At 33.7% G+C, this 144,179-nt stretch overlaps 6 protein-coding genes across 13 annotated transcripts in view; 4 read left to right on the top strand and 2 right to left on the bottom strand.

Moving 5' to 3' along the window:
• Positions 1-8,812: 8,812 nt before the first annotated feature.
• Positions 8,813-10,832, top strand: LOC135841156 (neurogenic locus notch homolog protein 2-like). The gene is made up of 3 exons (XM_065357985.1): positions 8,813-9,126; positions 9,904-10,056; positions 10,574-10,832. The coding sequence occupies exons 1-3, from the start codon at positions 9,060-9,062 to the stop codon at positions 10,645-10,647; spliced, it is 294 nt and encodes a 97-aa protein (XP_065214057.1). The 5' UTR covers positions 8,813-9,059; the 3' UTR covers positions 10,648-10,832.
• A 9,072-nt stretch (positions 10,833-19,904) lies between these two features.
• LOC135841158 (uncharacterized) lies at positions 19,905-76,289 on the top strand. Of its 2 annotated transcripts, none has more exons than XM_065357988.1 (4): positions 19,905-22,447; positions 38,346-38,570; positions 65,545-65,635; positions 75,347-76,289. In XM_065357988.1, the coding sequence occupies exons 1-4, from the start codon at positions 20,210-20,212 to the stop codon at positions 75,589-75,591; spliced, it is 2,799 nt and encodes a 932-aa protein (XP_065214060.1). In that variant the 5' UTR covers positions 19,905-20,209; the 3' UTR covers positions 75,592-76,289. The 2 variants fall into 2 exon arrangements, with proteins under 2 accessions (XP_065214060.1, XP_065214059.1); XM_065357987.1 differs by having other exon boundaries at positions 19,907-22,447; positions 65,545-65,710.
• A 2,164-nt stretch (positions 76,290-78,453) lies between these two features.
• On the bottom strand, positions 78,454-79,428 carry LOC135841163 (mediator of RNA polymerase II transcription subunit 22-like). The gene is made up of 2 exons (XM_065357999.1): positions 79,188-79,428; positions 78,454-79,069 (listed from the first exon to the last, which is right to left on the bottom strand). Exons 1-2 carry the CDS (start codon positions 79,288-79,290, stop codon positions 78,747-78,749), a joined length of 426 nt encoding a protein of 141 aa, XP_065214071.1. The 5' UTR covers positions 79,291-79,428; the 3' UTR covers positions 78,454-78,746.
• A 12,326-nt stretch (positions 79,429-91,754) lies between these two features.
• On the bottom strand, positions 91,755-93,285 carry LOC135841157 (uncharacterized). Its single transcript, XM_065357986.1, has one exon. The coding sequence runs from the start codon at positions 93,139-93,141 to the stop codon at positions 91,822-91,824; it is 1,320 nt and encodes a 439-aa protein (XP_065214058.1). The 5' UTR covers positions 93,142-93,285; the 3' UTR covers positions 91,755-91,821.
• Positions 93,286-97,021: 3,736 nt separating this feature from the next.
• On the top strand, positions 97,022-109,117 carry LOC135841159 (troponin T, skeletal muscle-like). Of its 7 annotated transcripts, none has more exons than XM_065357990.1 (15): positions 97,022-97,173; positions 100,221-100,266; positions 100,362-100,379; positions 101,332-101,358; positions 104,406-104,433; positions 104,697-104,822; positions 104,914-105,078; positions 105,225-105,281; positions 105,362-105,580; positions 105,665-105,735; positions 105,813-105,834; positions 105,909-105,989; positions 106,255-106,333; positions 107,040-107,236; positions 108,992-109,117. In XM_065357990.1, the coding sequence occupies exons 2-15, from the start codon at positions 100,241-100,243 to the stop codon at positions 109,034-109,036; spliced, it is 1,161 nt and encodes a 386-aa protein (XP_065214062.1). In that variant the 5' UTR covers positions 97,022-97,173; positions 100,221-100,240; the 3' UTR covers positions 109,037-109,117. The 7 variants fall into 7 exon arrangements, with proteins under 7 accessions (XP_065214062.1, XP_065214061.1, XP_065214064.1 ...); XM_065357989.1 differs by lacking the exon at positions 106,255-106,333 and adding an exon at positions 106,812-106,890; XM_065357991.1 differs by lacking the exons at positions 97,022-97,173; positions 106,255-106,333 and adding exons at positions 97,201-97,262; positions 106,812-106,890.
• A 31,174-nt stretch (positions 109,118-140,291) lies between these two features.
• Positions 140,292-144,179, top strand: part of mas (masquerade) — a 19,915-nt gene continuing 16,027 nt past the window's right edge. Inside the window, exon 1 of the mRNA XM_065358008.1 lies at positions 140,292-140,674. Within this exon, the coding sequence (XP_065214080.1) occupies positions 140,542-140,674 (133 nt within the window). The 5' untranslated portion in view covers positions 140,292-140,541. The remainder of the gene's footprint in view (positions 140,675-144,179) is intronic.

Here is a 144,179-nt window from a genome sequence, read left to right on the forward strand (position 1 = left end):
CCCGCGACGAGAACAATTTTATTCCAATTTCTACGCGTATTATTAATGTTTTTCGTTTAAAAAGACAAATTTTCCATGTTCCTACACCTACACCTTGCGCGTTATTGCTGGAGCGACAAGCGACACGTTGCCGGAGTGATTAGAGTTCTTTTGTCCCCAATTCGTACAGTGACGAAGTTTTAAAATAGCGAATGAGAATCCATTTATTTTTGAAAATAATACTTAGTGAATTCTCAATCCTGGCTGGGGAGAGGGGTGAATACAAGTACGAACATAAATTCATTTTCTAGATTCGGCCTTGTCAACGCCCCCCCCCCCGCATCATGATAACAGAATTTTCTAAACGTTGAAAAAATTGTGTGACATGCAGGTATAGTTTAAATATCGGCTCGATTTTTTCAATTCAGCCACTCCAATGCCATCGATCATTAAAATATCCTAAAAATGGAAAAAAATCGTGTGACATGGTGTATTATTAGATTTTTGAGAGCGATGCTAAATTCCCAATATTACAATATAGATGAAAAACGAGCTTCAATGAATCATTTTTACTTTATAAGGATCCTCTTTTGGAGGGGAAATGGAGTAAATTGTGCTTCAAAATCAAGCAGTCCGGTCGGACTGCCCGACAAGGTAAAGAAAAAAAATAATAATAATTTAAAAAAAAAAAAAAAAAAACAGTCCTACCACTACTGCTTATATTCTGTGCACAATTATTAGCAGTTTTGGACTCCACCGCAATCGCTAACCAATATACGTACAGATTTGAAATTTTAATATGTTATTAAGCTCGCCGAGCTCTTTTTTAATTTGAGCTATTAATGAACCTTGTATGATAAAAAATAGCGACATTATGCTAGTCCGAAGTTAGCGTTTTGAAGTAAATTTTTCACATACCTACGACATTATACATATTCATTACTGTGATCGTATTGTAAAGGGAAAATTTTGGAAATCTGATGGAAAAAGCACAATCTACAGTAAATTTACTATAATTGTGCAAAATTTGAAGAAAATTGGTTGCTTCTGAGAAGCTGTAGGTCTGACGACGGAAAATGTAGTATCAAATTTTGTATGTATTTGTGGTGGTTATGGTGGAGTTGAACGGAAAGAGAGAGATTTAAAGTGAACATTTTGGAAATCTGATGAAAAAAGCACAATGCATGGTAAATTTACTATGTTTGTGCAAAATTTGAAGAAAATTGGTTGCTTCTGAGAAGCTGTAGGTCTGACGACGGAAAATATACGATGAATGATGATATGGTGGCCATGACCGTAGAGTTGATTGCTATGCGGGACGTAGAGAGAAAAAGATGGGAGCGGGTTGGGTTTGGGCGAAGCCCACAGGAGGGGTGTGGGGGGACTTCGTCCCCTCCCCCCCCCAACAAACGGAATTGGTGATATAATATTTAGTGATAAGTATAATATGCTGGAAGAAAAGAATAGAATCCGATGAAATGCTCGAAGAAAGGAAAGTGATCCGATGAAATGCTCAAAGAAATCAAAGAGATCGAAGAAAGTGAGGAAGAACCAATGTGAAATTCAAGTAACAAGTAAGTTTATATAATGGTTCAGTTAACTGAAATAAGATTCAGGTATTCTACTTTCATTCTAAAATTTTCACAAATTCATATTACATGAATCGTATATGTGGATAACGCTTTCATGTTATCAACGCAGGTGCGCTTTTAATATATTAATTTCTACAGTACATAATGAAACTTCCTCGATAAGAGAACTTTTTAATAAAAAATTGAAATTAATTAGGGTGAGACAGTTTAATGCATGGGATACCTGTAATGAGTTGGGGAAGGCAGAAGATGGAATTAAAAATACCTCGAATATTGTGAAATAGGCATTTCAAATACATACGTACAATATTTTCAAGCATTCTGAGTGCCTTCATTCACTGCTTTCAAAAAATTTGACGCGCATAATTCCCCCACCCCCCACCCCCAACTTTAAATGTGTCCTATAAAAATATAAATTATTCTGTATTAAACAAAACTTGAATAAAGTTCGGCGTCTTTTCAGTACAGAAAAATATGAAAAATCTAGCATAGGCTCAAAAAATGGCTTCAAAAAACCATCAACTGATTTGAAAAGTGAGAAGTAAGTACTTACGTAATGATGTAATGAAGAATCAATAATTTTACTATTTTGATGGAACTTTTGTCAATAATGTTGATTTTATATTAAAAATTCAGTAAATTCTAAATTTTTAAAAATTCGACAAAAATTTAAAATACGAGTAAAATTCAGCGAGTAAAATTTGTCTCGGAGACCGAGATTATTTTTGTATTCTCTTCTGAATTTTCTGCTTTGATCCTAAAATTGTCAGCTGTCTGGGATACTTTTCATGATGAAGAGAGGAGAGGGGGGCACCGAAAAAAGTTTGCCCAGGACGGAAAAATTCTTAAACTCAACCCTGAAAGTCCGGTTTTTAATTCAAACTTTCCTATGTGTGTACAAATAGTTCCCATATTAATCAAAATGTTAAACATCCCACTAAAGTAATGTTTTGGGGTTCATTTAGTTGCAAAGGAACGAATCCATTAGTGCCAGTGACCGGAATGATGAAACAGAATCAGTACATCGAAGGACGTATATACGAATATTAAGATAGAATATTGTTAATCTTTATTTTTTTTTCGCAGACGATGCAATGTTTGCGGGTACTATTTTGGATCGAAAGGGCACCTGGATGACCACGTAAGAGTTTACCATCCAACGGCCATTAAACCAGTCGAAGCCGAATGGGACCAATATTTACGAAGCGACAAATGTCAGTACTTGTGCTCGAGTCTTGATGTGTACCAGCGTCATTATCGGCACACGCATCAGTCAAAAAAACCGAAGGCGCAGGATCCCAAGGATAAAACGCGGCCAAAAGGAGTTACGTAAGTATTAAAAATATTTATATTCAATAATAAATTAAAATTATTCATGTATTTTACTAAGTTTTTTATGTTAGTCTTCACAGATGCGTGTTGTGTAAGAAGTTTTGGCGGACGCGGAAGGAGAGGGGCGAGCAACATAAAACGCGACCACAAAAAAGTGCCCGTACATGATCGATACATTCAATTCCCTAAAGGCGCACCGCACGGGTTAGTGTTAGAGATCTTTAGTATTACTGTAATACAATATATTACATATTTAATTAAACTTAATGTACAACTTCCAGCTCATCACTCGAAAGAAAGTATCCTGAAGAAAACTGGAGGCGTGAGGGGCAATAAGGTGCAGAAGAGAAAACGGTCTTCCTCCAGCAGCGACGAATCACCTCAATCATCTCAATCATCGTCATCGTCGTCTGATGAAAACTGATGTGGCGTGAGCTTTTTCGTGCGCCGCCTCATTTTTTTTTTCAAAATTTAAAATTTTTACCTTTTAATTCTGTTTTACGAGTCAAGGATTTCTTTTTTTATGTTTTCTGTTCTTTTCAAGTTTGCTTTGTTTTAAATCGAGGTTTTTTGTCAAGTTTAGTGAAATTTTTGATGATTTTGTTTTCTTTTTTTTATGCAGTGATTTATAAACTTTTTTTCGATGTTTATTTTTCATGATTTTTTCATTGTTTTAGATAACTTTTTGTTTTTGAATAAAATGATTGAATGGATACCTAATACATACCTACTGTATCAGTTGTGCTGATTCTTTATTAGATTTTTAGTTTTACTGAAAATTGTCCTGTTTCTTCTATTTACGATTTTTTTTTGTTTTGGAATTTGGCAGTGGGAAAATTCAAAATTTGAAATATTATACCTACGAAGCTGAAATTTTAACCAGTGGTCTTTGGAAACTTTGAGAGGACACTTTATTTTTTTCAGCTCCGAATCTCACGTTTTAACCCCTCTATTGAGGCCCAACATTGCCAAATTTGAAAAATACAAAATCTGAAAAAATGTACCCAAGAAGCTGAAATTTTAACCAGGGGTCTTTTAAGGCTCGAAGAAAACACTCAATTTTTTCCAGCCCCAAATTCCAAATTTTAGCCCTCTTTTTGGGGCCCAATATTTTTTGGACCCCTTTGAGTTGCCCTCGAGGTCTGAAATTGAACAAAGTCTAATTAAGAACAAAGGCGGTCATATCAAGTATTTTTCTGTTTTCATGTAAATATTAATAGTTTGTGTGTTTTTTTTGCATCTTTATTATAGGTAAGGTACTATCACGTTTTTAGTAATTTCCATGCTACTTAAGATGAAGACAAAATCATCCGCATCACACCGTTTTTCAAAACCTCGCTACACCCATACCGCTAACAATTTTGAAAAAAAATCATTGGGGGTGAAAGCCCTATCCTTCACAAAAATTTTGATGTGTTTGAACCCCCCCTCCCCCAATTCCAACAGCTCATAAAAGCTCACTGAAATAAACATGAGAAAATAGTCAAGTCTTTCAGTTTTCCGAATTTACTGGACGAACCCGTAAGCCCTAGCAAAAATCTGATGGCAGAATTCTGAAAAAGAATTAAATTCTCTACAATTTCTTTTAAAAATTGTACCTACGTTTTTGAAGTTGGAGTAAAAAAAAGTTTATCTTTCTGGTTAGAGTAAGAAAAAGTTGCAGCGACTTTTTTTTTACTCAAACTTCAAAGGCGTGCAGATTTCAAACTGAGCGTCCTACGAAAATTTCAACGGTTCGTCCAGTAGATGCAGAAAACTGAAAGGCTGATAAATTCCTCATATTTACTTCAGTGAGCTTTTACGACCTTTTAGAATTTTTTTTGGGGGGTCAAAAACGTCAAAATTTTCGTGCGTGAAAGATAGAGCTTTCACCCACAATATTTTTTTTTTTCAGAATTGTTAACAGCATTGTTGTAACAGGGTTATGAAAAACAGCGTATCTAATGCTGTGATTTTGCTGCTGTACCAAAGTATGTAATAGGTATGCCGGTGAAATTTTTTTATCAAATGCATCTTAGGTACTCGCCTGCGCAGGCCACCATACATTGACGAAGTGCTAGGTAATGAAAAACTCGTATGAATTGCTAAGGAATGAAAAACTCTTCTCGTAAGTGTAGCGAGATTCGAGGTCGAATGTTATTCATTGATCATATCGACAGTACACGATATAAGACAAGATGCTGTCAAATTTCGGTTATGGCTATTTCAATTCGTCCTTCCCCGAGTGGCCCGGCCAAGTCGTTGACATTGACGACGATGGCGTCCACAAAGTGAAATATGTAGGGGGAGATTATTAACCGATATTACCGAAGCTGCTAAAAGACTATTAGAATTTATACTTAAAACACACGTATGTAAGATTGTAATTATCCCTCCGATTTACACCAGTGAAACAGAACAAACCTGCAAAGATTTGAGAGCCTGGTTTCGATACACCGCCGTGCTCCTGAGTCGATCTTCAAGAATCGTGTATCTGCATGAAGTTGAAACTGTCGTGGACCATCATTTACCGATCGAGCATCGGTCGAACATTCCTACGTTAACGCAAAGTTCTCACCTCGAAGTACTGCTAGGATTAATACCATATCTCGCTGACCGAAGGTTAATGAAACCTTTCATGAAACGTGCGAATACCGACGAAACCAATCATGCTGAAAAAAGACGGTGAAAATTTAATTAACAAAGTATCGACGTAACGTATTATATTGTATCGCGATTAATAATTACTTCCCGTGTATGTTGATTTATTCTACCGATATTTTCGTGATGAAGCACAAGAAATGAAAGCGTAGGTACATACCGTATAGACCAAAAATAACAGTGCGTTTGCTGCAATTTGCCATTATGCAGGACCAACGGACGCTGCTCGTTCTATAATAAAAATTATCCCATTTTAATAAATTTTACTTTAGGGTAATACCTTATTTTTTACATCTCAAATCGATTGGAAACAGTCCACGAATCGATTTGAGCAGTTCTGGAGCTTCCAGCAGATTTTGAAAGTTGGAATTTCCACAAAATTAAAGCAAAAATTTATTTCAACATATACTGCATCGATTGAAAGTGATTTTAAAACTGTTCTGGAGCCTTCAACGATAGTTTGAAAAATCCAAAACGTTTGAAATTTTACCTAGGAAAACTCACGAGTTCCTTCGCTTCGTCAAGGCCTTCGGAAAAGCTGTCGCTAAAGCCTTCATCAATACCTTTGCCAAAATCTCCAAAAGCAAGAGTTCTTGGAAATTTCTGGCAAAAAACTCGACTTTTAAGCAATTTCCAGGTAAGAAGAAGGACTTTTTTGGGTGAATTTTTGGTAAGAAGCAAGACTGACAATTTTAGCGAAAAATAGGTAGGCCTTTTTGGCAATTAATAGTAATCCTATTGCGAATTTAAAATAATAGTGATCATCGTATCTTCGTACGTTATCTGCATATTGCTTCAAGTTCACTGTATTCTGATTCGGATACGTTAAAAAAATGCAGAAACGTTCTATTTTTTATCCTGATTCTTCTTAGAACAAAGGAAAAATAGGATTGAGGGTGGAACCTCATCCGTTCAACGACCTCCAAGAGTTCATTTCCATCAATTTTTCGGTGGTATTTTTTTCGGACTGCATAAGAAAATCTCAGAAAAAGGGATTTCAACGAAATTCGTTCAAATTCGGTACCCAGCCTTTGGTATTGAGTACGTTGAATTGAAGGTGTTTGAGTGGAAATAACCTGGACTCGAAATTCGTGGATGTCCAAATTTTTGAGAGAGGGTGAAAAGATGAATAAATCAAACTAGAAACCAATCGATATAGAAAATCAAAGGTTGTATAACATTTTCAAAAATCAGCCTCTTGAAGAAATTTGAAGGGGAGAAAGCAGACTTTTTCTTGTTTTTTTCAACATTAAAAAATCTTTACAACTCCTCCACTACACCCCTTTTAGGCTGCAAAAAAGTGGATTTTTGTGCGTTTTTTTCGGAACGTTTCAATTTTATGTCATCACAGACGCATCCCCAAATTGACCTACCTATCTCTATAAATTTATTATTTATTTAGTTAAAAATGTACCTACTGTTGTTCATTTAATTTCTTAAGGTAATAATTTTTTTCAAATTTATGAAGCCCCTTCAATTTTAGAGTTGGGCAAAAAGTATGAATAACATTTTTTGATCGTCTTGATGTCCTCTATCCAAATCGCTAATCAGTTTTTTAAAAATTTGAAATTTTCGAAATTGAAAAAATTTTAATTTTCAACATTGGCAACCCTGAATTTCCAAAACAAGGCTCGTTTCAGAAAAAGTGAATATACCGTGTAGGTAGCCCCTTCATATACTACATGTTGGCAACCGCTTGGTCCGACCGGCAACCAACACTTCTGACCATTCCCTAAGTAGTGAAATTTCACTGTTTCAAATTTATAGAATAAGAACGTGAAGAGTCAAAATTCGTTATGTATGCATTTATACGAAGGGTGTCTTGAATCCTGATCGATATAGAATTATAGATACATAATAATCTCTAACTATTGACATTAGTTATCTCGAGACTTCAATCGAATTCATTTGAATTAGAATTTAGCCATTGTGTGAAAGTAGGGTGAATTGGCAGATTTTATTACAGAATTTTAGATTATAGTTATTTGAATGTTACGTAGGTGCAGAATCACACATAAATGCCTATAAACAAAATAGGTAATTAAAAACTTTTTAGATTACAATGTAACAGAGATATAAACGTGCCAAGAGGTAATGCGTTCTATAATCAGCTAAATAACTTGAGGGTCATTCCATGATGTCAACTCAACCAAAAAATGGCGATTTTGAAAGTCATATCCTTCGATTTCGCACAAATTTTTTTTACAATATCTACCCACCCAGTAAGTAAGAAAGCCGAAATCAGTTTGGTCCCAGCCCCCTCAGGGGGCGGGTGGGGGGGGGCTCCCATTATTTTCACATTGTCTCGAGGTACTCAACTTCAGCAGTCCATTCTTCCAAAACTATGATACTTTGATCAAAACTGATTTCATATTTCGAAAGGGAATTGAATTTTGAACTTTTTAAGTATTTTGAAATTTTCAAAAGTTGAAATTTGAACTTTCAATTTGAAAGTTAAAATTTCAAAATGGCGCTGTAAATGGGAGCTACCATTTAAAATTTGATTTTTTTTCCTATTGTTTCCAGTGTTCTTTGACAACGAATAGATTTTGACTGAAAAAAATGGGCTTAAATAAATTTTGACTGAACATGGACTTCCCCCACCCCATAAAAAATTTGAAGTTTCTTGCGTGAAGTCCTACTTATTTTATGATTTCACCAAAATTAACTCGTATGAAGAAAATTATTATTTTTTATGAAACCTTATTTCATTGGCATTCCATATACAGCAGTTCAATCAAATTAGACCACGAAGAGCAACTTGGAGTCCCAAATCTTGATTTTGTTTGCTCTGTAAGTAAGTATTCAATATCCTTTCTAAAAGTTAAACTTCGTAGATATCTTTCTTGGGAAGGTTACTGGTACTGTGTTTTAATAATAATCTGAACTGCGTGTACGGCTAAACGTCGTCTTATTCATTCCATCTGTTGATGCTGCAGCGTTCGTATCAGTTCTCGAAGTATGCACCGGGAATGAGAGTTGACAGAATTGGCACCATATGCCGAACATTACTCCAGTATACTGGTGCATCGTTAACCATGTGGTTATTAATAGCTGCAGTCCCTCGCTTTTTTCGAAAAACACATTCTGTTTCTTATATGTAGTATAACACACAGATATAAACACACGCACACACATCGTTTACACAAGCAATCCTATTGCGAACAGCGAATATTTTCTAGTAAATTTGTAATTAATTACAAGATTAGGCTGGTTCATTAGGTAGGTACATTTAGCAGTCAGCAAATTATCGCTGGGTATAATATGATCGAGTAAGCAATTAGTAAATAACAGTAAGTCGACAATGAACGACGCTATAGCTTGTATAGATAGAGTGGTATTGGGCATATCGGAAGGACGGAGCCTCTGCACCGGGAAGCTGATAAAAGAGTCGAGTTACTAGTTACTTTTTAGTTATTCGGTATAACTACATATCTGGTGTAGCACGAGTTCAAATGTAAACGTAATGCTTTAAAGTGTTCATGTGAAGTGTTAAATAACGCAGTAGTTACGAAAATGGAAGCGACTTTACGATGGAGGTATTTTATTTTGATCATTTTCATCTTGAATTTAGCCATTATCGGTGAGTACTAATTGTGTTGTTTTTATTGAATTTTTGTTCTTTTAATAAAGGAGTAGAGCAAACAGCTGTACTTGTATTTTAGGAGAAAACTGCATTTAATGAAAAATACGTGAATTTTTGGAGCTTGAATCAAGTTTTTGAGACCGGAAGCTACTCGAGCTTCCACTTTTTTCTAGGGAGGTTGGGCTTACAATTTTGAGAAATTTCTGGAATCGAGTTATAATCAGAAATCAAATATTATAATTATGTCTGTTGTTACCTAAGATGTTGATCAGCTCTTTCTAGAACTCCCATCGAAGTAATTAAGTATGAAAATTGTGCTCTTGGAAGGGGGATGCATCCTCAAAAAAAGGAAAGATATTAATTTTGAAACTGAGGTAATATTTTGGAACAAAGTGGTGCATTTTTTAGTCATCACTGTCGATTTCAAAATAATGAAAAAATTTGATGTGTTTGGCTTTGTTTCTAGATTTTTTGAAATTGGCATTAATGATCAAAAAATTGGCACCACTACGTTCCGAAATATTTTTCTAGTTTTATAAATGATACCTTTCCATGTTTTGGCCTGATCAATGCAAAATATTTCAGCGAGAAAAATGTTCAAAATGAAAATTTACTCAAAATTAAAAGATTTGCGAATTTTTCACCGTTCAGTAGAACCCTAAAAACAATTCATGTCCCAAAATTTACGCTTTTTTTTATCAAATGCAGTTCTTTTTTTTTCATTTATTGCCACTCCACTAGAAAGTTTAGTATCTAATTGTTTTCATTTTGCAGGACTAGAATGCAAAGATAACAATAAAGATCCTGCCGATATATGTTCTAAAAATCCTTGTTATAACGGCGGCAAATGTTCCCAAACTTCAGTTCATCCAGGTTACAAATGTTCATGTTCCGGTACTGGATATTATGGCAATAGATGCCAAAATCGTAAGTACATATTACATACGTGTAATCTATTTTGTAGTATTCAGCATACGAATTTCATTTCTAATTGTGACTGCAACAACCACAGCAAAAAATTCCATAAATATAGGTATCCGTTTTTAGTTTTATGAAACGTTTGAAAAGTGGAAACTTTCCTACAACGAACGCGTTGTTTTCAATCATTCATAATAATTTCCTCAATGTGTTGTACTCGTAGTGAAATTGCTGCAAAATTGCTTATTGAAAAAAAAAAAGAATCTACAATCTATGTAATAGGTATAAGGTCATAGACCTACACCACGTGAAATATGCAACATCTACGCAGAAGACATGTGGTCGATAACCTCGTATTCTTTCGCAAAGCTTGATAATTACGAGTATTTCGATCTTAATTACTCACTGATAATTTACATATACTTGGTATTTTTATCTAAATTATCAAACTTGCAATACTTACCTACCTATAATATGTACCTCTACCTATTGTAACCTTGTAATTGACTTTTGTACAATGTTACAGAATGTTCGAAATCTGGCGAAAAAGAAAAACAGAAAAGAATGGCTGCTACACCGCCAGAATGTATCGTAATATAAATTTATTGATTTGTAATGCTAATTAAGGAATAAATTTAATTTTTTCATAATAAATCAAAGACCAATTTGCGTACATATTTGAGATAATTTTTTTTTTTTTTTGATAAAAATAAATTATAATAGGTATGTGCATTTTATTCAAGTATTTTTCTTTTTATACAAATATTAATAAATAATCAACGATAGAGAGTATTTTTCACTATGGTTTTTTTATTATTACATAGGTTTTTTTTGGGGGGGGGAGGCTCGCAATCAACCCAGACGGTGTGGATTTTATTTTAAAAATATAATTACAACTTATCATCGAAGATTATCAAACCATCAATTTAACGTTTTGTAAGCAGTTTTGATTAGAAGAATTTTGAGCCCGAAATTGAGTCATGATTTTTGTGATTTTTGAAAAATTGTCCCGCGACACATCAAAATACATAGATTGAAATTTTTATTAGCATCATTAAAAACTTACCTACAACTTGAAACATGACAAATTTTCTCACAAATTATCGTAAGTACACCGAAAATTGGCTAAATTTTGGAATCAAAATATCTTAAAAACGCTTTTAAAATAAGTTGGGATAGAGAATTCTTGATTTTCTGCCAAGTTTAAACAACATTGTGATAGGTCGCATGAAGCATTTCAAACAATGCAAATAATCGTGATACAATTTTGAGCTCAAAATTCTCCTAAAATGCTTTCTTAGAAACTTGAGAAATCATCACCTAAATTTGGGTTCGAAATTTTTCAAAAATGCTCAAGAAACATTTTCCATGGAATAGGTGTTTAGATTTCTTACGAAATTTTAGCTCATTTTTATTAGTCACATGGTACCTTTTTCGAAACCCCTGAAAATCATACTCAGACTCAAAATCCTTGAAAAATACTCAAAAAAAAAAATATCACGAAACTCGAACAAATTTTGATAGGTTGCAGGACACTTCCTCAACAATTCAAAACATCGTGAGTTATGACTTAATTTTGGGCTAGAAAGTCTTCAAAAATAATCAAATAACATTTTTACTAAAATAATCTGAATTTCTCGCAAGAAATTTAAGCACATTTTTAAAAATCGCCAGACACTTTTTTCAAGAATTTCAAAACATCATGACCCAATTTTGGACTCAAAATTTCAAAATTCTTTAAAAATGCTCATAATACATTTCTGTTGAAGTATTTGATTTTCTGTGGAAATTTCAAACACTTTAGATAGATTATATGACACCTAGAAACTTGAGAAATCACAACTTAAATTTGGACTCACAATTTTTCAAAAACGCTCAAAAAACATTTTTCATGAAATATTCAGATTTCTTCGAAATTTTGGCTCATTTTTATTGGTCACATAAATACTTCAACAGAAATGTTTTAAGAGCATTTTTTTAATAGAATTTTGAGTCCGAAATTGGGTCATGAAGTTTTGAAATTCTTGAAAAAGTGTCTGGCGATTTTTCTAAAAAATGTGCTTAAATTTCGTGAGAAATTCAAATCTTTTTCAAAACCCCTCAAAATCCTTGAAAAATACTCAAAAAAAATCTCACGTTTGAACAAATTTTGATAGGTCGCAGAACACTTTTTCAACAGTTTAAATTAAAAACATCTTGAGCTATGACCCAAGCTTGTGCTAAAAAATCTTCAAAAATACTTTCAAATACCTATCTTATTATCATTTTTGCTGGAATTTTTGAATTTCTCACAAAAAAACACGTTTAAAAAAATCGCCAGGCACTTTTTCAAGAATTTCAAAACATTATGCCCAATTTTGGACTCGAAATTCTTTTAAAAAATGCTCAATAAACATTACTGTTGAAATACATATGGAGAGCTCTATTCCAAAGTGGGTTAAGTCATTTTTTAAAAAAGCACGTTTTACGGAGATTTTTACTTCAATAGTGGGTGAAGTCATCGATTTTTCAAAGTAAATTTTTCAGCGAACAATTGTTCTATGTCCAAAGAAAGGAGAGGTGCACCGACCTTTCGAAACAGAACAAATTTTAGCAACAAAAATTTTAAACGCATTCTTTGAGGAGAAAAATGACTTAACCCACTTTGGAATAGAGCTCTTCATCTACTTATTTGAATTTCTCGCAAAATTTCAACGTATACCCACTAATGTATTTTGATGAGTCGCAGAGTCACTTTTGAATAGATTTTTATATTTTTCCAAATTGAAAAAAATTGACTTCAACGAAAATGAGTAGATAAAAAAAATTCACAATTTTTAATTTTCCTAAAATAGCAAAATTTGATGTATTTCGAGTTGATATTTATCTAAAGATGAATTTTGGGCAGATAGGTAATCCAAAATGGGATTCAAGGGTTCCTAAGATGAGAGGATTCGAATTTTTTTAAGAAGTTGAATTTGTAAAACAAAGGAGTTGACAAGTTTAGTCTGAATTCAGGTTTATGGTTTATTTGGGCAATTGGGCATCTCTTATCAATCATTCATTTGTCGACCAAAAGAGACCAATTTGAGCGGGAAAAATCGTAAAAACACACTTTTTTCGCATTTCAGAAGGTCTTATTCCACTCGTTATAAAAAATTCTGAAAAAAATGTACGACATGCATCAAGATGAGATACGTGATATATTTTTTTATAACTCATAATTGCGCCTCTGAAAGAAATCACCGAAAATTTCCGTTTAAAAGCTAAAAATGGGCGTTTTGCCCAAAAAATATGATTGAAAAAATTTCAAAAAATTTTCACGAATCACCCTTGGTAATGTCTAACGTCTCTGCAAATTTGAAAATAATCACATGAAAACAGCTCAAGTTGAAAATTTTGAACTGAAGTTGCAATTTCATCCCTTTTCAAAGGGTTATAGGTGATTTTGCCTCCTAAAAATTTCATCACAGGGGTTTTAGACTTCTCCTGGTTATAAAAACCCGAAGAAAAGGTCATGGGCCAAATCGCCAATTGCACCCATCAAAAGCCCTTTCATTTAAACAGTTTTGAAAAAAGCACCAGTACCAAAAATTTGTTCCCACGCAGCATCCAACTCTACCATTGAAATCTCTCGCCGATGAAAAAAAAATCCATCATCATCCTTTCGACGTTTCGCGATACCTAGCGACCTACCTAATAATAAACAGCAGTATGCAAAACGCAATACTCCGAAGCGTCGAAGCGTAAAATAATTCGAACTCTGTTCGGACTCTTCGAGCACATTAATTTCATTAATTTACCCTTTTTCGCAGGGGGTGTCGTTGCTGGTCGTGTCGAGCGTCGGGTAATTTATCAAAACACGGTGTAAACACGTTTGTCGCGCGCCCATCGCGAAAAAAAGGCGACCTTCATTAAAAAACCATAATTGAAAAAACATTATTACCGATCCAATAGTCATTAATGTAAACACACCGAACACGATCCTTCTCACAGGCTGATTTTTCCTCTCCTTCAAAATATGATCGAATCGAAAATGAAAAATATTTCACATCTTAAAAGTCAATTACTCGGAATACGAGGCTGTAGAGAGCGTGGTCGTGTGTCGGCCTGTCGGGTCGAATACGATGAGAAAAATCACCGTCGCTCGTATATTCGTATAGGTTCAAATTTGAAAAATAGCCTACACGCGGAAGCGAACGCCGAACGGTAAAACCGGAAATAAAAACTCAAAACGAACCTTCTGCTCATTTGCATATGCATTTCGCGCAGCAGCACAATTGACTAAGTGACACTAGACTTTTGAAATGTTTACAATACAGAAACAATCGAATCGGCGTGCCGGGTACTTTAAAAGCCAATCGAATGAAAACATCTCATCATTTTCAACGGGTATTATTTAAATTACCAGTCGACGTAAAGCTTGCGAGTAATTATCGCGATCAAATCGAGTGATACGTGCATCCTATAGGTACCTTCGTGTGTGTGCAGTGTTGCCAATGCCATATTGAAAAATCCCGCCAGATTGATCCTAAAAAACCGCTAAAAACCGCTAAATTCCATATAGCAAAATCGCTAGACTTCCCGCTAGATTTTCATCATTTTTTTAAAACCTCAAGTCACGTAAAAAATACAAAACTGATGAAGATTCAATTATTGTTAAAATTTTAAAACTGTACAAAAAAAACTAAAAACTAAAAAACAGTGAAATCATTCAAAAATTACCAAAGAATTGATGAAATTGAGTGGATGGGTTTTACAAAAGTTCAATTTCATTGATTTTTTTTTCAAAAATTCAATATTTTTTAGCTGAAATGCTGAATTTGTGAGTTAAAAATGGTAAAAGTGGCCATGAAGTCAAAAACGCTAGACTTCCCGCTAGCCGCTAGATTGACATTTTTTGGCGGTTTTCTATGTTCAAAATCGCTAGGAATAGCTTGAAAACCGCTAAATTGGCAACACTGTGTGTGTGTATTTTATTTTGGGCTCTATTACAAACATAACACGCATTAGTCGTCATCTCATCGTCGCATTTTTCACACGTACGTGATGTCCATTACTGTAGCTCTAGTATGAGTGGTACGTTCTGAAGTCATCGTCAAAAACGATGAAACTCCATTTAGAATAGTTTCCTTCCCTCCGTACCTAGACCTACCCACCCTTCTTATCATTCATCAATCCAAATAACGATTTGTTTTCACTTTTCATAATACTCGAACTCGAAGAAAAAAACATGCCTAGTCGAGTGCAGAAGTGAAGGAAAAAAGCCATCATTGAAACATGTTACACGCACAGGAACTCTAGGCAGGCACACGGTTAATTAAAAAATGGTTAAAACACGTGTTCCCGTCGATAATTGTTAACATTTACTACATTGATTCGCTGTCAGAGGTCGCTAATGTTCTCAATTATCGCAAACACAATCTACAGGAGGTTGCACGCGATTCGACTTGTGCGTCTTGAATAATTCCGCTGCGAGGCTAGATGCATCGAGGGTAGAAAAAAAATCATCGTAAGGCTTACTTTTAGTCTCCGTTTTTCCACACATACACGTAGTGCACGCATCGAAGAGCCTTTTGTTTCGGTAACAGTTACCTGCTGATCTGATAAATGGAAATTTTATTTGCATTCGATTGCATCGACCAACAACGATGACGACGACCAGACGTGATGCTGATGGTCGACCACGTGGTGATGTTTTCCTTCTAACACTGACGTCATTACACGCTTCGAATGTAATAACCCTTCATTATGGTAAAGGCAATACATGCCATAGGCAGAGGGGTCGTTTTTGAATATTATGAGGGAAAATGGGCGATTGTGGTTGTGATACCACAAGCAACTAATCTCCAACTCATTGGGATGGAATTGTCTACGAATATCGAAATTGGGATGCTCGACTTGAAGAATTTTGGATCGTTTTTTTCACGTTTCAGCCTAAAAATTTCAACATCCTCCTTTCCTCATCCTTAGATGACGAGCGTCGCCCAACAAAGGAAGTGAAAACTGCCCAAAAATATGCATTTTATTTGCAACAAAAATATGGCTTCTGCGAGGACAATGACCGTTGTCAAAATTGCTCAGCATAAAATTTGAAACAAAAAAGGTTCTTATTTTCTTACGTAAGATGAATTAATATACACTCATGAACGTATAAGTACTTGAATCCTGACAAAGAAAGTAGGCATTCCAACCAACTCTAAAATTTCTAAATCGAACGAAGAAGAATGTAAAAAGAACCCTAAAACGCACCACTAGCAAAAGTGTCAGGAGCTGGAAATTTTTTCAGACGTTTGGTGAATCATTGAAAAATTGAATATGGCCCATTTCTCATGAAAGATTGTCCACAACAGGTGCTTATCGTACTTCTCCTACAGCAAGTGTTTCTTGCTGAAGCAGGAGAAATGCTACTAAACCTTCTACACCAACGCGAAATCATAAACACCTTCATACGCATCAAGGCGAATAAAAATCATCCATTGAAAAATTTATGACAATGTTACACAAGGTTGTCGAGAGCCAATACGGGCTCGGGGCAAATATAATTTGGCCCCATTTCTATAGAGGTTTTTAGAGAGAGGGAGGGGGGAGGGATCCGACTAAAAATTTTCTGGAAAAAATTTCAATTTTTTCGATTGATATCATGTTTGTAATTTAAATTATGACTTATAAAAATTATAACTTTCTGTTTTGGATTTTTGGGGGCCCAAGTGTGAATTTTTGTATTTTAAAACAGGAAACAAAGTGGCACAAGCGAAGAAAGGACGAAAGTTTTTGAAAATTTGATTTTGAGAGGCTTAAAAGCAATGTTTTTTAGGAACTAGATTTTGAAAAAAAAGAGCGAAAATTTTTGAAAATTTGTAGGTATTTTGAGAGAACTAACAAGTCATCAGCTATTCGCTCATTGCAAGAGAGTTTTTGCATTTACCTTTTGCTTAATTGGCTGCTCTAATGCTTTATGCTTTTGAATATTTCTTCAACAAATCTTGATGGTAAGATCAATATAATCTCACCTCAGACATTTACCATCCAATTCGAGAATTGATTTTTCTGAATTTGCCGTTTCACTTCTCGTAGGTACATAGAAAGATGCCCGATTTCCATGAAATTAAATTCAAAAAATAATTTATTACCATTTAAAAAATTGCGTGAAATTTTTTTTGAAAAAAATCCTTTTTCAAGTTCAATTTAAAAAAGTTTTGCTTTCCAAAAACATTTAATTTCTTGCAGAAATTGCTAAAAATGATGAAAACGTTTTTTTCTCAGTTGCTAAAATTGTGAAAAAGTTTTGTTTCTTTGGTCAAAATTTTCAAAAATTCTCAAAAAGTCTTTGTTTTTTCCAGAATTAGGCACCAAATAAATTTTGCTTTTTACAAAACTGCCAAAAATCTAGTTTTTTTTTGTTTTTCAAAAACTGCCAAAAGATTTACTATTTTTTGAAAAAAATTTTCCTTTCATGTTTTCTTTTTAAATTCCAAAAAAATAGTACAAATTGCTAAAAATTGAGAGAAAGTTCCATTGTTTTTTTTTGCTCAAATTGTGAACAAGTTTTGTTTTTTTGGTCAAAATAACTGTCAAAAAATCGTATTTTTCGTAAAAACTGCCCAAAAGTCTGTTTAAAAGCTTTCTGGTGAAATTTTTAGCCCTCCAAATTACTCCCATCTCTTCCTGCTGCACAAAAAAGCACTACTTGTGCTGTAGATGAACTGTTTTCTTGACGTGCTATTTATCAATTTTTGTATATTTTCGTCCATCATTTCATTTCTTTAATGTGCACGATTTGTCGTTGAATGTATTATACATACAAACGTGCATTAAATTATTCTGTCGGATAATATGTACATACCATTTTTCGGCAATTAATATTTTAGAATTTGAATGAATTTTTAAAATTTGCCAAAAGTGAACATGAAATTATCGCTGATGGCATTTATGTCAAGAAAATCCCACTTCAATGTGTTAAAGAGAATGTCATTTCATTTCAGGAACTACGAATATTTTCTCTTTTTACTATTCCAGTATTCCAAAGTTGACATTTTTAGAAAACTTTTGTTCATTAAAAGTAATAATGCCTACAAGTTTAAAGTTAGTTGGCAAAAACGAAACTTAAGAAGGCACCAGAGACCCTATCCATGCACTAGACAAATATTCTGCAAATTTGAAGTTGCAGGAAGTTTCAGAAAATTGGCAAAGAGACTGATTGGTCGATTTTTTGGAATTTGAATCAACTTCGTATTTTCGAAAGTCGTTTCTCTCACTTTGCTCGAGCTAAATAGTGTCTCTTTTTCTGAATTTGGAAAATATCTGTTCCCATCATTTGAAAGTGTCAAAGGTGAAAAAAACTGACTTCTCGTAAAAAAAAAAAATACATCATCATTTACCTCTAGGGTTATGAATTTTCGAAAACTTTTGCCCTCACTTTGCTCGGGTCTTTTCTTTTGTTTAAAAATTGAAAATTTTAAATACCTAGGTATGTGTTATTCAAATTGTAGAATTTCGGATCCAAAAAAATGGACCCCTCATCACAAAAAAAAACATAATTTTTTCAACTCTTGAAATACATATGAATTTTTAAAAGCTTTTTTTTTATTTTATTTTTTCAAATTGAATTCATAAATAAATCTAACAAGTGAGGACTTGGCTATTAAATTTTTTTTTGAAGTGTTCTACCAAAAAAATACGCTTCCTAAGAAGATGTAATTTTTCAATAATTTTTCAAAAACCTATCACATGAATTTCAACATTTTAGAGCTAAAAGGTACCTCTTGTTATACGGCTTTTCGATAGCTTTTGCACACAATTCACTCGGACTCATCGGACCAATTTCTTTCTGTTTTTGAAATTAAGAAAATCCATGTTTAAAGCTTCCAAAAATTCAAAAAACAAAATAACAGTTTTTAAAAATTGGTCATTAATTTGGCAAAAATATTTTTTTCTTATATCAAATTTTGGGAAAAACTCCAGTTTTGTTCCTAAAAGCTATAAAATCCAACGCAAGATAATGTCGTTTTATTCCTAGAATTATAAATTTTCTATTTTGTCCTCGCATCGCTCGGCCAAATATTACTTTCATATCCCGAGATGGAAATTGTTGGAAAATAAGGCCAGAAAAATGATTTTTTTTCTATCTATATGTAGAATTATAAATTCTAAAATAAAAATTTTTCGGAACAAAGACCAGAAAAAAGATTTTTATTTCTACAATCATAAAATTGTGAGAACTTTTGCCCTCGCTTCGCTTTGGCTAATTTATTTTCAATTTCCAAAATAAAATTTTGTAAAAAATTGACTACAAAAATTCGAAGAATTTGAAGGCCAACAAAAAATCAACTCATTTATTTTAATATCAAAAGTATCTAGTATCTTGAGTAATCAATTTTTCGAATGTTTTTGCCCTCGTTTCGCTGGGCTAATTTGTTTTTCATTTCAGAAATTTGAATTCTCATTTGAGTACCTACATATTGGCAACTGAAATTTAAAGAATGTCATAGCCAGGAAAATGAACTAGATAATTTTCCCATTAAAAAATAATGCCAAGTTCGATCTCTTGAATTCTAAATACCAAATTGAACGTTTTTGCACTTGCTTCGATCGAGCTAATTGGCTCATTTTTCAAAACTAAAATTTATTTCGAATGAAAAAGATTCCAAATACTTTTTACATGTTTACCTATACTCTTACTTATTGAATGCATGGTGGATATTTTTTTTTACAAATTATCGGTTCTAAAACTGAATAAATAGAGTAGGGTGACACGTGAATCTACGAGTACGTTTAAAAAACACGTTGTAAAGATTAGATATGTACGTATGTAGTTGAAAAGTACGAAATCGTGGTTCTCAAATTGATATTTTTATTAGTTGCGCGTAGTTACGTGATCCGCTAGACATTAATTGTGGTGAACTGGTGATCGAATGAAGTTGATTACAATTTTCCTTATCACTAATTTATTATACCTACATTTCAAATTCCACGTTCTGAAATTTAAGCCAAAGAAGCTCTGATTAAATGATCTTTCAACTTGAAAATTTTCTTTTGTTTTTATTTCAACTTGATGACTTCGGTTTAGCGAAAAAACGAACGATTCTTCAATGGTAAAAAGAATTGATTAATGTAGAAAAAGATCCTCTTTAAAAGCAGGTTCGTATTTCGTATCAAACAATGACAAACGCAGTATAACTTAATGCATACATTAGGACACGTTGGTAAACAACGGGATGTTATTATAACAGCCAACGAGAGAGTAGTGGACCATAGCCGGCAACCGGACTTTCACCTCCAGCAGCGTGCATCGGTTGGTATGTCTCGGCGTTCGTTCATACCTACAGTCGATAAAATGAAGCTTCTCGACGAAGTTGGTGTGCGCGATACCGCCGCTAAATCCCGTGTTCGCGTGAGTAATGTATCGAGAACCGAATGTGCCCGTGAAAATTACGTGAAACACGTTATAGAAATGAATGAAGAGAAGTGTTTCGATAAATTTCGGTTAGCTATTAACAAGTTCTCGCCCAATTCCAAAGTGAAAATCCGGTCACTGTCGCCAGCTACCAAAAAAACCACCGAAGATGATAACACGTCAGATTCGAGCGAAGAACTGCAATACGGGCCAGGTATAGTCAATAAGCTAAAAACTAAATATCTCAGTATGACTTTAAGAGAGAATCAGAAAAAAGGCGTTCGACCATCGTTATCGAGCATGAGAAAAGCAACGAGTTTAGATAATTTGCTGGACGATGACCTCATGAACGCTGCGGAGAAATCTTATCAAATTAGTTCGGTTATTAGTTGCGTTAACAAACTCGAATATTCTGGCAAAGAAACCACCAATTGTGTAACTTTGAATTTTTCCACCGATTTGAAACGAGCCCGATCTATGGAAACGTTACACGATGATCTAGCGAAAGAACCAGAATCACCCAAAGTCAGATCCGTAGTTGTTAGCAAAACCAAAGTTACGAATCACTTTAAACCTTCGACTAAACCTTACAACAACGGATTGAATTTATTACCACTGGATTCTATCGTAAACGAAGATATAATCATTGTAGAGAATACGATCACCGAAGTGAAAAACGAAGACAGAAAGAGACTTACTTCGGAAAATAAAGAATTACCTCCGCCTGACGTGGTGAAAGAGACTCTTAAAATCTTCGAAAACTGTCAAAAGAAATCCAGCGTTGCTAAAAGTTGGAATACTTCGAAGTACAATTCTTCGCCACGATCTCCAGAAGTAAGCTCAAAACCTTGTAAAACAGAGAACAAAATACAAAATTGCGGCAAGCCAGTGCTGTATCCGAAACCTGTCATTAGCTCTGTAGATTCGAAATTAAAAAGATTTAGTCCTAGAAAATCATTAGTCGAAACGAATACGAATGGCAAAAGCAATCAGATAACCGAACCTGATAATAAAAACATCGATATACGAAATGGTTCTGTTCAAAATGGGTTTTCTGAGATGAAAAAACCGAATGTTAAAAATACCTATAATACGAAAGTAAACGATAATAATGATATCGATACACGTTCCTCTTCTCCAATATCTGTGTTAAAGATTAACTTTCAAACTAATAAATCATCCGAACACAGGGCTTCTTCGCCGCCTAATATTATTCATTTTAAAGTCGAAAATAACTGTTCTTCGCCCAACGGTACTGTTTCAAAAACCGAAAAATCTCGATCAGTGCTGAACAACGTTGATACAAAATTCGAAAAAAGTAGTTCGTTTAATCACACGAATTCAAAAATTGAACAAACTAATTTTGAAGTGAGTCTTGCCAGTACAAACAACACTCAGAATCATTCCAGCCCGAGTCCTGTTACTGAACTTTTCAACGGTAATCACCCGAATACGAATTCTATCAAGAAACCATCCGAGAAGATTGTAGAAAATGATATTCCACCAGTGAAGAATCATACAAGTAGTATAGAAAACGATGCTGCTGCTGTGGATGAAAGCAATATTCGAAATCATACAACGACCAACGACGTTGATAATAAATTCAAACACGATATATTAAAGCCATCCGATGGGTTACCAGTAAGACAAGTAGGAATCATTAGGCCATTGGTGTCAACAAAGGTTAATAATGTCCAACCGGCGTTAACACCGCAAGAAATAGAAAAGAATTATATAAATACGAAGAAATCGTTGGATTTATTAGAAAAAAGTAACGTACTCGTCGTAGAAAAAGAAGAAACCGATTCGTCGTTGCAAAATACTACCTCCATATATTCCAAGGAACAATCGGCTAATTCCAATAACTCACCAAACGGTGTTAATAAACCTTCGACTTTATGGTTTAATAAACCATGGAACCAGCAGCAAAATACCATGGTATTCAATTTCAAAGATAGAAAAGAAGTGCCAGATTACATCGAGAACGATGGTTTATTACTGACTACGAATCGAGATCGAGCTAAGGTAAGCGTGATTAATTAGTTTATTGAACTTGGTTATAATTTTGTAGTTTTTAAAAGGTTATCAATGCCTAGACATGTGAGCTGATACTGAATCAATCGGCAGCAGCGTGATAGCTGTTTAGTGTTTGTGTATCATGATTCAGATGAAAAATATTTAGCTGAACGAACCCAGAGTTTTGTATCTAAAAAAATGAAACTGTTGAAACTTTGGTTTTATTGAGGGTTCTTGAGATGTGCATTTCATTTTTAATGACCACCAAAGCCCAAAATGAACCAAAAAGGGAAGGTGGAAAATTGAAAATCGTCAAAATATGCAAGATGGATACCAAAAGCTGAGTTTTTAAGGTTGCAGAATTCATTTTCGAGCTCCGGTTGACGCCAAAGCAAAGCCCTAACTCCAAAATTGGCTCCGAAGGGGAGGTTCAAATTGAAAATCTTCAAAAACGCACCATGAGTATCAAAATCTGGGGTTTCAAGGACCATACCTACTTCATTTTCGAATTACATATTAGAATTTCAAAGACCATATATTTGAATTTGACCACATTTCATAGCATATAATTGTACCAGTTTTCAAAAATTTTTGAATTTTTTACTTCCTTCCCAAATCCAAAGCCCTCAAAAAATCTTAATTTGGTACTTGTATATCGTATATCTTTTTTCAATGTTTGACTTTGGATTTTGGAAATGTGAAAACCAATCTTCCAGCAAGGTCATTTTGACAGTTTTCCAAGGACGATAGACAAAATTTTGTTTCGTTGATATTTTTCTACTCTTCTCAGCACTTGACTGAAAAAATGTTGGTTTGTGGGGGGGTTCACTGAGTTTCTTTTAAAAATTTAACTTAATAGCTGAATTATTTTCTGAAAAATTACGCAAACGCCGATAAGATTTCGGCGTCTCAAAATTAGAATTATCAACGTCGAAGCACATGTCTAGTTATCAAACCTTACGAATTACTCATTAGGTTATCTTTACTACCTACTAGTTTTAAAATATTTCATTCGATTTCAAATGTTCGTGTATTATCCGCCTTTTCCCCCTAATTACTCAGTTCATTCAAGTTTTCTTTCAGTATGTGAAAATTTTAGGTAGGTAGGTAGGTATTTTGATTATTCCAGATGAATTGCAAGTATTCAGAAGCATGACAAACAGGTGACAGAAAAATTTAATCGAAAAGTGGATTATTCGCTTGTGGGCCAGATCGTTTTCCTTTTCCTTTTTATAACCAAAGTTAGAGAGTAGAAAAATTGACTTCTCACATCAAAAATAATGTTGTTTTACTTCAAATCCCCCCACCCCTAAAAAATTGAAAAATTAATTTTTGCCAAAATTGGTCGTTCGAGAAAATATAAAAAATAGACATTATCAATGTGACGTCAGAATACATTAAATTTGGAGACTGATAAAGGAATTACTCAAGGAGAATATTGATCCAATTTTTTTTAATAAGAATTTTTACAAGGGATTTTCGATGCATAGACACCGAATTTTTGATCATTATTTACTAATTCATTGTAATTTCCGAGCTTTTACGCAAAAATGCCTTGATTTTGTGCCATAAGTAACCAGCCAATTAGAGCCCAGAACAGGCGTACGTTCACTGCATTAATGCACCAAATTTGGAGACTGATCAGGGAATTATTCGAGAGGAATTGATCTTATCTTTTTTGGGGGTTTCGATGCGTAGAAATCGAATTTTCGATCATGCTGTAGCAATTCATTGTAATTTCGGTAATTTTGCGTCCCAATTAATCAGCCAATCTGACAGCAGAACATCACTTTGCAACGTCACATCAATAATGTCTATAATGTTCTAAAAAAAAATTGAGAATAGTGAATTTTCGAGAGCTTTTGCTCTCGCCTCGCTCAGGCCACATTTATTATTTTTAAAAATATTGCAATTTCCCGAAAACAGAAAATGCAGAAGCCATACTTGTCTTAAAAATTAACTTTTTGAATCATCAAAAATTCAAGAATGATGTTATCAATTTTTCACAGCTTTCGCTCTCGCTTTGTTCGGGCTGAATCTTTTTTTTTTCTTTTCTCTGACCAAAATTGAAAGATTGAAAAACTGACTTCTTGCATTCCCACTTCTAAAAATATTGTAATTTCCTGAAAACTATTGTTAAGAATTTTCAAATCTTGAAGCTATGAGAATCAACTTTCTGCACCAGTTATTTTACTTTTCAAATTATCAATTGTTTCAAAGCTTCTATTTTCGCTTCGTTCGGACAAATTTGAATTCTACAGTGCAATTTTTCAAAAAGTTTCAAGAATGAAAAATTCACTCCAAAATCACCAAGAAGCATAAAATTTTAACATTGAATAAACTTCTTGTATTAAAAATTATTTTTTTGTACCTCACTGCAGATTTAAAATTTTTTGAGCTTTCATCCTCGGTTCGCTCGAGCAAAATCGAAAACGTCTTGTTCTCTTTTCAAATGCCAAAAGGCCAAAAAAAACACGAAAAAATCGCGAATTTTTGATTTTGGATTAACCTTACAATACACCAATTCAAATTTTTTGTCAAGAATAAAAGCATCATTTTTGAACATTTAAAATTTTTCAGCATTTTTGTTTTCAACTCACCCTTCCAAAATTTGTTCGAACCACATCTGGCTAATTGGCATTAAAAATATGGGGGGGGGGGGTTTCCTGGTATAAAAAGTTGAGAAAGTCTGGCAAAAAAAGTTCCCCCTTTCCTCCTTACAACACAATATATTTGGGAAAATTTCTGTAACCCCTCCCCCCATTCCCTCCTCACGACACATCACTTTGTCACGCGTATATGCGAAGTATCCACTCTCTTTTGATTTTGTGGATTATTTAAATATTCCTTATTATTGTTACGAAAACGTCGAAATGGCGTGTTTCTACGTCATTCATCAGGAAATGAGTGAATTGCCCAGTCAGTTCCATTATATGTATTATTTAAGCTAGCTCATCCCAGCCTGTTGGAAATTATAGCGTGTATGAATATCGTCGTTGTTTTTTATGGAAGAACCATACGTTTCCGTGTCTTCCTAGTTTCTGAATTGCCTGTTGTAGTATACTGATTGTAGGGCTATAGTTATTTGGAATGGCACTTGAAGATTTGGCCAGATTGATACGTCGAGTGTAGGAAATGAAACTGTTTGAAAAAACAACCAAATACTAGAACTGATATCACAGTTTTAGGTTCTTTGAAACTATGGTAGAATTTGGAAATTTAGTGTGTTTTAGAAAATAGTACATATAGAACTTGATGGCAGCCTGATAAAGCCATTTATAGCCATATTTTTGTAAAAAATGGGGCTATTTGCAGTAGGCCAGACATTTGATTATTTATAATAGATATTATATGTATATAAATTTCAGCACCACATTTTATGACCCGGAGCCTGTTCTTTTCGATCAAATATGCTCAAATTGGGGGAATAGGATTTTCTCGCAAGGTATATATGACCCCTGGAGTTGGGAGGGTCAAAGTTGAAAATTACAGAAAGGTCATTTTTTTGGAGAAGCATAATTTGGCCCCAAATTGATGAAAAGGGTCCAAATTCGTACCATTGGTGAGTACTGCCATTGTAAACAACATATCCAAATTTCAGTTTCCTAGACCATCCCAATCCCATTTAAGGAGAAAAAAACTTGATTTTGACCCCATTTTACCCAATTTTTGACCCCCACCCCACCCTTAAAATTGACCTAATGAGCCCCAATGCACAGCATACAATGGGATGGTGCTAATTGAGTGCCTTTTGCAGGTTTCAACCTTCCAACCACATTTGGCCCCTCTCCAGGGCTAAAAAAATTTCTCGCGGCGGGAGATTCATCCTGCGAGAACATCTCCCCGTTTGAAAACACTCATCATGCCATCATTTAATTTTAATGTTTTCCACTGATAAACATCGCAATCGTGTTTCAATGAGGGTTGAAAATTTCGACGAAAGAAATATTAATAGGTCACATCCAATATCAAATTTTCCCTGAACTCGACTTTCAAGTACAAATATTTTAAAAAGTTGTACATAAAATTCGATCAAATTTTGCATTTGTACTTCGACTATCCACAAATGAAATACTTGATCTATATTCATTTTATGAATAATCCAATGTAAGCAAAAATATTTCTGAAAAATCGTACAAACTATACACAAAGCTTGTTAGGCGAATAAAACCATTAGGCGAACTGTTGAAGCTGCCTTAGCCTGCAGCTCACATTAATAAATTGATTGTTGACGGCAACAGGTTGAACGGGTTTATTTTTATAAATAAAAGAATGCAGTTCTACGGTCATCCGCACGGTTTATCTCGGACTCGTATTTTACGATCAATTCACAATCGAGATGCGTTCTCGAGTGAATTTTTTGATTATTCATTAGCATTCAAATATACGTATATTTTTTCGAATTACCTCATTAACTTTCTTCGAATGACCCGAGTGCAGAAATTTTTGTCTCGTGTGTGGTTCGATGGTGAGGTTTTGTGTGTGATGACCTTGAAAACGATAACATACCTCTTATGGTCAGTGTTAAAGGTGAATACGGGCCATACTTCGATGCTGCAAATACTTGTTCGATGCAAAATTTCCGTTTCGGCATCGCCCACATTCACGTTGGATGTTTGAAAATTATCGGATGTATGGCTGATAAATATTTATCCATTTTTGATAAAAATTCTTCTAGGAAAATTGACAGACTCGTAGTATTCAAAATCCGTTCACTGATACCCAAGTGGTTTTAATGTTTTGCTGGGATTATTATTATTATTAGGTCGTATGCCTCATAATTCAAAAGTAATATCGATGTTGGTTTGAAATAGTTCCTTTTGACCAAGAAAAGACGAGATGGTGACGTGTAAGATGTATCCTGGTTTTCGTTTTTCGATATTTTGACAAACGGGTTTCATTTAACCAGCGTGTTGGTTCAATCAAATTATTGTGTAGTAATTTTTTTTTCGAAAAACATATTTTGTAATTCATGGGTAGGTAGAGGTACTCGGTGGATACATTTTCAGATAAGAATTTGCACTCCAGTGAGATGACTTTCCGAATAGAGCAAAGCGTGATGTTGCAATTGAAAAATGATGATGGACTGATTTTTCCTAATATGGTCACGATTATTTCGCATTCGATAAACGAATAAAATATATAATCGATTTCTAACAGATTAGCGACGTTATAATTTCTTCAACTGATGGTTTTTTAAAAACATCAAAAAAATGAAACGTTTCGTCTACCAATGTAGTCGAGCTATTTCGGAAGTGAAGTTATCGAAAAACTCATTGTGAAAATAGTACATGACGTAAGTGGTACCCTCAACCCACACACACACACATACGTTTGCGATGAATTAAGGTACACGTAATTCACACGATAAGTATGTATTGTGTATAATGTACATTGAAATTGCGAGGGAGAGAGTACCTACTACCTATATATTATGATGTTTTCTTATACACATCGGAAGTAGACAATGGTTTTGGAATCAGCCCGATTAAACGATAATTAACGAAAATGGAAGTAAAAGAAATAAAAATCGTAACAATCACCATAATAAAAATTTCACAGGCGTTTTAGTTGGTGGAATCTGTCGCTATAACGTTATGTGACCACTATTAAAAGCGGAATATTGTGCGCTCCTCCGTGTACGCGAGTACATAACTAAACCTTCTTAAGTTTAAATAAATCTAACGGTTAATACCGGTTGTTATTCTGTTCCTCTTGCTCTTTACATTAGTATGATGATGCATATACAGGAGCTAACGTCAAAATGGGGTCGTGTTCTGACAACCGACTGATATACATTCAGGAATTTCAAACTGTGCTCTTTAAGTTGGCTCAGCTGATTTGAATTTTTGTTTAAAATTTTAGGTACAATTTGTTTTATTTTGGGTAAAAATTGCAGTTTGCGTAGGTTTATTAAGCGATAAAATTCCAGGTTGAATGATTTGATGTCGCGTCGTTCGGTGATGTCAAAATATGAGCTACAGATGGATTGCCTTTAGATTTTAACTATTCATTTTGGGTATATTAGTTGTCTGAATTTGGTGCATGAAATGTAGGTACGAGCTATGAGTATGTGAGGTGACATTTTCTCCAGATGAATCCGGGGTATTGAATCCTGTTCACACGGATATCTTCACATTTTCTAGTAGATAATATTGAAAGTTTCCGGGATAAATTTTAAGCGAGATAGGTAATACCTGGTGGCTGGTGTTTTCATGTCGATGATTTCATCTTAATATCGAGTAATTATGTCACATTATGTACAACATTTATCCTCAATTAGGTATTGTTTAACCTAAAATCTACAAGTATAACAGCGTCAGTTTATGTGTCGCGGATGCATTAGTGTAACAGTTTTGTTGACGAGTGAAATTATGCATCAGTTCTCACAAGAATTAAATCAGATTTTATTACGATTTTTTACGAATTAAGTTAGTGGATGTGTCTGACTCCGAATCGAATCAGATTTTTCATAAGAAAGGTTTAATAATGAAAAAGTAGAAAAAATTCAATTTCCCAGCTGTTTTGTACAATAAAGAATTCACTTGTCTTTTACATCAATTGTCTGGCATATGAAAATAGGGAATAGGAATAATTGCACCCCCTCCCCATCCACTGGGACAACTTTTTTCTTAGGATGGACATTCTAAGGAAGATTTTAAAGTCAACTTGTTGAAAAAATGTTGGTCCTACTAACAAAATGGCGGCGACTTTGATTGACAGTTCAGCCGAAATCGCAGATCTTAGAAATTTTTCGAACTAGACAAAGCTAGATCGAAAGAGCATGCAAAAATTCATCACCAGTGCAAACTTCAAGTTCTAAACGGCATTTTCCAATTTTTGATGAATTTTTGAAAATCAATTTCAAGCCAAAAATGAGGGGAAAAAATCAAAATTTTACCAAATTGACCTAGAAAGCTGAAATTTGAAATGAAGAGTGATATTCCAAAACTTGCTTTGTCCATTTTTATCAAAGTGCGTTTTTCAGCGGTACCTGGTAGATGAAGTATTAACTCACATTCCTACATCATCAACCTATCAAAATGAGGTGTTATACTCACCTAAATAGCCAATTCACTAAACATTTTCAAAAAAATAATGTTCCAAAACGCGTTTTGTCCACTTTTATTGAAATTTTTTTCAGCAGTATTTAGTGGATGAAATGTATACCTACACTCCTACATCATAAATCCGCCCAAATAAAGTGCTAAACTCGCCTAAAAAGCCAATTTACCCGTTTAAAGGGAAACTGTTTTTCCTCTCTCCTGAAAAGTTGTGAAAATGGACAAAGCGAGTTTTGGAATATCATTCTTCAAATAAATCCTATTTCCGACCAGAAAAATCGATTGGAAACGGTTTCAAACCGTTTTGAGCAGTTCTGGAGCCTCCAGCAAATTTTTGAAACTTGAAATTTCATCAAATGAGGTTGGAAATCCAAAATTTACGCTGCACTCCAACTTAAGCACGCGATTAAGTCAACTGCTGGTGAGTTGAAGTCATTTTGGAGCCTCCAGCGACTTTAGAGAAATTACTGGAGCCTCCAGCGACTTTAGAGAAATTACTGGAGCCTCCAGAACATTTTTGAAACTTGAAATTTCGACAAGAATTTCACTGAATGAATATTTCATTGCGCTATGAAGTTGACTGCAGGTAGATTTCAAGTTGTTTTGGAGCCTCCTGCAGCGACGTTTAGGGAGTTACTGGAGCCTCCAGTAAATTTTTGAAAAAATCAAAATCGATGTATTCCAGTCTGAAACATATTTTTGTCCGTCGATAAAAATATTTTTAATTTGAATCTCATGTTTATGTTGAATGTTGATGATGTAAATTTTTGAAAATTTTGTTTTTTATAATAAAAATAATCAAATTTGATTTTTTTTAAATTCCTGAAAATGTTTTCATGTTCAAGTTGAATGTTAAAGATGAAAATAAATTTTGTTTTAACAATAAAAATAATCAAATTTGAATTTTTTCTAGCCTGAAAAATGAAAATGTATTTTTTCCCGCAACAGTTATTTTAAAAAAGGACTTACTAAAATGCAAACTTGGCCATACAAAAGTCATAATTTTTGCTGAAGCGTTTTGGGTACACAGTTCTACACACCCTGTTCTTTGAAAATGTGAAAAATTACCCTTCTACCTCTTTTTGAGGTAAAAAGATGAAATTCAGTTTACACCCTTTTTTTGACATTAATTCCAAGGTGGATTGCAGGCAGTTTCAATCAGGCTTGTTGACAGTTTTTTTTAAAAATTGTTGAATTGACCGAAAAAAAATTTAACCTTATTTTTTGGAAATATCACTAACCCTTAAACATACTTAACCGTAACTGTTTTCTGAGATCAAAATGAACCCTAACCGTAACCATAACCAAAAGTTGAAAAAAAAAAAACAGTTAGAAATCAAAAAAATTGAAAAGTGCTGTTTTTTCATTTCTGTTTATCAGTAGTTTTTTTCAATGTGATTTTTGTATGGTGATTTGAAATTTCAACTAAAAAAATAATTAAAGGATAAAATGAAAAAACGTGAATAGAACAAAAAATTTGAAACTGATTGCATCATACTCGTTAAACTATAAAGAATTGTTTCTAAATTTTACTAGTGTTTCAATTTTTAAACTTCAAGTAAGTAACTACAAGTTGAATGTATTTATTATCATTTTAGAATAATAAAAAATTGTAAAATTTCAAACTCAGAAAAAAGTTTTAGAAATTTAGATGTTTTCAACTTACTGTAATTTCAACCCTTAACCGAAATTTTTACCTCAACTGGAAAAATAACCACCAAAAACTGTAACCTTAACCTTGACCTCGACCGTTGATTGAAAAAAAAATCTGTCCAAATTAACTTTAGCACTTGGGTACTGTGCAAAGTAAATTTCGGCTTTCCAAGTCAATTTCATGAAATTTTGTAGAAATTTCAAGTTTCAAAAATGTGCTGGAGGCTCCAGTAGTTTCCAAAAGGTCGATGGAGGCTCCAAAACAACTTAAAATCCATCTGCAGTCGACTTCTTAGCAATTAAAATTAATTCACAGAATGAATTTGATGAAATTATGTAGAAATTTCAAGTTTCAAAAATCTAGTGGAGGCTCCAAAATGACTCAAACTCACTGGCAGTCGACTTGATAGCATGTTCAAGCTAGAGTGCGGGGTGAATTTCAAATATGCAACTTCATTTGATGAAATTTTGTGGCAATTTCAAGTTTCAAAAATCTGCTAGAGGCTCCAGAACTGCTCAAAACGGTTTGAACCCGTTTCCAATCGATTTGGCAGGTCGAAAAAAATAGGGTTTATCTCAAATTTCAGCTCTGTAGGTCAATTTTGTGAAATTTTGATTTTTTCTCCTCATTTTTGGCTTGAATTTTATTTTCGAAAATTCACTAAAAATCAAAAAATGCACTTTAGCTCTTGAAATTTTGGCTGGTGATGAATTTTGCATGCTCTATCAATCTAGCTTTGTCCAGTTCAAAAAATTTCGTCTTAGTTTTATATTGGAAATCATAATCTGCAATATTTCGACTGACCCCCTCAATCAATATGAACACCGTTTTTGTTAATAAGGCCATCTTTTTTTTTTTTGGGTAAGCTTGCTTTAAAATGGTCGTTATGATGTCCCCCTTCAAGAAAAAATGTGTCCCAGAAGATCAGAGGTGAGGCGGGTGGGTGCAATTATCCCTATTGTTAAATTATTGCAGTTTGTATAGCGGTAAATCGAACTTGAAATATGTAGTTCATTGAATTTTTACATTCCAATTATTCACTGAGACAACTCAAAGATCTTGAGTATCTACTTGAAAAAAATTCCATTACCGAATATGCTACGATGACTCGGAGTTTCGTAACGTTTGAAGCGATGCATCGGTTCGATTTTCATTAGTATATACCTACGGTACTTGTCAAAACAATATTCGTTTGGTATGCAGACGGTACATGTGAATGTAGATTGTAGGCGGTGTTGTCGAATTTATGAGTGACGATTTTTTTCGTCGTGTAAGCAAAATGTTTACATTCGCGATGTTTACTTTACATTATGTATTTGATCGTCGGCACAATTCGAACTATACAGAGAAATGGATAGGGAGAGAGGTGAAAAGAATCAATTCCCCTTTACGTATCTGTATCTACTGTCTATGTCTAGTAGGTATAGGTACGTCTACAATGAGAGAATGAGACTGCCATCGACGAATAGAAAATTTTACCTGTTGCCACCTGTTATCGGGAGCGAGTTACTCATGTGTGAAGATATAATAGCGTATACCTCTACCTTACCTTTAGTTAGACGAAGACTAGCGGTAGTTCACCTTGGGACCTTCACATTGGCTTTGCAGAACGGGTTACGCAGTCAGAGGCAATAACACGTATGGTTGTATGTACTGAAAGATTGAAGATGTTAACACATTTCTGAGAATCTTCCAGTGTCTGACAAAGTAGGTATGCGACTTGTATTGTTCCTATGCATGTGTCTGTACTGTGTAGGTATTACTCTACTGGTACGAGCGCGGCAGAATGATTAAATTCAAATGCGAGTATGATGTTGCATGTACTCGTACGTGAAGCGAAATTGCATATTTACATATATGAGAACACTGGCCAAGATGGTTAGAGAGATTTTGTTTATATATAAAGGTGTGTGCGTATGTGAAATGAAGATTTATATTTTTTTGAAAAAAAAAAAGAAGAAAGAAATATTGTGTGAAATTTTTTAACGTTTAACGAGATAACGGAGAAATCACCGTCCTATTTTAGTGTATGAATTGTGGTAATTTTAATCGTATTCTTAATTAATTGCGACAGTATTATTGCTACCTAGTAGGTTAGGTATACCTACGAATAGACTCGAAATTGCTCGCGATAATTATAAAGAAATGTAACGATTTGTTTCGGTGAAATGAACATTATTCTGCTAAGAATAGCGAGATTCATTTTTATGATTCCGTTAAAAATTTATTCCAAACGTGACTGTTGTTTAATCCAACGAGCTTATTTGGTCGATTCGAAGAGATCAACTTAGCAGTCAAGATCATATAAGTACAGCAACTGAGCAACAAAATATACTCATATGTACTTCCACGTTTTTACGTTATTCGAATTTTAACGACAACTGTTTTGTTAAATGTGTATCGTAGCAAATGATGCGATATATGTATGTATGTACCTATACGTATAATTGTAAATTTATATGCGTCACATGTAATAGAATAGAAACCGATAGTATACCTTATTAGAAATGATGTAGTTCGAGAATGTAAAAACTTTCTTTGCCAATGACCATCAACTGATTCAAAGTTGTAGACTTAATTCTCACGCCACTCCGTAAACATGATGAGAAAGATTAGGTAATGAAAATGTTGCTTTTGTTGTTCTTATGCTAATGAGCGAATATTGCTAGAAAGTCCTATCTTATTAAAACTTCAATCCCGACAATCAAAATCAAGTTAACTTCTTCTTCAGAGATTTGTTCAATGTGTACCCTGCGAGAAATTAATTTTAGCGGATTGGAAAAATTTTGTTCTAAAATCAACAAAAGTCGAGGATTTATTCTTCAGAAAATGTAGGTACCTACCTATACTATTTTTAAATACAATTTTTGAACACTTGCTCCCTCTCCATTTCTCAATGGATTGACGATCTCACTCACTGGTTGTAGTTGTAGTATAGATACTAATCAATGATGCTTTTCTTCTTCAGTTTTCAAGAACAGTTTCGGAGGGGGGGGGGCATAATTTTGGAATTTAAAGATGAACATCAAAAGTCCCATAAACTTACACTGGACTTGTTCATTTATTTTTTTGTTAGATTTCAACCCTTGGAGAATTGAAGCATTTTCTTAATAAGTAAAAGTTGAGCAATTTTTTTTTCATTTTTTAAAAATTTAGTCTGAGAATAAAAATCAATTAATTAAATAAATGGAAAATGGGAGCTTCAGAGTAAAATTTGAGCAACGTTTTCCCATTTTTTTCTTTCATTTTGTAAAAATTCAAGTCTGAGCAAAATTTTTCTATTTTTTTTTCATTTTTAAAAAATGTTGTCTAAGCATAAAAATCTTGTATCAATTGAATGTAGAAAATTGGAGCGTCAGCATTTTTTCAAGTGAAAGATATTTACAATTTGGAGGAACATTTGACTTGAAGCATTCTTGAGTGCTTGTAAAATATATTTTAATAATTCAAATTTGAAAATTTGGCAGGGCTTAATGGTATGTAGCCTATTTGATGTGGATTTCGGTACGAGAAGTTGAAGCAAAAAAAGTCTCAAACAAGGAAAACGTTATAATATAAAAAATTTTTTTTTGGGCTCATTATGTACCAAAGAAGTCTCCAGAAAAATTTCTAAATTGCTGGTGGATATAAGCAATTTTTCTGAAGCTTTTTTAGACGCTTTACTCCCTCCTCCAATTTGAGTAAGAAAAAATTGCAAACATGGTGTCAAAAAGCATCAACATTTTACTTCAAACACGAATAGATATCTCACTTATTTTATAAAAAAAAAAATGAATCCCCCTTCTTCATTTTTTGGGAAACATTTCGGAAGGAAGTTTAAAAGACAGAAACAAGTTGATTATCCTTGCTTTAATAGTGTTACTGGCGGTAGCGCATTGATAACTCTAGACCTTCGATTCATCTTCTCCAAACTTTTGTAAATAGTTCGTCGATCGAATTTGGGTTGAAGACTGAAAGGGCGTCATGGTGTTAAGTAAAACAGAGTATAGTAATACAGAGGCCTGACAAAGTGTTGTCTCTGGCACTCCGGGAAGGGAGGGGGACCAAAATTTTTCCTCCTTTTTTCGTCTTAGAACCACCCCCCCCCCCTTATACAGATTTTTCCAGCCAATTGCCCAGATCTTGTTTGGAAAAATGTTGAAAGGGAAGTTGGAAACAAAAATATTGAATAATTTTAAATTTTCAAAAGTGATTATTCAATACAAAAAATTTAGAGGTGTGACGAAAAGAAGATGGGGAGGGGTTAGAGACTGAAATTCGCCCAACTTTTTACCTGAGATCAACCCCCCTCTCCCTCCCCATAGACTCTTCCAGCCAGTTGTATCAGTTCTAGGGCTCTACAGTGAAATTTTAGAGGGAAGTAAGGGAACTGGAGACAAAAATTTTGGATACTTTCAAATGTTCAGAAATGATTGTTTAATATTCAAAGAAGACGAGGCATGACAAAAAAATGTGCCATGGGGGGAGGGGGAGACTGAAATTTCTTCAATGTTTTCGCTAGATTTTCCCAAATTTTCATTTTTGATCTCCTTTTCCCTCAAAGATTTTTCCAGTGAATTAGCCTGAAGATGTGATTTGAAAAAGTTTTGAAAGGGGAGTTGGAAAAAAATGTTGAACGATTTTAAATTTTCAAAAATTATCAAGTATTTAATACCTGAATCAGAGGCGTGACGAAAAGATGTTTTGCTCAACTTTCTTCGTCAGATTTTCTCAACTTTTTAACTGAGATCTCCCCCCCCCACAGATTTTTCCAATCAATTAGCCAGATGTGGTTCGAACAAATCTTGGAAGGGGAGTTGGAAACAGAAATGTTGAATAATTCAAAATTTTCAAGAATAATAATTATTCAAAACAAAATTTTTTTATTGATTTGGTTGTGTTGAAAAAAATTTTTGAATTAATTTTTCTATTGTTGAAATTTTTTGAAAAATTGCACAGCAGTAAAATGAATTTCTTGCTGAGTAGAAACTGTAAAAAATTGATAATTGGAAACGCAAAATAACTTCTTTCTTGATGTAAAAACTTGATTTTCATGTCGTCAACATTTTTAGTTTTCAGAAAATTATTATGTATAACATTTTCAAAAACAGCAATGAAAAATCCGAGCTAAACGGAGGCAAAATCTCTCAAAAAATTCACAATTATTCATTTTTTCAGAACAAAATTTCATGTTTTCAAAAAGAACCAACTTTGGAAAAAATTATAAATTTTAAAAACTTGTGATTCAAGAAGTAAATTCCCATGATTTTTGGTGATTTTTTTTTTTTTATTTTTCAAACTTACACAAATTCTTCTCAAATTTTTCCAATTCACCCAATTTATCCCAAAAATTTCCAACTTCTTTTCAACATTTTTCAGTCTGATGAGAGAAAGGGGGTGAGATACCCCTCCCCCTATTCGGCACGTCTCTGATTGTGAGTATAGCATCCGAAGTATGTACAACTACCTACATATAAGAGTGAGAAACCCTACAGTGGCCTGATTCAAATGCATGAAAAATGCAGTAAATGCAACCAGCGTTATATTTTAGAATTTTCTGGCAATTTGTGTCACCGGTGAACCGTGAATAAAAACAACCCACAGCTCGAAAAATCTAGTTAAGAACAAAGGGAGCCAAAGAGGCGATGTGTGCTCGTTCGTCCTACTCGTAGGTACCCACGATTGCAGTGATATTTTTCAGGGATGAAATTGTGGTTTTTTGAGTAAAGTCCGAATGAACGTAAATTAAATACGAATTTCATAGGCGAAGACCAGAGTATCGTAGGTACAGTACAGCACAACGAATACAACGATTATTGTGAAGAAAACCACGCATATTGTACGTTACACCCGCTATATAGCACGTACCTATGCTGAGGTTCACGGTCGAAATAAAGCCTGGAATTTGATTTGTAGCGGTCTATATTTTTGTAATTGGTCGGTTAATAATAGCGTACGAGGAATAAATTCTTGTAACGAGTTTTTTTCCACGAAGAGAAGAAGAGTTGAAATTTTTTTCTATTCGGTGTTGTGGGATTAGGTTTCGTATACCTAGGTCTTGTGAGAAACATTCAGCTTGCTGCTGCATATAGCTGTTTTTGTTATTGTGAATGTAGGTGAATGAATACGCCAGGGTTGTATTGTTGTACAGCACCCTTATGCTGGTTGAGGATGAGGATTTTAGGTAGATTTTTTAAAAACATGATGCACGATAAAGGTATTTATTTTTCATGTTCATCCTGTTCCGATATGCTTATGATGCTGGGTATTACAGTCCTCTACCTACGTGAAAAGATGCGCACGCATTACTGACTCAGATAGCGTCAAATTTTCGAGATTACTCGTACTTCGCGTTTATTTCACACCCACGATGCTGTTGATGTTGATACACAGTCAACTTCAACGAATTGACTTCTCAACGTACACATATGTACGAATATAAAATATTTAAAACAGTAGGCAGAGGCACTGACTGAGAGAGTCGAGATATAATCTATTCATCGGAATTTTAATCTAAATCTCAATGTTGATGCATGTTCTGTCTTCCTTCCGGTATAAAAAGAAAGATATTAATTAATATAGCACACTGTTCATATGTGTAGAGTCGAAATTGGTGAGAATTTTATAATAACTGTACCCGAACTGTATTATGCAGATAATTCATATCCCTATGCGAAGCTGGTAATAAAATATCGTTACGTCAGAATAAGGATAATGTAAAACTACAAATATAAAAAAAAAGTTGTATTATATTCGTAAAGGAATGCGCTGCTATAATTTCAAACTAGCCATATCCGAGCGAATTTGTAACGGGTTTATAGTCTTTCATCATTGTAGGTAACACTTGAAAATTGACCGCATATTTAAATAGGTAGGTATTACTTTACGCTTGTCTCGTGCGTAATTGTTGGAAGTACCTATATTTTTTTGCTCAATTCGTCGTGTAAATCACGCACTTTATCGGATATAGGTGAACTTGTAAAGGGGTTGAAATCATCTTTAGTAGCTTTGATTGCAACCTGTTTCCTTCCTATTACATATAAAAACCAACTAAGTATACAATTTCTAAGGTTATTGACCGGAACTGTGGTCTCTTTGTTGTTTATTTTACTTCAAGTACAGATCGATTCATCAAATTTACAGTGTTTTTTTTTGTTTGTTTTGGCCTTCAATGTTAATGTTGTTACGTTGATTTTTTTTTTAATTACAGAAAATATTGCAAGAAAGCGGAGGTACCGGTTATATCATCTTAGGAGTTGATAATGGTTTGGATAATTCGATAAACGAGTCCTCCACCGATGCCCCAACTATCTCGTGTAGAGAAGAATGGCAACTTATATCTGGCCCTCCGTCACCGTGTAATGTTCATTTCGAAGGCGATAATGTTGTGATAAATGGAAAGTCGAATTTACGGAAGCATCCCAGAGAGAAGAAGGTGAGTTGTTTGATATATTTTTATTCAATTTTTTGGTGAAAAATTAGAAGAAATGGGCTGTTTTTTGGCATGACTCGCCATTTTTTACCTACATGCAATAGTTTTGCATTCTGCTGAGGTGGCTTAACTTGAAGAATATCTAACGAATGAAATTTGAAAAAGTAATGTACTGATTATTTTCATCGATCAGAATCAAAATTTGGCAGACGTAATAAAGTCCACTAAAAATCACTTGCTTTCAATTTCATATGTAAAAATTTCTGCATTAAAAAAAATTATGTGGAACCCTTCCTTTGATGGAGAAACGAGCACGTTGAAATGGAAATATTCCAACGCCCCCCTCCTCCTCACCCTAAAAAAAGCAAAGAAACCAAAACGATTAAGCGATAGGGTATGAATTTGTTTCAGTTCAGATTTAAAAAGCAGTGAATTCTTCAAATTGAAAAATATTTCTTTGAAACCTATACGATTTCTGGTATTGTGGCATTTATTAGATGTCTTGAAATCTTTGGTAATGATTACTGCATCAAAATTTTACTCAAAGATTTTTCATTCAAGTATTTACAAATAATCGTGTTTTAGACACATGTGTACATTAAGAAATTCGCAGTTTGTAAATGCTAACGACCATCACGTGGCTGTATTTTGTGCTTATTTTAGTGTTTACATCTCACATAACGTATTTTGGTTCAGGTTCTCAAGTTTTGAAATATTTATTGTGTTTAGTATTTTTGAGAGTAGATAGTAGAGTTGAAAGTTATGGTTCTGTGTTGATTTAGGAGGTGAACTAGATTGATAAGTCATGAAGTTTGAACGTTTTCGATTAAAAATGAGACATCATCTCAAACACTGCATAAATTAAAATGAAAAATGTCATTTTTAATAATTTGCAAAATCTAAATTATACCTAGTTTCTAAAAAAAGGGCATTTTTCGATTTTTGGTGAATTTTAAAAAAATCAAATTTAGCCAAAAAATAAGGAAAAAATCAAAATTTCACCAAATTGACCTAGAGAGTTGAAATTTGGGATACGCCCTATTTTCGACTTATAAAATTGATTGGAAACGGGTTTCAAACCGTTTTGAGCAGTTCTGGAGCCTCTAGCAAATTTTTGAAACTTGAAATTTCATCAAATGAGGTTGGAAATCCAAAATTTACGCTGCACTCCAACTTAAGCACGCGATCAAGTCAACTGCTGGTGAGTTGAAGTCATTTTGGAGCCTCCAGCGACTTTAGGGAAATTACTGGAGCCTCCAGAACATTTTTGAAACTTGAAATTTCGACAAGAATTTCACTGAATGAATATTTCATTGCGCTATGAAGTTGACTGCAGGTAGATTTCAAGTCGTTTTGGAGCCTCCTGCAGCGACGTTTAGGGAGTTACTGGAGCCTCCAGTATATTATTGAAACAATCAAAATCGGTGTATTCCTATCATTAAGCTGGAAATCAAAAATTTACGCTGCACTCCAACTTAAACAGACGATTAGGTCGACTGCTAGTGAGTTTACGCCATTTTGAAAATTTTTGGAGCCTCCAGTAAATTTTTTGAACTTGAATTTCATCAAATGGCGTCATAAAGCGGAAGTCCACCCTGCAAACTAATTTTAATACGCAATGAAGACGATTGCAGGTGGATTTCAAGTCGTTTTAGAGCCTCCAGCGACTTTTTGGAAACGACTGGAGCCTCCAGCAAATTTTCAATGCTCGAAATTTCCATAAAACTTTACCGAACAGGATTGAAAAGTCTACTGCAGGTGAGTTCAAGCCATTTTGGAGCCTCTTGACGACTTTTTTAAAATTCCTGGAGCCTCCAGCAGATTTTTGAAACTTGAAATGGGGTTAGAAAGCCGAAATTTACGCTGAAAAATAATTTCAATACGCTATGAAGTCGTCTACAGGTGGTTTCAAGTCGTTTTAAAAGCTTCCTAGTTATGTACTTTTAGCCTTTAGGACCTTCATAGCTGATTAAGTATTTCATGCTTCTTTGAAAAATTTTTCTTCCTCCTCCGTTTGAGGTAGAAAGATGAACTTCAGTTTATATGTACTCAATTTCTAACATTATTCCAAAGTGGATTGCAAGCAATTTCCATTCGTTTTGGAGCCTTCAGCAGCATTTTAGAAACTTCTGTTTTTCTAAAAATGTCACAAAATCTCTTCGAATCAACTTCAGCACGTATTGTGCAGAGTGTATTTCTTTCGACTGTTGATTTTTTTCCAAAATTTGAGTACCTATCAAAAACTCATCAAAATTTGAAAAACGCACTTGAAGACTTTACCACTTAAAATTTGGACGGTTGATGAATTTTTGCATGCTCTTTCGATCTGGCTTTGTCCAGTTCAAAAATGAAGTTCTATGTTGGAAAGCTAAATAATCGATTTTGGCTGACCAGTCAATCAAAATGACCGCCATTTTGTTAGCAAAGCTATCTTTTTTTTTGGCAAGTTGGCTTTAAAGTGTACCTTATTGTGTCCTCTTTAAAAAAAAAAGTTGACCCAGATGATCGGTGGGAGGGAGGGGGTGTAATTATTTATATTGTCCTGCCTTCCAATCAAAATTATATGCATTAAAAAAAATAATATTAAAAAATATCGTCTTGGTATTGCGTACAGCATCATTATAACTTGCCTATCTATGTACCTACCTATATATAATATCAATTTCAGGGAACCACTATAGGTACTATTATATTACCTAGAGATGTTTAGAATGGTTGTCACTAAATGCATGTAAGGTCGTTGTTGACATTTTCATAATTAGTCGTTATATTGTATTGTTGGTAAAAAAATTCCAAGTACCTACTCCTTTGTTGTGAAATTTACCGCACCGCGAGTTTTGTTTTTCATTGTTGAAAAAAATGCGATCGAATTATTCGCAGAAATTGCAGGTACCTATCTACATTATTTAGAATTTACCTTTGCCTACACCTATAGCTATTGCAGTTTGCAAATCAGTTTTGAAAACATCGAACTCGATTAGTATTACTCGTATTGTGTATTCTGGTATTGCATTGTACCGAGTGGGGTATCTTTTCGACAAATAAAATTACACGCTTTTCTTCTCGGATATTTATTACTAAAACAATTTAAAATCTTTAATAACGAGAGCACAATATTATAAGTAATGCAATTATTCGTGAATGTTGAAGGAAAAAAAACAGCCTCGTGCGGTATTATAGAAAGTGCCAAATTAGCGAATTATTAATTGCTGCGTGTTTTATTTGAAATATGCTGTAAATTACCGCTTCCTTTTCATCGCCGTGGAATAAGACTGTATTTTCCTAGTTGTTAATTGAAAACCCTACTTAATTTAATAATCTTGAAAATGATGACGAATCTAGTTACACTTCCATCATGTAACTTATACCTACTCATACATTGTGCGCAGGTATACAAGATACGAATATTTTTCAGGTATTTTTTGTATAGGTATCGGATATTGTGGCAGACTGGAAGAAGCAATTAACCTGCGTAAGGATTTTAATAGGTACTTATTTTTGATAATTGAACTGAAAATTGTTTTGGTCGGTACGCTTATTTGCGTTTGAAAGTGAAACCGCGTTCGATCAATTTGTCACCATAATATTCTACGTTATCACAGTTGATTAATTAAGAAATGGATTATAACGATGAAGATGACGCGAAATATACCTACCATAAAACTGATTAGTCGTCTAGCGGTTTAAGAAGTAAAATTTCAAAAAGAAAAAAAAAACTCATCGCGAGAATTAATAGTGAATTTATAATTAGAGTAATGTCAACTGGAACTAAATCGGTAGGTATAAATCAAGATTCAAACTACTCTCTCTTATTTAACGATCTGATCAGTTATAGTCTGTCTGGGTTTTTATAATACGTAGTGCAAGTATGATGATGCGTTGTTGAGTAATTGGAGATAATTTAGGCGTTAAAATGCATCGCGCTACTAGATATTTATTTATACAGCTCCAAAAATTCAAACAAAAAATCTTATCGTGATATCATCAAAGCATAAAGATTAGGAACGATCGTTGCGTATAAAAATTTGTTATAGGTATACAGTGTATCCTAAAAGAAGTATAATCAATTTTTTTGCAGCGAATAGAAGTAGCTGATAATGAGTTTGTCTAATTGAATTCTAATAAAGCTACAAAGATGAATCTGAGCTCGTTCAAAACTAGAAAGAGCAGATATTTTTGTCTCTGAAATTTTTAGCAAAAAGTGCTGTAGTGTAGGCTACATTTGCTAGACAAAAAATCATGACTTTTTCATGACCTATTTTTCACATTTTTACCACACGAAAATACCCCCCCCCCCCCCCCCCCCTCCAAAAAAAAGTCGTAGCAGCCGGCCGTTATGTGAGAGCCAAGTTTTTGTATACAGGAAACTTCGTGGGCTTTTTAAAGACGATTTGAAAAATTAAAATTATATTAGGAAGATTGAAACCTACAAAAGGCACTTCAGCAACTTCCTACCATTGTACTGCAAAAACTTGGAAGGCCCAGGCCACTTCGGAGGAGCTACAGGCTGTCCTAAAGATCATTTAACACATATTATATAAAATTGGTGAAATGGCCTGAAAATGCACTTTTTTTTGACCCAGAATAGGGGTTAAATAGGATCGGACGGTTGAAGCTTACAAAAGGCACTTCAGGTACATCCTCTCATCGTACTGTAAAAATTGTAGACCCTCAAAATCAATTTGGAGGGGCTACAGGCTTTCCTAAAAGTCGAAAAATACATAAAACAGTCCAAAAACCCACTTTTCAGACCCTGGAAAGGAATCGAATGGAATTGGAAGGTCGAAACCTGCAAAAGACACTTCAGGCACATCCTCTCATCGTACTTTGAAAATTTGGAACTTCTAGGTCAATTTGGAGGGGCTGCAGGGTTTACTAAAAGTCGAAAAACACGTAAAATAGTCCAAAAACCCACTTTCATGATCCTGGAAAGCAGTCAAATGAGGTAGGAAGGTTTAACCCTGCAAAAAGCACTCAAGTGGCACCCTCCCATTGTATGTATTCTGTTATGATTTAGTTTATTATTGATACTCAAAAGTAAAACATTAAAATGTACTTGCTATGAATCAAAGCTCATTTATACAGTCATTTTAAATGGTAGCAGAGAATCAGGCGACGCGGTAGTGTTGCCCCCCCCCGCCCTCCCACGGTCGAGGGCAACACCGCGGAGTTATATTCTCAAATTATTTGGGACACTATTAAAGCATTACGTTAATGTAATTTTTTCAGAAACTATACATTTATTTTAAAAAGTAAGAACACCGTTTTTCTTATTTTTTAAAAAACTTTTAGAATACATAAGAACCATTTTTCTTTGATGAATAATTGCAAAGTTTGAAATACCATTTTTGTAGTCATTTTGGTAAAATTCATTTTACACACTCACTTGAAGATAGAAAGATTGGCTGAACCAAATTTTCTGAAATTTGAAATGTGGCTTTGATTTACCATCCAGTTCGGAATAAAACAAAAAAATTGAAAATTTTTGAAAATTGACCCTCCACCCCCCTTTTTTGCCCCCTAAAAATTTTCAAAATTTGCTTTAAACATCAAAAATCACTTCACTATCACCAATTACATATTCCTCCAAAAAATCAGTTTTGTAATTCAATTACTTAAAATTTTGGATATGTTTAAAGATTGTAAGAAATGACTAATTTTGAAAGAAATCATCACTCTACTAATGAAAAATATTACCAAAAATGAATACTTACAGGTTTACGAATACGAAAAGGCACTTCTGCGATATTCGAAGTACATTTGATTCAAATTTCAGCCTTATTGGTGCCATATTCAAAGATGTACATTTGCCTAAAGAAGTACTTGATTTTCGAAATATTGTTGGCATTGATTTTCCATTTTTGACCGCACTTTAGACATACCTGCAGCTTCGAATATTGCACCAATTATAATGGAATTTTATTTGAACACACTTCAAACCGTGTACAGTTGCCCTGTTTCATTTATAAAATAAATAAGTACTTTATTTTCTTTTATTTGTTAAAAATAAAAGCAAAAGGTGCATTTCCACTCCCCATATATGATTTGATAACAATTTTGTTTATTAGAGGGGTACAATTTCGCAGCCGAGTATTTCTCATATTCTAAGCTTTTCTCAAAAACGGTCTATATACCATCGATATCACACTAAATGGATATACAGTCCTTAGAGATGCGAAACAAAAAAGTCAAAAACTGACATTTTTTGCAAGATACGAAAATTATTGGTTCCTAGTATTTGTTTTTTCAGCAAAATTTCCAGAACCTTGCTCAATAAAAGTAATACGAAAAAGTTATACTCCAAGTGGGGTAGCTTTAACTTATAACTACAAAAAAAAATTTATGATATCCCCAAAAAAATCTTTTAAAAGAATTCTTACCCCCCGCCCACCGACTTGAAGGATATTCATGAGCTTAAAAACTTTAAAAATTTAAATATAAAATTTACTGATATAAAGAGAATGTGACCCCGCCATTTAAAGCATTACAAAATCATTTAATTATGAATATTTATTTTGATAATGTAATTCAGTAAAATAATGACTGCATAAATGATGAATTCAGTGTCAAAAAAATAAAACAATTTTTCTAATTTGATTGATGAAAATATACGATTCAAATTTGTGATGTGTAGAAAAATATACATTGATACGTATTTTCTAACTAAAAAAAATAAAATTAAAATAAAGGCGGACAAAAGCCTTAAGACTTATTATAACTCAATTCATGAAAAAAAAATAATAAAATTCTATCTAATATGCAGGTACAAAAAATGGAAAAAGGGCTTTTGTCCTTTGACGGCAAACCCTCAACTGAAATTTATCCTTAGTTGATCCAGAGGTATGGATGTAAGGGTACAGGTGTTCAACATCTGCATAAGTGGTGGTCTTTGGTCCGTGAAAGGGCCATAAAGTTGAATGACAAAAAGGCACTCAGATCATCTCTTTGGGCTGGCAGATGTACTTGTGCTAAAATGGACAGAAAAAACTTCAAAATCACTGTATCTGATTGGGGGGGGGGGTGATTTATTGGTAAATTAGAAGCGTTATTCGCACTTATTCACCACCTAGCAAGAAAAAATAGCAATATTAAAAATTGTGTATCTTAATGGGGTTGGATGAAAATTGTTAGGAGGAGGTATTTTAAAACTCACGTCAAGATGTGACAAAATGTGTTAATCGCTGAAGTAAATATGTCAAAAAATAGCTGAAAGAATGTAGTTTCTGAAATATATTAAGTTTTTTACTTTATCTGATTTCTTCATTGAGAAAAAAAATATGGATCTTTACTTTTCTACCGCCCCTTGTATAGGGGTAAAATAAGATTTTTTCCAACTTAAATGAGGTGGGGATGACCTAGGAAGCTGAAATTTGGATATGTTGATCGCAGGGATGGTATAGTGACCAATGGTTTGATTTTGGACCCTTTTCGTTCATTGGGAGCCAAAATAATTATGCTTTTCTGAAAAAATGACCTTTCTGTAATTTTCAATTTTTACTATCGCCACTCCAGGGGTCAAATATGATTTTCGAGAAACCCCCGTTTCCCAAGTTTGACTTTATTTGATCAATTAGAACAGGTTCCAAGTCATAAAATGTCGGGCTGAAACTTTCAACTTTATAATATCTGTCGAACCTACTGCAATAGCCATCATTTTTTTCACAAAAATTTTGCTAAAAAATTGAATAACTTCAAACTGCGAGGAAATGTTTTTCAATTTGTAGACAAAGACAAAAAGGTATTTCAGTTTTTTCATTTTTTTTTGATTTTTTGAACAAAATTTCATTTTTTTCATGTTAAGGGCTTTTTAAAAAATTTTCAAGTGTGTTTCGATCAAAATTCATGACTTTCATGACTTCCATGACCGTGAGACACCCTGTAATACTAAACATTCAATTTTGATGATATTTGATCAAATTTTGGAAATGTTCAATAATTGATACAATTTTAGCCAGATTCTCAGGTTTCAATTCGGAAACATTTCATCATTTTTTTGGTCATTTTAAATTGTTTTGTAGGTAACTTTCAACAACGTTTTATGTAATTTTGTAGCTAAATTTTGTTCATCAATTTTTGGTAAATTGAAAGCACCGATGACTTTTTCAAGCTAGGTACACTGTAAATACATAACAACGTTATTTCTCGTAAGTCGTAAGAATTATGATAATAAACTGAGAGTAATTAACGATTTTTAGTAACGTAGGCGTAAACACGAAATTATTCCAATGTTTCGATCTTGTTTTCCATTATCTAACCATCGTAGTGTGTAAAATAAAATACTCAAACGATATATTGAGCCTTAATTGAAGGGAAAATAAACACGCGTATGTCTACCCTATAGGCACTTATCAGTTATCTCATTTTTTTTTTTTTGAATTTACTTTCGACTGACCGCTCCATTATGTCTGGCCGCCTCAATTGGCGATATTAAGAACGAGATTGTTATACTGTATACTCGTATGACCGTGTTAACAGTTCCTTTGTGTATATAAATTGAGCATTGATTGTTTTAATATACGCTATGAAATAGCCATCAAATGGGTTTCGAAGCGTACCGACTGACATGAATATGTCGACGGTTGCGCATTACCTTTTTACACGCGTTTATCGTCGTGTACTCGTCATATACGTATCGAATATTCCTATAGGAGGTAGAGATTTGAGAAATTTAGGACGATGCGATGATGACCAAGATGTAATTGATGTTATGTTTAAATGACAAGTTATGATGTTTTATTCCCTTCACCTCGCCTTCTTTGTGGACGGCCTTTTTCACACGTCAGTTAACAAATATAACGCGAATTATTATTCAACTCGGTTAGTACGACGACGAGTGTAACTTTTAGAAATGATGTAAGTGCCTTACCTATACTGTACTTAAATATTATCAGCATTCAACCTGCCGAATTTATTGCACGTCTAGATTCTCATTTTTTTTTTCACTAGAAAATTGGTAATAACATTGAAAAATAACGTTATGGTTTTGATTTTTATGTAATTTTATTATCGTATAGTTTCTTTGTTTCTGTGAACGACCCCGCAGTACCGAGAAAAAGGTTATAATTAAAGTGTTTCCATCAAGGTTTTCCGATTTAATGCGTTAAGGATTAACTAATATGGAATAATGTTGAAGTTGTGTAAACTCCGATGAGTAGGTAATGATAAAAACATTAATCATAATTCACCGAAGATTTGGAAAACGTTTCATCTTTGAAAAGAGCTGAGAATTTGAATGATGTTATCAACATTGTATATTTAATTAGAAAATGAGTAACTGACATCTAGAATTATTGGATGATTCTATACGACTCGTCTTCAATGAACTCTTATGTTGGAATTTTATTCTGTGAGGAATTTCATAATTTTTACGAAAGTGTGATGCACGCCTAAAAACTTTCCGGACTATTAAGAATCGGATTTTGTACTACCTACTTCCTCTTTTATCATCAGTAAAGGTTGATAAACTCACATGGCCTGGTTTTATCGATAAACAAATGAAAAACTTTTAAACAAATATTTATCACGTAAATGCTCAATCGTGTTGATTGTAGATATGTATTGAATTTAAAATTTTGGGTGGAGGGGAAATGTATCTATGTCACTATAAAGTTTTCGAGTTTGATGAAGTTGTGGTGACATCGTTGCCACAAGAATTACATAACCGGTGTTGAGGAAAAATAGTTCTGTACATCATTTTTAAATTTTTAATGGAGATTATGACTCCATAGTTTTTAGTATTGGAAGAGCATTAAGAATGGAGCAATGGAACGTTTTTACTCATCTGTCATCTTCATCAACAAATTCATTTTCGTCGTGTAAGTTCGTACATACTCTTCTCGTATTAGTGTTTTATTCCATTCAACAATGGTTTTTTTAAAGGTTATGATTGAAAAATGAAAACCTCACAGTGTCAAAGACTATATTTATGCACCCATGTTTAGCCGTACACGAATTAATTAGCGGATAACTTTCATCGGCTTTGAAGCATTACACTTGACTTCCTACTCGTGTATTTAGTGAACGTATTGTACATGTGCGCGTTCGGAAGCTGAATATGAATAATGATATGTTTCGTCACGATGTATTTGTTTCCTCAGTTTTCTCTCCGTTTTCCTTTCAATTTCGATCATTATTCGTTATCATATTTTCCCATTTGATTGTGGTTCGAAAATTGACAACACCTCGCACCAAGTATCCCATTTTACAACTACACAGAGGAAATTTATTGAAAATGGTGGTACATGCTGACCTAAACGTTATTCATTTTAAAGCCTCCAGTAGATTTTTAAAACTTGAAATTTCCACAAAATCTCGTCAAAAAATTGATCAAATGCAGTTGGAAAAACAAGATTGACTCCGCAAACTAATTTTAATACGCTATGAAGTCGACTGCAAGCAGTTTCAAGTCGTGTTGAAGCTTCCAGCTACTTTTGGATTTTTCAAGAGGAAAACACTACCTTTTCACTACCATTAAAAAAACATTTCTGCACAATTTTAAGCCCCCCCCTCATATTTTCCGCAATTTTTATTCAGAAAACGTCAGGTACGAACACTGGTGTGAACATTTGTTAATTTCAAAGCAATCACAAAAACCGAACGAGGCAAGGAGAAAATTTCTCCAAAATATCATTCAAAAAATACCGACCTAGTGAATTCATCAATATTATTATTTTGAAGTCAGAAGCTGATTCATTGGCCTTGGCATGTTTAGAATTCGAACAATAATTTTTTGTAATTTCAGTTTTAAACAAGAAAAGAAAATTGGTCCCAGCAAAGCGAAGGAGAAAGGTTTTGAAAATTCAATAATCGAAAACTTGAATATAGCATTACTTTTTAGGCGAAAAGTCGATTTTGATTTTCGCTAGTCTTTGACATTTCCTAAATTCAATCAGTAATTTTATATAATAATTGTAGAAAATTGAGGCGAGCGAAGTGAGGGCAAAATCTTTCGAATGTTTAGGTAAAATTCAAATATCTATTCAAGATCATTTTTGATACAAAAAATTCATTTTTCTCAGCTGTGACATTTTTTCAAATTGGAACAATGATTTTCTCAAGATTTAAATTCTGGAATAGAAAATAAAATTGATTGCGAGGGACAGCGATGCAGACGCTTTGAAAAACACAGAGTGGGATTCGAGATGTGAAACAACGTTATCTTAATAAGAAAAATCACTATTTTTTTTTACGATTTTTGATAATTCTGAAAGCTGAGTCAAAAATCTCATTTCAAATAAGTACACACTTACAATGAAAATCTACACGGAAAAAAATATTCTTAGTAAAAATTACAAAAAAAAATAGTAGTTTTGGAACAGTCGCAAGAAATAGTAAAATTTACCATGAATATCGTAATAATTACCACATTCTAGGTAGAAATTACTACATGTAATAATAATTACTTTTACAAAAAGAAATAGTAAAATATACTATAGCGTTGGTAATTATTACTAACACTATAGTATATTTTACTATTTTTTTTTGTAAAAGTAATTATTACATGTAGTAATTTCTACCAAGAATGTGGTAATTATTACGATATTCATGGTAAATTTTACTATTTCTTGCGACTGTTCCAAAACTACTATCTTTTTTTGTAATTTTAACCATCATTCAACAAAGCAATTAATGATTATAGGTGTACATGAATACATGATGATGAACTAAACGAAAGATTGAAAATAGATTTCTTGAAACAGTCAAATTTCACTGTTAGGAAGGCAAAATGTCGTCACTGGGATAAACAGTGAAAAAAATACTTCTTAAATCAGCTACTTATTTAAAAAATTTTTACTGCTGACCACATTTTTGACAGTTGGATATAGTAAATACTTCAATGTTGACTAATTATTCAGTAAATACTTCACATTTGACTGATGAGCAGTAAATATTTACTGAAAATCCAGTCAAAAACTACTGCTTTCAGAAAGGCAAAATGTCGTCAGATCCTATATTAACTGTTAAAGTAGTGAAATTTGACTGTTTCAAGTTCATAGAGCGTACTAATCTATCACTTGCATACAAAAGTAGTTTAACCATATTACACAAACATGCATTGATATAAGAGTAAATGTGTACGTAATAGGTACTTACAGTACATATCTTTTAAGCTACACACATCAGATAACTCAACAGTACTTTTAAACAACACGAGTCAAATATCTCGAAAAATGCATGTTCACTATTAGGGTACTTCATTAATCATTACTTAAAACAAAACGATGCACAAACATTGATATGAAAGACACAATATTGGTAAATAAGTAGTTGAATTGAGCTTAAAAAATGAACAGTAGTTTTTATAGTTTTAAACAACATAAGTCAAATAACTGAAATCACATTTCTCCATGTTTTCAGGTTTTCACCTCATGAAAATTACCATATAAATGGTAAATTTTACCATCATAATATTAGAAATTACTTTGAAGAATAGTACTTTAAACCTTTTACAAAAGTCAATAGTAATAATTACTATATTAATGGTTAAATTTAATATTTCAGTAGTAATATGCACTTCATTCATAGTAGAATTTACGACATTTATAGTATAATCTACTACTTTACATTGTACTTTTAACTATAGAGTTGGTAAATTCTACTACATAGTATTTTTTACTTCTAAAAATGGTAAAAAATACAATTCCAAATCGTAGTATCCGTTAATTACTAGAAAATATGGTAAAAAGTACCATTTTAGTGTTAAAAATTACCACAATTGTTGTAAAATTTACCACTTAAATAGTAAAAAATACAATTCCTTTTTTTCCGTGTACCTGCAGTCGACTTCATAGCGTAATGAAATTAGTTTACAAAATTAATTTTGCTTTCTAACTGCATTTGTGACCCGCTCTGACAAAACCGACCATTTCGACAAAATTTCAAAAAATGTTTTTTTCTCAAAAATCTGATCTTTCAACCCTTAAAACTCATTTTAAACATCATTATTTTGGACACTTTTTTTTGTCGAAACGGTCGGTTTTGTCAGAGTGGGTCACAATGATGAAATTTTGTGGAAATTCCAATCTTCAAAAACCTGCTGAAGGCTCCCGCGTTAATTTTTTTCTCACAGAGGACATCCTAAAAACATTTTAAAGCAAACATACCAATAAAAACGTGATTCTACTACATAAAATGGCGGCTATTTTGATTGACAGGTCACCTGGAATCGCAAATTCAGCTTTCCAACAGAACTGGACAAAGCTAGATCGAAAGAGCATGCAAAATTTCATCACCGGCTAAAATTTCAAGCACTAAAGTGCATTTTTCGATTTCTGGTGAATTTTTGAAAATCAAATTTAAGCCACAAATGAGAAAAAAAATCAAAATTTTATCCAATTGACCTACAAAGCTGAAATTTGGGATATAGGTAGTTATAGGTACCCGATTTTTTCGAACTGCAAAATCGATTGAAAACGGTTTCAAACCGTTTTGAGCAGTTCTGGAGCCTCCAGCAGATTTTTGAAACTTGCTATTTCCACAAAATGACAACTGAAGTTGAAAATTCGAAATCCAAGCTGCACTTTTAAAGAAATTTCAAGTTTCAAAAATCTACTGGATTCTTCAAAAATTTTCAAGAAGTCACTGCAGGCTCCAAAATGTATTAAACTCGCATCCAGTCGACTTGATCACATGTTGAAATTGGAGTGCATGAGTGCAAAGTTAAATTTGGATTCCCAACTCTGTTTGGTAAAATTTTAAGGAAATTTCGAGCATTGAAAAATCATCTGGAGGCTCCAGCAATTTCCAAACAGTCGCCGGAGGCTCCAAAACGACAGAATGAATTACGGCTTTCCAGCATTTCGTGAGATTTTGTGGAAATCTCAAGTTTCAAAAATCTACTGGAGGCTTCAAAAATTTTCAAAAAGTTGCTGAAAGCTCCAGAATGACTTAAACTTACTAGCAGTCGATTTGATAGCGTGTTTAAGTTAGCACCCTGCGTGAATTTTGGATTTACAACTTTACTCGATGAAATGTGGTGAAAATTTCAAGTACCTATCACAAATCTGCTGAAGGCTCCAGAACTGCTCAAAACTGTTTGAAACTGTTTCCAATCGATTTGACAGATCAAAAATAGGATACATTTCAAATTTCAGCTTTTTAAGTCAATTTGGTAAAATTTTGATATTTTCCCCACGTTTTTGGCATAAATCTGATTTTCAAAAATTCACCAAAAATCGAAAAATTCCCTTAAGCACTTGAAATTTTGGCTGGTGATGAATTTTTGCATGCTCTTCCGATTCAGCTTTGTACAGTTCAAAAAATTTCATGCGAGTCCTATGTAGAAAAGCAAAATCTGTATGGCCGCTGTTTTGTTAGTAGGGCCAACTTTTTTTTTTTTTTTTTGGCAAGTTTGCCTCAAAATCTTCTTTAGGATGTCTCGATCAAGGAAAATGTTGTCTCAAAAGATCCGGGGGGGGGGGGGTGCAATTATTCTTATTGTCATATGCCGGACTGTGAGACAAAATATAAAATTTTGAAGAAATTTATGAAAATAATTTTTTTAGCCCAAGTATATCATTAACCTCATAATTGAGACATATTTGACCAACTCAATTCTTTCTGGAATCTCAATCAAATTGAAAACTTGTCGTGGGAATCATATGTCCGGGGGGGGGGGCACATAGAATAATATTTTGATTTTTGTAACCGTGTCTTCACAGTTTGGTTATACTTCTACTACATCTTTGAGCAGATCCTTCATGTGCTCTGCTACGGTTTAAGTTACTGATGTTAATTTCAAATTTTCAAATAATCAGATCCAGTCGTTCCTTCACTATGTTTTCGATATTTTTGATAAATTCGATAGCGGTACCTTTTTGATCGATACTCGAACCAATATCAAATAAATTAACGAGACTACTTACTTGTCATTTTCAATCGACGATGAAATTCGTCAACAACTAAAATATTAAAAATTTCGTAATTATTTTGTTGGTAGCCTGGTAGGGGTTTTAAGACTTTCATCTCTCGTAGAATGTTTCGACTCAGTGAAAGTGAGTATTATTATTGGTATCGGGTAAATAATACTCGTACTTAACCGGGCGAGAATTTTGATAGTTAATCATCGAACTGAATTTTTTCTCCTGTCGTTTGTCGTCGATTATAAAATTCATCATATATTTTACGGGTATATGTATAAGTCGCTGCATCGACTCAGTGTGTGGGATTAAATATCGTAGCACGCGTGCAAATTACGCCACTGTAGATTTATTTTTTTGATCGCGCGCCAACGACTCGCATGTAATCGGATGATTTCTGCAGTCGAGTTATCTGAAATGTACCGTTTGTCGGAAATAATTTCGCGAACATGATTTAAATATTTGCTCTTATCAACGCCTGTTAACATTGTAGCTTATTAATTGACGAAGCAAATACAAATATGTTGCCTGGTATTTTGACCTGTTACGATATTAAATTTAATTAAAATTTGCTATCACGATCGGAAGCAAATGCGATTTTTTACGCACCTAAACTGCACATGTTGGAAAAATGAGAAATTGCAATTGACTGAAAAAAACTAACCAATTCGACGTTGAAATTTTTTTGGTTACGTTTTTTCAATAGGTTGAAACGTTAATTGGTTGATGAAATCGGCTGTTTGAATATCATACTTAATTCATTTTTTCGTTGTTGTATTTTTTTTTTTTTTTTTTTTTTTTTAGCTTAATTACTTACAACGAGAAACATGCATAAGTATTAACATTATGTACCGACTGGTGTCGTTCATCAACTTTCTCTCTTTGTTGAAAAATAAACCTATTCATTCGTCACTTTACACGTTAATCAAAATCTTGATATATACGAAAGAAAATTTTTGTCTCGTTCGATGTATGTAGATGTACGTACAAATGATTTGGTAGCGATATTGTCGCGAATACGAGGAATCATTTTAATGTCACCAATCTGATGATACGAGTAGGTACTGTGGTTCATCGTGCTGGTTTTTTTCTCTTCCTATGTACCAGTACCTATTATTTGAACGGAAGTACTAGAATTTTTGGAAGCTTTGTTTTAACAACATAATGTTGCGATGGTGGACTTGGAATTTTCCGTAGAGAAAGAGAGAGTTCGATAATCAGTTAATGTATGTAGATAATCCCGGTAAAATTAATGGGTCATTTAATCTCATACGTAAGCTACTATACTCAGTGTTTTGTGAAATAGTTTGGGTCAAGATCTTTTTTAGGTTTTTTTTTTTTGTTTTTTTCGACACAGACCTTAGAATAATTGAAATATGCTGCTCGCGTGACCGAGCCAATAAGTTGAAAGCATGAAATTAATGTAGTTAGTTGGTAGCTATTGATTAAAAATTTTATTGTTGATATTTCCGCATTGAAAAATGTATTTCAAAATTTCTAGCCATTTAGAGGGTAGATATATCGATAGATCTCGAGTTTTAAAGATGAACTTCTAGTGATGATTTTGGCGTTCTCTGTTCTCTGATCAGATCGAACCGCACAGATAAATTGACGTGAAAATAGTCCAGTTTTCATTATCAGATTCGGTAATGAACAATTTCCCACGAGACCATATACAATTAAATTTACATATGTTAATGTGACTATTATTCAGATCAAAGACCATTAAACTTTGATACCAAGTTTATATTTAAACTTTATTTATTATTTGTGTTCACTTCGTACACAAAAAAGTAAACAGATATCTACTTATCGGAATGGGAATAAATTTAATCGTAACTTAGATTAGAGTTGAGCTGCTTCAGATTAATTCATATCTACAATTTTTCTTGTAAATAGTCCGGAATATGACAATAGGAATAATTGTACTCCCTCTCCCCCCCCCCACCCACCGATCATCCGGGTTAATAATTCTCAAAGAGGACATCCTAAGGAACATTTTAAAGCAAACATACCAATAAAAAGAAATGGCAGCTATTTTGATTGACAGGCCATCGGAAATCGCAAATTCTGCTTTCCAACATAGGACTCGCACGAAATTTTTTGAACTGGATAAAGCTAGATCGACAGAGCATGCAAAAACGATTTTTGGTGAATTTTTGAAAATCAAATTTAAGCCAAAAATGAGAAAAAAATGAAAATTTTACCGAATTGACCTGGAAAGCTGAAATTTTGGATATATATCTCATTTTCGACCTGCCAAATCGATTGGAAACGGTATCAACCCGTTTTGAGCAGTTCTGGAGCCTCCAGCAGATTTTTGAAACTTGCTATTTCCACAAAATGACAACTGAAGTTGATAATCCGAAATCCAAGCTGCACTTTTATGAAAATTTCAAGTTTCAATAATCTACTGGAGGCTCCAAAAATTTTTAAAAAGTCACTGGAGGCTCCAAAATATGTTGAACTCACCTGCAGTCGATTTGATTACATGTTGAAATTGGAGTGCAAAGTAAAATTTGAATTTCCAACTCTGTTTGGTAAAATTCAAGCACTGAAAAATCCTCTGGAGGCTCCAGTAATTTCCAAACAGTCGCCGGAAGCTCCACAAAACGACTTGACATCTACCTGTGGTCGACTTCAGAGCGTATTGAAATCAGTATACAGAATGAATTACAGCTTTCCAGCATTTTGTGAGATTTTGTGCAAATCCAAGTTTCAAAAATTTGCTGCAGGTTCCAAAAATTTTCAAAAAGTCACTGAACGCTCCAAAATGACTTAAACTTACTAGCAGTCGACTCAATAGAGTGCTCAAGTTAGAACGCAGCGTGAATTTCTGATTTCTAACTTCACTCGATGAAATTTTGTGGAAATTTCAAGTTTCACAAATCTGCTGGAGGCTCTGGAACTGCTCAAAACGGTTTGAAACCGTTTCCACTCGATTTGACAGGTCGAAAGTAGGATATATCCCAAATTTCAGCTTTCTAGGTCAATTTGGTAAAATTTTGATTTTTTTCTCATTTTTAATCTACAAGTAGGTAAATTTGATTTTCAAGAATTCACCAAAAATCGAAAAATAGGTTCACTTTAGCACTTGAAATTTTGGTTGATGTTGATGATAAATTTTTGCATGCTGTTTCGATGTAGCTTTTTCCAGTTCTAAAAATCAGTGTGCCAACGACAAATTGTTAGTTTGATGTAATTATCAAAATTTTACGTTCTGCTCAGTTATTCAATTTAATTATATTGGCTTGTTATACTGTATGTTCACTTTTTCATGTACACATCTACTCAATTACTTATAATGAATTTCCAAATTATAGTCCTGGAAAGTACATGGGTATACATTAGTAGGTAGGTAACTAGGTATACCTACATAAGTTGAAAATGGGAATTATGAGTAGATAGATATTAGATAGGTATCATAAACGATGTTTTTCTCAGTGCCCTAGTAGGTAGTGGGTGACTGGGTACATAGTTTATTTTTTCGAATAGAAAAGAGGAAAGGGCCCGTAGCGTGATTATTTTAATGATGTAAAAAATTATTCAAATATTATAATGTTCATACGAGTTGGTACGTTTGTGGATAGATAGGTACGGAACTCGTACATCACGCAGTTATTTTGATGTAACGTGACGCGGAAGTTCGTTTGCCTCATCGGTTTGTTTTTTACTCGTACTTTGTATATCAAAATCGAGCAATTTTATCATAATAATAAAATCAAACGTACAGCTGCAAAACTGTTTGATTGTAAAAAAAAAAAAAATCATGTCAGTATTGGAAATACCGAAGCAGCCTGTAGAAAAAAATAGTATTCAATGTTTTGTTTACACAAAGGAAGAATTTACTCGTTGTTAATTTCGCACTATTTTGTTTAAGTTGCATTAGATGTTGTATTACGGATGTACCTACCTACATTAATATTTTAGTCATAACTAGGTACGTTACATGTGCTTGTAGTTTCTTTAAAAATGTCGAGTTGCAGATTTTGAAAATCTGTGCCTTCGCGTGTGTAATAACATGATTGTGTAGTTCTAGTTACAGAGTATTTTTGTATGTATTACGACATGTGTACTTGTACATTGTATGCCAGTCAGACAGGAGTAGAGTAGATGTACAGTACAATGTAAATATTCGAGAACATTACGTTTTTCATCTCAAACGGACAGTCTCAGTATTATTTTAGCATTGTTTGAGGAGTGAATGTATTGAAGATGGTTATGGCTATCTTGATTCGTTTCTCGAAAAATAACTTTTAAAAAACTGAAATTCAATAGTTCACAGCTTTAACAATTTTGAAAAACAAAACAAATAGTAACTCCAACTCGTGTGACGGAATCCACTTGAACTTGACCTGATAGTATCATTATCAGTATTATTTCAAGTTTGAACTAAAATTCTGAGTAAAAATAAATGAAATTCGAGTAAACAATTTCCAAATGGGTTGGTAAGGTACTTCTTAAATGCGCTAGAAATAGAATTTGAAGCGGCCTTTTCCGGAAAGACTTCAGGGTGGGAATCAATTTTTTTAGAGGCAATTACCTTGCTGTGTGGACGGATTATAAAATTATTGGAAAAAACCACTTGCTTCATTATCATTACCGATTAGGTAGAAGTGTTTCCTCAACAATATAATGAAGTTCTACTATTTTTTACTCATTCCTTCTTCTCTCAGTATGTGTAATTCTCTCCCCATTTCTGGTCTTTATTATTCCCAAGAAATTTTATTCTAATAATTATACAATGTATATAATCTAATTAGATGTAAACGTAGCATATCTTCTTCGAACGAGATTTTATAATCACACTGTTATCATCGATGGAATTAAAATTTACTCAAGAGAAGTGAAGATTTTGATAAATAATTTTTTTGAGATACTTGTTAATGGGGTGAAAAATGTCTCACGATATCTACTCGTATACTAACGATGAAGCTACCTACACTTTCAAGTTTCAAGTTTCGTTCACAGTCTGATTTTTCATTGAAGATTTTGAAAAGCTTGCAATCCGTAGTGAAATTTTTTCCGTTTCTAGAATGAAAAATGATACCTACGAAAATTAGTATAGGTAATTTGCACCTTATATAACCTACGAAGCGTAAATTTCCTAACCAAAATGTACGGTTCCACGAGAGCTATTAATTCTTTGTTATTTGACATAAATAAATGCCCGAAACGGTTTTTCTTCGTTTGTGGTTTCATCGTTAAATTATTAATTTGATATTACGGTTTGATCAGGATTAATTTTTTTTCCTCGGCGAAGTACGATTTGTTATCTTGTATAAAATCGATTTTTTCAAACGCATCGACGCGATGAAGAGGATCGATAATTGAATTGAAGTATTTTTATTCTTCGCTTTTAGAAGAACGATTCTGTAGTGTTTCTTTTTTCAATGTTTTGACGCTGATGAAGTGCACTTTGTGCGATGCATTCTGGTTTCTGGTGTGATATGTTCGTGATAAACTGGTGATTTTTTTTTTTTGTTTGAAAAATAGGTATCGTCGAATTTATTACGGTTCGGTTGTTGATTTTTAGAGCATTACATTTCTTATCAGTAGAGTGTGATTATATGTGTTTTTTTTTGGTATGGAAAAGGGTGGATCGTCTGGATCCTTTTTTCATTACCGAACTGTGCTCTGAAAATTGAAGAAATTTTTTTTTCAGGGAGGGATTTCAAAGTACTCCTTAAACCCTACATTTTGGAGTAAAAATTTGAAAAAAAAATATGCAGCAGGCCCCTCACAGTAAATTTTGTAAAATTTTCCATTTTTGTCTAGATCCCACAGAAATGTGATAATCTGGACAAGGGCACGACAGTTTAATGTTTTTTTTTCAAATTTTGATTTTTCTTAGACCAAAAAAAAAAAAACGAAAATGATCAAAACAAAAAGTCTCATCTAATAAAATATGTATTTGAAATTTTTCAGAAAAAAATTTAAAAAAATGAAATTAAAGCAAATGCATATTTTTCCATGGACTAGAAAAAGTACATTTTTGATAAGATCCCCACAAATCATGAAATTTCCTGACGAATGAGCCCAATATCATTTTGCATAGGTACCTACTTTGCATATTTCAAACCAAATTGCATATTTTAGGGGAAAAACCTGCATATTTCTGTATATTTGAGCGTTCTCTACACGGAAAAAAATTTTAACATAAATTACCTGTTAAAAAATAATAAATGTCCGCCAAAAAATATATTTTACCCAAAATTAGGTAGAATTTACAAACCTCATAGTAAAATTTACTAATCTCATAGTAAAAATCACTCAACGCGTGGTTCAATTCGTGATGAAAGTAAAAATTACTTTTCTGTATAGTATTTTTTTCCACAAAATTCAATGTAATTTTTACTATTTACGGATGGTAAATTTTTACTATTCTGTTCTGGTAAAAAATAAAATTGTATGATTGAATAAAAAGTACTGCACCAGGTGGTATTATCTGTTGCGATTGTAACGGTAATTTTTACTATTCACGGATAGTAAAGTTTCACTATTCTGCCCAAGTAAAAATTACTCAGTTATAAAAGTAATTTTTACTATTATTTCTAAGTAAATATCACGCATTGTGAGAGTAATTATTACTACATGGAAAACACGAATTACTGTGTCAATATTAATAGTCCGGCATATGACAATAGGAGTAATTGCACACCCCCCCCCCCCCGCCGATCCTCCGGGACAACTTTTTTCTTAAAGGGGACATCCTGAGGAACATTTTAAAGCAAACTTGCCAAAAAAAAGTTGGTCTTACTTACAAAATGGCGGCCATTTTGATTGACAGGTCAGCCGAAATCGCAGATTTTGCGTTTTAACATAGGACTTGCACGAACTTTTTCAAACTTTACAAAGGTAGATCGAAAGATCATGCAAAAATTTATCACCTGTCAAAATTTCAAGGTCTAAAGTGCGTTTTTCGATTTTTGGTGAATTTTTGAAAATCGAATTTAGGCTAAAAATGAGGGAAAAAATCAAAATCTCACCAAATTGACCAAGAAAGCTGAAATTTGTGGGATATACCCTATATTCGACATGCCACATCGATTGGAAACGGTTTCAAGCCGTTTTGAGCAGTTCTGGAGCCTCCAGCAGATTTTTGAAACTTTGAATTTTCACAAAATTTCATCAAATAATGGATATGGAAAGCTGAAATTTACTCTACACTCCAATTTTAACACCCTCTCAAGACGACTTCAGGTGGGTTCAAGTAATTTTAGGGCCTCCAGCGACTTTTTTTGAAAATTACTGGAGCCTCCAGCAGATTTTTGAAACTTTAAATTTTCACAAAATTTCATCAAATGGAGATGTAAAGCTGAAATTTACTCTACACTCCAATTTTAACACCCTCTGAAGACGACTTCAGGTGGGTTCAAGTAATTTTAGGGCATCCAGCGACTTTTTTGAAAATTACTGGAACCTCCAGTAGATTTTTGGAACTTGAAATTTCCCCAACATTAAATTATCAAATGGAGTTGGCAAGCTGAAATTTACTTCGCAGATTACATGATGGTTTCAAATGGTTTTGAAATTTCAATTTTCCAAAAAAACGTCATACAACCTTTCAAAAAGTTGCTGGAGGCTCCAAAAGGACTTGAAATTCACCAGCAGTCAACTTCGTAGCGCATTGAAATTAGTTTGCAGAATGGAATTTCGACTCTCCATCTTGGTTTGATAAAATTTTGGGGAAATTTCAATCTTCAAAAATCTACAGGAGGCTCCAGTAATTTTCAAAACAGTCGTTGGAGGCTCTAAAATGACTTGAAATTCACCAGCAGTCAACTTCGTAGCGTATTGAAATTAGTTTGCAGAATGAATTTCGACTCTCCATCTTGGTTTGATAAAATTTTGAGGAAATTTCAAGTTTAAAAAATCTACTGGAGGCTCCAGTAATGTTAAAAAAAGTCGTTAGAGGCTGTAAAATGACTTGAAATCCACCAGAAGTCGTTTTCAGAGGGTGTTAAAATTGGAGTGTAGAGTAAATTTCAGCTTTCCATCTCTATTTGATGAAATTTTGTGAAAATTTAAAGTTTCAAAAATCTGCTGGAGGCTTCAGGAATTTTCAAACAGTTGCTGGAGGATCCAAAACGACTTGAAATTCACCTGCAGTACTTCGTAGAGTATTGAAATTAGTTTTTAGTATAAATTTTAGCTTTACAACTCCAATTTGATGGAATTTTGTGGGAATTTCGAGTTTCAAAAACCTGCTGGAGGCTCCAGAACTGCTCAAAACGGGTTGAAACCGTCTCCAATCGATTTGGCATGTCGAAAATAGGGTATATACCAAACTTCAGCTTTCTTGGTCAATTTGGTAAAATTTTGATTTTTTCTCTCACTTTTGGCCTGAATTCGATTTTCAAAAATTCACCAAAAATCGAAAAACGCACTTTAGACCTTGAAATTTTATACGATATCCCGGAAACACAGAAAATACACACACAAACATGTGAAAAAGCGCTATCCAATCAAACTGCACGCAATAAATAAACAGTAACGTGATAAATAGCACCACGCGTTTGCAAACAAATATATTCTTTTAACCCTCGTTTATTAATAGCGTGGTCATAGCCGAGTAGTTAAGTTAGGTAGTTAGGAAAACGTAAGGTACCAGGTTCGATTCCCCGTTAGGTCATTAGGTTAGGAAATTTTCGTAAGATATTAAAATTGCAAAAAATCCTCCACATCGAGCACTATCCAATGGTGCAAAAAAAATTCAAATTAGCGTAACCCTTCCCCTTTATTTTAATTTTTTAAAATTTCATTTTGAAAATTGATATCATTGCTCCAAAGTAAAAATTACTTCACCACAAGTACTTTTTATTTCTCAAACAGTAAAAATTACCTCAAAACGAGCATTTTTTACTTCAACGCCTATTAATCTTTACACAATTGGTTCGAGTAATTTTTACTATTAAAATATAGTAAAAATTATTACGATAGAATAATTTTTACTTTTCAAATAGTAAAAATTACTTTAAGAGGAGTATTTTTTTCTTCACCACACATTAATTTTTACATTATTGGTTCGTGTTATTTTTACTATAATGGTACAGTAAAAGTCATTATGGAGGAATAATTTTTACCATGCTATCACATTAAAAATAATTTGTGTGACCAGTTGAAAGTACCAAGTTCTAAAATAAATTCTACTGTATTTTCGAATGGGATCCGGTTATTGTGCTAAAATAATAAAAATTACCTATACTTTTTTTTTTCCGTGTAGTATTTTTTTGCATATCAATGAAAATTTTGCAAAAATTAAGATTTAAGACTTTTTTTGTTCAAAAAATCGCAACACTGCCAAAATGTCATGAAGAAAATTTGTTTCTGGAATAATTTATAAATTTTATAAAAATGACTTATTTTGCCTATTTTTTAAAAAGAAAAATTGTATTTTTTGATCACTAGGTTCATTTTGTTTTGAATTAACGGGTTCAGTTTGAAAAATCTTTTTCAAGAATACATCACTCTAACTGAAATTTTTGCGTACTTTTTGCATATTTTCACTACACAAGTCTAAAAGGAACAAAGATTATGGCTATAAAACAATTGAAGATCACTAAAATGGTCAAAGGTGTCAAATAAAATGAACAAAACGTATTTTTTAAAAACATTTTCCAATTGTTCAAGTGTTTCCTCAAAGGTGGTGCCTGAGACCTAATATCATCAACATATTTTGTTATTCTGTCTTCGTTATCAATTACTTGATTTATCATATTATTATTATGGACAAATTCTCCTAAAGAAATTTTCAGTCCATATGGTAGTCTCATAAATTTGTACACTTGACCTTCAACTTGAAAGGCTGTGAATTTTCCGGACTCTTATTAAGTTGCCAGAAACCTGCGGTAAAGTTGAGTGTGCAGAAAAACATATCTCCAGCGTTATCGTATAACATGCTGTTGATGGTATTAGGCTCAGTGAGGACGTTAATCAGGTACTTATTGAGCTCATCTGCATCAAGACAAAGGTGTATGTCTCCGTTCTTTTAACTACAGGAGCTAATGTACATATTTACTTATATAGCACAGATGCGAATAACGAATGATTCCAAGAGCTAACATTCTTGTAATTGCTTTTTGCAAGGCAGGTAGTAGTTTTTTACTAGGATGAAATTTTTCACCTCTGCAGGGTTTAAGGTGTTCTTCTCCTTGAAAATATGAAAGCAATCCTTTCTATAAATAAAATCACATAATTTATTTTCAAGCTAAAAAATTGTAGTCATTGTAAATCGTGTCTTGAAACTTGATTCTTCCACACTATCTTATACCTGTCCCAGTGTTGTCAGTTTAAAACAGTACTGTATGTTTAAAACGTTGTTTTAAACGCCGAGAAAAACACAGACCGTGTTTAAAACAAAATTCTGTTTAAAATGTTTTTTTTGTTTTGAACAAGTTTTTTTTTCATCTCCAATTTCCTAAAAAAAACACGTTATTTTTCGATTTCTCGTTGAAAAAGTAGTGAAATTGAAGGAATTGAATTTTTAGATTTTCATACTTCTTCCTATACTTTTTTTAAGACAAATTTTGTGTTTTCATTTCAATTTTTTAATATTTCTTGAGCCTTATAGCTATTTTATGACGTCACATCTTAAAAGTTGATGACTGGATAACGTATATTTGAAAAACTGAATCCAAAACATATGAATTTGTGTTAAAAACGTGTTTAAAACACATTTTAAACATGTTTAAAACACATGAGAATCCAGCAGTTTAAAACTCTGTTTTGAACAAAAAAAACCGGTTGTTTTGTCTTTTTTTAAAAAAACAGTTTTTTTTTTTCAACACTGACCTGTCCAGACTATCCAGCCTTTCCCCAACTTACGACCACCAGGTTTGTTTTTGGGATACTTATTTTATTGAAGTTGAAAAATTCCATTTGAATCGATTGTTTGTAATGAAAAATTTGAATTTTCATTAAATCAATTTTTCTACTACAAAACATGAGCTGTTGTAAGAAAACGAAAGGCCTCCCTTTTTTTATTTATTTATTCCTAAACTACCTACCCACCTACCCCATGCATTTGAAAATTATTCAGCTGAGAACAGAGCCCCCTCCAGCCCCTCTCTTCTTGTACCACTCTAGAGCTGTGAAACACATCAACGCCTGTTGATATAAATGTACCTATTTCACCTCTCTTACAATTATTTGGTCTTAGCTAAGTAGGATGTAGGTAGTTTTTTGTCGTTTTTTTTCAATTCAAAATACGAACATAGTAACTATACCTAGTAAAGCCTTACTAACCTACGATAAAAAAAACACGTGTTTTTTCACATCAGATGAAGTAATTATGTAAAACGGGCGATCAGTTTTTATAAAACGAACATTTTGATTGTAAATTGACGAAGTTAACGATTCTAGTTGTAATTTTTCGGATACGCCTGATAATACGGACAGCGCAATAACCTATTTCATTAGTTAAATCCGTAGTACTCGAAAATTATTTCATGGATTTTATTCTATACAAAAGAATCGCCGTAGCGTGACTACTTATGGGTTGATCGTATCATCTTTGTTGATTATGTATTGGAAGTTCGTTGTTTCGTATTTTTTTTTTTTTTTTTTATAATGCATGTGGCTGTCTCTTCTCGATGGCTTGGCTGTGTGTTGGCAATTTTAAATCGTTTGCGTTATTTTTGCTGGTGGAAATTTTGAGGATATTTATGATCTCGTTTCCAAGTACACTTACGTATTTGCAATTGGAAATCAGCTGTCGATGTATAATAATTATTGAAATAAGTAATATTGATTTTTTGGTATTAATGGCTCTATATCTGAATGATGTACGAGTACATTGTTTACTTATTGATGGGAAATTGTACTCGCATGTTTCGGTGAATGTCAACCGGTTACCAATGATAGCTTATTTCGTATGCAATTGTACATTGAAAATTGACGTAAGGTGATCGAATTATGATGAGAAGATTTACAACCTATCTTCGTGACAAATTTTCGCTTCGAACAGGAGAAAATTTTGCTTGATTCAATATTATAGGTACTTACTTACACGTATGAATGTAAAAGTACCTCCTACCTATTATGTATTGTAAACGGTTATTGATTGTAGTGATAAGTTTAGCAGGTGTGTAATAGGTATATGTTTCTTTTTGTTCTAGTTACGTATCCAGTTCAACGATACCTCAACAACGTTCGAATACCCATCAGAAGCTTCTCTATTAGAGGAAGATCTGTCTAGTTTGACAAATGGTAATGAAGCATCAATGTTCTCAAATGATTTGAATATCGTTCCTAGTAACACGTCGAGTGTTTCACCTAATTTAAGTAAGTATCTCGGATGTCGCAATTCGTCCAGCAAAAATAACCAACGTTTCGTCGAATTCTATTTCTACGGACAAAAATGATCATTTATACCAATCAATTAGGTTTCATGGTTTTGTTATTGATGTAGTATTAGCCAAAATATGGCTTTTTAACGAATGATTTGGCATGCGTGATGCGTTAAGGGATGGTTTTTCAAAGATTATCTATTTCCATTATGAATTGAATAAGCTTCAACTTAACTACCTTTTCTCAGTACACATAATGTTTAGTGCAGTGTATTTTAGTGCTTTTCAGTGAACTTGTAAATCAGTCTACCTTCCCACTGATGATGAAATGTCTCTGTTATTCTGGAATTTTATTGTTGGCTTTCTTCCTGTTTGTTTTGTGTGTTTTTTTTTCGCAATGCAATCGTATCGTGCACTTGTTTCATAAATCTTCATTACGAATTGGCTATAAAAAGGTTGGCAAATTGTGTCACGATGTATTAGAATCGAATGAAGAAAAAAAAAGTAAAAAGAAATTGAAGAGTCACGAATTTTTATTATTGTTTTGTGCAAAACACTTTGTAGTAGGTGTCTGGAGATCGGAGCTTTCTGTTAGAAGATTAGATATAGGTAAGAAGCATGAATTAAATTTATCGATTTGCTTGGTCGCCTTGTGGATACAGTTAAAGACACGCACGCTTCGAAGCAATCTGATGGTCGCGTGAAAACAGTAAAATCTTACCAGTTCAGAGGTTATATCCGAGAGATGGTTAAATTACTCGCTAAAGTAATTTGTTTCAAAAGGTTTTCAATCGATCTCGTTTGAAATTCGTTTCAAGTAACGTTATTCATTCCCTATACAACTTTCCAGATTTACCTAGGTTCGTTGTACGAAATTTTGACTTGAAGCGTATAGCTAGGTAGTAAGTACGAATCCAACTCCATGCGAAGATGGAAATACCGTTAATACGCGTAGAATATGGTCAAAGGTTATGGACGATGGACATGAAGCATTTGATCGCTGTTAGAAAACGCATCGAGTCGAAGTTTTGCTTTTATTTGCATAATTATGTTTGATGAATCGTCAGTCGATCAAGATTCAAGATATTCCTCTGGTAGGAAAGATGATGATTAATGTAATGTACCTCTACCTACTTAGTATTAGGCCTAAAATAAGGAAAAATTGTGCCCGTTCTCGATTTTCATAGGGATGGAAACAAGGGTCTCACTGGTCTCAGTTTTCGAATTTTCTCTGGGAGACAAATTTTGTAATTGCCGAGGTCATTCGTTTGCAAGTACCAAACAGATGTTCGTTGGGCTAAGCTGTTGAAAGCCATTTTATGGCATGATTCGTATTCTAGATTTTGCTTCCTTCTTTTTCTAATGATTCAATAATTTCTACCCACTTTCTTCGCATCAAAAAAATGGCCAACAAAAGCTGTTTTTCAACATCTCCACAATTCCACTTCTCATAAAAATCCAGAAAGCTTTTTTCGTGTCTTTTTCGTACTCCAAAAATGAAAATCAACCCCCTCCCCCCCTCCCAAAAAAAATTAACCTAACGTGGAATCTAACGAATTTTTTTAAAAATCACTACTTTTTCACCACCTTTTTTCAACCAAATTTTCAGAAAGTTCTCCACTCGTCCCACACACAAAAATTGACAAAGTTAAATTTTTCACTAGAAAATCAAAACAATTGTAATTGGAAGGAAATTCAAATTACACTGTTGCCAATTTTATCATAAAGAAAAGTTCTCGACTCTACCTCCCCCCCCCCCACAAGAAAATTATCAAGGTCAAATTTTTCAATGGAAATTTGTCAAAAAAATTGAAATTGGGAAAAAATTTGTATTACACTGATGCCAATTTCATCAAAAACAAATGTTTCCAATGATTTGAAGGCTCAAATTTTTTCATTTTTTCACTACCTTTTTGAAAAAAATCACTACTTTTTCACTACATTTTTTCAACTAAATTTTCATAATGTTCTCACCCCCCCCCCCCCCTCCAACACAAAAAAATCAACCAAATTTAATTTTTCACAGGAAATTTTTCAAAAAAATTGAAATTGGAAGAAAATTTGAATTACATTGTTGCCAATATCATCAAAAATAAAATTTCTCCACCCGACCCCCCCCCCAACACACACGCACACACACAACAAATCAATGAAGTCAAATTTTTCAGTGGAAATTTTTCAAAAAAATTGAAATTGGAAGAAAATTTGAATTACACTGTTGCCAATTTCATCAAAGATAAACATTTTTTCCAATGATTTGAAGGCTCGAATTTGTTTTATTTTTTTACTGCCTTTTTGAAAAAACCCACTACCTTTTTCCAACCAAATTTTCAGAAAGGTCTCTAGCCTCTCTACCACCCCCCTCTTACCTCCAATACAAAAAAAAAACTAGGTAACTGCCAAATTTTTCAATTTTTTTTTTTTTTCAATTGAAATTGGAAGAAAATTTGAATTACTTACACTGTTGCTAATTTCATCAAAAACAAAAGTTCTCCGCTCGACCCCCCCCCCAAACTAATCAACAAAGTCAAATTTTTGAAAAAAATGAAATTCGAAGAAAATTTGTGTGTATTACACTGTTGCCAATTTCATCAAAAAATAATATAATTATATTTTTTTCAATGATTTGAAGGCTTGAATTTTTTTTTCACTACCTTTTTGACTAAATTGACTACTTTTTCACTACCCATTTTTAAAATCACATTTTTTCACTACTTTCAGTATGTACCTACTTGTTAGATAACCAGAATTCAGTCTTCAAGGTTTCCCTAGATTTTTAAAAATATTCCAATAGGAGTTTTTTTTTGATATTTTTCTTGCATAACATTTCAAGATTCACCCTCTTCTCTTCGCCCCATCTGCCCATTTCATCATTTTATTCAAAAGAACGAGAGAATTGTTTTAAAAAATCTCACTCAAACCTTTAACAAAGTTCGTACAGTTCATTGAAATCCAAAGTCGAGACATTTTTGTAATTTTTGGACAATTTTTTTGAATTAAAAAAAATTAGATGCAATGACCTGCAAAATGTTCATTTCTTTCCTTACTCAAGATTGTGTAAAACTATCTCGTTGCTTATGAACAATCATTTTTCAAACGTATATTTCTGAATTTTCGCCTAAAATTCTTGTAGGTTGATGAGCTTGGTAGCCTGCTGTGGATGATATTTTGTGTAAATTTTTTTTAAAAAGTGGGCATTTCTTTTGACTTTGGTTTTTTTTGTCGTTGAGGATTCATTTTCGAGAGAGAACAATTCATTTCAATCTTCCTTTTTTTTGACAAAATAATGGCAAGATGAGCTATTTGCAAATTAATTTTGAATTTCCCATCATACTTCAATGTACGAGTAGATTCAACATGGATTCTAGAATGGCAGGGAAAGAACAGTCTTTTGGCAGCTTTTCGAGTCATTTTTATTGTGCTTGGATTGTAATCTTCATTTTTTTTTTAAACTTCTGTGCCTGCTGAAGACTCGCGAGGATCTTAAAAGTACTTACATTCATTTTTCAAATTTTCAAAAAATACTGCTAGAAATGTCAATTTTTGAGTTCAATGTTGCGATGTTTTTATATCGTGTGAATATCATTATCAGTAATAAGTATAAGACCTACTACTTGATACCTTATACCCACCTGTTGTTGTAAGTACACATACGTACGAGTACATTGACGCGTGGAGTTGGAAATACGCTGAATTAAATCGAAAATTTACCCTCACGTCTTCGATGCCAGTGGCTTATTCATAATGTCAGTATCCTCGGTTAATAATAACGAGTTTACATTGTGTCACGTATTTCCACCGTATGTATGGAAAAATAATATAGGTATACCAAAATAAAGGACCCGATTGGACGAGCTCTTTCATAAGTTATTATTGTCTTGTGTATCTTAGGCTGATTGATTTTTGCTCGTTATCATGATGAAATACGAAATTTACAATAGTGCAGGTTGTATGTATCAACTCTGTGTACTCGTATTGAATGCATTGACGATGGAGAGAGAAGAGAAGGGGGGCAAAAGCAATATTTCTCGGTACTTGTGCTCGCGTTAGTTCTTTTTAACTCGCAAATTGCATTCTTATTGTTATGGAACGAGATGCTCTTCTATGTTCACAGGATATCAAAGAAAATCGCGCAATATTCGTTCTTTTGTCATTCGAACGAATTATTCGAATCAAATTCATCGCAGTTCGTGATTTTTTAAAAAGTTTTTTTAACAAAATTTCAAAATAGGGGTAACGACCAAGTTTCTATCCCCCCCCAGAATTTTATGAAAAATAGCCCCCATAGTCATAAACTGATTTGAAAACCATATCAATTTTTTCGATGAAAATTCGAGCAAATAATCTTGAATTAAATTCTCAATTCGACGTTTTAATCCTTTTCAAGCAATAGATACACAAATGCTAATGCAAAGAGCACTTTTTAGCGTAATTGATCAATCATTTTTGAGAAAAAGGTAAAAACTTCAATATTTATGTTAGTTTGGGATTTGAAGATTCGAATCGTTCGTTCGTTCGTCCGTAGAACATCTCCGTCGGAACGATTACGTTTATAGAGGCCTTGTACGATTTAAAGAGTTTTTATTCGTAGAATACGCCATGTTCATAAATTGTAAAAGAAATTTCCACGAAAATGTTTCATGATGCTGCCTTTGAAATGCGAACGATGGCCTATGGGAGTTTTCCGAACACTAGCTCGATTTATAACGATGTTCGTATATGAACGAAGATGTATAGCATTCATTCTTATACATCGTATTACGTTCATCGTAATACGTATAAAATTGAACCAAGTTTTTTAATTTGAATTTCAATTCATCGAAAATATACTGCTAACTTGTATATAAGGTTACGTGTGTGGGTGACATAATACGCCACACCATTCATACATTCTTTGGCTGATGCATCTCCTGATGGCTACAGCAAGAAGAATGAAACCCGTTATATTTTCATTAACGATTCCTTATGAAAATATTTTTCGACACCGTTAGAAAATTCTCATCTGCATGTTTGTTGTTCTTTTTTTTTGGAAGTTGCGGACCTGTCACGGTTCTTGTATTTTATTCTACGCGTTTATACCAACTCTGCTTGTGCTCGAAGAAAGTGAAGGTTTCATTTCAATAAACTGTTGTAAATATTTGTATGTGTGAACTGTGAACGTTGCTGTTTTCGTAAAGGTTCAGTGAATATTATGCTGTGGAGGTAGCATGAGTCTTATTTTCGGTCATAGAGTATTCGTTGACTAAATTCTCATTGTGTATTCGGTTTAATCTACTAACTTAAGTAGGTACTGGTACATAAAACACTCGATGTTTATAAACGAAAATTGATTTCATAATTGGCTCTGTTTAGTACGTATAATTAGGCATCCGGTATTAATTACAAATAAGCTCGAGTGTTTATTAAATATCTAGTGAAAAAATTTTGTCAACATTTCACGCCATCTTTGCCTTACGTTTAAATGGTGTTGAACGTTTCGTGTTCGTTTTTTAATTCAATTATTCATCTTGTTAAGAATTTTTATGGTTGATGCTTTTGAACAATACTTTTTCTTCGAGTGAAATCGTATCGTTTAATGTATCGGCTACCTACGTGGTTTTATTAAGTTTTTCTTGGCTGAAGCTGGCTGAATATTATACGTATTAGGATTTTTCTTCATTTTGAATTATGTATTTTGTACTGAGAAAATGAAGCCTTTGAGTAATCATTCCAGTCTGAATACCTTATAAAGAAATACTACACGCATTAAATTACCTACCTACCTGTCTCAGTTACTACGTATTTATCTCGAATGTGTAACTGGTAAACAGATGATACGAATACAAATTCTTGTTTTAGCAGCAGCTTTGGTGTTACTTTTTCCTATCAGAGTGCTTGTAAAAAGACGAAAATCACGAAGTTGGAATTAATCCAATTGCTTTGAATGCAATTTTATACCATGTGATTTTCATGAGTTTTTATTTTCGTTATTGTAATTTTATTTCTCGATTGTGGCGATTATATGGGGTGTAATAGGTAGGTATAATATGTTACTGTAATTATTCACCTCGGCCTACATATCCATCCGATGAATGCGAAAAATTCGAATAATTACTCTATAAAATTTCAGCGATAAAAATGATTAAAATGATTCGTATTGCCAATCTTAATGATTTAATCAGATGACTAATCGACTCGGTGGCGGATTTAAGGAGAAGGTATAGAGGGTATCACATCCCCCCTCCTATTTTGAAAATTTGGAATTCGTCGACAAAAGTCACCGATCTATCCTCAAATTTTTTTCAATTTTTTTCAAAGCTTTTGCGCCAAGCGAAGTGAGGGCTAAATTGATGTTTTCTATTCCTCAAATTATTCATAATTATTGTGCTTAGAAACTATTTTTGTACAAACTAAAAAATGTCAGCAGTGGAAAAACTGGCTTTTCACATCAAAATGACTGCTGCTTCGTTTCTTGAAACTACAAATTTTGATAATCTGTTGCCTTTAGCTTTTTTCTTCACGCTTAAAATAAATTTTAAAAAAGTCAAGATTACAAAAACTGAATTCTTTTATTAAAATTGACGTTGTTCTACCTTTCAAATCAGAAATTTTCCAAAACTTTTGCACTAGCTTTGCGTGGGCATTGGGCCATTCAAGATGCTGTAAAAATTTTAAGAATATGAGAATTGAACAGAAAAATTCCAGAAATACTCATATATACTCAAAGCGTATAAAAATTGCAAATTTTTCATGTTTTCTGAACAGATCCTCATTCTCTTGCTTTTCAAAATTTTTTGATACCATAGTCAGGGTCGTGGAGAATGGAGGCAAAGGGGGCAGTTTGCGCCGAGCCCGCGATTTCTGGAGGGGCCAGCAAAACAAGGACCTGTGATGAAAGAAACCGCTGTTTTTTAGTTCTCAAAACATAATTTTTCGAAGGCTTTTACCATGCCCTCGCTTCACTCGGGCTTTTTTTCTTTTTGTTTTCAAAATTAAAATTTCTATAAAACACATCATTCAACTTACAAAGTGCAAAAATAAACTTCTCGCAAAAAAAGTTCATTTTTATGCCTGTCGAAATACAAATTTTCTACAGCTTTTGCCCTCACTTGGTCCTGCTTTCTTTTTCAAAATTGAAATACGAAAAAAATAACTTTCAATTCTAAAAACCAAAAAATAAACTCCTTGCATAAAAAAATATTGTTTTTAGTTCTCATTTTTGGCTTCTCGATCGCTCGGGTCAATTTGTTTATCATTTCAAAATTGAAAAAAAATCACATTTGGGCTACCAAAAATCTGAAACAGAAAATGGCAATTTTTATGAGTCACATGAATATGATATCAATCAGCATAATTGGTATTTTCCCCCAATATCAGCCGAACCCCCTCCTCCCTCCACCTCTCAAAAAACCCCAATTTTGTTTCGTCCCTATAGAAATGTGGCCAAAGCGACGGTCCTGGCCACAACGCTCAGAACGTTATAATTTTGACTATTGTTGCAAAAATGACGTGATACACCTCCCCCCTCCCCCATAGACGTCTTCGATCTGCCTCTGCTAATCGTGGTAATTTTCTCTTGAAAGAGAAGGATTCAAATTACAATATTTTTCACTCATTTTTGCCAATTGTATAGAAAACAATTACCTATCAATGAAAGTAAATTTCATTTAATTGAGGTTTGGTAGGTAAGTCTCTCTTAAAACTTTCGTACTTTCATCATCGATGTCGAAAAATCGACGATTTTTTCTTCTAAATTTTTTACTTCCAGTTATTTGCTTCAAGTGCATTTTTTTTTGTTTTTTTCCTGCTTACAAAAATTTGTTTTGAAAACTAAAATGAGAGAGAAATACAAATAGGTGCCTACCTATCTCAATGTTTTTGTATCAATAATATTCTAAAAATAAAAAAGAATAGCTACCTAAATACCTACTCTTCGATAAGTAATTTCAAAGTGCATCGATTTTTTTTCTCGAGTAGTGAAATTTTCGAGATTTTTTCATTCAAGCTCAGGGTAAAAATTGAAAAATACGTTTTTTTCAAATCTTCTTCATTTTCTCATTCTTGCACTGAAGCCTCGTATTTACCTACTATATCAGAAAAATTTCATAATACTCAATCTTTTGCTTTGATTTTTTCAAATTTAAAAGAAGTCATAGGCACTTTATGCTAGGTTCGTTTTTTTCTATAATTTTCTCAGCATTTTGTCAAAAATCAATTAAATGAATAATATTTCTGATTATAAGTATATGTAGTCTCTCAGTATGTTATATTTCAATCAGGTTTGTGTGGTGGGGGGAGGGGGGTCCAGGCTCGATCTTTTCTTTGAGGGCTCCTTCCAATGCTAAAAAACTAATCGTTTTCACCAAAAGAGCATTTATTATTATTTTTTTTTAGTAAATTAATTTTAACGTCCTCAAGTTGTAAATTTTCGGAAAGCTGTCATTTTTCACAAAATGCAGTGAAGTTTTCAGCTCTTCATATAGCAACGATCCTGAAAATTGATCCATATCAAAAAAAGAAATATTTTTGCTTTGGAAATAAGTGAAATTTCAAATTTTTAAAATATTTTATCTGCTATATTTTGACAACATCAATTTGCCCTAATGTAGTTCTGTGCCTGTCTATATGTACATGTCTCATTTCTATAGCCTCGAAATACAAACTGCAAACCAAGGTATCAATTTTATCGTCAGCTTTAGGCAAATTGCCGAAAAAAACTCGAGTAGGTGAAAGATTTAAATTGTAAAAATTTTATCATGATAAATGACACGTGGTGTTTTAGGTAGGATGGTAGTAAGGCCACAGTCACGAATTCAGTATCGCAAATCTGTTCGATTATATCGTAATTCATCTTTCAAGATTTATACCTTCTTCTATAAAATGTATTGCTCGATATTCCGATTATCATACATTTTCCAGCATTATTATCCATGATAATATTATTCAATCGATGAATTGAATTCACATCTTGTGATCTTTATTATTTTGTGGTTGCGAGGTTATGCCAATTTGGTTTTAAAACACATGTACATTATTTCTGCGGTTGGTGTAAGATTGTCTGCATGATGATTTAAATGCTGTAATAGCTATTGGTCGTAAATAAAAAAAATTAGTTTCGAGTGGCATAGTAGTTGTAGAAGGTGTCTTGGTACATAGTTGGTGGATTGATTCATTTATAGTGTACAGTGATGATTGATTACAAGCTATTGTTTGTTGATGTATATTCTCTGTATAGATATATCGTTGGTGGAACTTTGTGTTTTGATCGTATGATACATTATTATCTTTAGAGGATGCCAAAATTTGTCAATTTAAAGTTACCTATTTAAAATCGAATTCTTATAATTGTATAAAGATAAAAAAAAAATAGGTACTGGGGATATTTCAAAGACGGTGATCGAGGAGATATAACTTTACTTCTTATTTTAGCAAGGATAGGGTAATGAATTTTTTCCTCGAAATGACGAAATAAATCGAGTACCTGCATAAGGCTACATGCGGCTATAATGTGATAGGTGTATTATTATATGTATCAAATTATTTTGTATATAAAAATAGTAGCGATATTATACTAAATCTGTGGGTGTTATTTATTTAGTACAGGTCATTAGGCATTATAAATAATGATTATGGTGTTGATTGGCTTTTGTAGGTGGCAGTAGTTTGGCTAGCTATGTACCTAGTAAGCTTAGCATGGGCGAATGTTTCGAACTGGGCGTCACCAGAAGTAATGGCATAATCACCAATGTTGTAAATTTTCGTGCCGCTGATAAAATCGTAGAAAATAGCCGCAACACAATACAACAAAACGAAAATTCACTCGATTACCTGAAACCAGCCTCCGAAAATGAGAACATAGCGTGGAGCGAAGAATCCATACCTGATCTTTTATTTTAAACTCAAATCTCGAATCCAGTTTCACGATTCACTTATATTATTCAGATATGATGAGATCGTGTTCAAACGATGAGCATGATTTACCCGTGTTATTTTTGAAGAATAAATTAAATGAAAACGTGAATATTATATTCTTATACGTATGTTTATTGTTATAGTGAAAAGTGAACTGTTATTCGTAAATTTTTCATACAATTTATTCTTCTTTTTTAGTCTCAAAATTTTCATCTTTCATCGTTGAAATTTTTTCCCTTTTTTATATTATCTTGTGTACTGTAGATTACGAGTCGTAGAGTTAAATTTTTATAAGTAAATTATATTATTATATTGTTCCTTTTTTTTCGTTTTGTTTGTTGCGCTTGTTATTACTATAAGTTTGTGCAATAATTTGTTGCTTCGATTTTGAAACTTATTTATTTTATGCTGTTTGTTCGATTATGGTATGTAAAATGATGTTCTGTGTTTTTAACAATTTTATATTGCCTATTTTTTGAAAAATATTTCGATCGATTTTTTTTATTTATTTTTTAAATACCTAGATACGTTTTTGGTTGAAATCTGCTCAAATTTTTCATCATTCCGAAAATTTCGCCTGTAGACGGTAATTAACACTGCTCATATCGTTGTGTTCAATTTTTGTATGTATTTTTTAAAACAATTTTACTCTTGTAAAATAAATTTCCTGCATGATAACGTTATCATTTTATCGATGTGATTAATTTTACGCCATTCGTTAAAGAAACGTTCTTCAAGTGAGTTTATTGTAGAAACATTTCAACCTACATTCCGGTTTCTTGTGAATTTGTCTAGTTACAAGGGAATATTTCAACGTTCCTGACAAAGATGGACTTTTTCATTGTCATTTATTTTGTTACCACCATCACATTGGATTATCAATTTTTCTGACATACATTTGAAAAAAAAAATCATATAAGTACTTACTTATCAAGTATAAATGAAATAGGGCCAGAGGGGTGCCGAATAGGGAAGGGGCCGCCTCGACAGAAAAATTGAGGCAAAAAGTTGAGAATTTTTGGAAAAAATTGGGTGAGTTGGGAAAATTTGGGAAGAAATTTTAGAAGCAAAGGAAATCAAAGAATCGCCAAATTAACTTCTCACATCAAAAAACAATGTTGCTTTACAAGAAATTCCCCCCTCTCCCCAAAAAAGGCCTTTCCAATACATTCCAGTTTGAACTTCCAGAAAGTCCCAACTTTTGCTGAAATATCAAAAAAATGTCTTATTTTAACCGAAAATTCGGAAACAATAATTTCCTATTTTTTTTCCAAAATTTGTTGTTTTTGAAAATATAAAAAAATTAATGTCCTGAAAAAAATAAAGAATTGTTCATTTTTGAAAGCGTTTGCCCTCACCTCTTCAGGTCCCATTCATATTTTTAAAAATATTATAATTTCCTAAAAACAGAAAATTCTAAAACTTTGAATATGTACTAACTTTTTGCATCATCAAAAACTCAAAATTGATATTGTGTTACGTTTTGAATTATCAACTTTTCACAGCTTTCACGCTCGCCTCGCTCGGACTAGATTATTTTCCTTTTGTTTTGTCTGATGTCTGACCAAAAGTTGGGAGATTGAAAAATTCACTTCTCGCATCGAAAATAATGTTGTTTCATCATTAACTTTCGAAAGCTTTTGCTCTCACTTCGCGCAGGCCTTTATTCCTATTTCTGAATAAATTATATTTTTCTGAAAACGATTGTTGAAATTTTTTGAAACTTTTGAATTCTACTGTGCAATTTTTCAAAAATTTTCAAGAATGAACAATCAACTTCTAAAACTTAAGAAACACAACCAAAATGTGCGAAATTTCATTAAAAATACCAAAAAGCACAAAATTTTGGCGTTGAATTTTCTCACATTGAAAATGATTTTTTTTGTACCTCACTAATTGTAAATTTTCTGAAGCTTTGGCCCTCGCCTCGTTCTGGCAAAATGAAAAACACAACACCTAATCTGTTCTATTTTTAAATTTTTATTTTCAAAGACCAAAAGGTTTTAAAAAAATCTACGAAAAATATTGCGAATTTTCAATTTTTAGTTTCAAACACTAACCTTGCAATAGAACAATTCAAATTTTCAGTCAAGTAGGGTACAAAAGCATCGTTTTTGAACAATTGAAATTATTAACATTTTTATTTCCAATTTTCCCTTCTAAAATTTATTCGAATCATTCTGGGCTAATTAGCATGAAAAGTACTGGTGAGGAGGGAGGAGTGTGGGGTAAAAAGTAGGGAATATTTCAGTCTCCCCCCTCGCCAACGACACATCACTTCGTCAAGAGACTGTATAGGGCTACCTACTCATTCAAGTATTCCTTTTTATTCGGTCTAGGTTTCTACGAGAAGTGTTTTTCACAGAATTTGTGTTGATATTGAAAGACGAAGAGACATTGTTAGCACAGTTCATGCTTGCCATTTTGTAATATTTCCTTCTAACAACCACGTACCAAAGATATGAATCTCAGAAAAAAATTATCGTAAAACTGAGAAGTCAATTCAATTCAGTTTCTATAATTCATTATTTTTATAGTTCCTCTTTTCAGATCTATTCTGACACATAACAGACTTTTCCTGCGGATTTTTCTTCGAAGACATTTCAAAGAAAACAACTTTTTTCACATCATTTTAGAGGTATAAGTATTTACAAAATCATTTACACTTAAAACGGAAAAAAAACCTGTTGTTGAAATTATTATCTTAGGTATCGACATAACAAAAATACAGAGAAGTATTGTACTCATCAATTCGAATATGCACTTCAAGTTCACTTCAAGACTTCATGATCAGGACAATTATTTCCAAGTAACATACGTGGTTTTTCTCGGAAAATTTCAATAGACTACAGATTAAAATATAATTTGAAAAATAAAAGAAGACAAGTAACAAAATTCAATTACCAAATAAATCAAACACTGATAAGAATGACCCATAAAATTGCATACTGGACAGTGGACAGAGTATAGGTGTTTTCAATATTGTTTACGAATCATTACGAACAATGGAGAATATAAATTAGCAAAGTATACATTGATATTCCTCGAACATTTCTTTCATGTTTGTTGTTTCATGTACCGATTGACTCAGCTCAGCTGTTTGGCGAAAAGCACTTCGATGAAATACGTCCTAAATTTTCTCAACACTTATAATTCGAAGTATAATAATCTTCTTCCAAATCATGAACATCGGCAGCCATATCGTCTCTCAGATTCATTAGCTTTTGATCACATTCACCTTGTTTGGCACGAAACACCTTCGAGTTTTGCATGATGGCCTCGTTAACCGAAGGAAAGTCGTTCAGAATCAAATACTGCTTTATATCGGATACTAATTTCAAGAGAGATTCGGCTGCTCTGACCATATTAGCTGATCGAACTTGCATTTCGTAAGCATCAAGCTCACACTGTATCATACGAGAGATTTGTATGTCGTGTTCTGTTTTACAAAGCTTCACGATATCTGAAAAAAAGTTGATAGCGGTATGAGCACAAAAACAAGGAAATTCAAGATGTCTTTCTTGAATAACGTACAACGATTTTTATTTCTTCGAATTGCAATTGAATACATAGGTATTTACCTTCAAAATTATCTAGCATCGATTTCACGTCACCTTTAAGTCGACTATTATAAGACTTCAGTAAAGCTTCTTTGCTTTGAGGTAAAGCTCTGGTAGGATTCATTATACGAGAAGCAGTATCCAAATAGGCGTATTGAAGAGATAAATAATTAATAAAATATTGGAAAATGAAAATAAACGAGAGCTAAAAACGACGTTCAAATGTTCAGAATGAATTTTTCATTTTTTATTTTTTTGATAAAAAAAATGTTCATGTTGATTTGATAAGAAAACAGAAGTATTGAAAAACGTCAGTAGAAGCGCTAGTGCTGTAGTTAACGAGGTAATTTCAGTAATTACGCTCGAAACCTGTTTCCGTCGATTGACTATTCCATTGATTTTTTGTAAAATCAATGACTATTCGAACATTGAACTCACGATCGAAATTAGCTCGATGGGGAAAACCCCTCTAGAATCGAACCCTGAATACTGTCTCCGAAAATTGGAAGATGAAAAATTTAAGAACAAGTTCACTCCAAAAGAGCTGAATTTTTAAAAAATTGGCTTTGAATGAAATACAACTTTATGCGGTAGGAAAAAACACGAAGATTTTAGAAACGTAGTTGTCTAGTTGAAATTTCATCTAGAAATTTTAAAGAGAAATTGAGATTAAAATTTCTTATTTCAAGATAATTTATACTTATAGGATTTCAGAAATCAGATACGTACAAAAATTACAAATAAGGTCGAAAATATTTTCCATTTCATCCAGTAGTAGTCTACTAACAGTACTAACAAGGGAAACTCTGGAGGTATCACACTCTGATTTGAACAGGACTCCAATTTTTGGAAAGATCGTGGTCTAAAACCCCCAAAACCAAATTTTCAGCCACCCAACTTCATTTTTTGATTTTTGGCGAATTTTGAAAATTCAAAATTGACTGTTTTTGGTGATTTGTGCTTCTTTTTCAAAAAAAAAAAAAAGTACGTACTTGATCAGCAAAAATGATCAAAATAAGTCCTAAAACTGATACTAACTCCCCAAATCCAAATTTCACCATTCCCTGCAATTCTGGAGCCTCCAGCTTGATTTTTCAATTTCTCCAAAATTTTGAATTCTTTTAAGCTGTTGAATTTGTTCAAAAAATGGAATGAATAACAAACTGTTCCTTTGCGGGTCTTCATTGAGAGAGACAATCGAAAAAATTTTCAGCTGATGGAATTCTACAGCAAATTTCTACCAACTTGGATATTTTTTATTGGTTGGGAGGTCCGCATAAGGATCACTTGCACCCCCCTCCGATCCTCCGGGACAACTTTTTTCTTGAAGGGAGAGTCCTAAGGAGCATTTCTAGCCCTTGTCTTCAAAAAAAAAAAAAAAATGGCTCTACTTACAATGGCGGCCAAGAGCAGGCAAAAATTCATCACCCCTCAAAACTTCAAGTGCTAAAGTGCTTTTTCCGATTTTTGGTGAATTCTCAAAAATCAAATTTTGGCCAAAATGTGAGAAAAATATCAACATTTTACCAAATTGACCTAGAAAGCTGAAATTTGGGATATGCCCTATTTTCGACCAGCCAAATCGATTGGAAACTGTTTAAAACCGTTTTTAGCAGTTCTGGAGCCTCCAGCAGATTTTTGAAACTCAAAATTCCCACAAAATTTCATTAAATGGAGTTGGAAAGCCAACATTAATTTTTCAAACCAATTTCAATACCCTATGAAGTCGACTGCAGGTAAATTTCAAGTCGTTTTGGAGCCTCCAGCAATTTTTTGAAAATTACTGAAGCGTCCAGTAGATTTTTGAAACTTGAAATTCCCACAACAATTCATCAAATGGAGTTGGAAAGCCGAAATTATTTCTGCAAAGTAATTTCAATACGCTATGAAGTCGACTGCAGGTGAATTTCAAGTCGTTTTGGAGCCTCCAGCAATTTTTTGAAAATTACTGGAGCCTCCAGTAGATTTTTGAAACTTGAAGTTTCTCCAAAATTTCATCAAATGGGGTTAGCAAGCCGAAATTTGCTCTGCAAACTTATTTTAATACAATAATATGACGTCGACTGCATGGTGGTTTCAAGTGGTTTTGAAGCTTCTATGCAGCTACTTTTTGGAAATTTCAATTCTCCTAAAAACGCCATGAAACTTTGAAAAAAGTCACTGGAGGCTCCAAAATTACTTGAACTCACCTTAAGTCGTCTTCAGAGGGTGTAAAAATTGGAGTGCATAGTAATTTCAGATTTCCATCTCCATTTTGATGAAATTTTGGAAAATTTCAAGTTTCAAAAAATCGCTGGAGGGTTCAAAATGACTTGAAATTTACCTGCAGTCGACTTCACAGCGTATTGAAATTAGTTTGCAGAATTAAGTTTGGCTTTCCAACTCCATTTGATGACATTTTGTGGGAATTTTGAGTTTCAAAAATCTACTTGAGGCTCCAGAACTGCTCAAAACGGGTTGAAACAGTTTCCAATCGATTTGGCAAGTCGAAAATAGGGTATATCTCAAATTTCAGCTTTCTAGGTCAATTTGGTAAAATGTTGATTTTTTGAAAATTCACCAAAATTCGAAAAAGGCACTTTCGCACTTGAAGTTTTGACAGGTGGTGATGAATTTTTGCCTGCTCTATTGATCTATCTTTGTACGGTTAAAAAATTGTAATGATTTTGTAAGTAGGGCCACTTTTTTTTTTTGAGGACAAGAGCTAGAAATGTTCTTTAGGACTCCTCCTTTGAGAAAAAAGTTGTCCCGGAGGATCTGCAGGAGGGGTGCAAGTGATCCTTATGCGGGCCCCCCGTCTATATGTCTGCATAGGTATGAGAATTTGGCTTTGGAAATCAAAATAATCTCTTGAAGAAAATTGAGGGAAATCCTCAATTTTCAAAATGAATGATCACTCAAATTGATTTTTTTTTCACATATCACAATCTAAGTAATTGTCAATTCCAACTTTTCTCATGAAAATAATTGAAATTTACCTGTTGAACTTCCCTCCGGCGTTAAAGGGTTAACTCGAGCAAAAAACGTGCCCATAATAAATTTGAAACTTTCCTGTAATGGAAACTTTTCCCCAATTTTTTGACGAGAACACATCAAATCAATCAAAATCAAAACCCAAAATTATCCGACAGAAAACAGCGCCATTAGCAAATTCACCTCGAGCTCCCAAGAGAAAAATAAAATCGTCCAAAACAAAGCAACTCCCAACCCAACGATGAACAAGAAAAAACAGAAACAAAACGTCATTTCGGAACGACTTTCTTACACTCATAACATACCTCCCACGAAGTTTTAATTTCATGCAAATCTTACTCAACAAAGGCTTTAAAGTCTTTAAGAGGGCTGCCACGTTATGAAGCCGGCGGATTCGTCGATGCGGCCTCAAAAAATACACCAAAGAGATATAAGAAGAAAACGAGCATAAGAATTTATAAATCTCGAGATTTATGTAAATATTAATTATAATCCGGGCACAAAAGAAAAGTTTATTAAACGATAGGTAAACAGAAGCGAGTTTTAATTCTTTTCGCCAACTACAACAATCCTCTCCTTATTGGCGAAGGGTTAAAGGGATTCGAACAACCATTACGAATATTTTTTAATATTATCTCATCGTGTATACCCCGTGGGGACAATGTTGCAGAATTTTTTTTTCTTGTTCAAATTAATATTAAAAATCTACACTTTTTGTTCCTCTGCTTTCCTCGCCTGTTCATTTTTGTGCTAAACATCGTCATTTGTTTACCGGTATTTTTAATATAGGTACCATTTTTTCGTCGACTTTCACCCTTCACCTATTTTGCTTTAATTAAACCCGTCGTCGTTTCGTGTTGTGTGCTGAGTCTCATTTCGGTCGTTGATGCTGAAACTACACTACGAGTATACCGAGTTCATTTGTAAAGCTCGAATTTATACACGAGTATACGATTCAGAGTCTAAAATTCAATTTCGAATCAACAAATCGTCATAAATGTTGATATCTTTCTATACATCGCGTAAGAGTGTGCCTTGTTTAGACCCAAATATTACGCAGGGTAGGTAGAATAGGTACCATTACAATACGTATAAAGGATAGAAGAATCGTTTGGGTGAAATACACCGGCACACAATTCCACACACTTGTTATTATTCATAACGTGTTACCCGCCGAGCTGATGGTTCATTATTCTGCATTATGTTTTCCATCGAGCTTTTCCATACCGTTACACCATTGAAGAGTTAAATTCTCTAGTGTATAGCACACCATAGGTATATTCTATTGCCCTCATTTTACATACAGAAACACATGAGATACTTCACCACCCAGTGTAAAAAAAAAAATCACTTTTATAAAACACAGAGTGAGAAAAAACAACCATCCTTGGAAAATATCCGGGCTTGGTACCGAATTAAAAATTCAACTGGCTGAAAAACAAGACGATATCCGACCCAATCAACGAATTTTTAATCCGTTAAATAAACCAGACCTATCTTCATTTCGAAAAAATACGACGGTTAAATGCAACAAGATCATAGGTAAATAATACATTTGGCGACTAGAAAGACTGGAGGGAGCTAGAGGGGAAAACCACATCATTTTCCATTAAAGTAGCATCATTCAATCATAAAAATGACATTTATACGTCTTTGCATCAGAAGCAGAACCGGAGAATCGTGTCGTAAATATAGAAATAAGATAATAGAAATCAACTTTTAATCGGATGGTCATCGAGGTAGGTACCTATATTAAAAACACCCTGTGCGCCCTTCTTGGCCAGGGAGAAATATAATTTCGTTATTTGAAATCTTTACAGGGCCAACAGCCCGTGACTAACATATTTACTCCCAACTTAATTGTCCAACTATACTTTATATGTAGATAGCTGAATAAGGGAAAAGATTACCTTTTGAAAGCAGATCGAATCCCGTTTAATAATGTCCTGTCCTATCTTTTTTTTTTCGCTCTGCTTTTATTCGGTTTATAAGACTTGTCCAATTTGCATACATTTTAAATATTATGGTCAGTCTCATTAGAAGTTATAAAGTTAAATTATATCAAAGGCAGGTAAGGTATGAATGGTTAACGTGGCGTTATGAATTATAGTAATTCTATGTGGGATTATAATAATGAAAGTCGTTCCATTAATGACGAGATCATTTGAAGTTTTTTATTTCATCGTTTTTACTTTTATTATTATTTTTTTCTGAACTGGTAAGTAAGTACAGGATGATCGGAAAATTCGTTCGGTAAAATATTTTTTCAGATATGATTGCTGTACTCATCTCCAATTTCAGATACTTTGAATTTGGAAGGGTGAAGGGATGACAAATGTGGCTTCAAAGATGTTCACAATTACAAAATATTATGGACTTATTGATCCCTTCAAAACCATCATTTCACACTGATGGGAATAGAATTACATAATTATGATTAGTCGAATAACAAATTACTCAAGTAAGTAGTCTTTTATCATTTACTGCCCTGATCTGTGAGAATTTTGAAAGTCTTGGCTATTTTTTCCTGACTGTAGTGCTCTAAAATCGAAAGATGAAGCATTAGTAGTCTGTCAATTAATGTAATGATGAAAATACAGATTACAGTTTTTTTTTTCAGTGGAATACCAGATTTTCTATTCACGAGGGATCCTCTCAAGGCGTCTGCCTCCAATTTCAACAGAACCAAGATCTTCGCAAAAAGCGTGATCGACCCCCCCCCTCTAATTTCAGCAGCTAAAATTCATTTATAGAATTTTGGCGACTTTTAAAAATTCAAAATTGGTCTTTTTTTGAGGATTCATGCCCTTTTAAAAATACGTATGTCCGCATATTTAATAACAATGATGAAAAGTAGTCTTAAAACTAACATCAACAACCCTTAACCGAATTTCTAACATTTTTGACCTTTCTGGAGCATTTGGTGAAATATTTGAACTCTCCAGAATTCCAAAATTTTTCCAGAAGGCGTAAAAAAACGCACTGGAGGCTCTAGAATGGCTAGAAATGGTGAAATTGGAATCGGTGGAGCTGATATTAGTTCGAGGATTAAGCTAAGGACATGACATGAGCTTTGGGGGTTTTGCTTGAAATATCAAAGTACTAAATTCAATGGACCTGGCCATGAGAAACAATTAAAAGAGTTGGGTGGTGAGCATTGACGCTGATGCTCTCGCTCATTATCAAAATATTTTGATATTTGAGCGTTGCGCTCGTGATAATAGTGAGTTGAGTTGTGATGATTGAAAGTGGTGTTGTGAAAATTTATGAAGTATGGATGATATAATTATAATGTCTTTGCTGGAGGAAAATATATATTTACGATACCTAAAAATGAATATCAACAGAAAAAGCTGACAAAATTTGGCGAATATCATCATTTATTTCCTGAACTGCGAAAGGATAGAAACAGGGTTTTTGAATTACGAAAAATAAAACTGCATCAAATTTCAAAAAACGAAAAATGAAATTCAAGTGATGAAAACGCTTCGCTCTCACTCACACTCAACGCTGATGTCATGTCCGTAGCCTTAATAATTAACATCTTTTACAGAGCTACTGAATATAGTACCTACACATTTTAAAAATAGCATAAATCACAAATAATGATTAATTTTGAATTTTTAAAAGTACGCCAAAAATTGAGAAAACAAATAGTCACGTACTCTTCGATATGAAGCCAACCAAGCTAGATCGAAAGAGCATGTCTTGAAACTCCTGTAACCGAGATTTCAGGTCCCTAAACTTCATTTTTGATTTCTTAAAAATTGAAGAAAAAAAACTGTTTAGAGGATTATTTTCAAACATGTTCATGAAATGTCAATTTTTTTGAGCAAAGTGAACCCATGTGATTGAATTTCTTCGATTCAACTACCGCACATCAAAAAATACTAGTTTTGGTCCATTCTGAAGCCTCCAGCGATTTTTCAATTTTCTTCAGAAATTTCAAATCGCTTTGAAGGGGCTAAAAATAAACTTTGAAATCTATGACTTCGCTTAGTGCTCATTGGATAGTGGATACCGTCTCGGTCGTTTTAGGGTGGTTACCTAGAAATCCCAGGAACGTCAATTCAAAAGTGAATTTTTGACCAATTTGTAAACCCAAAACATATGAAAAAATCAAAATTTTATAAAAAGGCATCTCAAAATTCACTTTTGATCTGACACTCCTGGAATTTCGTCGTAATTCTATAAAATGACAGAGAAAGTGGCCCAATAAGTAAAAGCAAGCACCGATCAAAGCTACAAGTTCGAAGGTTCATTTACTGTGTAGAAATATGAAAATATTATTTCGTTTCCTCAGTTTTGTTTTCTTTTAAAAAGATACTAGAAACTTCTTAAAGAAAATTCATCAACAACTTTCGAAAGAGAGATAGGAAATGAAAAAGACAAAAAAGTAATTTTAAAACTATTCCTGAGTAATTTGAAAGTTTCTGGAGAAAAGTGAAAAATTGTTGAAGGCTCCAGAATAGTTCAAAACTAGTAGTTGTTGATGTGTGAGAGTTGAATCGAAGAAATTATTCATAAGTATTAGTCCACTTTGTTCAAAAAAATTATATTTCATAAAAAAGTTTCAAAAAAGCAGCTTTTTAAAATTTTTGAATTTTCCAAAATTTCGCCAAAAATCCAAAATTGAACTTCAAGGGCTGAAAATTTGGTCGAGCGGGTTCCAGGACATGTTTTTGATTCAGCTTAATTCTATTCAAATCGGAAAATGCCAGTTCAAAAAATTCCCCTGTAGTACAATATTCTCATTTACCATCCTTGTTGATGGCTTTCGTTTGAAAGTGAATAGTGTGAGAAGTTCATCGTATTCACATCACCTACTTATCAAAATTTTCAAATCTGACAATAAAGATTCGAAATAGGACCTCAAAAGATACCCCCAGCCAAACTTTCAAGAGCTGAAATTAATTGTCTAATTTTTGGTGAATTTTTGAAAATTCAAATTTGAGCTACTAAAATTAGAAAAAAAGCACAATTTCAACAAATTAACCTAGGAAGCTGAAATTTGGTTTATATCTTATTTCCGAACTGCCGAGTCGATTGGTGGCGATTTCGAATCATTCTATGAGAGCTCCAGCGGATTTCGATTTTTTATTTCTTCAAAAATGATCACCGGAAAATATTTTGGATTTGAACCAGCCCTAAAAAAATTGTTTAAAATACCAGCCTAAATCGCTCAAATTGGTCACAAAAATAGTAACTCCGAGTTGGAAGGAGCTGAATTTCATTTTCACCTTATCAACAACGTTTTTTTCGAGAACTGGAGAATCCAAAAATCTGCCGAAGGCTCCCCAGAACAGTTCGAAACCGTTGGTCATTCACATTGGAGGTCAAAAATAGGATGCAAACCCAATTTCAGCCTTTTTTGTTCACGTGTTCGCAAACGATGATTTTTTTGCATTTTTTTCAAAAATAACCAATCACTGGAGAAAATTTTGAATTCGAACTGAGACAAAAAGATTTTGATAATACGTACCTAAATATATCGAAAAGGTCGCAAAGATGGTAAATCCGAGTTGATACCTGCTGAATTTAATTTTCGCCCTATTTACACCGCTTTTTTTTCGAAAACTGAAAAACCGAAAATCCGCTGGAGGCTCCAGAACGATTTGAAACAGTCATCAATCGACTCGGCAGGTCAAAAATAGGGTATAAACTAAATTTCAGCTTTCTAGACCAATCTGCTGAAATTTTGACGTTTTCTAATTTCAAGCCAAATTTGAACTAAAAATTCACCAAAAATTGAAAAATGAATCTCAGTAGATACCTGGAATTTAGACCGGTGGTATATTTTTGGGCCCTCTTTCGATTCCTCTTTGTCCAGTTCAAAAAATTTTCACTCATAAAACTTCAGCGTTCAATTCATCCATCGAGATTAGATGAGAACCAATTTGCTAAACTTTGTACTTTTTTATCAAGATGATTGAGCAGCTTCCTAGAAGTATTTTCAATTTCAGAAAGCTGCATATCCTTTTTGTTGTGAAATATTCAACCCAAAAAATGATAACTCGCAGTCTGTCTTTCACCAATTGAGCGATTCCCACATTACCTTATTTTTTCAGAAACCATGCCGAGTACACTCTCACCCTAAAGCTTGGCACCAGTGTTAATTTTCCGAACACCGTATCGATGATCGCTGTCAAGACATCCGTGTACATATTTCGTCAGTTTGAAGGAACGTCAAACACCACCAGTCTGTAAGTCTCCTTAAACCATTACATCGTGTACCTACTGTACATACGGTGTATTTACAAAAGGATAAATAAATTACGAGATGGTGTGGCGTAGTACGTAGGTATTTTCTCGCGCCGTTCATCCCTGGCATGTTGAGGGAAGGGCACGTCGGCTATTATTTTTTTGCTACCGGGGTCGTCGTGCATTACATATATGTACTCGTCGTATATGCGTAATATTTTGAAACAGCAGTTATCATATAGATTGCTAATTTTCTATTCGTTAACTTATTCGGGGTTTCGTCATTTGCGACGACGACGATAACAAAACGAACGAGTAGATCGCGAATAATAGAAAAGCGTGAAAAATGTGACAGCTAAAATGATGCAGTTTTAATCGACCATTCTTCGGGATCGGGGTACCAGCCGTGGCATTTACCCGTTTGAAAATCTTAACCTCTTCTTTTCATCTAGCTGCCAAATCTACAATATAACGTTTTAGCGGTGTCGCGGCTTAAATCAATATTTTGAAAATTTCGTCACGCCGTTAAATCTATTGTAGCAAGAGGGGAGGGGGGAGGGATGCGAGAGGCAGAAGAAAAAACACATACATACATATACCAACGAAAAGGTTGCGCTGATTTTAAATAGGCACTAGGCAGTATATCTTTTGGGCGAGGTGCGAAGCAATACTGAGTTTGTTTCCCTTCGTATCCGTTTCCGAGTTCTCTCTTTTGCATGCGGAAATTTATTATTAGCGAAACAGTTTACCTTTTTGGCAGCGAACATAGGTCTCTGTGTATTAAATAGCTATCACTAATTTTCTTTTAAAAGACTTAACAGCTTTATGCGCCGCTATTGTATCGTATGTTATGTGAATCCCAATACGCGGAACACGACGACAAATTTACCTACCTATGTACATATCTCTCTATATGATGCAGTCACTTACCCCCCAGCAGCGATTACTTTTCATAGCCACCGTGACCAAATATTTATGCGTTAAAAATGAACCCACCTGACGGCGACATTTTTATGGCAATGTAAATTTACCTACAGTGTTTTGTCAGTCACATACGTAAAAATGAGCCTATTGGAGCGAATCGAATTTTGACTTTTTTACAATAGGTAGTTACTGAGCAAAAGGGGAGACCTGCAAGGGAGCTTTTTGTACAACCCTGTCAACTCGCGGATCAAATTGGAATTTGGCTCACTGAGAGATCATGCGATGTACATTTTGGAACCAAAATTTTAACCAACGAAGTTAATTATGTGCATGGTGAATTTTCAAAAATGTCATGAAATCAACATTTTCTTACAAAAATAGCAAATTCGCAGATCAGAATTTGAAAATCGATTTCTATGCCAAATGTGAGCCATTCGAGTCGATTCAAAGACTAGGGCAACAGTTGACTTTTCTGCAGGTATCGTCCATATATACGTATAAAAGTGATACGAAATCGATATTTTGAGAATTTGAACCGCATGAATTAAATTACTACAAACAGAATATTAAATTTTTTAATCGTTCATTTAAAAACAAAGCAATAAATTAACTTGGAATGTTTTTTTTTTTGCTTCAAAGGAAACATTTCATAAGCTTTCAAAAATTCGACCATTGCATTGGCACGATTTTCAAGCTGTTAAAAATCGGATCTTGCACAATTTTCAAGCAGTCAGAAATCAAGGTTTCAAGCACATTGTTCAAGTAGGCAGTAAAAAGAGAAATTTTAGGCACATTTTCCAAGCTACCAAAAATTCGACCTTTTTGAATAATTTTCAAAAAGTCAAAAGTTTGACCTGTCAACAGATTTTTCAAATAGTTGAAACTGGGACCTTCCTGTTTTTTTTTGCAAATTTTTCAAGTAAAATAATTATGTAGATATGTAAAAAGTTGTTTATTTTGGTACGTTTCCCAAGCTGCCAAATTGCACAATGTTCGAACAGTCAAAAATTGGACCCTTTTTTTGCAAATTTCTAAGCAGCCAAAAATGAGAAATTCGGGCACATTTTCCAAGTTTTTGAAAATTTGACCATTTTGGCACAATTTTTAGGATATCTAAGATCTGACCTTTTAGCACATTTTTTCAAGCAGTAGAAAGTTGGATTTTTCGGCACATTGCAATTTTGGCCATCTCTTTTGGGTAGTCGAAAGTAAGAAATTCGAAGCTGCGAACTGAGAAATTTTAGACAGATTTCTCGAGCTTTCAAAAATTTGACCTTTTTGCACAGTTTTCAAGAAGTCAAAAAGTCCGACTTTCCAACAGATTTTTCAAATAGGTACCTACCTAGTTGAAATTTGAACTTTTTTTTTGCATATTTTTCACCTACCTACTTAAAAATGTACCTAGTAAAAAGTGATAAATTTAGACACATTTTTCAATGTACCGAAAATTGATATTTTTGCACAATTTTCAAGCAGTATAAAATTGAGGCTTTTAGCAAAACTTGAACCTTTCCAGCATATTTTTTGAGCAGCCGAAAATTTGACCTTGCAAAATTTTCAACCAGTCAAAAGTCGGGCCTTTAGGCACATTTTCCAAAAAGTTGAAATTTGGGCATTTTATCTACATTTTTCAAGTACTCGTATGTAGGTGGGCAATAACAAGTGAGAAATTTCAGACACATTGTTCAAGCTACCGAAAATTCGACTTTCTTGCACAACTTTCAAAAAGTCAAAAATCCAACCCTTCAACAGATTTTCCAAATACTTAGTTGAAATTTTATAACCTTTTTTTTCATATTTTTCAAGTAAGTATGTATGTAGTAAAAAGTGATTTTAGGCACATTTCCCAAGCAGCAAAAAATGTGACCTATCTACACCTCTTTAATCAGGCATAAATTAAAATTGGGATAGAATTATTCCGTAAAGTCGATATAAAAAAATGCGATGTTTTTATTTAAAACATGAAAAAAAAGTTTTGACTGGTGAAGTTGACCTATTTGACCTCTATTTTTACGTATCCGTTTAAAAAGTTGAAAACACCCTTCAACTCTTATTACAGTGTTTTGTCAGTCACATACGTAAAAATGAGCCTATTGGAGCGAATCGAATTTTGACTTTTTTACAATGCGTGCTGAGCAAACGGGGAGACTTCCAAGGGAGCTTTTTGTACAACCCTGTCAACTCGCGGATCAAATTGGAATTTGGCTCACTGAGAGAAATTTCAGCCATTTAAGTTAATTATGTGCATGGTAAACTTTCAAAAATGTCAGAAATAGGTCATTGGAATCCACATTTTCTTACAAAAAGAACAAATTCGCAGATCAGTATTTGAAAATCGATTACTATGCCAAATGTGAGCCGTTCGAGTCGATTCAAAGTTTGACGCAACAGTTGACTTTTCTGCAGATATTGTCCATAATTATACGTATAAACGTGATATGAACTCAATATTTTGAGAATTCGAGCCACATAAATTAAATTACTACAAACAAAATATCAAATTTTTTAATCGTTCATTTTAAAACAAAGCAATCATTATAGAGATACGTGTAGTAAATCATTTCAATTGGCTACAAATAAATCCTCTATCGATCATATCTTGAAGTATATCTTTCAACGCTTGTGTTCCTAAATCTCCTCCCACCAATAAGAATAATTTCATCCACATTTCTCGAGGCACTTCCTCGAAATTAAACTCGTCAAATTTCCTACATATTTCCGGATCCATTTCCGGAGGATAGGGGATTTTGTAATCGTCAGCGATCAAACTGGGTAAAAAATAAGCTGCCACGATGTATCCGTAGAACGACTTGCCTACAAATTCCGACAGGATTGCATTCTTGGATGGCACTTGGTTATCTGGGAATGTTTTCTTCAGAGCGGTATAGTACTCGTCGATCAACTCGTCCCAGTATTTGTTCCTGGTTGCTTGGTCAGCATTTATGTACAACACGCTAACCAAATCGATCACAGGTGAGCCATAACGACATGTGGCCATATCGATCATCAACATATCATCCGGAGTATCATTTTCATACCGAAACATGACGTTGTTTCTCAAATAATCGCCGTGAGTGAGCACCAATATGGGATTTTCTTTATCCGCCGTTAAAGCTCGTTTATAAATAATATCGACATTTTGCACCAATGAATGAATCTGCGAAATATACGGCGAGTATTTGGCATCTTTCTTCAAAAGCTCGAGGCCACGATTTGCTGTACTTTGCAATACATCGATGCTTATTTGCATTTCTCCATTCATAATTGGGCTCGTTTCTTGAAAACTTTTAGCTATCGGGTTGAACAAACGAGATACAAAATTATCACTCTTAGCTTTATAGGAATAAGCGTGGAATTGACCCAGTTTACGCATCATTAAAGCTAAATGCTGATAATCGAGAAACGACTTTTTCTCGGCCAATTTGAATCCTCGAGATTTCAGGTTTTCAAAAACGATCGCCGATTCACTCTGTTTTTCGCTGAACATCATTTCGGCGTGGTAAAATGTCGGAAACAGCGAAGAAAACGAATCGTCGATTGTGCTCATGATAGGAACCATTTTCGAGTAAAAATTAATCTCGTTGGCGAATGAAAAAGAAATAAACTTACTGCAAGCTGACCCCGGTGTTGATTTAATGATGATCGGGATTGATTTCACACAGCTGTTTTTCTCATCTTTGTAGAGAATCTTCCCGTAGAGTTGAACTGATTGGAAACCATCCGGTGTGGTTAGAGCTGAGTCTGGATTCGGATCAATTGCTTCGAAGCCGTGATATGTGCTTTCTTTGCCAAAAACATCCGTACCATTGGCGAAAAAATTCGAAATTATTTGCTTAATCCACGAATCATTCATTCTGGATTGATTAAAGTGTACCATTTTTCATCACCGATCACTTTTTTCTCTCGTTTAGATAATTCGATCTTCACTGAGGAATTTCAAAAGACTGATACAATTTTAAACGAAGTGAAACAGTCTAAAGTAGGATAGCACCTCTACGTAATTATGCATTATCTAAATATACGTATTGTAGGTACCTAATTAACGGGCAGTTTATTTGTATTGAAATTCTCCCATTGTTTATAATTTTACTGGCGTTGTATTATCATCTAAAAAATGTGTAATTTATAGATACTCGTATTCTTTCTACGAATTTATTCCGTATTACGTGCACTTAATGCACTCTGTACCCACTAATTTATCTTACGTAGATAGCTTTTATGATGGTATGCCTACACAACGAGTCGATGTATTTTTACGCTTGCCCAATAACTAATTTAGTGTCTTTGGCTGTACGATCACAAAGTACAAATTTTGAATTCAACATTGGGTCAAACTGGCATTAAATACTTTAATTATGACCCTAAGGTTTGTGATTCTTTACTAAAAATATCCAGTACATTGGGAATTTTTTTTTTGTGTTTTTTGTTTACCAATGATGATCATTGATCACATCCCCACCTCTACCCCTCCCTGCAATAACAGCAACACTTCTTCACTAACAATTGACATTCGTTTTTCCCCCCACAAAAATATGCATATCCCCCTCCCTAAAATGGTCACATTTTGTGCACCAATAAGTAATTGATACGTGTTTACTAAAAATAAAAATGGTAGTTTTTCCATCTGAAATAAAAATGCTCATTTATGAAATAAAAAAGTTACAAAAAATTACGAAAAAATAGATCAATTATCATTGAAATGAAATGAATTCGTGAAAAAAAATCCCATAAAGAATCACATACTTAAAACCGTAAAATTATTAAAGAAATATACGTAACTTGAATGCTCCAAAAATTGATAGAATTTCAGTGATGAAAGCGCCATCAACTCTAAAAATATGAAAAACCTGGACGTTTGGAATTTTTTCATCATTTTCTCAATAGGTAAAAAATGCATGAAAAATTCTATAAAAATCGTCTTTCAAAATTAAATTCAAAACCTACGTAATTTTTTTTAAAAAAAGGTCGTTCAAAAGCTAAAATTTAGTCACGAAAAATCCATTAAAAACTTCTTCATTTTTTAGATTCAGCAGACATCTAGAATAAAAAATTCTGTCGTTTTTGTACCAAAAATTGCTACGTTTTCCTTACCTGAAATTGTCTGCAGTTCTTCATTTTTCACACAAAATTGTCTTTTCCACCTGAAATCATTAATAATTTTCTTTTAGGAATTAGATAATTCAATTTTGTTGAAAATCTCTGCACACGATTATTCAAAACTACGTGAAAATAACAATTCGCTTTCATTAATGGGTGGGGAGGGGGGGGTGTTAAATCCCGCATCGATTTCTATTTTGGGTGCATTCGAGACGAATTTGAAAATTCTGCAAAAAATTTGCTGCTTTTCTTCTGCTGTAAATCAAAAGAATAAGAATGTTTTTTTTTTTTTTTTTTGGAAAAACATTTAAAAAGTACTCGTATATGATGAAAGTGCCTCGTTTGATATTCTAAATTGAAAATTTTCCAAATAAAATGACATGTCTCGTTTCGCTTAATAATGTAAATTTCTGTGAAATGAATTAATTCGCATATTATTTAGAACAAGTACATTGAAAAAGTACGACAATTTCATTAAAAACGCTCAAAAAAAATTAAAAATTTTGAAAAACGAAAAATTTAGATAGTAAAAATATTGTTTACTCCAGCTCCTTTTACCGAAGAAATATAACAACTTCCCATCATCCCCCCCCCCTAAGTGAAAAATGTAGGTGTAAAATCTTGACACCTCTCTTCTTTTCTAAAAAAAAGTCGTGATGTGTTTACAGGATGCCCCCCCTAACAGAAAAAAATCTTAGAACTTAGAATATCCATCATCCAAAGACATTGAAATAGCGAAAGATTGAGTTATACAATGTTGCCCCCCCCCACCCAAAAAAAGAAGTCGTTTATTTATTTATTTTAAAAATGTCTCGCCCAAAATCTTGCTTTTTCATTTCGAAATTTTTTTAGACACCTTGGAATAAAAATTTTATAGCGAACGCTCACAATCGACGAGAAATAGTGGAAAGTGGTTTTGAGCAATTCATGTCAGTTCAAAAACAATTAATAAGACGTATCCATGAATTTTATCACCGATAAAAAAATAATTTTAAAATTTTTCATATCAAACATACTGGGATACATACGTATTTCAAAATCCTTCCCAAGTACGACCAAAATTATTAAGATGGCAAAAACGTCGAAAATTTTGAACGATGCTAGTTATCTCGCCTCAACATATTACTCGCTTTAAAAAAACGTGACACTCGTCGCACAAAATCTCATCACACTAAATCCACTTACTCTTTCGAGAAACCCCTTATCAAAAAAAATATATCAATATTCAATAATGCAAATTATATATAAAATTTACCATAAAAGAAAATCGTTTAGTTGACGATCATAAAAACCAAACACACTGGTTTTACTTACACACGTGAACGTATAATATAATTTTACACGTTTATACTGAAAAGGGAGCATGGGGTAAGAGTGACGGTGAGAAGCTTTCAACTCTACAGAAGATAAGGTAAAAGAAGGAGGCTGCGCTCATATAAGAAGAGGAAAAGACATTGAATCGGAATTACTTTTAATGAGTCAGAAAATAGAAAGCTTATATATGTATATAATATATATTTACCCATACGAGAAGTAGTATCTACGAGTACATCCCCCTTTCTATACCTACCCTTGTTTCAGAACCACCACATTTACCTTAGAGGTCTTAAACATATCAGCCCTTTAAATAGGAACAATTGAATTTCCGTATAAGATTACAATCGTCTCGAAAGATCTGCTAAAGAAAAGACATTTAATATTATGCAAACATTTCCGCTTTTATCTCTTTCACGCAACTATCTGTATGTTTCTTTCGCTTCATGTTTATGAGAATCTTCTATTAATCTGATTAGATTCTCTATATTCGCTCTTCGCTCGTATAACCTTTCTTGCTTTTTTCCTGGGCAATTTATTTAAAATTTAAAACACCGAACACGGATCGAATGCGATGTTTTCGGGGTGCATTGCAAAGAAACAGAAAAAAACAAATTCTAACATATCTCGTATATAAGTTTTCGTAAAACGTCGAATAGTTTTTCTTCTGTAGGTAGGTATACAGGAGAAAAAACAGCATACGAAGATTAGCCAACTTTTTATCCATTCTATCGATATAGAAAGTTTGAAAAACGAAAACAACTACGTGTTGTGGATATTTTTACTGTACGGAATTTTTTTGCGACAAGAGTGAAATTCTCGTTTCATTTTTCTCGTCTTGCGAGAGCTTAATATTTTCATTGAATTTTTTACTCTACAGTTGCCATAAAAGGTCGCTCTTTTGTTTACATGAGATATTACTGCTCTGTTATTCTATTCGTATCGCTTATTACCAGCACGTCGCGTCAGAAGGAAAATATTTTTCTAGTGTGATGGATGGAAATCGAGGTAAATAATACGTGGGCGAGTAAAGGTGCGAGATAATTCGAGGACTAGGTTAATGAACTTCAGCTCAATGTGGATTATTTTATTGGAATTTGAACAAATAAGACTCGAATAGCGAATTTCAACTCGATTAATGGAAAAAAAATGCCATTTTTGTCTGAAAAAATTCACTTGAACGCAATGGCAGAAAATCACGAAAAACTACCTATTCGACGATCTCAGTCGATATAACGGAATTTAGGTTATAAAACATTAAAAAAGAATTCTTTTCGCAGCGATAAAAATGAAATTTGAAACACAATATTCCAAGTTAGCCGACATTGTGGGAGGGTATGGCGGTATAGTTAGTTAAATTTGACCCATTTGACATCCCCTCTTCGCCATTTAAATTTAGTTTTACTGGCGAAAGCTGTTGGATACGGATTCAAATCCGCTGTGTTGCTGGGCAGTGTGCAGATCGTGTCTGCGAAAAAGTTCATTTTTTTCATCTCGAGTAAGTTTTGTTTTTTTGAAAAGTTGTATAATTATTGTTTGTGTTTTTTTCATTTTAACAATAATTTGTGTACCTATTTGTGGCCTGCAGTGAGTAAATGTGTGAAAATTGGATTTGTGTAATAATCGATATCAAAAAATTTGATTTCTCTTCGAATGAAAATTGAGAAATATTTGGACAGATTTTCAAATACCTAACCATATATTTATGTCTTTGCTTCGTGAATTTTGAACTATTTTACTAATTGAATAGAAAATTGCGGTTTTTGTACCGGTAACAAAATATTTTATTGAAAGGCAAATGTACTAATGAGTGGTTGGCTTGGCTGGTATCATTATAGGCATACTCGTATAATGTATATGGAATACCTCTTGCCCTTGAATCATCTTTTTTGCTTCATTTATCAATTTACACGAATGGATTTTTCATACCTTATTACTAGATTAATTTTCTCCACTAAACCCATATTCGTTCCTATGCACCTAATTCATTATTTTGAGTTTGCTCTTATTAGCATTTAATTTATTAGTTGACAGATTTTTTTTTCATTTCTTTATTTTTAAAATGAAATTTGCATCATTGGGCATTGTTTGGTTGTCGTATTGATAAAAATTCAAATCTAAAATCCCAACTAGGGCATTATCTCACATTTCTGGCACCAGTCCCCGTTTCTATCCGATATAAACCAAGTATAGCCGGGTTGGTCTAAAAATAAATTCCTTCACTCGCGTCTTCTCTATTACATATACATACCAGCGCAACATCGAAACTAATGTATTAACTTGTATGTATTTCGAAACGAATTGAAAAGAAAAAAACACTCTGCGATAAACTTTCAGACGCTAGGGTATCATTTTTCGAGAATAGTATATTACAAATACGATGTATTAAAATAGCATTTTCTGAAAACTCAGCCTAGATCGTATTATTGCAATTTTTTAAATTGAAAGAAAGTACCTAGAGTCCAGAGTCTGGATTTACACAGGGCCGTCGAGAGCCAATGGGGGCCCGAGGCAAATATAATTTGGCCCCATTTCGAGAGACGAAACCATATAGAGGTTTTTTGAGGGGGAGGGGAAAGTAGATTTGACTAAAAATGTGCCAAATGAAATATACTTCGGGAGAAAATACCAATTTTGCCCATCGATAAGTATCATATTGGACTTGAAAAAATTGTCAATTTCTGTTTCGGAATTTTTGGGGCTCAAATGTGATTTTTTTTTTCATTTTAAAACAAGAAACAAAATGGCTCGAGCGAAGCAAGGGCGAAAGTTTTTGAAAATTGGATTTCGATTGCCCTGAAAACAATGTTTTTTAGGAAGTTGATTTTGAATAAGAAGAAGACAGGTTCGAGCGAACTGAGGGCGAAAATTTTTGAAAATTTGTATTTTGAGAGAACTAAAAACTTGGTCTTTTTATGCAAAGAGTTCATTTTTGGGCTTCCAAAATTTTAAGATTTTAAAGATTTTTTTCTAGGATGTTAATTTTGAAAAAGAAAAGAGAACGAGCCCAAGTACGGGCGAAAGCTCTTGAAAATTTGTATTTCGAGAGACATAAGAACGATAGACTGATATTATATTCATTATTCGAGAAGATTATTTTTTTACTTTAAAACTTTAAAACTTGAATGATATTTTTCATTTAGAAATTTCAATTTTGAAAAAGAAAAGAAAGTCGAACGAAGCGAGGGCAGAAGCTTTTGAAAATTTGTGTTTTAAGAAGTAAAAAAACAGACTTTTCTTTCATCACAGGCCCACAGTGAGACAGATTCATTTTTTTCGGTATCAAAAAATCATATTTCAGAAATGAATGCGAATTTTGGCGTCGATCTTTTCGCTACAGGGGTATTTTGAGGCGCTGAATTCATTTTCGACGTTATTTTGGTTCGAATGCCAAATGGAGCCCCAGCAGGAGGGGGGGTGAAAGGGGTGAATTTTCAAAAAAAGTCGAGTGGGGTATCGATATGTATGTTTTTTGGGCCCCAGAATTCATTTTTGACGTTATTTTGGTTCGAAACCCAAAAGGAGCCCCAGCAGGGGGCTGAAAAGGGGTGAATTTTTGAAAAAGTCGAGTGGGGTATCGATATGTATGTTTTTTGGGTCCCAGAATTCATTTTTAACGTTATTTTGGTTCGAAACCCAAATGGGGCCCCAAGACGGAGTTGCGAAGGGGCAAATTTTTGAAAAAGTCGAGTGGGGTATCGATATACATATGTACGTTTTTTAGGCTCCAGAATTCATTTTTGGCGTAATTTTGATCTGAAACCTAAAGGAGCCCCAGGATGGGGGGGGGGGGGTGCAACGGGGCAAAGGCATAAAATTTGAAATTTTTCGTAATGTTGTTGAAAATTTGCGATTTTTCAAGTCCAATTAGGGGAGAATCGGGACGTTTCGGGAAAAAGTATTCATGTACCATGAAACCTCATACTATACCTAAGGGACTTAATGCAAATGTACTCAATTTGGCATGGTTTGACATGGAAAAGTTCAAAGCTGCTAAATTATGTTAGGTAATGTAAAAAAATTGACTTTATTTTCTATCATTTCCGGAAAATTCAACGAATGAAAAATTAAAAAACAATTTCATTTATGAAAAGAGGACACAATTATGTACCTTTCAAACCATGTATTGGAGCACCAAAATCGATTAAAATTAACACGAGAGATCTCACATTGAAAAAACACCTACGAGCAACCAGTGTATGAGCCATTGTACAGTGTGACATCTTATCGCGTCTCTGTAGTAAAAATGATTTCGTCTACATCTCTAATTATTTGTATACCATTTAGTAGTGGTAGGTACTATGGGTAATATTTTACCATACTTTTCATTCCAATTCTGACGATTTCAATTTTTCGATTTTTGATACCCTAAAAAGTGATTATGTCCCACTGTGTGAGGTCCTTCTTTTGCCAGATCATTGAGAAAGTGTGGGCCCAGAGCAAACAACCCCCTTCCACCTTTCGACGGCCCTGGACTTATCCACGTGGGTACTTGGGGAATTTATATTCAACAAATTTTAATTCATTCCTAAACATTGTTTGCAGGTTAAATCCCTTTAAGCAAGATGTCCGACGACGAAGAAGTTTACACGTGAGTATTTTTTCTTCTTTTTACCTATCCTATCCAATCAACCTGATGATTTTTCAATTTTTTTAAAATTTACTCATCGCTAAATAATTTTTCAGTGACTCTGAAGAGGAGGCGTAAGTTGCATTATCATATTATACGCTTTAAAAGTTGGCGTGTGATATGCTTTGCTTCTCGCTTTCGTATCTGATATCGAAAATTTTTCAATTTCGTAATACTTATCGCTTTTTAGCTCATTATCGTTTTTTTTAAAATTTAGTTCAGCTTTTCGAGTAGCTATTGAAAACAATTTTTTTTTAAAGGTGACTGAAAAGTTTATTAGCCAGCAAATTTTTCTCGCTTTTTCAGGTCTTTCAACAGTGTTTTTCCAACTCTTTTCAATAGTGAAACAGAACAAAAAAATTCAAAAAATTTGGGTTTTGATGAATTTTTGAACTTTTTAAAATCAGGATGAGGAAATTAAAAAAAAAAAATTTGTTTTTAATATATAAAAAAAAGAGAACTGGAATGAAAATTGTATTTTTTTTTTTTTTTTTTTTCGTTAAAGAATAAACGTAGAAATCTTTCAAATCAAGTACCCCACAAAAAAATTAACAGCTTCAGGTGAAATATGTAGTATGTATCTAACATACGATTTGTTGATAATATTCCACTAATCCCACGCATCTATGATTTATTTTGAACAAAAATATTTTTTTGGGGGGGGGGGGAGGGGCGGTGCTCAATATTTTTTATAGCACGCTGCATGTAATATTTTCAAGAGCACTTTCTCATTATTTTGTTGCTAATAATATGTATAAGTATTTTGTACAAGTGAAAAGTAACAAAAGAAATTCTTGCGAATAATTCATCTATAGCTTCCTTTACCTACACTACACGTAATTTACCTAGTTTTAGTTTGATACAACCCTTATGTACTTTATACCTATGTACCGATTACCTACCTAGTACAGTACCTATTAACATTTTAATCGTAATAATTGTACCTATAAGTATATCCTGTTCTGATTTTGTTTGTTTATTTTTTTAAAAATGATTTTCACGTTTGGTTGACTACAATATATAAAGGCAACCAGAAGCAGATAAGAAGAAAGAGTAAGTTTGAAAAGTTTTTCAATGATTGCACGGTCGGAAGCACTGTAGTAGCTTTAGGCTAGCACTCTTGTATCTCTGCTTTTTCATCACTAGGCTAGTAGGCGTTCACGAATAACTCATATTCTGTTAATCGTTCGCTTCCGAGATTTTCCATTTTCTGAAGGGAGGTTCGTAGCTATATAGGTTCTAGTGTAAAAAATGTTCTGAAAATATGATTCTTCTTCTGCTCTTATACTTGGTGAGATGGTGGTTAAAACGTGAGGTAGTGATAGAATGTATATCGTATATTAGGGTGGATAGACCCCAAACAAAGTCGACGGATTTTGACCAAATTCAGCAGAGGGCTTCATTTCGAGTTGAAAGTTACTCAGAAAAAAATTTAGTTCCGGAGGTGCCCCTGGAGGGGAGAGATGGACTCTCCAACAGGAGGTATTTACGAAAAAATCGTGACTTTTTGCTTTTTCGCTCATGTAAAAAAAATTGTAAATTTTGGACTAAGTATTTTTTTCGATTTTTTCAAATTGGCAATAATGGCCAAAAAATTGGCACCACTGCGTTTCAAAATATTACCCCGATTTCAGAAATGATATCTCTCAATATTTTGGCTGAATTAATGCGAAACATATGCGAAAAAAAAAATATCAAAACACGAATTTATCCAAAACTGAGTAATTTTTAAATTTTCATCCACTCAGTAAAACCCTAAAAGTGGTCTTAGATTCGACGCAAAATCTCAAATACTTTCATTTGAACAAGACCATTTTTCCTAAAAGAACGGTTGGGAAGTAACAGGAGCGAAAAAGCCACTTTTTTGAAAATGTCGTCACTTTGAGAGTCCATTCTTTCCTTCAGAGTTACAATTTCTTTTGAATAGGTAACTTTCAACTCAAAATTAAGGTCTGAATTTAGTAAAAATTCACAAATCGACCCTATTGAGTAGGTTTTAGAGATATAGGTAGGTTGCTGTTTGTGTAAGAAGAGGTCGATTTTATCGTTCTAACGTAGGTGTAGGTATCTGTAAACTTATAGTATTAATTCTAATATGTACGTAGAAAAACTTAACGCTGTAGTAAAATAAACATTAACATACGAGCTATTATGTTTACATACGAACGTTAATAGCCATGTACTTGTACTTATAATATTTAAAAAAATCTTCGATTCACAACAAGCGTCCAAAAAATCAGCTAATTTATTAATCTCGTGCTCGTAAGACGTAAAGTACATTAAAATTCGAATCGAGTGTGAACGCCATTCTTACTTACACGTTCACATGACATAACCGAATTACTCATCCAAGCTAAAAATACCGCACCGAATACGAGTTTCCTAATTTCAATTACATAATACTTAGAAAGGGAACTTGAAAAATAAGTAGGCTTATCAGAAATAGGAAACTTTCCAACATGGATTTCTCACACATCCGATACAAATTATCGATAATTTTTTTGTGTATATTTGCGAGTAGGTACCCACCTACTCATTTAACAAGCATGTTGTGAATCTTGGATTTTTTTTTCACCTAGTTCGATTAAAACAGCACAAAACGCTGAATAATTAGACTGTGCTATATGACTACGTAATGCACCGATATTTTTTCTTTCAATTTAAATGCACGATGTATAAATAAATTGATCTATCCATCTATCTATCTATCTATCTATGTATTTCACAATAAATAGTCTACAGTTCAACTGGCAAACAATGCTCCAGAAATCGAATCTGAATACTTAGCATTTTCGCGACTCAAAAAATTCAGTTTGCTTTTGGTAGATATTGGTTTAATATTTCGGAAAAGACTTGAGCATATTCTGAGTAGAAATGAATTCTTGTAGAATTATTCAAACGCGATGCTGCGACCTATCAAAATAGGTTAAAATTTCGCGAAAAATTCGAAAATTTCCACAAAAATGTTTTTTGAAGTATTTTTGAAGAATTTTGAGCCCAAAACTGGGTCATGATTTTTGAGGGTTTTGAAAAAGTGTGATTCGACTTCTCAAAATGGGTTAAAATTTCGCGAGAAATTCAAATAGTTCCACAAAAATATTTTTTTTTTAGCAATTTTAAAGAATTCTGAGCCGAAAACTGGGTAATAATTTTTGAGGGTTTTGGGAAAAGTGTACATTTGACCAATCAAAATGGGTTAAAATTTCCCGAGAAATTCAAATAGTTCCACAAAAATATTTTTTCAGCAATTTTAAAGAATTCTGAGCTCAAATCTGGGTAATAATTTTTGAGGGTTTTGGAAAAAGTGTAAATTTGACCAATCAAAATGGGTTAAAATTTCGCAAGAAACTCGAATATTTCCACAAAAATATTTGTTCAGCAATTTTAAAGAATTCTGAGCCCAAAACTAGATCATGATTTTTGAGATTTTTGAAAAAATATGATTCGACCCATGAAAATGGGTTAAAATTTCGCGAGAAATTCAAATATCCCCACGAAAGTTTGTTGAGCATTGTAGCAGAATTTTGAGCTCAAAATGAGGTAATGATAATGATTTTTGGGATTTTTGAAAAAGTGTAATTCGACCTCTTAAATACTTAGGTTAAAATTTCGCCAGGAAATCAACAATATTTCTAAAATATGTTTTTGAGCATTCCTGAAGAATTTTGAGCCTTTTACTGGATCATGATTTTAGAGAATTTTGAAAAAAGATAATTCGACGTAGGTATCAAAATAAGATTAAATTTTCGCGAAAAAATCAAATACTTCCACGAAAATGATTTTTGTATAATTTAGAGCTCAAAATAGGGTAATAATTTTGGGGATTTTTGAAAAAGTGTAATGCGACGACGTATCAAAAAATAGGTCAAAATTTCGCGAGAAAATTCTATTTTTCCACAACATGTGGTTTGAGCATGAACGTCCTCAGTACAGTACGGAATATTTCTCTTCACATTTTCAAATAGGAAATTTTTTATTAGAGACATTTCATCTGTTTTGATTTGTTTTTCTTCAGACCAATTTGGTACAATATTTCAACCAAAGTATCCATCTACCTACTTGCTTCAATTTTATATTAATTTATTTTGTGTGTTTTTCAGAGGAGATGGAGATCCCGAATTCGTTAAGGTAATGCAATTTATTTTTCATCAAGCAGCTCATAAACGGGAACAGGCTAATGTTTCAAAAATTGATTCATTTTAATGATAGTAGGAGGAGGGGAATATGAAAAAATAAAATAGAATAAAAAAAATAAAGGTACTCAGACAGTCGAGTCGTACCTACTTTGTATAAACTCAAAATTAGAAATTGTGAATAAATTCGACGCCTGTTCAAGTTTAAGATCGAATGCCAGAATGTCGTTTTCACTACATGTAGAATTTTTCCAACAGAGACAAGAAGCTAAAAGCTCTGCTTTAGACGAACAATTGAAAGAATACATCATAGAATGGAGAAAACAACGAACAAAGGAAGAAGACGACTTGAAACGTCTGAAAGAAAAACAAGCCAAACGCAAGGTACCTACTTTATTGATGAATATGTACCTACATTTGAATAAATAAGTAAATGAATACCAAAGCTAAATTTTACGAATTAATATTATTAAAGGTCATGCGTGCAGAAGAAGAGAAACGTATGGCTGAACGTAAAAAGCAAGAAGAAGAAAGACGCCAACGCGAGGCTGAAGAAAAGAAACAAAAAGAAATCGAAGAAAAAAGACGACGATTGGAAGAAGCCGAAAAGAAACGTCAAGCAATGATGGCTGCTCTTAAAGTAATCACAATTTTTTGTACAAATTTCTCCCTTCGCCCCTTAGAATACCTGAAAGGTCATTTATTATATTTTAAACAAACAAAAAATTAGCAACTAACTGTAAAATGCAATAATAATCTAAGTATATTTAAACTTCAACTTTACAGGAAAACCAAAGCAAAACCAAGGGACCGAATTTCACCATTAGTAAAAAAGATGCCGGAGTAAGTTTTCTAATTTTCAGATCATTTTCCGCCATACTTACTACAGTCACACAGTTGGTATAAAAATGGGTAATTTTCAGGTATCCTTATCTTCTGCTCAAATCGAAAGAAATAAAACTAAAGAACAAATTGAAGAAGAAAAGAGAATATCGTTAAGCTTCAGAATTAAACCCCTTCAAATTGATGGTTTCAACATTCAAAAATTGCAATCCAAAGCTAGAGAATTGTGGGATTGCATTGTGAAACTTGAAACTGAGAAATACGACTTGGAAGAAAGACAGAAACGCCAAGATTATGACGTGAGTACCTATACTAATATGCTTTAGGGAAAAATAAACTCAATGTTTATAATGAATATTGAATAATATATTTTTGTATTTTAGTTAAAAGAATTGAAAGAAAGACAAAAGCAACAACTTAGGCACAAAGCCCTGAAGAAAGGACTGGATCCTGAGTAAGTTAACTTACATATTTTAATCAATTGTAAAAAAGTTGAATTTGAGTAACCTTTTTTTTCTTTTTTTTTCGCAGAGCATTAACTGGCAAATACCCAGTAAGTTATAAAATTCCCTGAATAATTTCAATCACAAATGCCTTCGTACCATAACAAATACTTTTAAATTTTAGCCAAAAATCCAAGTTGCCTCAAAATATGAAAGAAGAGTGGACACAAGGTCGTACGACGACAAGAAGAAACTTTTCGAAGGAGTAAGTAGAAATTATTATCCTCAACAATCTTCTTCTTTTCTTCTATTTCGAAAAGATACCGTAGAAAAAAATCCTCAAAGTTATAAAATTTCACCAGTCAGTTCGCATCACTGCACGAACACTTTTTAATGGCAAACTGATTCTGCAATTTAATCAACACGAATGAAAACATGTCAATAAATTTGCATACTTTGCGCCGCAAATACCTTATTCCACAGAATTGATTCCATTATATTTTTTAAATCATTCAAAAAAATTCCATTAGGGTTTCGAAGAAACGTTAAAAGAGACATCGGAAAATTATTGGCAAACCAAAACGCAACGGTTTATGAAACGTCGTAAACGTAAGTAAGCTGTAGTAAGTTGGTTATGAACGAATCCAGATTTCCGATTTGTGATTTCTTTGCATGCAACATTTTTATAGTTTCGTCTGCGTCTCCACAACATTCTAGATAAATAGTAATACAGTACATACAATTCATTACTCATCGTACGACTGAATTGTGTGAAACATTTCAAATTACTTAGTTCCACAATACTTACTAGACTATACAATCATACAAGATTTAGCATTGAAAAAATATACCTTACCTAGTTCCGAGAGTTTGAGTTTCGATTTATATATTTTATAATACCCTATTGAAGGATTGAACCACAGTGTGCTAGTTTAGTTTCCATTAGTGACTGTCATATGTACGTTTTCCCTATTTTTTTCATAGCAAGTCCATCACGAATAGAGTTTATTTTTTTATCGAGCCTCCGCAAATAATCACCCGGTTTGCTCTTTCGTTAACAGCATGCGCTTTATGTTACGTATTTCAGGGTCATCAAGACTATGTTAAAGAAAGTACCGAGAAAAATTGGTCAGAAAAAGTAGGACAGTTTGAGAACCGCCCCAAATGTATGTATAATAATAATCCTACGACATACTATTAGTAATTTCTAGAATGCTTATCATCATTTCCTTGTATGAAATTTTCGTTTGTACGTGTCTTTTGATAGTCTTGTCTTTCAGTATAATAATGTTCTGATTACAACCCTTCACTACAGGCAAATTACCAAAATGGTTCGGTGAACGACCAGGTAAAAAGAAGGATGATCCCGATACCCCTGAAGAAGAAGAATTGAAGAAAGCTGAAGAAGACCTTGATATCGAAGAACCTACCTTTGGAAACGACGATGAAGAAGTTGAAGAAGAAGAGGAGGTAGAAGAAGAAGAAGAAGAAGAAGAAGAAGAAGAAGAAGAAGTTCGTATTCAACGCGCAAATTTTTAATATTACTCGTTTACAGTGGCGGCTACAGGTACCCCAAAAAGTAGCAAAAACTTCGTGAACCCGCTTTCCCCCTTCTCCATCAAAGTTTCCAAAAAACGTGAATTTTTCTTCAAGTTTTGGCACTTTTGGAATCGATTTGTACAATATTGATTTTATGGGTGGTTACTGTCAGCAGCAGGAATTCGAACTAATTTTTTTGGGCGAGGGGGAGGGGGAGGTGAGTCAGAGATAAACATGCCAAATAATTTCAAATTTTTCAAAACGATTCACCTATTCTTTTAAAAAGTTTTTTTTTTTTTTTTTTTTTTTTTTAAATATGAATTTCGCAATTGATTTGGTTCTGTTTTTTTTTTTGCAAATTTTTGAAAAATACTCGACTAATTTTTTGGAAAATGATAGAATTTCAAACATTGATTTTTAAACCATAGCATTCAAGAATAACATTAAATCTTCCGAATATTTCTAATTCGAGAAAGTACATTAAGTATGAAAGATCATTTTTGATAAGAAAAGTTTGTTTTTTTTTAGCTCTTACGTTTTTCATACTTTTTGATCATATTGGAAAAAAAAAAGTTTCGAAGCCCTAGCGAGACGAGAATGAAAGTTTTTGAAAAAAAGTTGCAAAATATATAAAAATGGTATAAAATTTAAGGTATTTTTTTTGGAAAAAAAGGAAAATTCATGTTTTCTTTAAACGAAGTCTCGCATTGACTTTCATCAGCTTCAGCATCAGGAAAAGTATTCTATTTAGAAAAAAAAAATAGGACTCATTGAGTTGAATTGTTCTGAAAAAAATCAACACCTTTTTGAGAAAAATTGTAATTTAAAAAAATTTAATACCGGGAAGAAAAGTTTACAAAAATTCTCAAAAAACTCTTTTCGAAAAAATTTGGGCGGAGAAGTCTTAGAATGGCCTGCTTGGAAAACATTGTCCGCACTAATTAAATTTTCGTGGAATTTCGAATATTTTTGAAGTTTTACGTGCTATTGACCCGCAGAGGTGGATCGAAGCTATGTGATGGGGGAGGAGGTGGGTTGTATCAAGTTATTTTACCCACAAAAATCAAGGCTATTTAACGTGCTGAGCGCTGAGCACAAAGATACCAAAAATTTTCAAAGAGCTGTAGCGGTTTCGTTGAAAAAAATCCGAATTTTTCAAATGGTTTGGGTACCACAATATTTCTGGAATTTTGTAGTTTAATTTTTCCATTCCTAAAATGCTCCAATGGTCCGAGCGAAGCGAGAACAAAAAATTCGGAAAATTCATAATTCGACAAGGTAAAACAACGTTAATTTTAATAAAGAAAAATACTTGATTTTTCTGATCTCAACATTTTTCCAAATTAACGAAAAGTTTCTTAAAATTCCCACTTTAAAGATGAGAGAACCAGATTGACTCGAGCGAAGCGAGGGGAAAAGCTTGCCAAATTTATAATTCAAATAGGAAAAAATACCAATTGATTTTGATGTAAAAAGTCAGTTTTTCCACCCATATGAAGATTTTAAAAATTTGAATAAATATTTTCCCCACATATCGATAATTTGGGAAACAAAAAATGATAAAATTTCTATAAAAAAAAATTCTGTAAGAGTTTGAAAATTTCTTGGGTACCCCTATAACATTTAGCAGACCACCCACAAATTGCAACACCTTCTACAATCTGTAGCTGCCATTGCAATAATTTATGAGGGAAATCATTTACTTATACCATATATTTCTCATTTCAGGAAGAAGAAGAAGAAGAAGAAGAAGAGGAGGAGGAAGAAGAATAACCATTTTAAAAGAATTAGGTACCTCCTTCGAAAAATTAAACCAATCATGTTATTTATAATGAAATAAATTCGTAAATTATATTATCTTTTATATTATTGTAAAAAATTAATATAACGAAACGGTGTTTATGCATGTATATGGGATACTTACCTATTAATTTTGTAAATTATATTCAAACAAAAAAGAGGATTTTTCAACTTTCTCCCCTTTTTCAACTTCGTTATTGACAATAATTTTGAAATGCGACTTGTAAATTTTTCCAAAATATACATGATATTGTCTACCAATATCGTTACCATTAACATGTTGATAAATAGTCCTGAGGGGCGGGGGGCATGGTTCCCCTGTTGATGTGCAAATTTTCCTTTCAATTTGATATTTTTCCTAGGTTTTGGTAATTTTTTGTGTCTGAGGAGAGGGGTTGAGTGGAGAGCTGTCTGAAAATGTGGTTCAAAAATGGCAGTGAAAAGGGGGGATTCTCCCCACCCCCAAAAAAAAACATTCCTCGCCATAGTTAACTGTGTTGAACGTTTTGGTATTTCTATTCGATTATTATGTTCATTGAACAGCTCTGCAATTCGCACAAATTTTACCAACTGCAGCTGGATTGCTAAAATTCACTCGAAACCCTAATTTCAATATACTGAATAGACTGAAGGTGGTTTTCAGCCGTTTTGGAACTGCCGGTGACGTTTTAGAAACTATTCCAGATTTTTATGAGGTGCCATAACAGTGCAAAATGTAAATTATAGCGTTCCATCAGCTTCATTAGATTAATATTTTGCGGACTGGCAACTTTGGAAAACCTGCTGGAGGCTTCAGGACTGCTCAAAATAGTTTGAAACAGTTTTCAGCCCTTTCGGGGGGGAGGGGGAGGTTCGAAAATAGGGCATCTACCTAAATTCAGCTTTATGTCAACTTGTTGAGATTATCTACTGCCACCGTTGGCAAGATTTATTCGAAAATTTAGTTCACTCGAACCAAACCATGGACAATATGTCGAATGTTCAACACCTTCATGACCTGAAAAAAACCATGAGTGACGAGGTTCATTTTTTCACATTTTCAGTCAAAACTTAGGGTTCTCGATCAAAATAAACCAAATAAAAATACATAGCTGAGATGAAGAAAAAATCTACGCAGTATAATCACACATCTTGAACCCTGCCACAACAACCATCTCATTCTCATGCAACCTTAACGCACTCAGGGGTAAAAAAAAAGTCGCCCCCAATCTCGCATTCGACATGTGTACGTGATAATGCGCATCAATAAGCTCATTATGCGTTGTGGACATTTCGGTTATAAATTTCCAAAACGAATATTCAAACGGACAAATACGTTCTGGAAAAAAAACTAGTCCAAAAAAAAAAGGCATTAAAAAAGACTCAAGCCGCGTATTAAAAACTAGTTTAATTTTCAGATCGAAGTAATGTTCTGTGACCTGTCTATCTCTCACGCCAGAATCGAAAGAGAGTCATGCTGGCTAAACTGACGTACATTAGGCTCCTCGATAGGTTGGTGGTTGGTGTAAGAGGTTGTTTTCAAGTTGTCAATACACCGCCAGATTATAAACATACGTAAGAGAGTAAAAAAAAGATCAAATGGGTAGGCGATTTTTTTCCACAGTTTTTTAAAGATCACCGCCTTTAAATACGATCGCTAATGCAAGTTCAAGTTGTGGTTTTCTAGCTACTCTACAGCGCAGCTAAACGTAAAATATAGGTAGTCGAGATGTAAATGAGGTTACAAAGGGGGTAGGTTTTTTGGCACCCGCTGTGTTTTTCTTAACCAACGTTTCAATTGTACGTGCATATTATAGTGAAAATATTTACAAATATTGAAAACTTATGATGTAAACGAGTTAATCTCGGCTCTCTTTTGATCATTTGGTGCGTGCTGATTTGCTTACATATAGAGGTGTACCCGTCGGTGTAGTTTTCATCGTGTTTAGTCTTCTTCTTGTTGCTGTGATGATGGAAACCAGAGAAGAGGGCGAGTGTGGCTACTGTGTCAGTTTCATCAATAGAGAGGTGCACGTTTAGTACAAAAAAAAAAAAGAAAAGAAATCCGAGTTGCGTCTTTCTCTTTACAAGTCTATAAAGTATACAATATATGTACATACACATGGTTTATTAAGAGAATAGGGTAACGAAGACCAAGGCGAAGAAACGAAGAAGAGAGTGAAAAAAGCTCGTAGGAAAAAAAAAGGCGAGTATTTTTAGGGTAATAACCGTTTCTTAATATTTAGCGTTTTTCTCCCCCTGCTGCGGTGCACTTTGTTGTAAAAGGCGTGTTACGCGTTAAACTTGGCATTTATTTCTTCGTATATTCCCCTCACATTTATATATTTTTTTCTTCCTAAAGTATCATCGTGATAACGATAGCCATCGACTAATAATGTCGGTCTTGTAATATATTTCATTGCCATCGCGTAATCAACGTGAAAAAAAAGAGAACAGATTTGGCTGAGAAAAACACCGAGTACGGTTTCGCCCTTCGTACACTCGATCGTCAAGAGCATTCGGAGAGTTTTTCGTTGCAAAAAATAAAATACGCACAGACGTAACTATATATAAGTTACACGGTAATACGATACGGGCGATAAAATACTATAAAATATTCTCGAAAATGTTTTTCGAGAGCGAACGTTCGTGGTATTCGTTTTCTGCGAGGAGGCAATAAGTAGGAAAAAGTTGAATGGACATCATTAAGGATACAAAAGTGCCATACACTGGCGGCCGCAAGTTTTACGGGCTAAATGCTGCGCGAAATGCGAAAACCACTCGTATACGTTACAAGTGAATAAATTACAAAACGATGGAGCTCTCGGTGAATTGTATGCAGTTTCCGGTCAGATATTTCATGCCGAATTAAGCAAATGGCCGGCCGGATTTTCCTATAGCGCAATTTCCAAACTGTACGAGTAGATAAGGGGGTGGTGGTTGTGTACTTGCTGGGCTGTGTTTACTGCTGGGCCAAGTGGTATTGTCAGATATTAGTCGGAGAGAGGATTGAAATAATTGGCTGAGAGTGCATGATTTTAGTCGGATGGATATTGGATAGAGTTATTTTTCAAGTCGAATTTCACGAATACGCGTATGAAAGTGGAAGCATTATCCGATAAATTATCTTTGGGCACTGGGAGATTTAAAAATTTTTGTGAGCGAAGCATTTTGCAAAAACTTCACGATTTTCAACGCCTAAATTTTTCACTTGTTTAAAGTTTTCATTTTCGCGTCGTGGTAGCTTCCAATGACCTTAAGTATTTCAAAAAAATGAAAAGCTCACACAGTTCCCGAAAACATGGTATCTAACAGTTTTTTTTTTGTTGAAAAAATCACTACTTTGTCACTACCTTTCTTCAACCAAATTTTTTAGAAAACTCTCCACTCGACAACCCCCCTCCCCCCAACACATAAAATCAACAAACTCAAATTTTTCACAGGAAAATTGAAAAAAAATGAAATTGGAAGAAAATTTGTATAAAAAGTATTTTTTCAATTTCCATAAACTTTTTCAATAATTTGAAGGTTTTTGTTGCATGTTTGAATCTGTTCTATTTTTTCATTACTTTTTTGACTAAATTCACCGCTTTTTCACAGCTCTCAGTGACCCATTTTTAAAACCACTATTTTTTCACTACTATCACTACCTGTTAGGTACTCTGTATTTTTTTTTTTTTAATGACGCTCAAGTACATTTGGACGGTTTTTAGACCACTTTTCAGAAAATCTTAAATTTCCAAAATGAACTCGAAGGCTCCATAACAGCCTGAAACCACCTCCAATCGAATCAGCATAGTACAAATGGGATACCTACTTAGTAAATTTCATTTTTATTTCAACAACTCAATTGGGTGAAATGTTGTGAAAATTTCAATTTTTAAAAATCCGCTACCCGCTAGGGTGCTTTAGAACAACTACTCAAAATGGTTGGAAACCTTTTCCAATCGATTTGGAGGGTTGAGAACAGGACACACACCAAATTTCAGCTCTCTTGGACTATTTGGTGAAATATTGATTTTTTTCGATTTTTGACCCAAGTTTAATTTTTTAAAGATTCATTAACTGTTTCCAAATTCGTATTCGGAAAATCAGATTACCTCGATTCAAGCCCGATGGTCAATTATTTCAGCTGATTTTTAAACTCCGTGATTATAGAATCTTACGCGAGTTCAATTCTATTGTTTTGGAAGGAAATATGTACGCACACTAAAAAAAATGTCAACGGATGTGAGGTCATTCTCGTGATTTTTTCAACATGAATTCACCTTAAAAAAGTCGAAAACTCACTAGGTGACTTCACCAGGATTCACCAAGGACCCACCAGATATTTGAAAACAACTTCTAGGGTCAGGAGGATATTGTGGTGATGTTTTCATCATAATGCCACCTTTAAAAAAGTCGAAAACACACTTGGTGACTTCTGGTGAATCGGTCACCAGAAGTCACCAGGATTCACCAAGGAGTTGCCAGATATCCGAAAACAATTGCTGAGGTCATTAGGACTGGTGATTTTTTACACCATAAATTCAGGAGAAAAAAAGTCGAAAACTCACCTAGTGACTTATGGTGAATCTGTTACCAGAATTCACCAGGATTCACCAAGGAGTCACCAGATATTTGAAAACAACTTTCAGGATCATTTGGGAATTCTGGTGTATTTTTCACCAAAAATTCAGCTGGAGGTGAATCTTTCACCAGAATTCACCAAGGAGTCACCAAGCACTAAATAAATTTTTCGAAGACTCTGAGAGAACATTTTTGTGATTTTTTCAACATGAATTCACTTCAAAAAAGTCAAAAACTCACCTGGTGACTTCTGGTGACAGATTCACCTGAAGTTCACCTGAAGTCACTAGATATTTGAAATCTATTTCCAGGGTCATTAGGGCATTCTGGTGTATTTTTCACCAAAAATTCAGCTGGAAAAAAGTCGAAAACTCACCAGGTGACTTCACCAGAAGTCATCGGGATTCACCAAGGAGAAACCAGATATTCGAAATCGATTTTTAAGGCCATCAGGGCATACTGGTGATTATTTCACCAAAAATTCAGCTGAAAAAAATAAATAACTGACTTGGTGACTTCAGCAGGATTCACCAAGGAGTCACCAGATATTCGAAAACAACTTCTAGGGTCACGGTGGATAAGTTATTTGTAGTGATAAAATTATTGATCAATCAACACAATATATATATGTTACCGTTAAAGTATTTACTCCAGATAATGTATGAAATAACTAGTTATTTCATACATTAACGAAAAAGTGTGAAATAGAATTTTTTTCTACACTTTACCTAGTTATTTCATACATACACGAGGTGTGTTTAGTTGAAGTGTGAATTCAACGAATGAACTGCGATAAAGTAAGAAATTAAGGTTATTTCAAAGCTAGAACATACATGAAGGGTGATTCCACGCCAATTCGACCAAGAAAGGGTAAGGTCGGTCGACGATCTTCGAAATTTTTCCTGTGTAAAGACCTTCCGAAGGGATGACCAATGGTACAAATCGCAGCCCTCTAGCCTTTTTTCAAATGCTGCTAGGAGGTGTTAAAACTTACAGTGAACACTAGAAATATCATCCATTTCAGCAGTGGATTACTCGATAACTGAGATACCTACCAAAATGGGACTTTTTCCGGTAGTTAGAGGTTTTGAAAGGCTTTTCGGCGATATCATGAAAATCAGTGTTGCCTGTTTTTTTCGTACGAAAAATCAGCTCGAAAAGTTTCGAAAAGTAGTTTTCATATCATTCCGACTCTCAAAAATGCTGAAAAAAATATATTATGGACAACTTTTCATGCTAAACAACATACTAAAAAATTGGAATGGCATTATGTCGTAAAATCGATTTAAAAAAATTGAAAGTTTACGAAAAAAAATTCGATTTTTTTATTTAAAACATGAAAAAAAGTTTTTACTGATGAAATTGACCCACTTGACTCCTATTTTTATGTATCCGTTGAAAAAGTTGAAAAACCCCCTTCACTCGATGAAATAAACTCACCACAAACATATTTTCAACGCTCATTTCATGATTTAACTGATCACACATAGCTATTTCATAGAATAACTAGATTCTTCATACATTACCTAGGTAAACTGTGAACATTTTACTGTCATTAAATACTTTTTCGTTAATGTATGAAATAAAGTTATTTCATACATTACCTGGAGTAAATACTTTAACGGTAACATATATACAAAATAATATGGTCGAAGGTCTAAGTTAAAATTCTGACGATTTCGACGTTTAATAAAGAGCCAGAAATGAATATTCACAAAGAAAGAAGGTACATATCAGAAATACATAATATTGTAAAATTGATTGTGAAAATCACTCAAAAATATCAATAATTGATAAAACATCAGAAAACGACTAAAACTTCATTTGGGTAAAATTTTGCACAGACTGCTTAAGTGTTTAGATTATTGAAAAATACAAAGAATTAATCGAAAATTCTCAAAATTGAATGTTGATTTGTCAAAACTGCAGAAAGTGTCATAAAATTTGCCAAATTTACCCCCCCCCCCCCCGGCCCCCTCAATGATTGAAAATTACCAGTTGATCAATGATCAAGGTATCTAACGTTTTTTTTTTTTTTGAAAAAATCATTACTTTTTTCACTACCTGTTTTCAACCAAAATTTAGAAAGCTCTCCACTCGACCCCCCTCCCTCCCACCCACCCACAAATAAAAAATAACAAAGTCGAATTTTCACACGAAAATTTTCAGAAAAATTGAAATTGAAAGATGATTTGTATATTACAAGTACCTAGGTATTTTTTAATTTCAATCGAAATTATAAGCTTTTCAAGGACATAGTGCTTCAAAAAAAGCAATAAGGACATTTTGATACGGTTTTAAAATCGATATGACTTTGGTGGCTTATTTTTCACAGGAGAGGAGAGGGATGAGCCTCCGCGAATGCTTTTTTCAAGAACTCTAAATGATAATGCTGGCGCTCTCTGGAAACAGTAGTTCAACTACTGGCCAATCATCATCCCAACACCAGCCGATCTTGCACCCTACGCTCAGGTTATGTTTCGAGTGATGAAAAAGTAGTGAATTTAATATTGAAAAGTAGTGAAAAAAATGAAAGAATTGAGACGCGATAAAAAATACAAAGAGAAAAAAAACACAAAAATCGTTCATTTTTTCTTCAAATGTTATTATTTGTATAATTTCCCTCAATTTTCAATTTGATCTGATTTTTTTTTTTCAAAAGAAAAGGATTCTTACTATCAAAAAAATATGAAAAAATTTGCCTAAAATACATAGTAAAATACTGATTCCATTCAAATCGGAATCACAACGAGATCCATCCAACGGAACCAATTCAAGTGGGTACGCACTATGGGCCAGGAGACCCCCTAAAACGCGCGTAATTCAATATTTTATCCCAGTATAGATATATATAAGAAAAAGTCATTGATCCTTATGTTTTTGAGGTCGTAGAATCCGAATTTGGCAAAAAAAAATTTCGTGGGGTGGGGGGGTGAGGCGTTAGAGGGGGGAGAAATGAAAAATTTGTGCATATCAACGTGCAATACATCGATATGTATGTTTTTGAGGTCGCAGAATCCGAATCTGATGATATTTTTTTCGTTTAGGTGGGGGGTGAGGCGTTGGAGGGGGAGAAATGAAAAATTTGAGCATATCAACGTTCGATACATCGATATGTATGTTTTTGAGGTCGTAGAATCCGAATTTGGTAATATTTTTTTGGTGGGGTGGAGGGGTGAAGCGTTAGAGGGGGGAGAAATGAAAATTGCTTTTTCCAGAATTAATTTTTCAAAGTGACCGTTTTTTACATGACGTTGATTTTCGTGTTTCTATGAAAATTATCGAATTCCGTCGAATTCCGCGTACTTTTTGACTTGGACAGGTTCAGTAGTATGTGCGGAATAGGAATGCATGATTTTTGGGTGCCCCCAGGTGCCCCGAGGTTTTTTGAACATATCAACGTTTGATACATCGAAATGCATGTTTTTGAGGTAGTACAATCCGAATTCGATTTTTTTTGGGTGGGGGGGTGTAGGGGGGATGAAGCATGTATTTGGAGGGAAGAGAAAAATTCACGTGTGTGCGTTTGGAGCGATTTTCATCAAAATTATGTATTTTTGAAAACTAAAAATATCAAAAAACCTCGGGGCACCTGGGGGCACCCAAAAATCATGCATTCCTATTCCGCACATACTACTGAACCTGTCCAAGTCAAAAAGTACGCGGAATTCGACGGAATTCGATAATTTTCATAGAAACACGAAAATCAACGTCATGTAAAAAACGGTCACTTTGAAAAATTAATTCTGGAAAAAGCAATTTTCATTTCTCCCTCCTCTAACGCTTCACCCCTCCACCCCACCAAAAAAATATTACCAAATTCGGATTCTACGACCTCAAAAACATACATATCGATGTATCGAACGTTGATATGCTCAAATTTTTCATTTCTCCCCCTCCAACGCCTCACCCCCCACATAAACGAAAAAAATATCATCAGATTCGGATTCTGCGACCTCAAAAACATACATATCGATGTATCGCATGTTGATATGCACAAATTTTTCATTTCTCCCCCCTCTAACGCCTCACCCCCCACCCCACGAAATTTTTTTTTGTCAAATTCGGATTCTACGACCTCAAAAACATAAGGATCAATGACTTTTTCTTATATATATCTATACTGGGATAAAATATTGAATTACGCGCGTTTTAGGGGGTCTCCTGGCCCACAGTGGTACGTCCGAATTTGAATAAAGCTAAGAAACATCGGACACCCAGAAATAAAAACAAAAACGTTAATTCGATTGCCATTGACGATCTCAAGTTTGAAGATACGTAAAATCGGTCATAAAATTAATTTCTGACTCATAAGCTAACGAACATTTCATCAATTTCCAGATTATAGGCAGGTAAGCAGAGGTACCTCAAACCTCAGTACTTATTTACACTGTAATTTACCCATTAATAAAAACGTAAATTAGTACGGCGAATAGTATACAAACACAAACAAATGAAGCGAATAATTCACTTTTTAATACATACATCCCTAGCTCATAAACCACCCTTCATCATCAAGTTTTCGCTATTCATCGCATCAACATACACGCGAAACAAAACATCCGCTCAAATTACATCCACGAAAAGCCATACAAATACAAATCTCCCTTCCCCGTCTCCTTCTCACTGACACACAAAAAAAAGAACAAACCTCTCGCAAAAGTCACCTCGACCATACGCATTCATTCGTCCACATCAAAGTCCCATTCGCTGGCATTTTTTCTCGCAAAGGCGCCGTGCCGCAACCTGATTACATACGCGTTTCGCAGGCGATTAAAATTCTATTCCGGTATAATTCGCATTTTGCAACAGGGACGAACGGAACGGTCGATGATGGGTTCTTTTATACATTATGGAGAAAAACTTACGAGTCGACTTTTGTTATTTATTAAAAAGAGTGTACAAACAACGCGTCCGGCAATTTCACGTCAGCGTTCATTCGTTTCCCTGTTTTTCAATTATACCAAACGACTCGTATAGTAAAAGTCTACACCGCCGCGAGATATGTAAAAATAAAAAATAATAAAAAAAAAACCAAAAGGGTTATACATACTCATACCCCTCGAATGTCCGAAAAGTCATCGCGAACGGTCACGCAGTTCATTTTTCCGCAACATCCGTCCCTGTGTAGGCCTACCAGAAGAACGTGCATACCATGTACACATTGGCCTTTTATGCCTATTTTCCTGCATATTCGTAATTCGTAGGAGTAAGGATGCTCCATTAAAATTCCCATATGGCCGCAAGATACGCCTCTTTGACGCATTTTTCAACGTACTACAAATTAATAATCATAGGTGCCGATGAGATACTCGTACGTACGTATTATATTAAACACGTCGTAAATACGAGTATCCCTTTTGCAGCAGCCCTTGCCTTCTTCTCTTTACCCCGTCCACGAATAATTATTATTCTTCGTGCAGACTCCTCTCCATTCCTTGAATATGAGCTGGCTAACTCGGCAATAAAATCCGCGTACAGGCGTCGAATAGTATGTTATGCAACAATGCCACCATAATGAGCCATAAGGTTTCGCGTGCCCCTGATAGTACGGTTCTTAATGGTGCTTGGCTAATGATACGGGTATCTGGTCAGTGTTTATACTCGAAGCGATAATTTTTAGTGTCGAGATGCGTATCTTGCAATTGAGAGAAAAAGATCTACGATTACAGTAGTGTAATAACCCTTTTGAAAGGTGACCATAATGTCAAACAATATCCATCGGATCCCATCGTAGAACATAGATTTGTCCGAATTTGCATTTGGAAACAACTGTTTTCGATTTTTTCAACGTGGAAAGATGAGATTTTTTTTCTTGACCAGCTTATAGGTGAATGCTTATCACAATGACATGAAGTATTAAAATCCATACCGGGTGACCAAGAATAATGGGATTTCGATGTTATCAAAAAGGAGAGAAAATTCCCGTTGTGAAAATTAGAAAATTAATTAATCATGTAAAAAATGGCGTTTCAGTGATTCTTTCAATGAAATACGAATTAATCTTTCATTTTGCATCGAAACAATGGATTCGAAAGCACTTTTTTTCGATTGTTATTTCATTTTCCAGTTTTCAATTAGGGAAATTTTTTTCCCTTTTTGGCATATCAGAACATTACAAAACCCATTATTCTTGGTCACCCGGTAGTAAAATATTTCATTAAAAAGATTGATAAGGCTCTCTCTACAGCTACCTTTAATCCCAAATCAAATAAATAATTCTAAGTGGTGAGTAAATGAGTGAAAAAACAATTTATTCCTACATTTCCTACTCGTAGTTGTTGAATTTCAATAATTTTAAATTCATGCAACGCATACCATCAATAATATAATTTATAATTTTTAAAAATAAATTCATGTTCAATTTTAGATCATGGCTCGTGTACTAAAAAGTGCAGCATTGGCAGTTGCACTGATTGCGGAAACAATTTTTTTGGAATCTGAAAGTAATAATGATGATGATCAATTCGAAAATGATAAGGATGATATATTGTTCATATACCGGTCTGCCGACACTCGAGTGCTGCCAAAGCTTCACCAGACTGGGAAATTTCGCAAATTTTGTCTTTTTGTGTCCGCGAAGGGTTTGCAAACCGCTATTTTATTAGAAAATAATTTATTGCCGCGTAAGAAGTCAAAGGCACTGGAAATTTTGGTACGACATGTAGCAGACAACGTTTTTCACCTGGTAAAAGAGACCGACGATCCCCATATTTTTTGGAAAGAGTTGAACGAATTGTACCAGGCGGAAAACAATGCTGCCATCATAGACGGTCGTACGAAGATCTCCAAGATAATAATCGATCATTATCGAAGTGCCAAGGAGTTCTTGGAAGCTTTTTACACCATCGTAAACGACTTAGAGAGTCTTGAAGTCAGACTTACTAAGCCGGAGGTGTATACGTATCTGATTAACGCTCTGGGTACTTCCCCTAAGTATGAATCAATACGTACTACTGCCAAAGGCCTGGTACATGTTGTAACCGGTGATCCAAATCCGAAGGTCATCTCAAGTCTGTTGTCAAGTATGCATGATGGTTCCAAGGCTTCGACGTCTGGTACAAATTCGGCTAATTCGGGTTCGGCAATGGCTGCTACCGACGTACAGCCCAACCGGTCTAAAAAGAATAAAAAACGTAGTAAGTAATAATTTGGTAAATAATTCGTCGAACGTTTCGAACGGTAGTGAAAATAATTCCGGAAATCGTACCGGATACGTAGAAAAGAAAGACCGCGTATGTTATTATTTGTTATGGTTTGTTAGTAAAGTCTTTTTGATTTTATTTTTTCGACGTTTTCGTATTAGTCAGGATTTTCCTAGTTTCGAAAGGAGATTTCCGTTCACCTTTTGGGGCGAATTCTCATGAAAAGCTATACAATTGGGTTAAAAATCATTTTCAAGCAGTTTAACGGAATGCTCTATGGCTAAGATGACTTTTGGGCGCCGAAATTTTTCAAAATTTTCATTTTATGGGTGGTGGGTGTGGGGCGTAAGGGGAGTATCAATAAATTCACCAATTATGACCTTGTGATATATCAAAATATATGTTCTTTGATCCGTAGAATTCATTCATGGCAATATTTTTCACATTGGAGGATAATACGGTCAAAAAACATATATTTTTATATATTACAAGGTCATATTTGGTGAATTTATTGATACTCCCCTTACGCCCACACCCACCTCCCAAAAAATGAAAATTTTGAAAAATTTCGGCGCCCAAAAATCATCTTAGCTATGGAGCATTCCGTTAAACTGCTTGAAAATAATTTTTAACCCAATTTCATAGCTTATTATGAGAATTTAACCCAAAAAGATGAAAGTTGCGAAATTTGTCCCCTCTTTGACCCAGTCTGGCGGGGCTTTGGCAGCACTTTAGGGTCGGCAGACCGGTATATTCGGATTCAGCGAGAAAAATTCTATAATTTGGCACCAATTTGAGCCATCAGTTATCTCGGCCGAAAGTTCAGAAAAAATGTGAACTTTCAAGCTTTCGCTGAGCTTTAAAGCAGCAGCTGCGGATTGGCAGACCGAGTGCTTTTTAAATAGGGGTATGTTTACTAACTTTCGAGACCAGTTCCAGTTTTCAGTTATTTCGGTGCAATCGCAGTAGGTATATTACCTATTTGTTTACCTGTACCTAGCTATTCATCCAATTTTTGTTTATTTATTTCATAAATATAAGAATTGAAGATTATTAATAAATTTTTTTTATCGATAATAATAAATTTATTGAACAAACATCTCGGATTATCAACAATCCATCAATCTAAAGAAGTTTTAATTAAATATAAATTGAAAAACAGAGAGGCTGCAGCAAAATGAAGAGCCCAAGGTAGCAAACTAGCAACGAAGAACAAATAGGTAGGCTGTTCTAAGTTGATCTGGAAACACTGGCAGCAATAGTGCACTGCTACATAAGCGGCAACTCGGCAACTTAGCAACTTCGTTTCGCGTCAGTGGAACGAAAATGATAAGAAGTTGCTCGGTTATTGGCTGGAACTAGCAACCAAATCAAAATTTTTTGATTTGGTTGCCAAGTTGCCAGTTGCTGGTTGCTAGTTGCTGCTTATGTAGCAGTCGACATACTATCAGCAATTTTCTCCAATGCAGATACAGCTCTGTCCTGCCTACTTATTCTTTCTTCGTGTCTAGGTGTTTCAGAAATAATTTCAGGTTTGTGCGATGTTTAGGACGAAAATATTCGTGTCTATTATGGTGACAGCAATTCGAACTGCGCCTTCGCTTGGGCCAATACAAGACACGAAAGACTGAATTCAATGCTGTAACCAGCGCATTGCCGCCGGATGGACAAGCTGCCTAACGTAAAAGTCGAAGGGGCAAACCTTGTTTGAAGAAAAAAATCACAAGTTGAGCGTGTAAAATTTCACCGAACGAGTTTTTATCAGACTTGAAAACTTGGAAGGCTACGAATGGATTTTTAAAAGAAAAAAATGACGATTTGAAGAATGATTGAGAAAATGAAGACATCGTCGAAAAATGAATGAAATTGGCACTTTTTTGTCCAGGAGCCCAGGACTGTAATTCAAGAAGTTATAAGACACAGAATGAAGTGAAATATTGGTACACTTAGCAACTGTATTCTGGATTTTGATGTAATCCGTCGGACGATTTACGCTAAACTAAACGCTAATTTCAAGGAAGTAGAATTACACTGAAAAATTGTACCTTGAAAAAAAATTCGTTAATTATCAATAAAAATTCAAATGGGATTTTTTTGATAATTTGATCAGATTGGTATTCATGGATTTAATTTTATTTAAAAAATATATGGTTGTTGATGAATTGATGATATGCGTGTTAGATGCATTATCATAATTATTCCAAAAAAAAACAATTTTCTGTATGTGTAGTTAATTATTTTAATTTTTTGTTGCTGTACCTACGTAATTTTCTTTAAAAGAAATTTAAATTACCTCCAAGTAAGAACATAAAATTTCATTTTTTAAAAATCAGTATCATTGTTTATTTTATTACTATAAATATCATTTTTTTTTTCAACTTTCATAATGTCGTCATCATCAAGCAATGCTATGATGGAAAATTTATGGGAAAAGTGGTTCGAACCTGATGAGAAGCCTCAAGTACCAGAGGAGATACTGTTACCAGCTGATGAGCAGCATCCACCAGTAGCTGAGCCTGGACCGGTAGATTTGTCAATAGATATGAGTAAAAGAGAGAACACACTGGATAAAAGTAAGTAGATTAGATTAAATTTTGTTCTTTTCAAAATAAATCTAACTTTTTTTTTTAATTGATGTCTACCATTCAGTTTTGTTCCTACTGATTAATTTTTTTTTTCAATAATAGTGTCATCAGAAGTGAATAATGACAGAAAAAAGATCATGGAGAACATCCAAATTCTGCGGGGTTTCTTTGAGAATGAGGGAACGTTCGCAGAATTAGAACTGCAAAAAAGATATGAACTGGTCATCGAAAATGTTTTCAAAAGGAAGACGCAGACCAAAATTACAAATTTCTTTACTCCTGCTGCAAGTAATTAGCTCCTAATTCCGTGAATACATAAATTTTAAAATGCCAATTTTATGAAAATTTAAATAAAAATTTTAAAAAATTATTTTAAAAAAAAACCTAATTGTTATTGAGATTTTTGGCAAAATTTATCGCGAGCCGATATATTGTTTTCTCTATGAAAATAAATGGCTGCGCCATGAACAATTTTTTCAAATTATTGTAAAAATTGTTGGTTATTGATTTAATCGGTTTTGCATCAGTATATTGAATTTTGTAAACATTCGACGCGATTATTCTTATGAAAAACGTCTTAGGTTACGTATCAAATCGTGATATTTTGCGTTAGGTTAGTTATAGAGTTCATCGAACTCTTTGTTTGTGTTGGTAGCGAATATTTTTCGTTACAATTTAAAATGTAAATAAATTCAATTTTTATGTTCGTGTTGAATAATTTGATCTGATCTACGAATCATATTTTCGACAAAATTCTACGAGCAAGCAAAGTTTCACAAAATGTCGCGCATTTTCTTAGTAGATTAATTAAATTTTTATCGGAATTATTTATTATTGTCGCGTATTATATAAAATATTATTAATAGTAACACTAATGTATAAGTTTAAATTAATTTTTTAAACTTTTTTTCAAATTTTCTTAAACATTAAATTAATAATCAAAAATTTTTAATTTGTTTATATAAAAAATCAATTTTTTAAAATTGATTTATTTTGTCAAATTGTGAAATATTTAGTAGAGAAAAATTGATGAACTTTGTTAAAAAGGGAGTAAAAAAATGAAAAATTCAAATCTTTATATCCATAGAAAAGAGCTTATCTTGGTCAACTTTTTTACAGCTTGAATAACACATTTTGGAGAGCTTTTGTAATCGCTTCGCTCAGGCTATTTGCTATTTTTTCATGTGAAAAATGTATTGTTCAACTTCAAGAAATGTTCGAAATTTGAATCATAAAAATTAACTCGTCCTCTCTGCATGAAGAAACTTTTTTTTTATTTCTCAAAACATGTTTTTTTGAAAGCTTTTGCCCTCGCTTTGCTGGAGCTTGTTTGTTTTTGTTTCATGTTTTGATTTATTCCAAAAAAAAAAAAATCATCATTTGAATTTCAGAATTTTGAAACAAAGTATAAACTTCTTATACTATACTTGATTCAGGTCATGAAAAAAATAATTTTTCTCACCTCTCAAAATACTGAATTTCGAGAGCTTTTGCACTCTATTCGCGAGGGCCAGTTTGTTTCTCCTTTCCGCAATTAAAAAATTCCACATTTGAAGAAGAAATCAAAAATTTATATGTTGCATGAAAATGAATATTAGGCAAAATTGTATCTTTCAAATGACAAAATTGTCATTGTATGTATCTCTTAGGTACTTATTTTATTTTTGAAAATTTGGTTGAAAAAAGGTAGTGAGAAAGTAGCTGTTATTTTTTCAAAAATAAATCCGTTAGATATACCAACGTGTGAGTGTCATGTTTTGGTTTATTCTTTATGAAAAATACCTAGTAATTTTATTTCTTTAAAATTCTCAGGCAGTAGTTTTTTAATATATTCAAATGGTACCTATTAATTTTTGCCATAGTTGCTTATAAATTTGATTTTTTTTCCCGAAAGGTCCAAAAAGCACTGATTTTGAAATTATTGTTATTTGTCCTACGTTTTTTAAAATAAATTCTTGTTATGAGTAGGTATTTGTAGTTGAATATATATGGGCCCATTTCTGTTTTGCAATCTGAAAATCAAATTTGAGACAGAAATGAGGGAAAAATCAAAATTTTACTAAATTGACTAAGAAAGCGGAAATTTGGGATAAATCTTATTTTCGACATGCTAAATCGATTGGAAACTGTTTCAAACCGTTTTGAGCACTTCTGGAGCCTCCAGCAGTATTTTGAAACTCAAAATTTTCACAAAATTTCATCAAATGGAGTTGGAAAACCGATATTCATTCTGCAAACTAATTTCAATACGTTACGAAGTCAACTGAAGGTGGATTTTGAGCCGTTTTGAAGCCTCCAGCGACTTTTTGAAAATTACTGGAGCTTCCTGTAGATTTTTGAAACTTGGGAATTGGCAAGCTGAAATTCACTTCGCAAAATAATTTTAATACCATATGAAGTCGTCCGCATTGTGGTTTCAAACGCATTTGAAGCTTCCAGCTACTTTTTGGCAATTTTCCAAATAACGCCATACAACCTTTCAAAAAATCGCTGGAGGGTCAAAACGACTTGAAATCCACCAGCAGTCGACTTCGTAGCGTATTAAAATTAGTTTGCAGAATGAATTTCTGCTTTCCATCTCCATTTGATGAAATTTAGGGAAATTCAGTTTCAAAAATCTGCTCTAGTAATTTTCAATAGGTCGCTGGAGGCTACAAAACGACTTGAAATCCACCAGTAGTCGACTTCGTAGCGTATTAAAATTAGTTTGCAGGATAAATTTCGGGTTTCCAGATGAAATTTAGGGAAATTCCATGTTTCGAAAATCTACTAAAGGCTGCAGTAATTATCAAAAAGTCGCTGGAGGCTCCAGAATGGCTTAAAATTCACCTGCAGTTGACTGCGTAGCGTATTGAAATTAGTTTGCAGAATGAATTTCGGCTTTCCAACTCCATTTGATGAAATTTTGTGGGAATTTCGAGTTTCCAAAATCTGCTGATGGGGGCTCAAGAACTGCTCAAAACGGTTTGAAACAAATTCCAAACGATTTGACATGTCGAAAATAGGGTTTATCCCAAATTTCAGCTTTCTTGATTAATTTGGTGAAATTTTGATTTTTCCCTCATGTTTGGCCTAATTTGATTTTCCAAATTTCACCAAAAATCGAAAAAGGCACTTTGGCACTTGAAATTTTGACAGGTCATAAATTTTTGCCTGATCTTTCGATCTACCGTAGTACGGTTTGAAAAAATTCGTGCAAGTCCTATATTGGAACGCAAAATCTGCGATTTCGGCTGACCTGTTATAAGAGAAATAGTTTGCTACGTAAGTTGGTAGGTATGTTGATACATAGTTGTAGGTAGACGAGGCGAATCATACATAAATAAACACTCATTCGATTATTGTCCGTAATTCTGTATACTTCATTTCATTATAAATGTTGATGCCTGTCAATCAAAATGGCCGCCATTTTGTAAATAGTGCCACTTTTTTTTGAGGACAAGGGCTAGAAATGTTCCTTAGGACTCCCCCTCTGAGAAAAAAGTTGAGAAAAAGCAAAAAAACAATATCTATCGAAGATGATCACATTTTTTCAAAACATTCAGACAAAAAGTATATAATTGAAATTCAAACATTTTTCTTCCTTGAATTCGTTTTTTGATTAATACTTGAATCAGTCAATCTCTGAAAGTTGAGAATCACCAATCCATATCTTCACATTTTTACCATAACGACAAAAAAGGAACTAAGGGAGGGGCAAACATGCAAAACGAATTTTAAAAAATTATTGTCGATTCACACACCTCGTCTCGAACAACAAAATACACAACGAAGGAGTTGAAAAAAAAATCAAGCACATGAGAACAACGAATATGAAACAACACGTCCCTCTTCACCAACCCATCATCACCTTTTCCACTTGACCTTGTTCGAGTTTTCTAAAAGAGACCTTAAAACCTCTAAACCGCATCTCTCCCCAATTGGAAATCAACGCCATTCATCACACATATGTATAGCTTCACCCCTGTCGTTAATATTACAGACTGCACACACATTCTCATTCTCACCTCAGCAAGGCAAAAACCTAACCTAAGGAATTTATTACCACACGTATAGGTAAGCACTATAAGCACAGGGCAGATAGGTGCGAGTAGGTATTTCGGCGATGGAAAAAAAACACACCGCGCGCCGCTACTTTGAACTTGATAAACCACATGTTCGCTGGCACGTTCTGAATATCAAATGAGGGAGAATAATTAATATGTGCAAGAGTACGCGCTCTTGTTTCAAAGGGTGTGAAGTAATTACAGATAGCAGTCGCGTTTACCATACAATACAATACGTCGTGTATATGTATATCAGATAAAAGGGTTGATTATTAAGTAACATGTAGGCATAACTGGACAGTTTTACATACGGGCATCCTCGCTAAATTACTTCAATTTTCCTGTAATTAATTTACATTTTGTGACGCGCAAACGCCACCGTATATATGGTATAGCCCTGTACGATATGCACACGATGAATGTTTTTTTGTCATGAAACGTACCTCGAACCTCGTACCACGATCGACAGCTTGATGACTTGTGTGTCAGAATATGAAAAAAAATGAAATACTCTCTATTGAAAGCTGAAGTGGACTGACCCGCCTATCATTAAAGTAATGCTCGTAAATACACACGTACGTAATATGCATAAACCAAGCAGCGAGCAATATGGTAAAATATTCACACTCGTCGTGTACTCTAATTACCGACCAGGCACAATCGCAAATTAAAATAAATACGTGTTGGAACAATTAAAAAAATATATATGCACGCGAACGAAAAACACGTGTACATACATACAACATCTCTGCACAAAAACATAAGGGAGTCGATGAAATAAGGAATAAGGATGATGATAGGTGATGCCAGTGAGGATTGGAATTGCAAGCACCTAAAATGCGTTTACATGCTCACAAATAGATCTTGTAAAAATTTCATCATTCTAAAACATAAAACATCATTAAGGTAAAGCGCCCAAATAAAGCCACCTTACAGTCTTTTGGGGGGAGGGGGGATAAATCCAATCTGGCAGTGGCAAGCCGTAGACCCTGATGCTCAAGTATTATCGATTGGAAAATTTTAATTGAAATCACCAGAACTGATGCGATTCCCAAAAAGGAGCACTCTAATATGGACTGGATTGAATAGACTGGCTGATAGTGAAGCAAGCGCAGGGTGTCTGGTGAGTGGGTGTCAAAACTTCAGATTTGGATATAACGGGGTATGACTTGAAAAAGAACGTTATTAGGACAAGTTGTCTATCTTTGAAATTGAAGGGGTAAATGAGCTTTGAAAAAAAAATCGAGAAAAACTTTTTTTTAACGTTGGAAATGGATAGTACATATGAAGGGCGGTTTTCCAAAAGTGGATAAGTCAATTTTTTTGGAAATCGAGTTTTTCACGCCATTGTGTTCTATAGGTCGTATCTCACCTATTTAATGCCTAACCTACCCAAAATATAATATTTATTTACGCACAATCCAGCTTTTCTGTAAGTTGCAGATTGCAATCGTTTTTCCAAAATGCAATAAGTCATGATTACTTCGTTTTCATTACTTTTATGGCCAAAGTAGAGCTGCGAATATTGTTTTTTCAATAGATAGTACTGTAATATATCTTAATTTTCGTTTTTATTTTATTGCCAAAATGCAGATCAATTTTTTCTAAATGATAGTGCTGTCGATAAATACTTGATTTTTGCCAATTTTATCGCCAAAATGGAGGTTAACAATTTTTTTTGAATCAAAAAATTTTTTTTCGTAATTTTATTGCCGAAATAGTGGTAAGATTTTTTTAAAATCAAAAATCTTTTTTTAAAAAATTTATAGTGTTGTAATAGGTACTTAATTTTTGTTTAAAATACAGGTAAAGTTTTTTGTAATCAATTTTTTTGGTCATATACTTTTGTATTGTGAATTAGAGTTGACTTACATCGATTTGCAACACTGGTTCTATCATATAAATGAAAACATGAAAAATCGTTTTTCCAAAAGGCGATAAGTCAGTTTACTTTTTCTGCCGCAGAAGCGCTGCAAACTTGAGTTACACCACGAAACCAACACTTATGTGTTGAGGTAGATCCAATATAACATGCCGGATAGGTGGCATACTCCAAGTGCATCGCGCCTTGGAATGGGCACTAAAAACGTCATTTATCTCGAAACCATAATTTTTGACTTATCGCTTTTTGGAAAACCGCCCTTCATATTATGTAGGTACTTTGGAAAATGAACAAATTTTGTCATTATGAATTTTTGCTCAATTTTGAAATTGAAGAAGCTGGAAATATTTTGAAGGAAAAACTTGAGAAAAAATGTTTTTGACCTTGGAAATGGGTCGGTAGTTAGGTATTTTGGAAAATGAACAAATTTTGTTATTACGAATTTTTGCCTAACTGTGTAATTGAAATGACAAAAATATTTCCAACTCTCGAACTCAAGTTTCGTTTCCATTTTTGAGAACTAGGTACGTACCTATTTTCAATCAAAGAAGTTCAACTCATCATGAGACAAATCATTACACAATTGCTTAGCAATTATATTCTCAATCTTCTTAGTTGGAACAACTTGAAAAAAGTTCATTCAATCACCATTAGTCCAGTCATTTTAGCAAAATTTTTAGTCGAACCTCGAAAAAATTAGGAGCAAGCTGAATTTCACATTATTTGTTCAGATTGGTCTCTAAAACAACCCACCAAAAGTTGCACCCCCCAACTTGCCGGCTACCCCCGCAAGAGGTCATTAACCTTTGCCGATACAGGTTTTTCGGCTGCATCGCCAAAGTGAAGGGTCCGAGAGAAAAAAATGTTCAAAAAAATTGTTCTACGCTAAATTTCCTATCAGCATGATAAGTCCAGCTTTTCCCAAAATGGCGATTTCACCCTTACTGAAGAGGAGGTAAAGTTGTCAATTTTATGAAAATTGTTTTAAAAAATGAAAATCGGCAATTTAAAACGTGAACTCGATTCACAGTAGACTGAAAAATATTTTTACCAAAGTTGCGCACTGCGCACTGCAACTTGTCTGCTACCCTCGCAAAAGGTCACTAACCTTTGTCAATCTACGTTTTTCGGCTATACCGCCGAAATGAAGGGTCGGAGGGAAAAAAGTGATCGAACTAAAATTATTCTACGTCAAGTTTCCTATAAGCATGACCAGTTGGAAATTACTGGAGCCCCCAGCAGATATTTCCTTGCTCGAAATTTCCATAAAAATTTACCAAACATTCCTTTTTATGAAATTTTGCAGAAATTACACGTTTCAAAAATTTACTGGAGGCTCCAGTAATTTCCAAAAAGTCGTTGGATGCTCCGAAACGACTTGAAATGTACTTACAGTCGACTCCCTAGCGTATTGAAATTAGTTTACAGAGTACATTTTAGCTTTCTAACTGTTTTTAATGAAATTTTATATGGAAATTTCAAGTTTCAAAAATCTACTGGAGGCTCCAAGAATTTTCAAAAAGTCGCTGGTGGCCACAAAATGACTCAAACCCTCCAGAAGTTCATTTAATAGCGTGTTTTAATTGGATTTCAGCGTGAATTTCCGCATTCCAACTTCATTTGATGAAATTTTGTGGAAATTTCAAGTTTCAAAAATGTTCTGGAGGCTCCAGAACTGCTCAAAACGGTTTGAAATTGTTTCCTATAGATTTGGCAGGTCGATAATAAGGTATGTCCAAAATTTCAACTTTCCAGCTCAATTTGGTAAAATTTTGATTTTTTTCTCATTTTTGGCCTAAATTTGATTTTTAAAAATTCACCAAAAATCGAAAAATATATTTCAACTGAACTGGTCATGCTTATAGGAAATTTGACGTAGAATAATTTTAGTTCGATCACTTTTTTCCCTCCGACCCTTCTTTTCGGCGGTATAGCCGAAAAACGTAGATTGACAAAAGGTTAATGACCTTTTGCGGGGGGGTAGCAGACAAGTTGCAATGTGCAACTTTGGTAAAAATATGTATTTTTCAGTCTACCGTGAATTGAGTTCACGTTTTAAACTGCCGACTTTCATTTTTTAAAACAATTTTCATAAAATTGACAACTTTACCCCCTCCTCAGTAAGGGTGAAATCGCCATTTTGGGAAAAGCTGGACTTGTCATGCTGATAGGAAATTTAGCGTAGAACAATTTTTTTCGAACATTTTTTCTCTCGGACCCTTCACTTTGGCGATGCAGCCGAAAAACCTGTGTCGGCAAAGATTGATGACCTCTTGCGGGGGTAGCCGGCAAGTTGGGGGGTGCAACTTTTGGTGGGTTGTTTTAGAGACCAATCTGAACAAATAATGTGAAATTCAGCTTGCCCCTAATTTATTCGAGGTTCGACTAAAAATTTTGCTAAAATGACTGGACTACATGGCCGCCCAAACAACTTGGAACAGCGCATAAAGGATAATATTATGATCCTGGATAATCTGTGAATGATTATTCGTGATGTATGCCTGCAAACGATATGTACACGGTGGTTCGTATGTAAAATGCTTGGTGATGAAGTTTTACATCCGTATCACTTCACAAAGGTTCAAAACTTACTACCTGAAGATTATGGTTGTAGAGAAGCATTCAGCGAATGGTTCATTCAACATCGAGATAGTAATGAATACCTAATTTGGAGCGATGAGACCAAATTCACTTGGCATGGTTACTCAAACATTCATGATGATCACCTATGGGCCTATGAAAATCCACATGGATGGTAGGAATTGTAACCGAATATCTCAACAGCGACTTTTTTTTGTGTACGCTGGTTGTGCCATTCCCGGTCACAAGCACAGCAAGGTGATTCTGGTAGTAATTCTGCTGGTCCTACTCTGCTTCTGGTGAAATTCCAAATCCTCCTGTTGGTCCTGTCGACGATTCTGTGTCTAATCCAGTTCCGACAACGATTTATCCGACGCGACGACGCTAGTGAATATTTGTAGGACTCATCCGATTCCGACTCTGTAGAAATGTTTGGTGCAGGCGACCGCGGCGATAATTCGATGGTTTTTAGAGGCGTAAATTTCGTAGCCTGGAAAAGAAGAGTTAGATCGTTTTAGCTTCGAAAAAATTACAAACAAGTATTCTCGAAAATAATACTTTGAGTGACCGTAAGTTGGCTAAGGCATTAAATATACTCGTACGTAACGTTGACAATTCTGTCTTACGTCTAATTCCGGAGTGTAATAAGCCTTTCAAATTCTGGACGGAACTTAACGAAAGGTATAAGTCCGAAAACCAAGCAGCTATCATTGCTGCACGTACTAAGATCAGTAAGCTCGTAATTGACAACTTTAAGAGTGGAAAAATTATCATGACTGATCACTCTACATCAGAAGTTCAGAACGAAATGGTTTACACTGCGCTTTTCCTCAGGCCAATTTATTGCTGTGTATTTTCCATATACATATTACAAGCTGTTTGGAGATACTCATATAAAAGAGAAAATGGTGCTAAAAAAAATGATAAAAATGAAATTTATCATTTATTCAAGGCCCTCGTATATGCAAATGATGAAGATGAGCTGCAAAAGAAGTACATGCTGATGGCACAAAGTCACACTATGAATAAATACCCTAAGGTGGTACAATATTTCAGTGATTATTGGAATATTCATGAACAATGGGCCCTCCTGCTAAGCTTTCAGAATAGTGTAGTCCGAGGAAATATGATACAAACAATTATGCCAAATCAGCCATGCGGATACTCAAAGAGACAATTTTTCATCGGAAACGAGCATTTAATGTAATTCAGTTGATTAATTTTATCTTATCCAGGTTGGACAATTACTACAAACGAAAAATTTTCCTGGATAGATACGATAAAATCGATCAACTGAATTACATTAAATGCTCGTTTCCGATGAAAAATTTTCTCTTTGAGTATCCGCATGGCTAATTCGGCATAATTGTTTGTATTACATATTTCCTCGCCGGAATTTGGAATTTGCTGGATGAACGATGATTCAGGTTCGCGAGGTGGCACAACCAGCTTGCACAAAAAAAAGTCGGATCTCGCGAATCGTTTTCAAGGAAAATGCGATTGGATAGCTAGAAGCCCTGTTCCTACGCCAATGAATTTCACTGTTTGATTGTGCTCGAAAAAGGAAGTTCATAAAGAACAAAGAAATATGCGAGACCATTACAGAGAATTGAAGATGCCTGTAAAATCCTCAGAGGGAACCAAGCGATGATTCGTCGTATGACGGAAGAGGCTGTACGACGAGCTGAACTACATATGTTTCAAAAATTATGGAGGTTATTATGAGAATTACCTTTAAAAATTCATGAGTTTCCAAATTCAATTAAAAAAAATAATGCTTCTTTGTCATTAACATTCATTTAATTTAAAATGCTTAATCCATTTTCTCAATTTTTTAAATATTTTTTTCTTTTAAAATAATTCTAGGACCTTCAATTTCACAGTTTTGTTAATTTTCCAAAGTACTACCCGTTCCCAAGGTCAAAAACTCTTTTTTTAGGGTTTTCCTTTAAAATATTTTTAGCCCCTTCAATTTCAACGTTGGACAAAACTTCATAATGACAAAATTTGTTCATTTTCCAATGTACATTCCATTCCCAACGTTAGAAAAAAGTTTTTCTCAATTTTTTTTCAAAGATGGGCAACTTATCCTAATAACGGTCTTTTTCAAGTCATACCCCGTATAAATTTTGCTTTTCAATGATTGATTTGGAACCCTAATGCTTACATTATCCAAATTACTATGAGATTTAGGTCAAATCGTTTTAGCGGTCTAGTTTGGCACAAATTTTCCCATCTTGCCCAAAAGCGACCACTTGGAAAGTAAATTACAAAATTTCACTTAATTGGCTTAAAAAGAGGAATTTTACGCCTAACGATTTCGAATCGTTATTAATACTTCTGGAGCCTTCAGCAGTTACTTCAAATTTGAATTTTTCACAAAATTTCACCTAATGAAGTTGGAAAGCTATATGATTTACATCAAGTATGCTCTTAATATGAAAATCTGGAATACCCAAAATGTAACTGGAGGTTCCAAAACGGCTTGAAACCATCTTCAGTCTATTTGGTATGTTGAAATTCAGTTTAAAAGTGAATTTTACTTTCCAACTTCATTTGGTAAGATTTTGCGAGAATTACAACTTTGAAAAATCTGCTGGAGGCTTCAAGACTGCTCAAAACAGCTTGAAACCATTTTCAATTGAATCGGCGAGTCAAAAATAGGGTAAGTTGTACTCGTAAGTATATACTACCATAGATAATTCAGCTTCCTATGTCAATTTGTTGAAATTTTATTCTTCATCCTTTTTCAAGGGGCTACATTTGGAATTTTACAAATTCAAAGTATGGGCAAAAAATTGCAATTTTTTCCAAAAATTTGATGAAATTTGTGTGCAAAATTGCAAGATGTTTATCGATGCGAAATTTTCCCTACTTTCGATTGATGTAATTTGAAGCCAATAAGTTCCGTTCTATAGCTTGCCAGGTTGGATTAATCGAAAAAAAATAACAGGTGGCCACATTTGGGCACTTTACCTAACCCGAATTTTTCACAAAATATCCTCAAGTGGAATGGATTTACCCTTAATTGAGCCCCTGGCCCGGTATTCAAGTGCAAACTACTGAAACATCTACACCAAATGTTGTAACTCATTTTATTCATTTTTTCCCAATGAATAAGCAACAATAAAATAAGGAAATGAATTATTCAAAAAATGTAGGTATAGGTAATCTGATATTTTTTTAAAAATATTCCCAAATATTTTTATAACTCACGATTCCTAAAATGAATCCACAATACAAAAAGTTGTCTCTTTTGATTAAAAAAAACTTGTGTTTCCTGATGGAGAACGAGAGGGGAAATTGAGTGCCTAGAAATTTTTTTTCTACGTTTTCAAGATAAATTTGAATTCATTTTGCAACTCTGTTGTTCTCTCAAGAATTTGTTTTCTTTACGTGGATTCAGTCATTTTTTTATTCATTCAAGCCTTTTAGAGTATTTCTTTGGTAACATGCAAGGAGGAGGTACATAATAATGCAATAAACCAATTGATTCAGCATGAGAGTCAAATTTGGGTAATTTTCTCAACTTGTCAAATTCTCGAAGAAAATTTTCAAGAACCTGAATTTTTCAAAAGTATTTTCCTGTGACCATTCACCAGAGATTGATAGCAAATACGTCAGTAAATATGCAGTATGTACTATGTGGTCAATTGGCCATCTTATACGATCTTAAACAACATATAAATCCAGTTCCACCTTGTTTCAGCGATCTGCAAAGAAGCCAGTAACAATATCGAAGTATTCGCTATAGATGGGAAAACGTCCAATAAAGATTACGTATGTATATGAATATTATAACTCGAATAACGCCCTCTAGCATACCACACATACCTACGTATTGGCTACCTGGCGAAATTAGCGGAGGAAAAAATAATTTAAAAAAAGGCGTTGGTACTTTTTTACCTTTTTTTTTTTGCGCATCAGATCAGAGAAAGAGAAAATGATGCGTATCGTAAGGTTACCGATTCACTGTCTAGTTCATTATCAGTTCGCTTATAGGTGAAATAACGGATCACGCTTTGATGGAAGAAGTGTACAGAGAGGTAAAAAACGAGTGAATGTGGTCCAAGCGCGTTGTGCGATAACAGGTTATCGTACCGGTTACTGGTGTTACATTATTATTGTTAATTTCATTTACCTACACTGAAGCCAGCGTTACTGTTTTGTTATTAATATTATTACATAGGCCTTCGTATACGTACGTAAAAAGGTTCTGTTAGATTTTGTTGAAAGGATTTCTGCTTCCTGTGTTTTAAATTTGCAAATACCGGTCATTGTTTTTGATGAGTTTAATTTCGTTAATGATGTTGGAATTTGGAATACCTATGCCTATGAAGTTTACTAATAGGCTTGATTTTTCTCTCTAGTTGGGTCAAGAGATGAACGAGGAAAGATTTGAATCATTCATGCGGTAGCTGGTTTGATGTTTGAATACTATTTCAAAACCGAAAACAAAAAACCCATAAAAATGCACCAAACAAAAACCAAAACTTGAAAAATGAATAATTGCAAATTTATTACTCACCTACAGAATTAATCATCCGACGTAAAATTTTTCAACGGCCCGAAAAATATATTTTCTTATATGTAGTTTTATAAAATCAAACACGTAGGTTTGGGCGTCTAATATAGAAACATAAGTAGGGCATCAATTCAAAGAAGTGGGTCATCTAAGTGTAAGTACCCAATTTATGTATCGTCATCAGACCAGTAAAAACGAATTGAAGTATCGGAGTTGTTTGACAAATTTGCAGAGAGTTTAATTGTTGTCATTACATGTGAGTAATTTGTTTCTGGTTTGATGTGAAAGTAAACGTAAAAAAAAATGTTTCCTTTTATTTTGTTTTTTTTTTCGTTTTCGTAATGACGGAATTTTTCGTCTTAGAGGAACTATTAGAACGTGTGTTCCTCGTCAGTACTTTCCTTCTTGTTATCTCACTTTCAAAGTAATTCATAATTTCCATCGTGTAAGCACAAACAAAAGACTGACTTTTCTATATAACCATTATTATTCGATTTTATCATCACACATGCGATGAATATATGTTCAGCGGGCAAAACTTATTTTCTTAAATCTTGCTTTGAGCCTACAATAGCAACATTGTACAACCTATACCCACATATTGTTTTCTTCGATGATTAAAAATGTGCCTGAGAAATTATTATTATAAAGTTGAAACAAATATATGTATACTTATTGCCAATAAATTAAGTACTCCAATTATTATGAATCAGCAACCAAATATACGTATCTATCTATCTATCTACCTTATTTAGTCCTAAATAATAATCTCCGCTTGAATAAATCTTCCCTGATGCAATAAATTGGGGAAATTGGAAATTTTTCAAAAAAATGACTCACTCTTATAATACTTTTTTCACCATGTCTCTGTTGAAATGAAAACCGAAGAGCTGAAATTTTTATTGTGTATCAACGAGAATATTATGAAGTATAAGATGGGAGTTTGTTTTCAATTTTTTGATCATAGGACCTATGTATTTGTATTTTCTTGATGTATCAAGTTTGTTCTCAATAATATGTACCTACATGGATTTTATTATTTACCCCATCCTGTTGAGGCAATGTAAATATGGGCTTTTCAAATAAGTGAAGATTCAAAAAATTCAAATGATCGTTTTAGGTGAGTCTTGTGACAATTAAAAACTGAAAAAAATCACCAAAAAAAATGCATAAATCTGCTTTAAAATTGAAAAATTGAAACTTCTTGAAAGGGGAGGGGGCAAGAAGAGAAAGAGTAAATTCGTTGGGTGATTGTGAATGTATCGAAATTTTTTTTCAATTGCAGTTACATGTATCATCACGAAAAAGCATCTCATCGCTCTTGAATGTTTATAGACCTAAATTCATTTCTCTTGAATAAATTTTCCTCGAAAACTTTACGTTCTCAAAGGTAAGAATTCCTTTTTTAGGTAAATTATGAAGAGAAAAAAAACAAGTATTTTTTGGATTTCTTGGCAAAAAAGAGCACTTGGCAAAAAACTGCGTTGTTTCCATAATATTGACAAATGAAATTCTGAAAATTTAGACAAAAAAGGAAGACTAAATTCGGTATTTTAATAAAACCTCATTTTTGTTTGCAATTTGGACAAATCACAACTTTTTGTGACAAAAAAGCAAGACTGTCTGGAAACTCATAATTTATTTTGGTGAAAAATAAATTTTGTTTGGTGGCAGATTTTGAAAAGAATGGGTTTAGTTCTTTTCAACAGTATGTACAGAAAAGTAAGATTTTTAGAATATTTTGATAAAAAATCTGATTTCTCAAGCGATTTTTGGAAAAATGATTTTTTGCAAGAATTCCCAAGTACATACATATACCTAGGATTTTCAAGAAAAAATTCAACCAAAATTTCTTACTGCAATTTTGGGAGAAAACACGACTTTTAAAAAAATAATACGAAAAAAAAACAGGATTTATCGGACAATTTTGACAAAAAGTGCGTCCTCTACAGCATTACTAACAATTTTTAAATATCAAATTTGGTGAAAAAAGGATAACATTTTTTGGTAATTTTTACTCAAAAACAAACGAGTCTGTAATTTTGACCAAAAAAATGTCTTTCAGGCAATTTTTATGAAAAAAAATAGGTTTCTGACAATTTTGAACAAAAAAGGATCCTTCTCAAAGTACATATTTACAAAAAAGTAGGAGTTTTTGAAATTCTAACGAATAAAGTAAGATTTTCTACCTTTTTGTAGATTTGGCAAAAAAGAACTGATTTTGTACAACAGAAAAGCAAAGCTTCCAAAAACTTTTCCCCGAAAATTTTTTTTTCTGCAATTTTGCAAAAAAAAACAATACCTACTTGCTGGAAATTTTGATAAAACACAGTTTTTATACTTATATTTTTTTAAGCAATTTTGAAGCAGAAAGCAAATCTATAGCGACAAAAAAGCAAGAATTTCCGGAAACTTTAAACCAAAAAAAGTTTTTTCCAGCAATTTTTGGCACAAAAAATGCTTTTTGGAAATTCTAAGGGGAAAACGCGACTTTTTCCATGATTTTGAATTTTTTTTTACATAAAAGGAGAACTTTTTGCAATCCTGGTCAAAAAAAAGGTAAGGTTGACAAATAAGCAGGATGAAACAGATTTTTTGTGCTGGACATTTGACTATTAAAAAGGGGTTTTCTGGAATTCTGGCAAAAAACCCCCACTTTCAGGCAATTTAGATAAGAAAGGAGCAGCCATACTAAAAGATATTCAGACCACAAACATTATCGTTCTTGGCAACATTTTATGACTTTTTGGCAATTTTCAGTCATTTTTAATCTGTTTTTCGATTGTTTTGACATCATTTTGACGCATTTTGGCTTTGGCCAACTTTCATTGCAATTTCAACTATTTTTGATAATCTTCAATTGTTTTCATGTTGTTTATTTTTTCAAGTTCTTTTACCATCATTTCAGCGCATTTTCAAAACATTTCCATGCACTTTGAAAAACTTCATCAAAATTTCATATTTTTTAGGCAATTTTCTGCAATTTTAATGCTTTTTTGAGTGTTTTAACGTAATTTTACAGAGGTTTTAATACTTTTTTACGCATTTCGGGCAGCTTTCGTTAAAATTCTAGCCGTTTTTGGTAATTTTCAGTGATTTTAATGTCGTTTTTTTCAAGCATTTATAGATCATTGTAATACATTATACATTTCAAATACTTTTTTGAGAATTTTACAAAAAATTTGCCAAGATTTCGTCAGTTGTAGGGCGAACATGTTCTCAACACGCAAGTTTTTAAAAATATTCAATTTCATGTTTTTGTTTAATTTTTTTGAAAATTTGAAGCCATCTTGAAACTTGATTCAGAGCTCTTCTACAGTACCTACTGGATGAATTAAAAATGACTTGATGTTAGCATGAAAGCTACCTATCCAATTTTTACAAATGTAGAATCGAGTTCATTCAAAAATAGCTAGGTCATCTGCCTCATAAAAGAAGAAAAAAAGTTGTAAACACTAATAGAAAGTAAATAAAAATCATGGCATTTGAAAAATCCTCTCAAGTGATTGAATGATGGTCCCTGCAGTCGACCATTTTTATATACGCAAGTACCTAGTTCTACTTACGCTCATAAAAAATTCCAAAAATCCGTTTCCGTCTTTTTCTTCTCAACACTTCGTAATCCATTCGAGGTACCTATCTAGCCAATACCTACCTATATTAATCATACCACAGGGCGATTTCACTCGAAAATTGTTATATAAATTTGTGGTGACGAATTTGGTCGATTGGTTATAGAAAAGCAATACATACATAGGTACAAAATGCGTCAAGCTATTACGCCTTCAATTAACAATCTAGAATGTTTTTAGGAAGATGGTACCTAGAGTTAACGTCACTAACCCGGATAACAAGAGGTTTCCGACATCTTCAATGGAGGGGATGCGGATCACGATTCCTCCGGAGTATTTCCAGGTATTCACTCATACACAATCCAGACCACGTTCACCTGTTCTCATATGTGATTAATTCCTCTCTATATAGATTTTTTTGTCCTCTCGCGTTTCGCTAATGTGCTTGGTTCGCGAGGCAAACGTTCGAAAAAAATTTAAACGTAGAAGAAAAACTGTATAGTCGACTCGGTGGATCGATATTCCGGCTAGATCGCGAATTTCTTCGTATCGAATATATTGTAGTTAGTTGTTTTTTTTTTTTTTACTGTGCGAAATGAAAATCAACGTGAATAGTGCTTTTTGCAGAAATTTTAAAACCACGTCGGTTTGGTTTACCATTTTACTGTTAACCATCAGCAATACCGTTACAGCTCAGGAAGAATCATTAGCCAGTAGCTTTTTATCAGGTAATTATCTACATTTTATGTACATACGTACTCGTATATATCTTTGATTATGATGCGACCTGTATCGGCGTTCGAATTTAACCTACTGCAGAATGATCGGGTAGGTAGATGGGGACAAAGTTCAAAGTCCTCATAACTTGTAGCTGGAATTTTCGAAATTACCCTGAGAAAATCGTCATTTTCTCAAAGAAGGCTTTGGCGAATTTCGAAAACAGTAGTACCATTAGAAAAAGGATGAAATTCTCTATAACATGGATCAAGAAAAAAATATAATCCTCAACATGGTTTTGTCGCATCAAAGTTCAACAAATTTGGTTCAAATATCAACTATGGTACTCACTCTTGCTGGGATAGTTCTCAAAATCAACTTTAATTTCCTAAATTACCCTTTAAATGTAGTTAAAAATTGATCGTTCGATTAAATACACTCGAAACCGAGCAGATAGATTTAAATAGCTCCAAAATACTTCGCCGTGTAAGAAGTGCCTAGTGGTAGCGTTGCAGTCGTGAGATTCCGACGGACTCTTAATTTTAACCTACTTCTGTTCAACCTACAAGTAGATGTGTATAGGTAAAGGTATACGTATGTGCATGAAGATATTTTCCCGATGACTAGTATACCAACACATTGAAACGTCGCCATGTAAATTAACAATACTCGTATCGTACTAATGAACTTCCTCTACCTGTATCTTCATTTGAAACGAAATTAGCACTAGAATCATATTTGTAATAGGTCAATTGAGTACCGAGCATCATTGACGTAGAAAGGTAATCAAGCACGCTAGCTATTCATACGTATTTTAAACAAAAATATTTGCAATTTCATTGATCTTGGGATACGTACGTTCAAAACACAAAATTGAACACATTTCGAAGATCGACGAACCGGCTTCAGTGTTCGGTCTAACTCTAACCTAATGAAACAAATACATATGACCTGGGTCATACACCCATTTTCAAGCATGCTAATTTGTGGTTTGCGAACTAACTCGAAAAATAGACCAACGCAAGCTTCAAAAAGTTAGTTCATTCATCTCTTTAAAAACATTTTGATTTTCAAATGAAAAGTTTCATATTGCAAAAAAAAAAAAAAAAAAAAACGATGGCTACAATGAAGAATAATTTTAGAAATAGGTATCCCTGATACTTCATCTCTTTACTATAAAACAACAGAACAGGCATAAAACTGGTAAAGGTATACGGTAACAATTTAATAAATAGGAAACAATCCGGTTTTTTTTTTCTTCCCTAACATCAATGTATCTAAGATATACGATAGAGTGTGACTACCTAAGTTAACATTAAATGTTCTTAATGACGGTATCTAAGCATCTATAGCTGATCTCGATCTACGATTCAAAAATCAACGGCTAGGAAGCAATAAATTTTTTTCGAAGCGATCGTCTTTGTAATACACTTAATTGAGGTCCCACGCGTGTATTCGTTTACAAAAATACGTAGGTATGCCCGCATCAATGGATTTTTTCCAATGCATTTCTCACTACTTGGGTACAGCAGTGAGTGAATCTTCGGTGCATATTTCATTAAAGATGATATAAAATTACCTATAACGCTGATTCAACCATTAAAAATGATCCGCGTGTATGTTTTCTACTATCGGTATGAGAATAAATAAATCGTCGTGGTTTGAAAAAATGTACCCAACCAGACTGTGATCTTGATGACCTACATTTTCAAAGAGTTTATAGAATATTACAAATATTCGTAGAATGTTAATCCACCGCATTCCAAACGTACAGCAAAACTTATCCGAATGAATATTTTAAGGAAGCAGCAGGAGTAATTATACTCAAAATCTGTAGCGTTGTGTGAACGACTCATTTCGGTGAGCTAACTATTTCTTTTCTTTTTTTTTTTTTCAATTGAGTGATTCATGTTCAACACATTATGGTAACTATAGATATTTATTTCAATTTACGATGATTAGGTTCAGTTCAGATACATACTCACTTATAGCATGTGGCGTTACAGAGTTATGTAATCTGTAAGGTATACCTACCTATATTTACTTAAGGATATTCAATGTGAGAATTTTTTTTGAAAATCCGGTTGACATTAGAATCCCTTCTGATAACAATATTCGAGGAATGTAATAAGCTCTCTGTAATGTCAATGACTCCATTTAACCAATTCACACTCAAAAAGGTGCTCGTCACCTTGAACCTTGCCAGTTGTCACATTCGCAGAGGCATACGAGCATCATGCATGCGTTAGTAAAATTAGAAAGGGAAAAAGCAGAAAAATACGCACTGCCTGGATCGACAAAGAGAGTCACTCCGCTCCTGAGTCCATTGAGTTATTGACATCACTATTTCTCAAGTTCCTGGACTGCTTTCATAAAACTATTCCGAAACTATTCTGGGATTTGAGTCTTTTTTGTGCCACTTCAAAGTACACATCTACATTTGGATGCAGACCGCAGAGGCCTGTTTACTGCACCTCCTCATGAAGTGTCCTCCAGGGATTTGGATGGAAAGTGGTCTCAGGGGCGAACCGTAGCCCAATTACCACACCACTCAAATTTTAGCTGCCAGTTTTGAGTTAACAATAAACTATTTTTTCAAAATTTTCAGAAATTTGCTACCCTAATGCTCACGTTTTTCTCGCGGTACTGTCGTGGAAAAATTCTGACCTACGCGCTTGCACAAAGGACTTATTTCACTTTCCCATTCAACTGAATTTTTCATAGTACATCTTTCAAGAATCATTCAAATTTTCATCGAAAATGAAGAATTTGAATAATCTTCGAAAAATACAATAAGAAAAATTTAGTTGAAACCAACGATAGAACATGCTCCTTGGTCAAGCGCGTGGGTCAACATTTTCCCACGACAGCGCCGTGGAAAAAACCTGAGCGTCGGAGTAACGGTTTTTTCAAAAATTAAAAATTTTACAGTGGGAGCGGAACTCAAAACAGGCAGCTAAAATTCCAATGGTGTAGTACTTGGGGGCCAAGAGCTACCACTGAGACCACTTTCCACCCAAATCCCTGGACGACATTTCATGAGGTTCCCTAGTGAGATGCAATCTCATACCAAATCACTGGTAGAGCAATTCCGCTCAGTTCGTATTGTTTGTCCAGAGGCGTTGATCTGAGACAGCCTGTCACTAGCCTATGTGCCTCATTCAAAGTGTCTCCAGATAAGACAGGCATACTGCGCAATGAAATAGCACAAGGCTGGTGCTGATTTGCACATTGTGACTTGGAACAAACATTTTGAAGTTAAACGTGATGATTCTGTAATTGTGGATAATGGTAAAATTAAATGCTTCCAGGACTTGTGGTTTTAAGGAACTAGGCTCCGGGTATGAAATACGCAATTTTTGGTAATCAGTAAATTTTCAATTTTTGAGTAGTTTTGACGGTGATGTGATTTGTTCATCTCAGTCTTATCATGAAATGGAATCCAGAAAATGGTGAGAAAAAATTTGTTTCATGTATTAAAATGGATTCGCGTTTTAACTGTCGTACTGTCAACAC

Source organism: Planococcus citri, chromosome 3 (genome assembly GCF_950023065.1).
Source record: "Planococcus citri chromosome 3, ihPlaCitr1.1, whole genome shotgun sequence".
NCBI classification, from domain to species: domain Eukaryota; kingdom Metazoa; phylum Arthropoda; class Insecta; order Hemiptera; family Pseudococcidae; genus Planococcus; species Planococcus citri.

What these genes read in the sequence shown, in the direction of transcription:
- LOC135841156 (XM_065357985.1), top strand. Translation starts at nt 9,060, where the DNA reads ATGGAAGCGACTTTACGATGGAGGTATTTTATTTTGATCATTTTCATC. An exon ending in CTTGAATTTAGCCATTATCG is followed by an intron (nt 9,127 to 9,903) that starts GTGAGTACTAAT and finishes TTCATTTTGCAG; the next exon opens with GACTAGAATGCAAAGATAAC. An exon ending in TGGCAATAGATGCCAAAATC is followed by an intron (nt 10,057 to 10,573) that starts GTAAGTACATAT and finishes ACAATGTTACAG; the next exon opens with AATGTTCGAAATCTGGCGAA.
- LOC135841158 (XM_065357987.1), top strand. Translation starts at nt 20,210, where the DNA reads ATGCATACATTAGGACACGTTGGTAAACAACGGGATGTTATTATAACA. An exon ending in CGAATCGAGATCGAGCTAAG is followed by an intron (nt 22,448 to 38,345) that starts GTAAGCGTGATT and finishes TTTTAATTACAG; the next exon opens with AAAATATTGCAAGAAAGCGG. An exon ending in AGCATCCCAGAGAGAAGAAG is followed by an intron (nt 38,571 to 65,544) that starts GTGAGTTGTTTG and finishes TTTTTGTTCTAG; the next exon opens with TTACGTATCCAGTTCAACGA.
- LOC135841163 (XM_065357999.1), bottom strand. Translation starts at nt 79,290, where the DNA reads ATGAATCCTACCAGAGCTTTACCTCAAAGCAAAGAAGCTTTACTGAAG. An exon ending in GATGCTAGATAATTTTGAAG is followed by an intron (nt 79,070 to 79,187) that starts GTAAATACCTAT and finishes ACTTTTTTTCAG; the next exon opens with ATATCGTGAAGCTTTGTAAA.
- LOC135841157 (XM_065357986.1), bottom strand. Translation starts at nt 93,141, where the DNA reads ATGGTACACTTTAATCAATCCAGAATGAATGATTCGTGGATTAAGCAA.
- LOC135841159 (XM_065357990.1), top strand. Translation starts at nt 100,241, where the DNA reads ATGTCCGACGACGAAGAAGTTTACAC. An exon ending in GAGATCCCGAATTCGTTAAG is followed by an intron (nt 104,434 to 104,696) that starts GTAATGCAATTT and finishes TTTTTCCAACAG; the next exon opens with AGACAAGAAGCTAAAAGCTC. An exon ending in AAGAAGAAGAAGAAGAAGAA is followed by an intron (nt 107,237 to 108,991) that starts GTTCGTATTCAA and finishes TTCTCATTTCAG; the next exon opens with GAAGAAGAAGAAGAAGAAGA.